The sequence below is a fragment of the Anomaloglossus baeobatrachus genome, chromosome 3 (genome assembly GCF_048569485.1).
Source record: "Anomaloglossus baeobatrachus isolate aAnoBae1 chromosome 3, aAnoBae1.hap1, whole genome shotgun sequence".
NCBI classification, from domain to species: Eukaryota; Metazoa; Chordata; class Amphibia; order Anura; family Aromobatidae; genus Anomaloglossus; species Anomaloglossus baeobatrachus.
Window position 1 is genome coordinate 595,914,003 of NC_134355.1, and position 144,179 is coordinate 596,058,181.

The 144,179-nt window shown below is 50.5% G+C and overlaps 1 protein-coding gene across 1 annotated transcript; it reads right to left on the reverse strand.

Annotated features, from left to right (window-relative positions):
- Positions 1–17,807: 17,807 nt before the first annotated feature.
- Positions 17,808–117,207, reverse strand: PCCB (propionyl-CoA carboxylase subunit beta). The gene is made up of 15 exons (XM_075338733.1): positions 117,004–117,207; positions 114,078–114,197; positions 109,126–109,194; positions 108,965–109,021; positions 108,395–108,508; positions 98,640–98,750; positions 96,537–96,645; positions 96,140–96,260; positions 80,315–80,396; positions 71,571–71,694; positions 44,690–44,797; positions 43,555–43,655; positions 42,452–42,550; positions 22,215–22,314; positions 17,808–18,519 (listed from the first exon to the last, which is right to left on the reverse strand). The coding sequence occupies exons 1-15, from the start codon at positions 117,190–117,192 to the stop codon at positions 18,398–18,400; spliced, it is 1,626 nt and encodes a 541-aa protein (XP_075194848.1). The 5' UTR covers positions 117,193–117,207; the 3' UTR covers positions 17,808–18,397.
- Positions 117,208–144,179: the final 26,972 nt, after the last annotated feature.

Consider the following 144,179-nt stretch of genomic DNA (forward strand, 5'->3'; position numbering starts at 1 on the left):
ATTGACTTGGCCATTGCAGAATGTTCCACTTTTTTGCACTCATGAACTCCTGGGTAGCTTTGGCTGTATGCTTGGGGTCATTGTCCATCTGTACTATGAAGTGCCGTCCGATCAACTTTGCGGCATTTGGTTGAATCTGGGCTGAAAGTATATCCCGGTACACTTCAGAATTCATCCGGCTACTCTTGTCTGCTGTTATGTCATCAATAAACACAAGTGACCCAGTGCCATTGAAAGCCATGCATGCCCATGCCATCACGTTGCCTCCACCATGTTTTACAGAGGATGTGGTGTGCCTTGGATCATGTGCCGTTCCCTTTCTTCTCCAAACTTTTTTCTTCCCATCATTCTGGTACAGGTTGATCTTTGTCTCATCTGTCCATAGAATACTTTTCCAGAACTGAGCTGGCTTCATGAGGTGTTTTTCAGCAAATTTAACTCTGGCCTGTCTATTTTTGGAATTGATGAATGGTTTGCATCTAGATGTGAACCCTTTGTATTTACTTTCATGGAGTCTTCTCTTTACTGTTGACTTAGAGACAGATACACCTACTTCACTGAGAGTGTTCTGGACTTCAGTTGATGTTGTGAACGGGTTCTTCTTCACCAAAGAAAGTATGCGGCGATCATCCACCACTGTTGTCATCCGTGGACGCCCAGGCCTTTTTGAGTTCCCAAGCTCACCAGTCAATTCCTTTTTTCTCAGAATGTATCCGACTGTTGATTTTGCTACTCCAAGCATGTCTGCTATCTCTCTGATGGATTTTTTTGTTTTTTTCAGCCTCAGGATGTTCTGCTTCACCTCAATTGAGTTCCTTAGACCGCATGTTGTCTGGTCACAGCAACAGCTTCCAAATGCAAAACCACACCCCAGACCTTTTAACTACTTCATTGATTACAGGTTAACGAGGGAGACGCCTTCAGAGTTAATTGCAGCCCTTAGAGTCCCTTGTCCAATTACTTTTGGTCCCTTGAAAAAGAGGAGGCTATGCATTACATTACATTCCTAAACCCTTTCTCCGATTTGGATGTGAAAACTCTCATATTGCAGCTGGGAGTGTGCACTTTCAGCCCATATTATATATATAATTGTATTTCTGAACATGTTTTTGTAAACAGCTAAAATAACAAAACTTGTGTCACTGTCCAAATATTTCTGGACCTAACTGTATCTCCGACACTCCTGTGGTCTCCTGGATTTTTCATACTCTGCCTCTAGTTCCGTAAAGATCAAGGAATTTGGGTGTGCTGAGGTTGACCTACCATCTTGGAGGTAGTCTACCTTCTCGCAGACACCTCGTGGAAACTTCCATATCCATTTTCCTGGTCACCCTTTTTTTTTTTCTTTTTCTAAGAAGCTTCTAATTTTCCGATCATGGATCAACCTGTGACCACACCACCCTGACGAAGGCTACGTCCGAAACACGTGTTGGTGTGCCACAGCAGTGGCTAATGGCGACAGGTAATTTACCCCTACGATAAGATCTCCTGGGTATTTGTCCTTGGCTCCTTTTGCCTGTACAAACAGTTAATTAGATTATACGTTTTTGAAGTTTTACATGTATCTTAATTACTGTTATACCCTTGATGGGGACAGATAATTAGAATGTAATACATATTTATATCTTTATACAATCTATTGATCTCCTGTTTCCAATTCACTGTCTGAGTCTTGTGGTGCCTCGGCATTTTTTTCATTACTATCCCTTGCAGTTTGTTTTTATTATGATCTTTAATAAAAAATTTATATTTTACTATTGTATTGTCTTTGGCTACATTTTCTATTGGTTTTCTTAAGCCCTATGCGCACGCTGCGGTTTTTACCGTGGTTTTGCTGCAGAAAATATTCATAACCTTGCAGTAGTCCTTCCCCAGCAAAACCTAATGTTAAAAAAAAAAAAAAAATGCTGTGCACACACTGCGCTTTTGTTTTCACCAACAGGTTTTGCTGCATGTGTTCTGCAGCAAAAAGAATTGCATGTCACTTCTTTTCTGCAGATACCTGCGGTTTTTGCCATAGATAATGGTCAAAAACCGCAGAGAATGACCCGTGGCAAAATCTCATGCAGTTTTTGAGTGTGGTTTGCTGCGTTTTTTTCTTACCGCAGATGCGGTAATCTTTCAGAGGGTCTGGAATTTTCTTAAGAAAATTCTATTTTCTAGTGTGCACAGGGCCTTCTCTTTCCTTCACCCATTTTTCCTGAACCAGGTGGTTCTGCTTCCAGTTTAACCTGAGTCTTCTCTAGCTCTGTCCTTTTCCTTCTTATCCTCTGACGAGTCTCTAAGACACACTGTGTCTAGTCAAAGTGCATCTCCAGACCCTGATCTGTGTAGTATAACTTCTTTAGATGTTAGAGTTCCTCATTTGTGTTCCAGAAAGTCATCATGATGGTTTTCAAGTCTAGATTTGCTATACCCTTTTGGACACCTATTTGGCAAGACCTGTAAATGGCTGTCCACCAACGTTCACCATCCAACCTGACGGAACTGGAGAAGCTCTGCGAGGAAGAATGGCAGAAGATCTCCAAATCCAGGTGTGAAAAACTTGTTGCATCATTCTCAAGAAAACTCGTGGCTGTACTAGCTCAAAAGGAGGGTGTTTCTACCCAATACTGAGCAAAGGGTCTGAATACTTATGACCATGTGATCAGTTTTTCTTGTTTAATAAATTTGCAAAAATGTCTACATTTCAGGTTTTCTTTGTCGCTCTATTGGGAGACCCAGACAATTGGGGTGTATAGGCTATGCCTCCGGAGGCAGCACAAAGTATTACACTCAAAAGTGTTAAGCCCCTCCCCTTCTTCCTATACACTCCCCGTGCTCCCACGGGCTCCCCAGTTTTTTGCTTTGTGCGAAGGAGGCAGACATGCACAGCACAGCTCCACAGATTGGTCAGCAGCAGCTGCTGACCAGGTCGGATGGAAGAAAAGTGGGCCCATATAGGGCCCCCAGCATGCTCCCTTCTCACCCCACTCTTGTCGGCGGTGTTGTTAAGGTTGAGGTATCCATTGCGGGTACGGAGGCTGGAGCCCACATGCTGCTTTCCTTCCCCATCCCCCTCTGGGCTCTGGGTGAAGTGGGATCCTATCGGTCTCCAGGCACAGGAGACCGTGCTCCATCCACAGCTCCTGAGGACCATGCTGGATAGGAGCCGGGTACCGTTCAGGGACATGGCCCTGCATCTTGAAGGTACTCTGTATCCCTGTAGGGACCGTGCACGGCAACACCTCAGCTTTGCTGGGTGTGCTAGTGCACCGGGGACCGCGGCGCTGACCGGGTCTATATGTGCCATTACACACTCAGCGTCGCTGAGTGTGTTTATATGTAGGGGCTACCGCGCTAACCGCCGCTGCCATGTGAAACTGCGGCGCGCCTGGGACTTGTGGTTCGCCGGGGACTTCGGCGTCGGCCGCGCTTTTACGGCGGCGACGCTTATACTCGAGTCCCCGGCTTTCTTGCGGCCTAGCTTCCTTTTTCCCGCCCTCAGCCCTGACAGGCAGGGGGAAGGGCGGGACGCTGCACGGAAGAGAGGGACAAACGAGCAGCATGAGGGCTGGAGCATGCTTTGCATACTCCACTCCCCTCACTGTGCACTGTGTGAGATGCCCACGGCTCCCTTCTCTCGGCAGGACGCCGCAGCCATTTCCTGTCAGCTCCTCCGACGCTGCAGAGAGGGATTAACCCTGGGAGACCCAGACACGGTCTCTGGTGGCCTCACAACCGCCTTAGGCGGCTGGTAAGCAGCACCTGTGGTGTTAGCCCCATGGTGCTGTAGTGTATTGATACATTCTGTGTTATTACTATATACTTTACACTGTATGAGCACAGTTCATTATGGCTATTTACCCTTTTGTGTTAATCAGGGAAAACAATAGCATGGCGCCCACAAAGACAGGGGTGCCAAAACACAGGCTTATTATGCTGCCTGCGCCGCTTGTACGACCCAGCTGCCGGCAGGTCCCATTGACCCTCATTGTGTGCAATGTGTGGCCCCTGTGACTCTCTTCTTCAGCCAGAGCATCTGCTAAGAGGGGCCCAGGGGGAGACACCTGTTGACACGGTCCTTAATGACGGGGATGGAGTTTGCAAAACTCTCTGAGACTATGGCTGAGATACTAGAAGCCTTGCAGTCCAGGCCGGTATCTCAGCAAAGGGACTCTGTCGAATCATTGTTCCCTGGCCCCCCTCAATTGGACCAACAATGTCCTCCCGGGACACAATTTCCAGGCTGAGGGTTCTGACTTAGACCCCAACCCCAGACCGACTAAGCGGGCTCGCTTAGAATTTCCCTCGACATCATGTTGTTCAGGGTCTCAGCGGGGGGAATCTCCGGTTGATGATGCGGAGACAGCTGATCAGGATTCTGATCCTGAGGGCGCTCTCAATCGTAATACTCCAGACGGGGACGCCATAGTGAACGATCTCATTGCGTCCATCAATCAAATGCTGGATATTTGTTGTCTGTTATGTACTGTTAATGATTGTTGTACGTATACCCTTTCACTTGTAAAGCGCCATGGAATAAATGGCGCTATAATAATAAATAATAATAATAATAATAATATTTCTCCCTCAGCTCCTCCGGCGGAGGAGTCAGATTATCAGCAGGAGTAATTCCGCTTCAGGTTCCCCAAGCGTACACCGAGTATGTTTCTAGACCATTCTGATTCCAGAGAGGCAGTCCAGAATCACCATGCTTGTCCAGATAAGCGTTTTTTCTTAGCGCCTTAAGGATACACGTTGTCCTTTTCCACCTGACGTGGTTAAAGGTTGGACTCAGTGTCTCAGAGTGGACCCTCCAATCTCACAGACTGGGGGCTAGATCATTACTTGCAGTGGAAGATGGAGCCTCGCTCAAAGATGCCACTGACGGGCAGATGGAGCTCTGGTTGAAATCCATCTATGAAGCTATCGGAGCTTCTTTTGTCCCAGCATTCGCAGCCGTATGGGCGCTACAAGCTATCTCAGCAGGTCAAGCGCAAATTGAAGCAGCCACATACACGGCCGCGCCACAAGTGGCATCCATTACCTCCCAAACCTCGGCAACGCTATTAGTGCTGTCCTGGACTCTGCGAGCTGTACGGCGGTTGCGGCCGCCAATTCGGGGGTACTCCGCAGGGCCTTATGGCTACGGGAATGGAAGGCAGATTCTGCTTCCAAAAAAGCGCTTAACCAGTTTGCCAATTTGTGGCGACAGGTTGTTTGGCGAGCGTCTGGATGAAGTCATCAAACAATCCAAGGGAAAGGATACATACTTACCCCAGTCCCAACCAAACATATCCCAACAGAGGAGAGGGCAGTCGAGGTTTCGCTCCTCTCGGGGCGCGGGCAGGTCCCAATTCTCCTCGTCCACAAGGTCTCAGAAAGACAAAGGAGCTCTGATGCATGGCGGTCTAAGTCACGTCCTAAACAGACCACCGGGGGCGCCGCTAACAAAGCGGCTTCCTCATGACTTTCGGCCTCCGCTAGTAGCATCCTCGGTCGGTGGCAGGCTCTCCCGCTTTTGCGACACCGGGCTGCCACAAATAAAAGACCGCTGGGTGAGAGTTATTCTGTCTCACGGTTACGAGATAGAGTTTACCTCTCGTCCCCCGACTCGATTCTTCAGGTCATCCCCGCCTCCCGAGCGAGCCGAGGCTCCTCTGCAGACGCGGCGCACTCTGACGGCTGAAGGAGTGGTGATCCCTGTTCCTCTTCAGCATCAGAGCCACGGTTTTTACTCCAACTTGTTGGTGGTCTCAAAGAAGGACGGGTCTTTCCGCCCGGTCCTGGACCTGAAACTGCTCAACAGACGGGTAAAAACCAGGCGGTTCCGGATGGAATCCCTCCGCTCCGTCATCGCCTCAATGTCCCAAGGAGATTTCCTTGCATCAATCGATATCAAAAATGCTTATCCCCATGTACCGATTGCTCCAGAGCACCAGCGCTTCTTGCGCTTCGCCATAGGACACGAATACCTGCAATTCGTGGCACTGCCGTTCGGCCTGGCAACAGCCCCACGGGTTTTTACCAAGGTTATGGCTACTGTAGTAGCGCTTCTACACTCCCTGGGTCACTCGGTGATCCAGTATTTGGACGATCTGCTGATCAAGGCACCCTCTATAGAGGCATGCCAACGCAGCCTTGACGCTACCCTGGAGACTCTCCAGGGTTTCGGGTGGATCATCAATTCTCCAAAGTCAAATCTGACACTGGCCCAATCGCTGACATATCTTGGCACGAAGTTTCATACTCTCAGCGATAGTGAAGCTTCTGCTGATCAAACAGCAGTCACTACGGAAAGGGGTACAATCTCTCCTTCAAGGCCAGTCACATCCCGGGAGGCGCCTCACGCACTTCCTGGGGAAGATGGTGACAGCAATGGAGGCAGTCCCTTTCGCGCAATTTCACCTGCGTCCCCTTCAATGGGACATCCTATGCAAATGGGACAGGAAGCCGACGTCCCTCGTCAGGACCGTCTCCCTCTCTCAGACGACCAAAGCTTCCCTTCGGTGGTGGCTTATTCCCACTTCATTAGCGAAGGGGAAATCTTTCCTACCCTCATCCTGGGAAGTAGTCACGACGGACGCGAGTCTGTCAGGGTGGGGAGCGGTTTTTCTCCACCACAGGGCTCAGGGTACGTGGACCCAGCAAGAGTTCTCGCTTCAGATCAATGTTCTGGAAATACGGGCAGGGTATCTTGCCCTGAAAGCTTTCCAGCAGTGGCTGGAAGGCAAGCAGATCAGAATTCAGTCGGACAATTCCACAGTGGTGGCATACATCAACCACCAAGGCGGCACACGCAGTCGGCAAGCCTCCCAGGAAGTCCGGCGGATTTTGATGTGGGTGGAAGCCACGGCCTCCACCATCTCTGCAGTTCACATTCCAGGCGTGGAAAACTGGGAAGCGGATTATCTCAGTCGCCAGGGCATGGACACAGGGGAATGGTCCCTTCACCCGGGCGTGTTTCAGGAGATCTGTTGCCGCTGGGGGGTGCCGGACGTCGACTTCATGGCGTCCCGGCACAATCACAAGGTACCGACGTTCATGGCACGGTCTCAAGATCCCAGAGCTCTGGCGGCAGACGCCTTAGTTCAGGATTGGTCGCAGTTTCAGCTCCCTTATGTGTTCCTCCGCTGGCACTGTTGCCCAGTGTGTTACGCAAGATCAGGACCGACTGCCGCCGCGTCATCCTCGTCGCTCCAGACTGGCCGAGGAGGTCGTGGTACCCGGATCTGTGGCTTCTCACGGTCGGCCAACCGTGGGCACTACCAGACCGACCAGACTTGTTATCTCAAGGGCCGTTTTTTCCATCTCAATTCTGTGGCCCTCAACCTGACTGTGTGGCCATTGAGTCCTGGATCCTAGCGTCTTCAGGATTATCTCAAGACGTCATTGCCACTATGAGACAGGCTAGGAAACCAACGTCCGCCAAGATCTACCACAGGACGTGGAAAATTTTCCTGTCGTGGTGCTCTGCTCAGGGTTCTTCTCCCTAGCACTTTGCCTTGTCCATTTTTTCTGTCCTTCCTTCAATCTGGACTGGAAAAGGGTTTGTCGCTCAGCTCCCTTAAGGGACAAGTCTCAGCGCTCTCTGTGTTTTTTCCAGAAGCGCCTAGCCAGACTTCCACAGGTACGCACGTTCCTGCAGGGGGTTTGTCACATCGTTCCTTCTTACAAGCTGACGTTAGAACCCTGGATTCTGAACAGGGTGCTGCTGGTTCTTTAGAAATCACCATTCGAGACAATGAGAGATATTTCTCTCTCTCACGCCTTTCGCAGAAAGGGTTTTTTTCTAGTAACAGTCACTTCACTTCGGAGAGTGTCTGAGCTAGCAGCGCTGTCATGCAGAGCCCCTTTCCTGGTTGTTCACCAGGACAAGGTGGTTCTGCGTCCGGTTCCGGACTTTCTCTCTAAGGTGGTATCCCCCTTTCATCTCAATCAGGATATCTCCTTACCTTCTTTTTGTCCTCATCCAGTTCACCAATGTGAAAAGGATTTGCACTTGTTAGATCTGGTGAGAGCACTCAGACTCTACATTTCTCGTACGGCGCCCCTGCGCCGCTCGGATGCACTCTTTGTCCTTGCCGCTGGCCAGCGTAAAGGGTCACCGGCTTCCAAATCAACCTTGGCTCGGTGGATCAAGGAGCCAATTCTCGAAGTCCACCGTTCGGCTGGGCTTCCGGTTCCCTCAGGGCTGAAGGTCCATTCTACCAGAGCCGTGGGTGCGTCCTGGGCTTTGAGACACCAGGATACGGCTCAGCAGGTGTGTCAGGCGGCTACCTGGTCGAGCCTGCACACTTTCACGAAACACTATCAGTTGCATACCTATGCTTCGGCGGATGCCAGCCTAGGTAGACGAGTCCTTCAGGCGGCGATTGCGCACCTGTAGGAAAAGGCCGTTTTACGGCTCTCTTACGAGGTATTATTTTACCCACCCAGGGATTGCTTTTGGACATCCCAATTGTCTGGGTCTCCCAATAGAGCGACAAAGAAGAAGGGAATTTTGTTTACTTACCGTAAATTCCTTTTCTTCTAGCTCTAATTGGGAGACCCAGCACCCGCCCCTGTTTTTTTGTGTACACATGTCATTCATGTTGAATGGTTTCAGTTCTCCGATATTCCTTCGGATCGATGTTACTTTAAACCAGTTTATAATTCTTTTTCCTCCTTCTTGCTTTTGCACCAAAACTGAGGAGCCCGTGGGAGCACGGGGAGTGTATAGGCAGAAGGGGAGGGGCTTAACACTTTTGAGTGTAATACTTTGTGCTGCCTCCGGAGGCATAGCCTATACACCCCAATTGTCTGGGTCTCCCAATTAGAGCTAGAAGAAAAGGAATTTACGGTAAGTAAACAAAATTCCCTTCTTTTCTGTCAAGATGGGGTGTAGAGTGTACATTAATAAAAAAAAAAAATGAGTTTTTCAAATGGCTGCAATGAAACGAAGTGAAAAATTTAAAGGGGTCTGAATACTTTCCGTACCCACTGTATTCTGTACACAAGTGGAGCGTGGCTGAGAATTCGACTGCTCATCATGAGTACTGAGAACTAGTGATGAGCGAGTATGCTTGTTACTACTCGGTACTCGCACGAGTATCACTGTACTCGGGCTACTCGGCGGGGACCGAGTAATCTCGCAATACTCGTGCTGTACTCGTGGTCTTCATGTTGGCGCTCTTTTTAGAGCCAGCCCTTATGCAGGGATTGGCTGGCAGACCACTGCAATGCCACAGCCCTGTTGTGGAATTGCAGTGATTGGCCGGCCCTCACAGCATGACCGTGCCTTTAGCCCGACACTTCCCCGCTCGGCTACGGCCCCTCCTGCACTCCACTCCGCGTGTATATATATATGCACGCTTACACACACACGCACGTTTTTTTTTTTTAATTTACAGTTTTATGGTTTCTACATGCTGCCGGTGGTCATTTCAGAATAATACTCGGGTCCCCCATAGGATAACATTGGGCTCGGTGCTCGGGCCGAGTACACGAGTATCTTGGGATGCTCGGCCCGAGCCTCGAGCACCCGAGCTTTTTAGTACTCGCTCATCACTACTGAGAACCCGATCATGCATGGTAATGCTTGCTTATCACTACCAACCACCTATAAAAGGAAGCGCTTAATAAGCAGCCTTTTGGATTTCAGAGCTGCAGACCAGGATCTGAGCTCTAGATCGAGGGTGTGCTGTGGGCTGCAAAAGTTGGGTTGACTTGAATGGAAGCCTCATAAAAGAATTCTTGGTGTGCAGAAAGAGATTATTTCCTGGGGGCGCCGCAGGTAGCTCTTAAACTCTTGTGAAGGTGCTTAGTCCGGGCATAGTTTGTTGAAGGTGGTGCAAAGACAGGATAGAATGTGGGACCTGAGCTATTAAAAAAGAAGGGAATTTTGTTTACTTACCGTAAATTCCTTTTCTTCTAGCTCCTATTGGGAGACCCAGACAATTGGGTGTATAGCCTCTGCCTCCGGAGGCCACACAAAGTATTACACTTTAAAAAGTGTAACCCCTCCCCTCTGCTATACACCCTCCCGTGCATCACGGGCTCATCAGTTTTGGTGCCAAAGCAGGAAGGAGGAAACTTATAAATTGGTCTAAGGTAAATTCAATCCGAAGGATGTTCGGAGAACTGAAACCATGAACCAAAAGAACAATTCAACATGAACAACATGTGTACACAAAAGAACAACAGCCCGAAGGGAACAGGGGCGGGTGCTGGGTCTCCCAATAGGAGCTAGAAGAAAAGGAATTTACGGTAAGTAAACAAAATTCCCTTCTTCTTTGTCGCTCCATTGGGAGACCCAGACAATTGGGATGTCCAAAAGCAATCCCTGGGTGGGTAAAAGAATACCTCGATAAAAAGAGCCGAAAAACGGCCCCCTCTTACAGGTGGGCAACTGCCGCCTGAAGGAGTCGCCTACCTAGGCTGGCATCTGCCGAATCATCGGCATGCACCTGATAGTGTTTCGTGAAAATGTGCAGACTCGACCAGGTAGCCGCCTGACACACCTGCCGAGCCGTAGCCTGGTGTCGCAATGCCCAGGACACCGACGGCTCTGGTAGAATGGGCCTTCAGCCCTGCAGGAATCGGAAGCCTAAAAGAACAGTAGGCTTCAAGAATCGGTGCCTTGATCCACCGAGCCAAGGTTGACTTGAAAACCTGAAATCCCTTACTCTGGCCCGCGATAAGGACAAGAGCGCATCAGACCGGCGCAGGGGCGCCGTGTGAGAAATGTAGAGCCGGAGTGCTCTCACCAGATCTAATAAATGCAAATCCTTTTCACATTGGTGAACTGGATGTGGACCCAAAGAGGGTAAGACGATATCCTGATTGAGATGAAGCGGGGATACCTTAGGGAGAAAGTCCGGGACCGGACGTAGAACCACCCTATCCTGGTGAAACACCAGGAAGGGGGCTTTGCATGACAGCGCTGCTAGCTGAGACACTCTTCCGAGTGATGTGACTGCCACTAGGAAGGCCACGCTTTGCGAAAGGCGAGATAGAGAGATCCCGCATCGGCTCGAAAAGTGGCTTCTGAAGAGTCGTCAGCACCCTGTTAAGATCCGAGGGTGTTAACGGACGCTTGTAAGGTGGGACCGGAAAGCGCCGATACTTGTCCCTTGAGAGAGCCGAGAGACAAGCCCTTCTCCATTCCGGATTGAAGGAAAGAAAGAAAAGTGGGCAAGGCAAACGGCCAGGGAGTAAAACCCTGATCAGAGCACCAGGATAAGAAGATCCTCCAAGTCCTGTGATAGATCTTGGCGGACGTTGGTTTCCTGGCCTGTCTCATGGTGGCAATGACATCTGGAAATATCCCTGATGACGCTAGGAGCCAGGACTCAATGGCCACACAGTCAGGTTTAGAGCCGCAGAATTCAGAAGGAAATATGGCCCTTGAGGCAGCAAGTCTGGTCGGTCTGGGAGTGTCCACGGTTGACCCACCGTGAGGTGCCACAGATCCGGGTACCACGATCACCTCGGCCAGTCTGGAGCGACGAGGATGGCGCGGCGACAGTCTGACCTGATCTTGCGTAACACTCTGGGCAGTAGTGCCAGAGGAGGAAATACATAAGGCAGTCGAAACTGCGACCAGTCGTGAACTAGCGCGTCTGCCGCCAGAGCTCTGTGATCCTTGGACCGAGCCATGAATGCCGGGACTTTGTTGTTGTGCCGAGACGCCATTAGATCGACGTCCGGCGTTCCCCAGCGGCAACAGATGTCTAGAAACACGTCCGGGTGAAGAGACCATTCCCCTGCGTCCATGCCCTGGCGACTGAGAAAATCTGCTTCCCAGTTTTCTACGCCCGGGATGTGAACTGCGGAGATGGTGGAGGCTGTGGCTTCCGCCCACAGCCGAATCCGCCGAACTGCTCGGAAGGCTTGACGACTGCGTGTGCCGCACTGGTGGTTGATGTACGCAACCGCCGTGGCGTTGTCCGACTGAATTCGGATCTGCCTGCCCTCCAGCCACCGCTGGAACACCTTTAGGGTTAGATCCACTGCCCTTATCTCCAGAACATTGATCTGAAGGGAGGACTCTGTCGGAGTCCAGGTTCCCTGAGCCGAGTGGTGGAGGAAGACCGCTCCCCACCCTGACAGACTCGCGTCCGTCGTGACCACAGCCCCGGCTGGGGGCCGGAAGGATTTTTCCTTCGCCCAGGAAGTGGAAAGAAGACACCACTGAAGAGAGGTTTTGCTGCAAGGGAAAGAGAGACGTTCTTGTCTAGGGACGTCGACCTCCTGTCCCATTTGCGGTGTCCGATAGAATCGGACGCAGACGAAACTGCGCAAGGGAACTGCCTCCATTGCTGCCACCATCTTCCTTAGAAAGTGCATGAGGCGCCTCAAGGGGTGACTGGGCCCGAAGGAGAGATTGCACCCCTGTCTGTAGTGAACGCTGACTATGCAGCGGAAGCTTCACTATCGCTGAGAGAGTATGAAACTCCATCCCGAGGCAAGTCAGTGATTGGGTCGGTGTCAGTTTTGACCTTGGAAATTTGATGATCCACCCGAACCCCTGGAGAGTCTCCAGAGCAATGGTCAGGTTGTGTTGACATGCCACCCAGGAGGGTGTCTTGACTAGAAGATCGTCTAGGTAAGTGATCACCGAGTGGCCCTGAGAGTGTAGGATCGCCACCACTGCTGCGATGACCTTGGTGAAGACCCGTGGGGCTGTCGCCAGGCCGAATGGCAGTGCCACGAACTGAAGGTGTTCGTCCCTGATGGCGAAACGCAGAAAGCGTTGAAGCTCGGGTGCGATCGGCACATGGAGATAAGCATCCTTGATGTCAATTGATGCTAGGAAGTCTCCTTGTGACATCGAGGCTTCAGAGTGCTCACCGCCTGAAAAAGTGCATCGGCTCGCTCGGGGGGCGGAGATGTTTTGAAGAAACGAGTCGGAGGACGAGAGCAGAGCTCTATCCTGTAACCGTGAGACAGAATGTCTCTCACCCATCGGTCTTGGACATGTGGCCACCAGGCGTCGCAAAAGCGGGAGAGCCTGCCACCGACCGAGGACGCGGTCTTGGTGAGGCCGAAGTCATGAGGAAGCCGCCTTGTGACTTAGACCGCCATGCAGAAGAGTTCCTCTAGCCCTCCTCTGACCTGTTGGACGTGGAGGAACGGAACTTTGCTGAGGACCGAAATGACTGAAACCTTTGGACTGGGGCAAGGACGAGACCTTTCCCTTGGACTGTCTAGTAACTTCATCCAATTGCTCGCCAAACAAACGGTCGCCAGAAAATGGCAAACCGGTTAAGAACTTCTTGGAAGCAGAGCCTGCCTTCCATTCACGTAGCCACATGGCCCTGCAGACTGCCACCGAATTGGTGGATGCTACCGCTGTACGGCTCGCAGAGTCCAGGAACGGCGTTCATGGCGTAGAACGAAAAAACCTACTCCTGAGAAGTGAAGGACACAACCTGCGGGACAGAGGTATGTGCAACCGCAATAATCTCAGCCAGAGAAGCTGAGATAGCTTGGAGTGCCCTCACGGCTGCGAAGGCTGGAGCAAAAGATGCGACTATGGCTTCATAGATGGATTTCATCATAAGCTTTATTTGCCTGTCAGTGGCATTCGTGAGAGATGGACATCTGCCACTAATACTACGGATCTAGCCGCCAGCCTAGAGACTGGAGGATCCACCCTGTGACACTGAGCCCAACCCTTAACTACGTCAGGGGGGAAAAGGGTAACGCGTGTCAATAAGGCGCTTAGTAAGCGCTTGTCCGTAAAGCTCTGTGCTTCTGGACGGCCCCTCTGGAGTTAGAGTGATCGAAACACGCACTCCTGATGAAGTCGGGGAAGGTTCCCAGCGGGCCCGCTTAGCCTATCAGAGGCCGCGGTCCGTGACGGAGTTCTCACCGTGGGATCTGGGTGTTACCCCAGGAGCCCCTTGTTGTACCGACCCAGAGGGACCCGGGAGCGATGAACTCACAGCTCCCTGGCCCTGTGTTATCGGTCTGGACTGCAAGGCTTCCAGTATCTTAGCAGACCCTCTGTCCATAGACCGAGTCCTGGAATGTGAAAGCTACTCAGAGATTTGCTGATTCCAACATGCAAACTCTGTCCCTGTCATCTGTGCAGTGGAAACCGGCGGTACCACCTGGCCGAGGGTCCCACCAGTGCCGGAGGCTCCGGCTGAGTGAGTGCCCTCGGGGCCAAGCATTGTACACAATGAGGGTATGTAATATAGCCGCACACGAGGTACAGGTTGTAAAATAAGCCAGTGCCTTGGCACCCTTACTCTTTAAGAGCAGACAACAGCATGTCGTCCGCAGAGTAATCAGTGAGGGTATACAGCCAAAAGCAAATAATGCTGCCGAACAGTGAGATCATATACCATATAAATAAACATATATATATATATATATATATATATATATATATACACACTGCGGCACCAAGGGGGGTCAGCACCTGAAAACTGGTGCCCCACAGTGCTCAGTGAGGGGGAAGGAGGATACCAACGTATGCTCCAGCCCTCCCTGCCGACGTCCAGTCGGCCGTCCCGTCGTTACCCCTGACTGGCAGGCCCGAGAACGGGAGTATATGGTACTAGGCCGCAAGAGCCGGGGACTAAATTTAAAAACGCGGCCGGCAAACATGGCGCGGTCGGCGCGGTAGTCCCAGTCTCACAAACCACTCAGCAACCGCTGCGGCATTTGTAACACAGATGCTGCATGCACCGTCCCTCAGGGGACAGAGTACCTTATGATGCAGGGCTCTGTCCCTGATGATGTCCAGTCTCCTGTCCGTCAGAATCCCCCAGGGGCTGCGGATGGAGCCCGGTCCCAGTGCATGGCAACCGGTTAGGATCCCCCTCTCCCAGAGCAGTGGAGCAGATTCTGAGATCCTCCACCGGCAGAATTAACAATGGCTGCCGGCGTTCCGAGGGGAGGAGAGAGCCGTGGGCGGAACCGCAAAAGTGCGGGAACCTGGTGGCCCATAGTGATCAGTGAGGGGGGCGGAGGACAGCGAAGTGTGCTCCAGCCCTCACTGTCGGCATCATACCGACCGTCCCGCCTTTCTCCCTGACTGGCAGGCTCAGGGGCGGGAGTTTAACACACTAGGCCGCAAAAGCCGGGAACTAAAGTAAAAACCGCGGCCGGCAAACAGGCACGGTCGGCGCGGTAGTCCCAGACAAAAAATCCACACCGCAGTCGCAGCTGCGTCTGAGGCCAAGGTGCTTCATGCACCGTCCCAACGGGGACACAGAGTACCTGTAGATGCAGGGCCATGTTCCTGACGATACTCCGTCTCCTGTCCGGCAGATTCCCCCAGGGGCTGCGGAGGGAGCCCGGTCCCAGTGGCTGGATGACCGGTTAGGATCCCACTTCCCCAGAGCCCCTAAGGGATGGGGAAGGAAAACGGCATGTGGCTCCTGCCTGTGTACCCGCAATGGGTACCTCAACCTTAACAGCACCGCCGACTCAGTGGGGTGAGAAGGGAGCATGCCGGGGGCCCCATAGGGGCCCTCTTTTCTTCCATCCGATATAATCAGCAGCTGCTGCTGACTAAAATGTGGAGCATTGTGTGTATGTGTGCCTCCTTCAACACAAAGCATAAAACTGATGAGCCCGTGATGCACGGGAGGGTGTATAGCAGAGGGGAGGGGTTACACTTTTTAAAGTGTAATACTTTGTGTGGCCTCCGGAGGCAGAAGCTATACACCCAATTGTCTGGGTCTCCCAATGGAGCGACAAAGAAAAACCCAAAAAACCACTTAAAGGGAGTCTATTCTCTTATCCAGTGGGTCACTCAGAAATGATGCATCCCAAAGAGTTCCAAGGTACAATGGGCAAAACTACACACCTATCCATTGTCCTTGAACACCAGCAGTCACCCCTTTGATAGCCTTAAGGACAACAGCAGTTGTAGAAGACAGATGACGAGGGATAAAATGGCATCTGTGGTCATTTAGACTCCTGGAGTACATGGTGGTGTGTCCTCCCTGGGACAGTAAGCATCTGTAGCACCTGGAAAAACTAAAGTTCTACAGCAACAGCATAATGCAGGTCAGAACTGTCTTGTAAGGACATGAAGCTGAAACTGAGCTGGCGGTGCACTTTTTTTGTGCCTAGTTTCAGCCTCCTGTTGCCAGGCCTCTACCCACTGCCTCATGGTCCCAACTGGCTTTAACAAAACTGGAACTAAAACTTAATTTGTTAGAAATGGTTATAGCAATATGAATGGACAGGTATTGCAGTAATTCAATAGCTTTTTGAATGTGGCCACTGTCCATCTAAATTATGTAACTAACATATTTATGGACAAAGATAATAGACGTCAAATATCAGTATTTAAGGGTTATTATAAGGATTTTACCATGACAGTCGTTTAATCAGCTGTCCATAATTTAGATGAAAGCTTTCTGGCTGCTGGAGACTCCCCTGATCAGTAGAGTGGGAAGCCCAACCTCCTAGTTTCTTAAAGGGGTACTTTAGGGAGATAAAAAAAAAAAGAATATGAATGAAATTATTTTTATATATATATATATATATATATATATATATATATATATATATATATATATATATATATATATATTTTTATTTTTTTTTTCATTCATTCATTCATATTCTATTTTCTAATGGCCATTCCCGCAAACTCTAAAGATGATCACATCCATAATGGCGTTTCACATCTTCACAGTACCTGTAATTCAGTGTGACAGCTGCTCCTTGGTGCTCCCTTTTGGGATGTTACATCACACATCAGGGGTGTGGTCTTCTCCTGGTATCTAGAAGCTGCCTGCCCCCTGAATGTCTCTGCAGTCCTAGATCAGGGAGCAGTTCTCAGACTGCAGGGAAGAAAATATCCGGGGGGGGGGGGGGGGGGGGGTGGGGGGTGGGGGGGGAAGCTACTAGGAGTAGGCCACATCCCCTGATGTGTGATGTAATGTCCCAGAAGGGTGTAGGAGCACCAAGGAGCACATCCAGTGTCACACTGAATACAGGTACTGTCACGATGCGAAACAACACTATGAATGTTATCTTTAAAGTTTGAGGCATGGGCATTAGAATAATGTCTCCGGAGTACCCCTTTTAGTAGATCTTGGAATAGAAAACATGCTTAACTGACATTTCACGCCATGTCTATGGGATTGGTGGAAACAGAGAATTCTCAGTCAGTCTCACTGTAGTATCATGCAGCTGTAGAGGTCTGTTATTGTTTTGGGGTAGGGGAGATAGGAGGAGGGAGAAAACATTTTTTGGGGTGTGTGATGTTATGGTTGCGTTTTGTATTCTGCCATACTTCCTGGAAATGTGTAGATATATTGCCAATTAGTTAAAGGCCCCATACACAGATTAGGGTCAGCCGCAGTCGTAGAAAACTAATTTGGCCAACGGTATAATTAGTATGGCGGCATTAGGTGACTTATGGTCAGCAGAGGTGTCTGATTTCAGACTGCTGATTTCATTGCTGTCCCAAAGATAAGTCGCACACCAACTTGTCAGTCGTCCACTCTCAGACAGAACACAGGAGGGCTCAGCTGAGCAAGTGCTGCTGTGTATGGGAGAGTCTGCTTAATAAGTGGCCAAAGCACCGTTCAGGCGTCAGAAACCTTGTGTGTATGGCCGGCTTCAATCCTCATCTCTTAGTGACGTCTCTGCACACAGACACTATGTAAGTAATGCTGATGGCATCAGTGTGCTATTGTGATGCAGGTTGGTTTTTCTTTATAATCCATGCCTGACAATGAAGGTTTGTTGCAATTTTTGAAGCTACAGTATGTTAGACACATCGTATTGCCAAGAGATGTAATCCGCATTGTCAGTGTATTCATAGATTTCACTTCAGGAGTTTAAAAAAAAGAATTGCTCCAGACTTATCTCAATGGGGATACAAGATTTACTATAAACGGACAGGAGAGGCGCGACACCAGGAGAGGCCATGTATACCATGGATGGAAATCTGAATTTTAAACTGATAATAGCAATTATAATGGAAAATAAAAAATGTTCATTAAATGGTTTTCTTGATTATACCAAATTGGCCCTAAAATAGGGAATGTAAAAAAAATGTATACAAGTAACTTACCCCATGTATCCCCTGATACTATAAGAAGTGATTGCCACATCCAGCGGTCACTGGCCCCAGCGGTAATGTGCTGTAAATGCCAACATCACAGCTGAGCCCAGTGATTGGCTGCAGTGGTCATGTGACTGATTCTCTGGGTAAGTAACTTATTTCTTCACTTAGAAACATTTATTTTAGGATCAACTTTGCATAATTTTGGAAAACCTTAAAATAAATCACCGTTCTCATGATTCCTCCCTAGTGATAAAAGCCTCTGTGTAGGACGATCACCAGTCCCCAGATTTTAGTGTTTGCCACTCAGTTTGACACAAACTAACGTCCTTGTATTTTGCGCTTGTGATTTCCGGACAGGAATGTACACGACTGACTGGCGCTGCCTCATAGAGGAATATTTGCGTGCTTCTTCCATGGATTCACTTGATGCTTGCTTGCAAGGACGTCCAGATCACGACAGATGCGCATCCGAGTGGTAGATGGCTGAATAATGTCATCGACAAACCCTGAGGGGAGAAGAATTAGAATATTAATCTTTGGAAACCTTGTAAGGGATCAGTTGGTTTTTTTCTAAACTTCACGCTCACTATTTTCATTACTTTTTAGAAATCAAACTGAATTCAAGCCATAGTCACTCACACAGTGCACATAGTCCACAATATAATACTGACAAGACTTTCCTTCATAAGGCCACATTCATACGCGGAGTATGTGGTGAGGCTTTTACCTCAATATTTGTAGCCAAAATCAAGAGTAGAACAATCAGAGGAAAAGTATAATAGAAAAAACTGCACCACTTCTGTATTTATCACCCACTCCTGGTTTTGGCTTACAAGTATTAAGGTCAAAAAAACATGTGAACCAGGACTAACAGAGTTACACGTTAAAGGGGACACAATGCACCAAGTGTAGTTCCTGAGGAGCCATGGATTAGCAGAGAATACCATCATCATCATGGTGCTTAATAGTGCCCAGTGGGTGATATAAGTGGCACCCAGAATGTGTGACCGACTTACATGTTATACAACCGGCATCTGCCTACAACAGCACTAACTTGTTCTGATGCTACCGTTAATATCTAATAGCATATAAAAACGTGTGCGTTTAGGGTGTTGCACAATTTTGGTTTAACAGAGTACCGATGGCTGTCACCTAAAAAAATAGAAAAAAAAAAAATAAAAACACATCTTTGTTTAGTTAAGATTTTTTTGTTTTTTAATTAAAGTGGAAAAATAAAACCCAAAATATTGGTTATCCCATCAGTGATTTTATAATAAAAATAACTTGGAAGATACAAATCCCGCCATACACATTAAATGGCCTTTGACAAGCAGTCACCTTGGCTGGCTCTCCCATACACTCCTGTATGCTCCAAGACAGTCACTGCCACAATCTCTGCTGATGGATTACCTCAGAATAAAAGGACTAAATTCAGAATCCGACAACCCAGATCCTTAACCTGGATGTTATTGTCCAATGCCTCAATACATAGACTGTCAGCTGAACCCACAAAGTTCATCCAACACTAGTCTAATAGGTATGGAAGGGGATCCCAACAGCCACCTCCTGCTTCCAGGCCTCCTGTATTGGCCGGAATTCATAAGTCCACATTTCACAATTTGCCCACGATGTACAAATAAACAGCGGATCATCATGACTTGAACTTCTAGGCACAAATGAGGCTGATGGGTTTGGAACAGGAGCCTCACAATAGGTCTGGACATTCAAGTCCGAGTACTTACTGTAAAACACAGACATGTGAATCCAGCCTTAGTGAGACACCAGATAACACTACCACCCATGAGCTGAACTCCACATCCCTACAGAAGTAATGGTGATGACCAGCAGAACCGGCCGTGTCTCCGCTCTCAGGCAGGAAACCTCACTGTACAGCCAAAATCTGAGCCGCGCTTGAGCTCATGTCTGCCTTCCACAGATGACGCATTTGGTTCTGTACTGTACCAGGAAATCTTTAATTTTCTAAGTTTGGGAAAACTTCCCAGTATTACAATCTTCTCTCTCTTCATGGGGCTCGCAGAGTTGGTAAATATTGAAAATAAGCTGTGCTGCCCCTATAAGGCTACATGCGCACGCTGCTTCTTTTTCGTGTTCACAAACTGCAGCCAAAACTGCAACCAAAACTGCACCTTGTCAGAGAGAGCCTGGAAATGTCACAAAAAATGTAGGTGCTTTTTTGGTGCATTTTGCTGCTTTTTTGGTGCGTTTTTGGCTGCAGTTTTGTCAACAATTGTTTCATGTATTTTTCAGTTCAAACAAGCCCATAAAGCTTGTTGAATTGGAAAAATAAAAAATTAGAAATAAATAAATAATTAAAAAAAAACGGCGTGCGGTCCCCCCCAATTTTAATGCCAGCCAGATAAAGCCATACGGCTGAAGGCTGGTATTCTCAGGATGGGGAGCCCCACGTTATGGTGAGCCCCCCAGCCTAACAATATCAGTCAGCAGCCGCCCAGAATTGCCGCATCCATTAGATGCGACAGTTCTGGGACTGTACCCGGCTCTTCCCGATTTACCCTGGTGCGCTGGCAAATCGGGGTAATAAGGAGTTATTGGCAGCCCATAGCTGCCAATAAGTCCTAGATTAATTATGTCAGGCGTCTATGAGACACCTTCCATGATTAATCTGTAAATTACAGTAAATAAACACACACACCCGAAAAATCCTTTATTAGAAATAAAAAACACAAACACATTCCCTCATTACCAATTTATTAACCCCGACAAACCCTCCATGTCCGGCGTAATCCAGCATGCTCCAGCGTCGCATCCAACTCTGCTGCATGGAGGTGACCGGAGAAGCAGCAGACACCGCCGCTCCGGTCACCTCCACGCAGCTAATGAAGACAGCCGCGCGATCAGCTGAGCTGTCACCGAGGTTACCCGCGGCCACCGCCGAATCCAGCGGTGGCCGCGAGTAACCTCTGACAGCTCAGCTGATCGCGCTACAGCGTGGAGCCGGCGGCAGGAGCGTGGAGCCGGCGGCAGGAGCGTGGAGCCGGCGGCAGGAGCGTGGAGCCGGCGGCAGGAGCGTGGAGCCGGCGGCAGGAGCCGGCGGCAGGAGCGTGGAGCCGGCGGCAGGAGCGTGGAGCCGGCGGCAGGAGCGTGGAGCCCGGGACTTTCAGCGGCGGTGGCGGTAAGAGGGGTCCATCATCTCCCCTGTGCGGGGACCGCGGTACTTCGGGGAACACGGGGAGGACGGGACTATCAGCGGCAGCAGCGAGAGGGGGATAGACGTTGGCAGCTGAAAACATTGATTTTTCCCTCTCGCTGCCGCCGCTGCTGATAGTCCCGTCCTCCCACATCATCTCCCCTGTGCGTGCATGCTGGGGACAGTGGTACTTCGGGGAACACGTGGAGGACGGGACTATCAGCGGCGGCAGCAGCAAGAGGGAAAAATCAATGTTTTCAGCTGCCAATGTCCATCCCCCTCTCGCTGCCGCTGCTGATAGTCCCCGTCCTCCACATCATCTCCCCTGGGGACAGCGGTACTTCGGGGAACACGTGGAGGACGGGACGGGACCACTTGCCTGACCTCACTTCCTGACAAATCACCTGCGTTTTTGCTAGCAAAAACGCAGGTAAAAGGCAGGTAAAATGCCACCACTTTTGATTAGCATGCATTTTTCCTGCGTTTTTGATGCCCTCATTGATTTCAATGGGTGACAAATGTTGACAAAAACGCAGGAAGAATGAACATGGTGCATTTTTTTTGTCACAAACTTTTGACAAAAAAAACGCTGACAAATAAACTGCAGTGTGCGCATGACAAATCTGACTTCTCATAGACTTTGCTGGGAAGTCAGATGTCAGAAAGTTCTGCTGACAAAACTGCAGCCAAAAAAGCAGCAAAAAAGCAGGAAAAAAAGCAGCATGCGCATGTAGCCTAAGAAGTGCCGGATTTGAAGGAGGTTTTGTCCAGGTCCTTGTTTTGTTTTTTTTTTTGTTCAATGAAAAAATTAGCAAATTTTACTTAAATCAAGACTGGTTCAACATGGACAACCACTGAGTCTCTTGACCTGAGCCAACTGCCTGGCGGTTTGAGGTATTGTGATTGATTCAGGGCCCAGTCCATGTGTTATGTACACGTGTAAGCAGCCTTACATGGTCACTTGAACAGGTTAATGTTACAGTTTCCCTAACATTGATGTCTGGATTGTGTAAGACTGTTTAGAAGTCTTACCTCGAACAGCAGCAGGGAAAGGGTTAGCAAACTTATCCACGTATTCAGCCTCTGCTTCAGCCTGGTTCTGTTTTCCTCGAAATATGATTTGAACAGCTCCCTGCAAAAGAAGTGACAGATTTCACACCTTACAATCTATTACATTAATTATGATACAGAAAATAATAAATGAGGAAAAAAAAAAAAATGTTATTTATGGTCACAGATGGGAACCTCCAGCTGTGACCGCAAATCACCTGAGTGACGTGATCACTGATCGCGCGGCTATCTCTGTAGTCACAGCGGGCAGTCATGCTCTATGGCCGCTCACTGTGACTTACATGTAGCAGAGCTGAATCATCGTGGGACCTCATGTGGATTACGTCAGATCTGCAGGGGTGTTTTAAGGTTGATAAAGTGGTGAAAGGGTATATCGTATTCTAAATGAAGGGGTGTGTGTGTGTGTGTGTTTACTTTCATTCACAGAATAGTGATGGGGGTGTGTGTCTCAGACGCTTGCCATTACTAATGTAGGTCTTAGTGGCTGCTGTAGGCTGCCATTAACCCCTTCAATACCCACATTGCCACCGCACCAGGGCAATCAGGAAGAGCCGGATAAAGCGCCGGGCATGTTGTATCTAATAGTTACTATTTTTAGGCTACAGGCGGTCCAATAAGCATGTACCTCCACAGTCTGAGAATACCAGCCCCCAGCTGTCGGCCTTTATCTTGGCTAGGTATCAAAGGGAGGAGGGGGGAAAGATACGTCAGGTTTTTTCCCCAATAATTTAAATTTTATTAAAAAAAAAGCGCCGCATGTGGTTCCTCTTATTTTGATGCAGAGCCAAGATAAGTGCATGGCCGGGGGCTGCAGCCTGTAGCCATGGGTTTTACCTGTTGTAATTGTTTTATTTATTTTAATACCACAATACTGACCTCCAGATAGCGCCTATGACTGGTTACAGTCAGACGCTGCAACCAATCACAGAGCCAGCACAGCCGGTGGGTAGGGAAAGCAATGCATATGCTATGAGCCTAACGCACGGCACCGTAAGTGAATACACAACCTGGAAGCAGTGTGCCGCCATCACAGAGCCACGGTAAGTATGAAGAGCTCGCTTATTTTTTTATTTCTTTGTCGCTCCATTGGGAGACCCAGACAATTGGGTGTATAGCTTCTGCCTCCGGAGGCCACACAAAGTATTACACTTTAAAAAGTGTAACCCCTCCCCTCTGCCTATACACCCTCCCGTGGACCACGGGCTCCTCAGTTTTATGCTTTGTGTGGAAGGAGGCACACATCCACTCATGCATTCTCATAACTTAGTTGTCGGTTGGAAGAAAAGAGGACCCCCACGGGGTCCCCGGCATGCTCCCTTCTCACCCCACTATGTCGGCGGTGTTGTTAAGGTTGAGGTACCCATTGCGGGTACAAAGGCTGGAGCCACATGCCGTCTCCTTCACCATCCCTTATGCGGCTCTGGGAGAAGTGGGATCCTGAACGGTCATCCATTTACTGGGACCGTGCTCCATCCGCAGCCCCTGGTGGAACCTGCCGGACCGGAGCCTCTTCAACCCCAGGGACCGGGCCCTGCTACTTGAAGGTACTCTGTGTCCCCATTGGGGACTGTACAGGGAGCGCACCTTCTTCCCGGAAGCCGCGGTAGTCGTATAACTGAGGAGGCAGATGGACTTCCGCGCCGACCGGGACTGCTTGTGGGGCGCGGCCTCGACTTTAGCCCCCGGCTTCACCGTGGCCTAGTCGCGAGAATCCCGCCCCGGGGCCTGCCTGTCAGGGGTAAGGGCGGGATTACCGACATGATGTCGGATGTGACGGCTGGAGCATCCTGCATGTCTTCCTCCCCCCTCACTGGCCACTGTGGAGGCCCCAGACGATACCCATTGCGGGTACGGAGGCTGGAGCCACAGGCTGTCTCCTTCACCATCCCTTATGCGGCTGGGAGAAGTGGGACCTGAGTGGTCATCCATTTGCTGGGACCGTGCTCCATCCGCAGCCCCTGGTGGAACCTGCCGGACTGGAGTCTCTTCAACCCCAGGGACCGGGCCCTGCTACTTGAAGGTACTCTGTGTCCCCATTGGGGACTGTACAGGGAGCGCACCTTCTTCCCGGAAGCCGTGGTAGTTGTAAAACTGAGGAGGCAGGTGGACTTCCGCGCCGACCGGGCCTGCTGGTCGGGCGCGGCCTCAAATTTAGTCCCCGGCTTCACTGCGGCCTAGTCGCGAAAATCCCGCCCCCGGGCCTGCCTGTCAGGGCTAAGGGCGGGATTACCGACATGACGTCGGATGTGAGGGCTGGAACATCCTGCATGTCTTCCTTCCCCCCTCACTGACCACTGTGGGGAGCCCAGACTCCCGCTCTTTGCTGGCGCCGCCCTCGGCCCCGCTCCTCCCCTGAGAGCTCCGGCGGCCATTTTCTGGCATTCTGCCGGTGGGTGCTTCTCAGGGGAGCTCAGGGTGAACACAGCACCCAGTGCTGGTCCCACTAGGGTGCCGGATACATATGTATATGTTATATATATTTCGGTTCGGACAGACTGTATACCCTTTGTTCACATTTAACCTTCAGTGGTCACTCTCCTAGGAGACAACAGGCACAGGTTTTTCTCGCGGTCTGTACCTCTTGTGGGGCTATGTTACCGGCGGGATACACCTACCCTCACTGTGAGCAATGCTCGACTCCTGCCTCGCTTGCTCAGCCGGAGCCTCGGGCACTGGTGGGCCCCTCGGCTCATGTAGACCCCCCTGCTCCCCCTGAGCAGGCTGCAGGGACAGAGTCACCGGTGTTGGCCCTCAGTCATTTTCATATGATCAAATGGTCTTCTAGGCTCCTTGAGGCATTGCAGTCCAGACCGGACCTTTCACAGGCCCTGGCCCTGTTAGCGTGTCTCATCCAGGCCCCGCTTGGTTAGCGCCGCAGCGCGCTCCCAGGTTGAGCCCTAGGTCTCAGGCGGAGAACTCCTGCCCGGACCGCAGTCCAGGCTAAGCGGTCTCGCTGGGACTCTTCCCCGACTTCCTCACGCTGCTAGGGATCCCAGCTTGAGGACTCTCAGGAAGACGAGGCGGACGGGGGAGCTCAGGGCTCTGGCCCTGACTTCACCCTTAACCTCGATACTCCTGAGGGGGACGCCTTAGTAAATGATCTCCATCATCCAGGTGCTGGTTCGCTCTCCTCCGCCCCCTCCTGTAAAGGAGTCTGCTTCTCAGCAGGAGAAACACCAGTTTCGGTTCCCGAAACGTACACGCAATACGTTTTTTGATCACTCTAACTTCAGGGATGCTGTCCAGAAACCCGGAGCGGTCCCGGACAAGCGCTGGGTTAAACGTCACACTGACACGCGTTACCCCTTGCCATCTGAAGTCGTTAAGAGTTGGGCTCGTTCTCCCAAGATGGATCCTCCAGTCTCCAAATTGGCTGCTAGGTCCGTGGTGTCTGTTGCAAATGGCTCATCCCTGAAGGATGCCACTGACAGACAGAGCTCTTGGTGAAGTCCATCTATGAGGCCACGGGCACGTCTTTCGCCCCGGCCTTTGCAGCCGTGTGGGCTCTCCAAGCAATCTAGGCTTGTCTGAAGGAGTTTAATGCTGTTACATGGAATTTTGCTCCGCATGTTCCGTCTTTGACTCTCGGGCATCAGCCTTTTCGTCCTGCGCCATGAACGCCGTCCTGGACTCCACTAGCCGCACGGCTGTAGCATATGCTAACTCCGTGGCAGTTCGCAGGGCCATGTGGCTGCGCGAATGGGAACCAGACTCTGCTTCAAAAAGGTTCTTAACTGGTTTGCCTTTTTCTGGCGACCGTTTATTTGGCGAACGATTGGATGATATTATTAAGGAATCCAAGGGAAAGGTCTCCTCCTTACCCCAGTCCAAACCTAAGAGACCTCAGCAAAGAAAAATCCAATCGAGGTTTCGGTCCTTTCGTCCCTCCGCCAAGCCACATTCTTCTTCGTCCAACAGGCCGGAGAAAGGCCAGAGGTACTCATATGCAAGGCGGCCCACGTCACGACCCCAAAAGGCCGCAGGGGGCACTGCCTCCAAAACGGCCTCCTCATGGCTCTCGGCCTACCCTAGCCGCATCCCCGGTCGGTGGCAGGCTCTCAAGTTCAAGACCGATGGGTGAGAGACAGTCTGTCTCATGGTTACAGGATAGAGTTCAGTTCTCGTCCTGCGGCTCGTTTCTTCACCTCTGGGCCCCTTCTCAGGTGGCGTGTCAACAAAGCCTTGCCGTCGCTCTGGCGACTCTCCAGGGACAAACTCTGCAAGCGGGGGTGCAATCACTTCTTCGGAGTCAGTCACACCCCTTAAGGCGCCTCATGCACTTCCTGGGGAAGATGGTTGCAGCTATGGAGGCAGTGCCGTTCGCAAACCAAGGCGGCACTTGCAGTCGTCAAGCCTTCCAGGAAGTCCGGCGGATTCTGCAGTGGGTGGAAACCACAGGCTCCACCATCTCCGCAGTTCACATCCCGGGTGTAGAAAACTGGGAAGCAGATTTTCCCAGTCATCAGGGCATGGACGCGGGGGAATGGTCTCTGCACCCAGAAGTGCTTCGAGAGATCCATCGCCCCTGAGGAACGCAGGACGTCGATCTCTCAAGGTCCCGGCCTTCATGGCACGGTCTCAGGATCACGGACCTCTGGCAGCGGACGCTTTAGTCCAGGATTGGTCGCAGTTTCGACTGCCTTATGTGTTTCCCCCTCTGGCGATGCTGCCCAGGGTACTACGCAGGATCAGGTCCGACTGCCGTCGCACCATTCTCGTCGCTCCAGACTGGCCGAGGCGGTCGTGGTATCCGGATCTGTGGCATCTCACGGTGGGTCAACCGTGGGCACTTCCAGACCGCCCAGACTTGCTGTCACAAGGCCCGTTTTTTCCATCTGAATTCTGTGGCCCTCAACTTGACTAGGTGGCCATTGGTCCCGGACTCCTAGAGTCTTCAGGGTTATCTCAGGATGTCATGGTCACCACGAGACAAGCCAGGAAGCCAACGTCCGCCAAGATCTATTACAGGTCTTGGCAAGTCTTTCTATCCTGGTGCGCTGATAAAGAGAATTTTGTTTACTTACCGTAAATTCTTTTTCTTATAGTTCCGACATGGGAGACCCAGACCATGGGTGTATAGCTTTTGCCTCCGGAGGACACACAAAGTACTACACTCAAACGTGTAGCTCCTCCCTCCGGGCTATATACACCCCCTGGATGACAATCTAACCAGTTCAGTGCAAAAGCTGAAGGAAGACATCCACCCATAAGTAGAGATAGAGTAAAACTCGGAAAAACCGGAACCTCTGTCTACAACAACAGCCGGTGAAACACACGGAACAAGAACTGCCAACAGGCAACAGGGAGGGTGCTGGGTCTCCCATGTCGGAACTATAAGAAAAAGAATTTACGGTAAGTATACAAAATTCTCTTTTTCTTCATCGTTCCTTATGGGAGACCCAGACCATGGGACGTCTCAAAGCAGTCCATGGGTGGGAAATAAACAAAACTGAGAAGTAGGCAAAACCTAACTTCACAAATGGGCGACAGCCGCCTGAAGGATGCGTCTGCCCAAGCTCGCATCTGCCGAAGCAGGAGCATGCACTTGGTAGTGCTTCGAAAAGGTGTGCAGACTAGACCAAGTGGCAGCCCGACAAACCTGCTGAGCCGTAGCCTGGTGCCTGAAAGCCCAGGAGGCACCGACAGCTCTGGTCGAGTGCGCCTTAATCCCTGGCGGTGGGGGCACCTGAGAACACTGGTAGGCATCGGAGATGGCCGACCTAATCCAACGAGCTAGGGTCGGTTTAGAAGCCAAGAGACCCTTGCGCTGACCCTTGGTTAGCACAAAAAGTGAGGTGCACCGCCTAAAAGCGGCGGTGCGTGACACATAGATTCGGAGCGCCCGCACCAAATCCAAGGTATGCAATGCCTTCTCAAAGCGATGACAAAGGGAAGGCAATGAAATGTCCTGGTTAAGGTGGAAAGAAGACACCACCTTAGGGAGAAAATCCGGAGTCGGACGGAGAACCACCTTGTCTTGGTGAAACACTAAAAAAGGTGACTCCGAAGAGAGCAAAGCCAAAAATTAGAGACTCAGAAGTTATGGCTACTAGAAAAACCACTTTCTGTGAAAGTCTAAACAAAGGAACCTACCTAAGAGGCTCAAAGGGGTGTTTCTGTAAGGCCGTGAGGACCAGATTAAGATCCCAGGGATCCAAAGGCCGCCGGTAAGGAGGAATGATGTGAGATGCGCCCTGCATGAAGGTGCGCACCTGAGCCAGTCGGGCGATACGCCGCTGGAATAATACCGACAGAGCAGACACCTGTCCCTTGAGGGAATTGAGGGACAGTCCTAGCTGCAGACCGGACTGTAGAAAGGACAGGATGGTCGGCAAAGAGAACGGCCAAGGAAGACTTCCGAGCCTGAGTCATAGTGGAGATGACCTCAGAAGGAATGCCTGAAGCCGTCAGGATCCAGGACTCAAGAGCCACGCCGTCAACCTGAGAGCCGCAGAATTCTGGCGGAAAAACGGACCTTGAGAGAGAAGGTCTGGGCGGTCCGGGAGATGCCACGGCATTTCTACGGACAGACGGAGCAGATCTGGATACCAAGCTCGCCTGGGCCAGTCCGGAGCAATGATTATGACCCGACGGCCCTCCATTCTGATCTTGCGCAGAACCCTGGGCAAGAGAGCTAGAGGGGGAAACACATAGGCCAGACGGAACTGGGACCAATCTTGAACCAGCGCGTCCGCTGCGAAGGCCTGAGGATCGTGGGAGCGAGCCACGTAAACCGGGACCTTGTTGTGCCGGGATGCCATTAGATCCACTTCCGGAGTGCCCCACTTGCGGCAGATTGACCTGAACACTGCCGGATGCAGGGCCCACTCGCCGCTGTCCACGGTTTGACGGCTGAGATAATCGGCCTCCCAGTTTTCTACGCCTGGGATGTGGACTGCGGATATGGTGGACTTGGAGTCCTCCATCCACTGAAGGATTCGTTGAACCTCCAACATCGCCAGGCGGCTGCGAGTCCCGCCCTGGTGATTGATGTAGGCAACCGCTGTCGCGTTGTCCGACTGGACTCGAATGTGCTTGCCCGCCAACAGGTGGTGAAAGGCTACGAGAGCTAGAAGAACAGCCCTGATTTCCAGCACATTGATCGAGAGGGCTGATTCGGACGGAGTCCAAGTGCCCTGTGCTCGGTGGTGGAGAAATACTGCTCCCCAGCCGGAGAGACTGGCGTCCGTGGTGAGGATCACCCAGGACGGAGTCAGGAAGGAGCGTCCCTGAGACAGAGAGAGGGGCCGAAGCCACCACTGAAGAGAGCTCCTGGTCTGCGGCGACAGAGCCACTAGCCTGTGCAAGGAAGAGGTCCGCTTGTCCCAACAGCGGAGAATGTCCAGCTGCAGGGGACGCAGATGGAACTGGGCAAAGGGAACCGCTTCCATTGACGCCACCATCTGACCCAGCACCTGCATGAGGTGCCTGATGGAATGACGGCGGGGCTTCAACAGAGAGCGCACCGCCAGATGAAGGGACTGCTGTTTGACTAAGGGCAGCTTCACAAGTGCCGGCAGAGTCTCGAATTGCATCCCTAGGTACGTAAGTTCCTGGGTCGGGGTCAGAGTGGACTTGGGCAGATTGACAAGCCACCCGAATTGAACAAGCGTGGCGAGAGTGAGCGAGACACTCCGCTGGCAGTCTGCACTGGATGAGGCCTTGACTAGAAGGTCGTCCAGGTAGGGGGATTACTGCCAACCCCTGGAGATGCAGGACCGCAACCACTGCTGCCATGACCTTGGTGAAAACACGAGGGGCCGTGGCTAACCCGAAGGGGAGAGCCACGAATTGGAAATGTTCCTCTCCGATTGCAAAGCGTAGCCAACGCTGGTGTGAAACCGCAATAGGCACATGCAGATAGGAATCTCTGATGTCGATGGATGCTAGAAAATCTCCTTGGGTCATTGAGGCAATGACCGATCTCAGAGATTCCATGCGAAAGCGCCGCACCTGAACATGCTTGTTGAGAAGCTTGAGATCCAGGATGGGCCGGAAGGAACCGTCCTTCTTGGGGACTAGGAAGAGGTTTGAGTAGAAACCTCTGAACCGTTCCCGGGCGGGAACCGGAACAATTACACCGTTGGCCTGCAAGGATGCCACGGCCTGTGAGAAGGCGGCGGCTTTGGAGCAGGGGGGAGTGGACAGAAAAAATCTGTTTGGCGGGCTGGAAGAAAATTCTATCCTGTAGCCGTGGGAGATGATATCCCGCACCCACTGATCGGAGACGTGTTGAAACCACACGTCACCAAAGTGGGAGAGCCTGCCACCGACCAAGGACGTTGCTGGCGCAGCCAGATAGTCAAGAGGAGGCTGCATTAGTGGCAGCGGCTCCTCCGTTCTTCTGAGGACGCGGCTTCGCGCGCCAGTTGGGTTTACGATCCTTGGCTGAGGTAGTGGACGAAGCTGGGGGCTTAGAGGATGACCAGTTAGAGGAACGAAAGGAACGAAACCTCGACTGGTTCCTGCCCTGGACAGGTTTCCTGGTTTTAGCTTGTGGCAAGGAAGTACTCTTCCCGCCAGTAGCTTCCTTAATAATTTCATCCAGTTGTTCACCGAACAGCCGGGACCCAGCAAAGGGGAGCCCAGCAAGGTTCTTCTTAGAAGAAGCGTCTGCTTTCCACTCTCGAAGCCACAAGATCCTGCGGATCGCGAGAGAATTAGCGGAAGCCACCGCCGTGCGGTGAGAAGCCTCTAGAATGGCAGACATGGCGTAGGATGAAAAAGCCGAAGCCTGGGAAGTTAAGGCAACCATCTCGGGTATAGAGTCCCTGGCGAGGGAATGTATCTCCGCCAGAGAGGCAGAGACTGCCTTAAGAGCCCACACTGCTGCAAAAGACGGGGAGAACGAGGCTCCTGCCGCCTCATATACAGATTTGGCCAGAAGGTCAACCTGGCGGTCAGTGGGATCCTTAAGAGAGGTGCCATCGACCACAGATACGACTGTCCGTGCTGAGATTCTAGACACCGGAGGGTCTACCTTTGGGGACTGAGCCCACTCCTTAACCACCTCAGGTGGAAAGGGAAAACGGTCATCAGAACTACGCTTTGGAAAGCGTTTGTCAGGACAGGCCCTGGGCTTGGTAACAGTGGCCTGAAAACTGGAGTGGTTAAAAAACGTACTCCTAGCTCTCTTAGGAGAGGTAAATTGGTGTATTTCTACCAGAGAGGCTTGTTCCTCTGACACTGGTGGATTGAGGTTCAGTACGGAGTTAATGGATGCAATCAAGTCACTAACATCCGTATCACCCTCAGATAAATCAATGGGGTACATAGAGGTAGCGTCTGAGCCCACAGTAAAAGTATCCTCCTCACCCTGCACCTCAGCTCGTGAATCAGAGCCGTGGGACGAGGAAGGAGAAGGGTCCCTGCGTCTCCGTTTAGGAGGACGGGGTCCTAAAACATGCTCTGAGAGCTCTGCAGAGCTCGGAGCAGCAGAGGCGCCCTGAGAAGGGGGCTGATGCATGGTCAGCAGAGTCCGGGACAGCTGTCCCATGGAGTCGGCAAAAGACTGGGAGATAGCTCTGGAAAAAGATGCTACCCAAGCCGGGGGTTCTGCCACCGGGGCCGGAGCAGCCGGAGGAACCCCTGAGGAGGCTCCAGGCTGAGGCACCACCATGTTAGAGCAGGCATCACAATGTGGATATGTGCTCGGTTCAGGCAGAATGAGCTGACATGCAGTGCATATAGAATAAAGCCTGGCAGCCTTGCTCCTAGTGAGAGACATGCTGCTGAGGTGGAGGCTCTGCAGTAAAGAATACACTCCTTTAGAATGACCCCCTGAGAGTGTATAATAAAGCCCACAACCAGAGGTTGTGGCTTACCAGACCGCTTTTTGTGTGCCCTCCGGATTCCACAGCTCGGACCCCCAGTGGATGCAGCAGCTGCAGCAGCCAGCGCCGATCAGTGTGAGAACGCTGATAAAATGGCGCTGGAGTGAGGAGGGGGGGCGGGGATTAGCCCAAGAGCGTGAATCCGGAGGGCCAAGGAGAGATACAGGGGAGGGAAACATCTCCTCAGAGAGGAGTGTCCTCCCCTCTGCTGAACGGCCGGTGGGCGGCGCTGCACTGTTCCCCTGCAAGACTGACATGCAGAGGGACTGAAACCGAAACTAGGCCGCAACTGAAGCCGGGGCCTAGATTTTGACATGCGGCCGACGAGCAGGCACCCTCGGCGCGGTTCTCAGGAAAAACCCAGAGAACCGGCCGGAATTCACAGCAAAGTCAAAAGACACACTCTCCCCTTAATAAATGTACCCGGGACCCCTGAAAAACGTCTCAATACTTAGCTTTGAGACGCAGGGCCAGGTCCCTGGGGGGGGGGGGGTTAAACGCTCCGTCCGGCAGGATCCTGACAGGGCTGCGGATGGAGACCGGTCTCCTGCAAGGCAGAGAGGACCGTGATGGCTCCCACTTCAAGCCAGAGCCTCAGAGGATGGTGAAGGAGCACGGCATGTGAAGGCTCCAGCCTTGTAAAGTCAACCTTAACAGCACCGCCGACACAGTAGGGTGAGAAGGGACATGCCGGGAGTCCAGACTGGACCCGCTTTTCTTCCATATCTTTGAAATCAAAAATCTTAAAAATTAAAAATCAGAGAATGCATGTGTGTGTGACCTCCTGAACACAAAGCATTGAACTGGTTAGATTGTCATCCAGGGGGTGTATATAGCCCGGAGGGAGGAGCTACACGTTTGAGTGTATTACTTTGTGTGTCCTCCGGAGGCAGAAGCTATACACCCATGGTCTGGGTCTCCCATAAGGAACGATGAAGAAAACGGCTTTCCTCCATGGCCGTTTGACTTACCCACATTCCTTTCATTCCTACATTTTGGAATGGACAAGGGTGTGTCCCTCGACTCTCTCTCTAGGGCCAAGTATCCACGCTCTCCGTGTTTTTCTTTCAAAAGCGTCTAGCCAGGCTTCCGCAGGTCCGCACGTTCCTGCAGGGGGTCTGCCACATGGTCCCACCTTGCAAACGTCCGTTGGAACCCTGGGATCTTAGCAGAGTCCTGACGGCTCTTCAAAAGCCGCCTTTTGAGCCGCTGCGGGATGTCTCTCTCTCCCGTCTTTCGCAGAAGGTGGCCTTCCTGGTGACAGTCACATCTCTTCAGAGAGTGTCTGAGCTTGCAGCGCTGTCATGCAAGGCTCCCTTCCTGGTTTTCCACCAGGATAAGGTGGTTCTTCGTCCTGTCCCGGAATTTCTCTCTAAGGTGGTATCTCCTTTTCATCTAAATCAGGATATCTCCTGGCCTTCCTGTTGCCCTAATCCAATTCACCAGTGTGAAAAGGTTTTGCACTCTTTGGATCTAGTGAGAGCACTCCAGTTCCACGTGTCTCGCACGGCACCCCTGCGCCGTTCAGATGCGCTTTTTGTCCTTGTCGCTGGCCAGCGTATGGACTCTCAGGCCTCCAAGTTGACCTTGGCTCAGTGGATCAAGGAACCGATTCTCGAGGCCTACCGTTCTTCGGGCCTTCCGCTCCCTTCAGGGCTGAAAGGCCATTCTACCAGAACTGTAGGTGCGTCTTGGGCATTGCAGCACCGGGCAACGGTTCAGCAGGTGTGTCAGGCAGCTACGTGGTCTAGTCTGCACACTTTCACGAAGCACTATCAAGTGCATACCTATGCTTCGGCAGACGCCAGTCTAGGTAGGAGAGTCCTTCAGACGGCGGTTGTCCACCTGTAACAGGGGGCCGTTTTTCGGCTCTTCTTATTGAGGTATTCTTTTACCCACCCAGGGACTGCTCTTGGACGTCCCAATTGTCTGGGTCTCCCAATGGAGCGACAAAGAAGAAGGGAGTTTTGTTTACTTACCGTAAATTCCTTTTCTTCTAGCTCCTATTGGGAGACCCAGCACCCACCCCTGTGCCCTTTGGGCTGGTTGTTCTTTTGGGTTATGGTCTTCAGTTCTCCGAACATCCTTCGGATTGAATTTACCCTAGACCAATTTATAAAGTTTCCTCCTTCCTGCTTTTGCACCAAAACTGAGGAGCCCGTGGTCCACGGGAGGGTGTATAGGCAGAGGGGAGGGGTTACACTTTTTAAAGTGTAATACTTTGTGTGGCCTCCGGAGGCAGAAGCTATACACCCAATTGTCTGGGTCTCCCAATAGGAGCTAGAAGAAAAGGAATTTACGGTAAGTAAACAAAATTCCCTTCTTTTCCTTCAACGTTATATAATAGACCACTTTATCACTTTTGCCTTATGACTAGTGATAGGCTGACCCCGGACTGTAAAAGTTTGAATCCGCTCAGTTTCAAACTTACCTGAATGATGGGCCCAGAATTCTGGGTGTTGATCTGGATCAGGCAACTCAGAAATTTAATGATTAATTAAATGGAAAAATAAAGAAAATAAGAATGAAGCAAGCGCTTGATACTTACCGAGGCTCCGGCGCGGCTCTGTTCCCACATCCACTCATTCACTTCCAGGGCAGCCCATTACCTTCATTGCATATGCACTAGTATCACCGCCCACTGGCCATCTTAGTGTCTGATTGGTTGCAGGCAGTTGCTGTCACACAGGCTAGGGGTGCGTATGACTGCAACCAATCATATGCACAGGTCTGTATTGGACAGTAAAGAAGGGAATTTTGTTTACTTACCGTAAATTCCTTTTCTTCTAGCTCCAATTGGGAGACCCAGACAATTGGGTGTATAGGCTATGCCTCCGGAGGCCGCACAAAGTATTACACTTAAAAGTGTTAAGCCCCTCCCCTTCTGCCTATACACCCCCCGTGCTCCCACGGGCTCCTCAGTTTTGGTGCAAAAGCAAGAAGGAGGAAAAAGAATTATAAACTGGTTTAAAGTAACTTCAATCCGAAGGAATATCGGAGAACTGAAACCATTCAACATGAATAACATGTGTACACAAAAAAACAGGGGCGGCTGCTGGGTCTCCCAATTGGAGCTAGAAGAAAAGGAATTTACGGTAAGTAAACAAAATTCCCTTCTTTGTCGCTCCATTGGGAGACCCAGACAATTGGGACGTCCAAAAGCAGTCCCTGGGTGGGTAAAATAATACCTCGTAAGAGAGCCGTAAAACGGCCTCTTCCTACAGGTAGGCAACCGCCGCCTGAAGGACTCGTCTACCTAGGCTGGCATCCGCCGAAGCATAGGTATGCACCTGATAGTGTTTCGTGAAAGTGTGCAGGCTCGACCAGGTAGCCGCCTGACACACCTGCTGAGCCGTAGCCTGGTGCCTCAAAGCCCAGGACGCGCCCACGGCTCTGGTAGAATGGGCCTTCAGCCCTGAGGGAACCGGAAGCCCAGCAGAACGGTAAGCTTCGAGAATTGGCTCCTTGATCCACCGAGCCAGGGTTGATTTGGAAGCCTGTGACCCTTTACGCTGGCCAGCGACAAGGACAAAGAGTGCATCCGAGCGGCGCAGGGGCGCCGTACGAGAAATGTAGAGTCTGAGTGCTCTCACCAGATCTAACAAGTGCAAATCCTTTTCACATTGGTGAACTGGATGAGGACAAAAAGAAGGTAAGGAGATATCCTGATTGAGATGAAAGGGGGATACCACCTTAGGGAGAAATTCCGGAACCGGACGCAGAACCACCTTGTCCTGGTGAAACACCAGGAAAGGGGCTTTGCATGACAGCGCTGCTAGCTCAGACACTCTCCGAAGTGAAGTGACTGCTACTAGAAAAACCACTTTCTGCGAAAGGCGTGAGAGAGAAATATCCCTCATTGGCTCGAATGGTGGTTTCTGAAGAACCATCAGCACCCTGTTCAGATCCCAGGGTTCTAACGGCCGCTTGTAAGGAGGAACGATGTGACAAACCCCCTGCAGGAACGTGCGTACCTGTGGAAGTCTGGCTAGGCGCTTCTGGAAAAACACAGAGAGCGCTGAGACTTGTCCCTTAAGGGAGCCGAGCGACAAACCCTTTTCCAGTCCAGATTGAAGGAAGGACAGAAAAGTGGGCAAGGCAAAAGGCCAGGGAGAAAAACCCTGAGCAGAGCACCACGACAGGAAAATTTTCCACGTCCTGTGGTAGATCTTGGCGGACGTTGGTTTCCTAGCCTGTCTCATAGTGGCAATGACGTCTTGAGATAACCCTGAAGACGCTAGGATCCAGGACTCAATGGTTACACAGTCAGGTTGAGGGTCGCAGAATTCAGATGGAAAAACGGCCCTTGAGATAGCAAGTCTGGTCGGTCTGGTAGTGCCCACGGTTGGCCGACCGTGAGATGCCACAGATCCGGGTACCACGACCGCCTCGGCCAGTCTGGAGCGACGAGGATGACGCGGCGGCAGTCGGCCCTGATCTTGCGTAACACTCTGGGCAACAGTGCCAGCGGAGGAAACACATAAGGGAGCTGAAATTGCGACCAATCCTGAACTAAGGCGTCTGCCGCCAGAGCTCTGGGATCTTGAGACCGTGCCATGAACGCCGGTACCTTGTTGTTGTGCCGGGACGCCATTAGGTCGACGTCCGGCACCCCCCAGCGGCAACAGATCTCCTGAAACACGTCCGGGTGAAGGGACCATTCCCCTGCGTCCATGCCCTGGCGACTGAGATAATCTGCTTCCCAGTTTTCCACGCCTGGAATGTGAACTGCAGAGATGGTGGAGGCCGTGGCTTCCACCCACATCAAAATCCGCCGGACTTCCTGGAAGGCTTGCCGACTGCGTGTGCCGCCTTGGTGGTTGATGTATGCCACCGCTGTGGCATTGTCCGACTGAATTCGGATCTGCTTGCCTTCCAGCCACTGCTGGAACGCTTTCAGGGCAAGATACACTGCCCGTATTTCCAGAACATTGATCTGAAGCGAGGACTCTTGCTGGGTCCACGTACCCTGAGCCCTGTGGTGGAGAAAAACCGCTCCCCACCCTGACAGACTCGCGTCCGTCGTGACCACCTCCCAGGATGGGGGTAGGAAGGATTTCCCCTTCGATAATGAAGTGGGAAGAAGCCACCACCGAAGGGAAGCTTTGGTCGCCTGAGAGAGGGAGACGTTCCTGTCGAGGGACGTCGGCTTCCTGTCCCATTTGCGTAGGATGTCCCATTGAAGAGGACGCAGGTGAAACTGCGCGAAAGGAACTGCCTCCATTGCTGCCACCATCTTCCCCAGGAAGTGCATGAGGCGCCTCAAGGTGTGTGACTGACCTTGAAGGAGAGATTGTACCCCTGTCTGTAGTGACCGCTGCTTGATCAGCGGAAGCTTCACTATCGCTGAGAGGGTATGAAACTCCATGCCAAGGTATGTCAGCGATTGGGCCGGTGTCAGATTTGACTTTGGAAAATTGATGATCCACCCGAAACTCTGGAGAGTCTCCAGGGTAGCGTCGAGGCTGTGTTGGCATGCCTCTAGAGAGGGTGCCTTGATCAACAGATCGTCCAAGTACGTGATCACCGAGTGACCCTGAGAGTGGAGGACCGCTACTACAGTAGCCATAACCTTGGTGAAAACCCGTGGGGCCGTTGCCAGGCCGAACGGCAGTGCCACGAACTGCAGGTGTTCGTTTTCTATGGCGAAGCGCAAGAAGCGCTGGTGCTCTGGAGCAATCGGTACGTGGAGATAAGCATCTTTGATATCGATCGATGCAAGGAAATCTCCCTGGGACATTGAGGCGATGACGGAGCGGAGGGATTCCATCCGGAACCGCCTGGTCTTTACGTGTTTGTTGAGAAGTTTCAGGTCCAGGACAGGTCGGAAAGACCCGTCCTTCTTTGGGACCACAAACAAGTTGGAGTAAAAACCGTGGCCCTGTTGCTGAAGAGGAACAGGGACCACCACTCCTTCTCCCTTCAGAGTGCCCAGCGCCTGCAGTAGAGCCTCGGCTCGCTCGGGAGGCGGGGATGACCTGAAGAATCGAGTCGGGGGACGAGAGGTGAACTCTATCTTGTAACCGTGAGACAGAATGTCTCTCACCCAACGGTCTTTTACCCGTGGCAGCCAGGTGTCGCAAAAGCGGGAGAGCCTGCCACCGACCGAGGATGCGGAGTGAGGAGGCCGAAAGTCATGAGGAAGCCGCTTTGGTAGCGGCACCTCCGGTGGTCTTTTTAGGACGTGACTTAGACCGCCATGCATCAGAGTTCCTTTGATCTTTCTGAGGCCTTTTGGACGAGGAGAATTGGGACCTGCCCGCGCCCCGAAAGGACCGAAACCTCGACTGCCCCTTCCTCTGTTGGGGTATGTTCGGTTTGGGCTGGGGTAAGGATGTATCCTTTCCCTTGGATTGTTTGATGATTTCATCCAAACGCTCGCCAAACAATCGGTCGCCAGAAATTGGCAAACTGGTTAAGCGCTTTTTGGAAACAGAATCTGCCTTCCATTCCCGTAGCCACAAGGCCCTGCGGAGTACCACCGAATTGGCGGCTGCAACCGCCGTACGGCTCGCAGAGTCCAGGACAGCATTAATAGCGTAAGACGCAAATGCCGACGTCTGAGTGGTTATGGATGCCACCTGTGGCGCGGACGTGCGTGTGGCTGCGTCAATTTGCGCTTGACCTGCTGAGATAGCTTGTAGCGCCCATACGGCTGCGAATGCTGGAGCAAAAGAAGCGCCGATAGCTTCATAGATGGATTTCAACCAGAGCTCCATCTGCCTGTCAGTGGCATCTTTGAGTGAAGCCCCATCTTCCACTGCAAGTATGGATCTAGCTGCCAGTCTGGAGATTGGAGGATCCACTTTGGGACACTGAGCCCAACTTTTGACCACGTCAGGGGGAAAGGGATAACGTGTATCCTTAAGGCGCTTAGAAAAACGCTTATCTGGACAAGCATGGTGATTCTGGACTGCCTCTCTGAAATCAGAGTGGTCCAGAAACATACTCGGTGTACGCTTGGGAAACCTGAAACGGAATTTCTCCTGCTGAGAAGCTGACTCCTCCACCGGAGGAGCTGAGGGAGAAATATCCAACATACGATTGATGGACGCAATAAGGTCGTTCACTATGGCGTCCCCGTCCGGAGTATCAAGATTGAGAGCGGCCTCAGGATCAGAATCCTGATCAGCTGTCTCCGCATCATCAACCAGAGATTCCCCCCTCTGAGACCCTGCACAACATGATGATGTCGAGGGAAAATCTAAGCGAGCTCGCTTAGTCGGTCTGGGGCTGGGTTCTGTGTCAGAACCCTCAGCCTGGGATCCATGAGATACCCCGGGAGGACATTGTTGGTCCAGCTGAGGTGGGCCAGGAAACAAAGATTCAACAGAGTCCCTGTGCTGAGATACCGGCCTGGACTGCAAGTCTTCTAGTATCTTAGCCATAGTCTCAGAGAGTTTTGCAAACTCCGTCCCCGTCACCTGAACAGTGTTAGCAGGTGGCTCCCCCTGGGCCCCCCCTAGCAGAGGCTCTGGCTGAGTAAGTGCCACAGGGGCCGAACAGTGCACACAATGAGGGTCAGTGGAACCTGCCGGTAGCGGGGTCGTACATGCGGCGCAGGCAACATAATAAGCCTGTGTTTTGGCACCCCTGCCTTTCGTGGGCGCCATGCTATTATCTTCCCTGAGCAACACAATAGGGTATATAGCCAGAAATCAACTGTGCACCATACAGTGTAAAATAAACATATAATGTTACACTACTGCACAATGGGGCTAGCACCACAGGTGCTGCTTACCACCCGCTTAAAGCGGTTGTGAGGCCACCAGAGTCCCTGCCTGGGTCTCCCAGACTTTGTCCCCCTCTGCAGCGTCCGAGGAGCTGACAGGAATGGCTGCCGGCGTCCTGAGGAGAGGAGGGAGCCGTGGGCGTGACCCAGAAAGTGCGGGAACTGGTGCCCGCACTGTGCACAGTGAGGGGGGTGGAGTATGCAAAGCATGCTCCAGCCCTCAGTGCTGCTCGTTCTGTGCAGCGTCCCGCCCTTCCCCTGCCTGTCAGGGCTGGGGGTGGGAGGAAAGGAAACTAGGCCGCAAAAAGCCGGGGACTCTAGTAATAAAACGCGGCCGCCGTAAAAGCGCGGCCGGCGTGGAAGTCCCCGGCGCACTACAAGTCCCAGCCGCGCCGCAGTGTTTCCATGGCAGCGGCGGTCAGTGCGGCAGTCCCTATACATAAACACACTCAGCAACGCTGAGTGTGTAATGGCACATATTAACCCGGTCAGCGCCGCGGTCCCCGGTGCACTAGCACACCCAGCAAAGCTGGAGTGTTGCTGTGCGCGGTCCCCACCGGGATACAGAGTACCTCCAAGTAGCAGGGCCATGTCCCTGAACGATACCCGGCTCCTATCCAGCAGGCTCCACAGGAGTTGTGGATGAAGCACGGTCTCAGTGCCTGGAGACCGATAGGATCCCACTTCCACCAGAGCCCTGAGGGGGATGGGGAAGGAAAAACAGCATGTGGGCTCCAGCCTCCGTACCCGCAATGGATACCTCAACCTTACAACACCGCCGACAAGAGTGGGGTGAGAAGGGAGCATGCTGGGGGCTCTATATGGGCCCACTTTTCTTCCATCCGACATGGTCAGCAGCTGCTGCTGACCACTCTCTGGAGCTGTGCGTGCATGTCTGACCTCCTTCGCACAAAGCAAAAAACTGAGGAGCCCGTGGGAGCACGGGGGGTGTATAGGCAGAAGGGGAGGGGCTTAACACTTTTAAGTGTAATACTTTGTGCGGCCTCCGGAGGCATAGCCTATACACCCAATTGTCTGGGTCTCCCAATGGAGCGACAAAGAAAATTAAATATTTAGCGTAGCGTCCCCCCATATTATGATACCCAGCACAGATAAAGTCCACGGCTGCAGTGGTGCGCTGATCTTGGCTGTGTATCAAAATAGGAGGAACCTCATGCGATTATTATTTAAATTAATTAAATCAATTAAAAAAAAAAAAAAAAAGCGTGCGGTCCCCCCAATTTTGATACCCAGCCAAGATAAAGCCCGGAAACTGGGCGCTTGTATTCCCAGACTGGGGAGACCCTAGTGGATTATGTTAGACCTGCAGGGGTGTTTCAGGGCGGCTAATAAAGTGGTGAAAGAGGGTGTTTTTTTTGTATTTTATTTCAAATAAAGGATTTTTTTCAGTGTTTGTGTTTATTTACTTTGACTTAAAGATTAGTAATGGGGAGGGTCTCATATAGCCTCCCCATTACCAATCTAGGGCTTAGTGGCAGCTGTGGGCTGTTCTCAACTCCTTACTGCCACTGGACCAGGCGATCAGGAAGAGCTGGGTAAAGTTCCAGGCTTGTCACCTCTAATGGATCCAACAAATCTGGGCAGCTACAGGCTGCTATTTTTAGACTGGGGATTGCCCAATAATCATTGGTCTTTAAAGCCTGAGAATACCAGCCCACAGCTGTCACGTGACTGCAACCAATAGCAGATGCCGGTGGGCGGGGAAAGCAGTGCATATGCAATGAAGGCTAATGCGCAGCCCCAGAAGTGAATGCACGACCTGGAACCAGTGTACAGCCACGATGGAGCCTCAGTAAGTATGAGACCCCCGATTATTAATCTGTAAGTCAAAGTAAATAAACACAAAACACTGAAAAAAATCCTTTATTTGAAATAAAATACAAAAAAAACACCTTCTTTCACCACTTTATTAACACGCAAAATACCCCAGCAGGTCTGGACATAATACACATGGGTCTCCCTAGTCTGAGAATACCAGCCCCAAGCTGTTGAGCTTTATCTTGGCTGGGTATCAAAATTGGGCAGAACCGCATGTTTTTTATAAAAGAAAAGAAAGGAACTTGCGGCTCCTATTATTTTGATGCTCAGCCAAGATAAGCCCATGGCTGGGGGTGGCCGATGCTTTATCTGTGCTGGTATCACTATAGGGACCCTTTTTTTTTACATTTGTTTATTTTACACTCCACTGTAAGCATGCAGATAGCGCCTGTGATTCCAACCAATTATAGGGTGGGGGCGTGGTCTATCAGCAGCCGGGGAAAACAGTGAATATGTATGAGGACTGATGAGCGGACCCGGAAGTAGCGTTACTTACCAAGCCTCCCACGTGGCTGTGGACGCTCTTGCTTTAACTCTTATTTTACGGGTAATGTTCGGCCTTCGGGCAGATGTTCAGGCTCAAGTCCGATCCTGAACCGGACCTTTTTTTTTTTAAGTCCAGGCGAACCAGAACGTCTGCAGGTTCGCTCAACTCTACTACAGAGGACTAGGGTAAGGTTATCTTTTCTGATGATGCCCCATTCAGAAAGTTTTGGGCATCTTGAAGAATGATTGTCCAGAGAAAAAAAAAAGATGAGCAAGGTGAAATTAGATACATTGGGTTTAGGTCTTACCTTTGCTCCCATAACAGCGACTTCTGCAGTTGGCCAGGCATAGTTTACATCACCTCGAAGATGCTTTGAGCTCATTACATCATAGGCACCGCCATAAGCCTGAAATTAGCCAATAATTAGTAGTTAGCACAAAACTAACTCAAGGCAAATGATTCACACTGGACAACCTGCGGCCATAAATAACCAGATAGTTGCTATAAGAGAATATCAGGGAAACTGGATTAGGCAAGTAGTTTTGCCTGTTTGAGAATTGAAAAGAATCGAATAGAAAAACAATCTACATCTCTAGCTATAATTGATATATATATATGGTGGTGGATAATGACATAAGAGAACGTATTTTGTAATATTGCGAGCATTCAACTTTACCAGCATGATGTTCAAGGGGTTATTCATCCTAAAAAATAAAAGTTATAGCCCAATAGAATGCTGGTGGTGTGCATGTGCGGCCTCCGCTCCATCCATTCTCTATGAGATTGCCGGAAATAGTTGAGCAGTGTACTTGTAAGTTACATATGATTGTATCTTATTAGTAAAATTAGTAAGGGATTATCTGATTTCTTAATTAGCTGTATTATAAAATACAAAGTTGCTGGAGGAGCTGCGCTCTGAGGTGCGGCCATGTGATCCTTCTATTTACATGGAGGAGCAATGACGTTCCATACTGTGATCACATTATTCTTACAGCACAGCCCTCTACAAAGCTCACATTACTGGCGATGTCCTCCTGAAGCCTCTGACAGTATTACACGCCAATGTCATCGTGTCCAATACTTTGGAAAGGCAGCAGATACATAATGGGGAGAGAGCTGTGCTCTGTGCTTGTGAAGCAGTCCGCCTTGTGTTGTGCTTGATCCCTCCTCTGGGTACTTTATGAACTAATGGCTCCTGCGTGTTATATCCTCCACCCGCTGAGCACTCACTATAGAGGAGAACAACTACTACGGAGAGGAGCCGCAGGACTGAATATCAGGGGAGCGCAGGGCAGGGGCGACTTCTCGCTTGTACTTAGAATTTATTTAGCACGAATCAGATTCCACATGGTTAGTAGTTCTGCCCCCATACTGCCCCCATACCTGCTCCCATAGACCTTCTCAGCTCACCTTTCTGGTAATAATTGTGATCTTGGGTACAGTAGCCTCTGCAAAGGCAAACAGGAGTTTTGCCCCGTGTCTGATAATGCCTCCATATTCCTGAGCAGTGCCTTAAAAACAACAAAATGTGCAGCTTTACATTTTCATCTCGTTACAAAACACTGGATCATCCCCACATCACGAGCTACAGGAATCTCCAAGGTCAAATGGAGCCCTACATCTAATCACTATGCATCTAGTTTACATGACTAGTATTGTAAGACCTGTTAACATTTACATATATAGGTTAGAAGACTGAACTTTTTCTTGTTATGCTGCCACCTGCTGTCAAAACAAAGAACAGCGGGCACAAACCCCTGCTGCTTGATTTACTTGGTAAAGTCCTGAACAGGATGTGAGGAGGAGCTAGTTTTGTTTGGTAGCTGTTTATGCTGAGGTGTGTGTGTTCGGACGTGCTGAAGAAGGCAAGGCCGCATTCTGCCCTGCTGAACAAGGTCCAAGTACCTGAGTGTTCTTGACATCTCCCCAAGACACAGATCCAAGAAAGGCTGGATGTGGAGCGAGGAGCCAGACAGCACGGGCAAATTACAGAGACGGGACAAAGACTGAACTTTAGAGGTGTCTGTCGGCGGAATACGGGCCCCAACGGTGACGAGGTACCCCACGCTGAAACCTGCAGTTAAGTGTGCACACTACTTTTAGTTAGGGACAGATAGGAAATGACTCTGCACTGTGTTATGCAAGAAAGGTAACAAGGACTCTGCGTTTTTTTTGCTTAATAAGGATTTTTGTGTTTTGCTTTTGGGAGTACAATCTGAGGCTTCCCACCCTTGACAAGCTATTCAAAGTGGTTGTATGTATATTACATTATATCTACTGCTGTGCACATTCCCGCTTTTCTCTCCCTCCTTTCCCGCACTATTCTTCCACCTGTGTTGTGCAATATGTTATTAAATTTGCATTGATTAACCCCCGTGGTTCCGTGCAGTCCTTGCGTATCCAGTTACCTGCAGGTTATTACAGTATGACAATGTAACCAACAGATGTACCTTCAATTAATTTCCACAGTTGCTTTTACAAATTATATATATGTAGTGTGTACACACACACACACACACACACACACACGTAAAGCTACAATTACCTGGCAAAAATCCTGGTACATCTACAAAAGTGATGATGGGTATATTGAAGGCGTCACAAAACCTGACAAAGCGAGCTCCTTTTACTGATGAATTTATGTCCAGGCAGCCTGTGTGGTAGAGAACAATAGGTTACATCGTTAAACCATAAAGGGAAAGCAAAACCTACAACACCCATGTAGGCAGTAGAGTGTGACCGCATCAGTCACCTGACCACATCAGCCAATAGCAGGCCGCTGTTGTTTCGATTCTTGAACCGCGACGTCTCTTTCAGGTGTAAGCGCAGATCACAGAGCGGCCTGCACTCAATCCAGCTATTTTTTTATTTCCAAACTTAAAAAAAGAAGTTTTGATCTATTGTAACCACTGTGTAGCTTGGAGGCCTATATGGTCCAGAGACCCCCATACATTGCTCAAAAGGAAAGAGTAGGAGCACTCCGCTCATCCTCAAGTATAATAGTGGTGTACAGGAACAATAGAATGTCTGTCTATGGGGCTGTACACTTTTCAGCTCAGGCTCAGCCCCCTTCCTGTAAGCAATCGACCCTGACCAACAGCTTAAAGCTAATAAAGCTGTGGCTCCAACAGATGAAAACTTTTTAACAAGCTTAGTTACTACATAAGAAATATGTAAAAGGAAAACACAGCCAGAAAATATTTAACCAACTTTAATTGAACAAGCAACATATATTTTACAATGACCAATAAACCACATTAGACTCTAAAGGGTGCTTTACGCGCTGAGACATCGTTAACGATATATCGTCGGGGTCACTTCGTTAGTGACGCACATCCGGCGCCATTAGCAACATCGCAGCATGTGACACCAAGGAGCGACGATCAACGATTGCAAAATCAATGATTGTTGACATGTCGCTCCTTTCCTTAATGTCAGTGCTGCTGCAGGAACGATGTTGTTAGTCGTTCCTGTGGCATCACACATTGCTATGTGTGACACCGCAGGAGCGACGAACATCCTACATGCGTCCACCGGCAATGAGGAAGGAAGGAGGTGGGCGGGATGTTCCGGCCACTCATCTCCGCCCCTCCTCTGCTATTGGATGGCTGCCGCGTGACGTTGCTGTGATACCGCACGAACCGCCCCCTTAGAAAGGAGGCGGTTCGCCGGCCAGAGCGACGTCGCAGGGCAGGTAAGCCATGTGACAGGTGTAAGCGATGTTGTGCGCCACGGGCAGCGATTTGCCAGTGTCGCACAACCGACAGGGGGCAGGTACGCTCGTTAGCGATACAGATACCGCAGCGTGTAAAGTGCCCTTTACTTCTTATGAGCAATTGGACATTTGCAACAATAGACCGACTCCGACCCTACTGATTTTGAATTGATATACAGTGGAACCTGGGTTTACGAGAACAGTCCGTTCTGGGAGTGTGCTTGTAAACCAAGTTACTCGTCTAGCAAAGCAAAATTTCCCATAGGAAATAATGCAAGCTCAGACAATTTGTTCCACAACTTGTGCAATGTCCCATCCTGGTCCCCTCCCCTATTGTGCCATTCCACACACAAACACACAAATTATGCTCACCTCACCTTCTATCCATCGCCGGCCTCCCGGTTCTTGTAGTTCGCCGGTACAGGATGTGTATCAGGCAACCATCATGAACAATGCCGGAGCTGCTTCTGCCAGAGCGCTGACGTCAAAGGCATGAGCCGCTTGCCTCTGATTGGTCAGCACGCTGCCTTTGAGAAGCGGCTGACAGCGGAAGTTCCTCCATCGTTGCGATGGTTACCCGATGCACATCCTGTACCGGCGAACAACAAGAACCAGGAGGCCGGCGATGGAACGGAAGGCAAGGTGAGCATATTAGGTGTGTTTTGTGTGGACTGCAAGAGCGGGTCATAGCGCGATGAAAGTACGGAACCGGAAGTGTGTGCGGTGAGTATTTGCTCGTACAGCAAAGCTTGCTCGTAAACGGAGTTACAAATTTACAGCAAGCTTTGCTCGTATAGCGAAATACTCGCACACCAAGTTACTCGTAAACCGAGGTTCCACTGTACTTAAATGCGTTTTCCCACAAAGAAAATTTTAAATCAACAGATCTTGAAATAATAAGTTCCACACTTGGATATGTTTAATAAGAGTTCCTGTACTGAGATAATCTTAGATAGGTTTCCCTGCTATGTAATGTGTAATGGCCGTGTCTGACCATGTAAAGCTGCTCCAGTTCATGGTCGACACATACCACAGTTCTTATCCAGGGAAAGAAACAGAAGTCAGATATAAGGAGCAAACAAATAACATAGCAAGAGCTCACTGCCGTGTCTTTCTGTATGATAAACACATTTCCTTGCCGGTTTTAATCACACGACTAGTGATGGGCAAACACGAGCTGTAATATGTACCTGTCATACATGTTCACTGCTTCCCCACCCATCATCAGTCCCGGCGCGTCTGATTGGTTGCAGTCACACCATGCCCCTAGCCTGTGTGACAGTGTGTGATTGGTTGGAAATCACACCTCGCTGTCTGCGTCCCTCTAGTTGTGTAAAAATAAATTAAAAAAAAAAAAAAAAAAAATTGGTGTAGGGTCCCCCATATATTGTGATATATCCTCTTAATTTTTATACACAGCCAAGATAAAGTTGACAGTTGGGGGCTGGTATTCTCAGGCTGGGGAGGCCTATGGTTATTGGCCCCCCTAGCCTAAAAGAAGGGAATTTTGTTTACTTACCGTAAATTCCTTTTCTTCTAGCTCCTATTGGGAGACCCAGACAATTGGGTGTATAGCTTCTGCCTCCGGAGGCCACACAAAGTATTACACTTTAAAAAGTGTAACCCCTCCCCTCTGCCTATACACCCTCCCGTGCATCACGGGCTCCTCAGTTTTGGTGCAAAAGCAGAAAGGAGGAAACTTATAAATTGGTCTAAGGTAAATTCAATCCGAAGGATGTTCGGAGAACTGAAAACCATGAACCAAAAGAACAATTCAACATGAACAACATGTGTACACAAAAGAACAACCAGCCCGAAGGGAACAGGGGCGGGTGCTGGGTCTCCCAATAGGAGCTAGAAGAAAAGGAATTTACGGTAAGTAAACAAAATTCCCTTCTTCTTTGTCGCTCCATTGGGAGACCCAGACAATTGGGACGTCCAAAAGCAGTCCCTGGGTGGGTAAAAGAATACCTCGATAAAAAGAGCCGAAAACGACCCCCTCTTACAGGTGGGCAACCGCCGCCTGAAGGACTCGCCTACCTAGACTGGCGTCTGCCGAAGCATAGGCATGCACCTGATAGTGTTTCGTGAAAGTGTGCAGACTAGACCAGGTAGCTGCCTGACACACCTGCTGAGCCGTAGCCCGGTGCCGCAGTGCCCAGGACGCACCCACGGCTCTGGTAGAATGGGCTTTCAACCCTGAAGGAAGTGGAATCCCAGAAGAACGGTAGGCTTCAAGAATCGGTTCCTTGATCCATCGAGCCAAGGTTGACTTGGAAGCCTGCGAACCCTTACGCTGGCCAGCGACAAGGACAAAGAGGGCATCTGAACGGCGCAGGGGCGCCGTGCGAGACACGTAGAGCCGGAGTGCTCTCACTAAATCTAATGAGTGCAAATCTTTTTCACATTGGTGAACTGGATGAGGGTAAAATGAAGGTAAGGAGATATCCTGATTGAGATGAAAAGGGGATACCACCTTAGGGAGAAATTCCGGGACCGGACGTAGAACCACCTTATCCTGGTGAAAAACCAGGAAGGGGGCTTTGCATGACAGCGCTGCCAGCTCCGACAGTCTGCGGAGCGATATAACTGCCACTAGAAATGCCACCTTTTGCGAGAGACGTGATAAAGAGACCTCCCGCAGCGGCTCAAAAGGTGGCTTCTGAAGAGCCGTTAGCACCCTATTGAGGTCCCAGGGTTCCAGCGGACGCTTGTAAGGTGGGACTATGTGGCAAACTCCCTGCAGGAACGTGCGGACCTGCGGAAGCCTGGCTAAACGCTTTTGAAAAAATACGGAAAGCGCCGATACTTGTCCCTTGAGAGAGCCGAGAGACAAACCCTTGTCCATTCCGGATTGAAGGAATGAAAGAAAAGTGGGTAAGGCAAAGGGCCAGGGAGTAAAACCCTTGTCAGAGCACCAGGATAAGAAGATCCTCCAAGACCTGTGATAGATTTTGGCGGACGTTGGTTTCCTGGCCTGTCTCATAGTGGCAATGACATCTTGAGATAACCCTGAGGACGCTAGGAGCCAGGACTCAATGGCCACACAGTCAGGTTGAGGGCCGCAGAATTCAGATGGAAAAACGGCCCTTGAGACAGCAAGTCTGGGCGGTCTGGGAGCACCCACGGTTGACCCACCGTGAGATGCCACAGATCCGGGTACCACGACCGCCTCGGCCAATCTGGAGCGACGAGAATGGCGCGATGACAGTCGGACCTGATTTTGCGCAACACTCTGGGGAGCATCGCCAGAGGAGGAAACACATAGGGAAGTCGAAACTGCGACCAATCCTGAACTAATGCGTCCGCCGCCAGAGCTCTGTGATCTTGAGACCGGGCCATGAATGCCGGGACTTTGTTGTTGTGCCGTGACGCCATGAGATCGACGTCCGGCGTCCCCCAGCGGCGACAGATCTCTCGAAACACGTCTGGGTGAAGAGACCATTCCCCCGCGTCCATGCCCTGTCGGCTGAGAAAATCTGCTTCCCAGTTTTCTACGCCCGGGATGTACACTGCGGAGATCGTGGAGGCTGTGGCTTCCACCCACTGCAGAATTCGCCGGACTTCCTGGAAGGCTTGACGACTGCGAGTGCCGCCTTGGTGGTTGATGTAAGCGACGGCCGTGGCGTTGTCCGACTGGATTCGGATCTGCCTGCCCTCCAGCCACTGATGAAAGGCCAATAGGGCTAGATACACTGCCCTTATCTCCAGAATATTGATCTGAAGGGAAGACTATCGGAGTCCAGGTTCCCTGAGCCCTGTGGTGGAGAAAAACCGCCCCCCACCCTGACAGGCTCGCGTCCGTCGTGACCACAGCCCAGGTGGGGGGTAGGAAGGATTTCCCCTGCGACAGAGAGTAGAGAAGGAGCCACCACTGAAGTGACGTCTTGGTTGCAAGGGAAAGAGAGACGTTCCTGTCGAGTGAAGTCGACCTCCTGTCCCATTTTCGGAGAATTTCCCACTGGAGTGGCCGCAGATGGAATTGCGCGAACGGCACTGCCTCCATCGCTGCCACCATCTTCCCCAGGAAGTGCATGAGGCGCCTCAAGGGGTGTGACTGACCCCGAAGAAGAGATTGCACCCCTGCCTGCAGAGAAAGCCGTTTGTCCCGCGGTAGCATGACTACCGCTGACTGAGTATGAAACTCCATCCCAAGGTACGTCAGTGATTGGGTCGGTGTCAACTTGGATTTTGGGAAGTTGATTATCCAACCGAACTGCTGGAGAGTCGCCAGAGCGACGGAAAGGCTGTTTTGACACGCCAACTGAGAGGGTGCCTTGACCAGAAAATCGTCTAAGTAGGGAATCACCGAGTGGCCCTGAGAGTGTAGGACCGCCACAACAGATGCCATGACCTTGGTGAACACCCGTGGGGCTGTCGCCAGGCCGAAAGGCAATGCCACGAACTGAAGGTGTTCGTCCCTGATGGCGAAGCGCAAAAAGCGTTGATGTTCGGGTGTGATCGGCACATGGAGATAAGCATCCTTGATGTCGATCGATGCTAGGAAGTCTCCTTGTGACATTGAAGCGATGACAGAGCGGAGAGATTCCATCCGAAACCGTCTGGTGCTCACATGTCTGTTGAGTAGTTTGAGGTCCAGAACGGGACGAAACGAGCCGTCCTTCTTTGGCACCACAAACAAGTTGGAGTAAAAGCCGCGACCATGTTCCTGGGGGGGAACAGGGATCACAACTCCTTCTGTTTTCAGAGCGTTCACCGCCTGAAAAAGAGCATCGGCTCGCTCGGGGGGCGGAGATGTTCTGAAGAAACGAGTCGGAGGACGAGCGCTGAACTCTATCCTGTAACCGTGAGACAGAACGTGTCTCACCCATCGGTCTTGAACATGTGGCCACCAGGCGTCGCAAAAGCGGGAGAGCCTGCCACCGACCGAGGATGCGGTTCGGGGATGCCGAGAGTCATGAGGAGGCCGCCTTGGAAGCAGTGCCTCCTGCGGCCTTTTGGGGGCGTGACTTAGCCCGCCACGCATAGGAGTTCCTCTGGCCTTTCTCCGGCCTGCTGGACGAAGAGGATTGGGGCTTGGCGGAGGGACGAAAGGACCGAAACCTCGGTTGTATCTGTCGTTGCTGAGGTCTCTTTGGCTTAGACTGGGGCAAGGAGGAGTCCTTTCCCTTAGATTCCTTAATAATCTCATCCAATCGTTCGCCAAACAATCGGTCGCCAGCAAACGGCAAACCGGTTAAGAACCTCTTGGAAGCCGAGTCTGCCTTCCATTCGCGCAGCCACATGGCCCTGCGGACTGCCACAGAGTTAGCGGATGCCACCGCTGTACGGCTAGCAGAGTCTAAAACTGCGTTCATGGCGTAGGAAGAAAAAACTGACGCCTGGGAAGTCAAAGACGTAACCTGCGGAGCAGAATTACGTGTAACCGCATTAATCTCAGCCAGACAAGCTGAGATAGCTTGTAGTGCCCACACGGCTGCAAAGGCCGGGGCAAAAAGACGCGCCCGTGGCTTCATAGATGGATTTCATCAGGAGCTCTATCTGCCTGTCAGTGGCATCCTTTAGCGATGATCCATCTGCAACCGATACCACAGATCTAGCCGCCAATCTAGAGACTGGGGGATCCACCTTGGGACATTGAGCCCAACCCTTGACAACGTCAGAAGGGAAGGGGTAACGTGTGTCAGTAAGGCGCTTAGTAAAGCGCTTGTCCGGAACCGCTCTGGGCTTCTGGACAGCATCTCTGAAGTTAGAGTGATCGAAAAACGCACTCCGTGTACGTTTAGGGAACCGAAACTGGTGTTTCTCCTGCTGAGAAGTCGACTCCTCTACAGGTGGCGGTGGGGGAGAGATATCTAACACCTGGTTGATGGACGAGATAAGATCATTTACTATGGCGTCCCCGTCAGGTGTATCAAGATTGAGGGCAACGTCAGTGTCAGAGCCCTGAGCTGCGACGTCCGCCTCGTCCTCCAGAGAGTCCTCACGCTGGGAACCTGAGCAGCGTGAAGAATTCGGGGAAGAGTCCCAGCGTGCCCGCTTAGCCGGTCTGGGACTGTGGTCCGGGCCGGAGTCCTCCACATGAGACCTAGGGCCCCCCCTGGGAACGTGCTGCGGCGCGGGCAGAGAGGGGCCTGGGGGTGAAGATCCAACAGGGCCCGGGGCCTGTGTAAGGAGCGGTCTGGACTGCAAAGCTTCAAGCAGCTTGGCAGACCATTTGTCCATAGACTGAGCCATGGAATGCGAGAGTGACTCAGAGTTTTTCAGCAAAAACTGCAAACTCTGTCCCTGCCGACTGGACAGGGGGAGCAACGGATTCTACCTGAGCCGAGGGGCCCACTAGTGACCGAGGCTCTGTTTGTAGAAGCAAAACAGGGGTTGAGCATTGCTCACAGTGAGGGTAGGTGGAACCTGCAGGTAACTTAGCCGCACAAGAGGTACAGGTCGCAAAATAACCATGTCTTGGCCCCCTTGCTCCTTGTGGACGACATGCTGTTGTCTCCTAGGAGAGTGATCACTGAGGGTATATGGAGAGGGTATACAGCCCGACCGAACAGAAGTATATAAACATATATAGTATCTATTCCGGCACCCTAAGAGGACCAGCACCGGGTGACCGGTGTGGCTTACCGACCGCTAAAAAGCGGAGTGTGTGTCCTCCAGATTCCCTGCCTTAGGTCTCCCAGCGTTGCAGAGCTCTTTCCAGGAAATCTTCCACAGGCAGAATGCCAAAGAAATGGCTGCCGGAGCTCTCAGGGGAGGAGAGAAGCCGGGGGCGGCGTTAGAAAAGTGCAGGAATCTGGAGTCCCCACAGTGATCAGTGAGGGGGGGAGGAACATACAGGATGCCCTGGCCCTCACAGCCGACGTCAGGTCGGCAGTCCCGCCCTTATCCCTGATAGACAGGTCCGGGGGCGGGAGTTTTGCTACTAGGCCGCAATTGAAGCCGGGGACTAAATTTAATACCGCGGCCGACAAACAGGCGCGGTCGGCGCGGAAGTCCGCCGGCCGTCACAAATAAGCAGCTGCTGCAGCGTCCGGGATGTAGGCGCTCCATGCACATCCCCCATGGGGGTACAGAGTACCTTAGTGATGCAGGGCCCGGTCCCTGAGGATAAACAAACTCCTGTCCGACAGATTCCCCCAGGGGCTGCGGAGGGAGCACGGTCCCAGTGACTGGATGACCGCTCAGGATCCCACTTCTCCCAGAGCCGCTAAGGGATGGTGAAGGAGACGGCATGAGGCTCCTGCCTTTGTACCCACAATGGGTACCTCAACCTTAACAACACCGCCGACAAAGTGGGGTGAGAAGGGAACATGCCGGGGGTCCCGTGGGGGCCCACTTTTCTTCCAACCGATATAACTAAAATGAGAAGATGAGTGGATGTGTGCCTCCTTCCACACAAAGCATAAAACTGAGGAGCCCGTGATGCACGGGAGGGTGTATAGGCAGAGGGGAGGGGTTACACTTTTTAAAGTGTAATACTTTGTGTGGCCTCCGGAGGCAGAAGCTATACACCCAATTGTCTGGGTCTCCCAATGGAGCGACAAAGAAATAACTGCCTGCAGCCGGCTAGAATTGTCCCATCTATTAGATGCAAAAATCCCGGCAAATCCCGATTGCCCTCGTGCACTGGCAATCAGGGTAATATCAGGGGTTAATGACAGCTCACATCTGCCACTAAGCCGTAGACTAGTAATGACCCCCCCAGTACTAATCTTTTAAGTGAAAAGAAAAACCAACACAGAAACAAATTGTTTATTTGAAATAAAATACAAAAACCCCACCCTCTTTCACCAGTTTATGAACCCCACAAAACACCCAGGACCGACGTAATCCACACAAGGTTCCACGACATTCCCGACTGCTACATACTGAAGTTGCATTGTGTGGGCAAATTACAGAACATGACCGCCTGCTGCGGTTTCAGGCAGACACTGACTGAGCCGCAGCTGTAAGCGTTGACATCACTGAGTTTATCTGAGTTCACAGCTAGAGGTTCCCACTGTAACCCAACTGTGACCACATGTAAACTCACCTCAGATTACCTCACTGAACTCAGTGACCTCCCCTCAGGTGAACCGAGTTCAATCAGACTTGCATCTCCTTGGCAGGAACCCGCCTTTTTTTTCAAAGAGATACAGATTTGGTGCAAAACGTTATATCTAATTCCTGCACCAATTCTGCATCTTGTGACAAAAAAAAAAAAAAACAAAAAAACAAACACACGCAAAAAACGCAATACGGTATTGATGTGATTTTTTTTTTTGCCAGGAGATGCAGATTTGGTGTATAAATTCCAGCAACAAATCTGCATCTCTTGGAAGAAAAAAAAAAATGCGCTTTTTCTGCCAGAAGATGCAGGTCTGATTGAACTCACTTCACCTGAGGTGAGTTTACCTGCGGTCACATGTGGGGTACCATGGGAACCTCCAGCTGTGACTGCAGATAAACTTCGTGATGTCACCGCTCACAGCTGCAGCTCAGCCAGTGTCTGCCCGAAGCCGCATCGGGCAATAGCGTTCTGTAATGTGCATGCGCTTTACGACTTCAGAATGTAGCAGATCCGGGATCATTATGGGAGTTCATGTGGATTACGTCGGACCTGGGTGTTTGGTGGGATAATAAGCTTAAGAGGAGGTTTTTTATATTTTATTTCAAATAGAGGTTTTTTGGTGTTTGTGTTCATTTCTTTTCACTTACAGGATTAGTAATGGAAGGGGTCTCATTACTAAGCTAGGGCTTAGTGGCAGCTGTGATCTGTCATTAACCCCTTATATAACCCATTTGCCACAGCACCAGGGCAATCAGAATGAGCTGGGTAAAGTGCCTTGACTGTCGCATCCAATGGTCACGACAATTCTGGGCAGGCTACTATTTTTAGGCTAGGGGGGCTCAATAACCATGGGCCTCCCCAGCTTGAGAATACAGCTCTCAGCTGTCAACTTGGTCTTGGCTGGGTTTTAAAATTGGCGGGGGACGGCACACTTTTTTTTTTTTAACTTATTTAAGTACAATTTTAAAAAAGCCGCATAGGGTCCCTCTTATTTTGATACACAGCCAAGATAATGCCCCCACCTGGGGGCTCAGCCTGTAGCCATATGGTTTATCTGTGTTGTGTATCACAAAATGGGAGGACCCTAGGCCAATTTTTTTTTTTTCTTAAATTCATTTTACACCACTATAGGGTCGCATACAGGAAATTCCAACCAATCACAGATGCTGTCACACAGGGTGGGGGCGCCAGTCTGACTGCAACCAATCACAGACAACAAGACTAATTATGGGAGGGGAAAGAAGTAAATATGTATGAGAGTTAAATAGTGGACCTGTACAGAGTGTGACAGACGTGCGGGAGACTCGGTAAGTATAACTGTCCTCCGCTAATTCCCCTAACCCTTTTACAGCACAATGTTTGGGTCCCCATAGACTTCTATACGGGGTTCGGCGTCCAGGCAGATGTTCAGGTTCAAGTCGTGAATCGTTTTTTGTTTTGTTAAAAGTCCGGTCGGACCTGCTGAACCCAAATAAATGTGGGTTCACTTATCTCTACACAGGACTGAGTGTTTCTGCTGCATCTCCAGCACTCAGCGGCTGCGGAGCTCCTACATCAATGACTTGATTTATGATGAGCTCAGAAAACTGGAGACACAGCAAATAGACTTGCTCATGCGATAAAACAGGCAGGAAAATGTATTACCCGACCATGCTATTCCCTCTGTATACTCTATGGGTCACTATGAAGGGAGGAGAATGCGAGCTGTAACAACCTATTGTGAATGGTGGATCATGTGTTATCTACTGCAGTGACCCCCCAACTCCAGTCCTCAAGGCCCACCGACAGATCAGGTTTTCAGAATACCATCACCTGCGCAAAACTTAGGAAATCCTGAAAACGTGATTTGTTGGAGAGTTGAGGAACTCTGCATATAAAAGGAGTTACCTTTCATTGTAATCCTGATAATGTGACTGCTGATAAGTCTTTGGGGTTGTTTTTTTTGTCTCCTTAAGGCAGGGGTGGGGAACCTTTTTAATGCCGAGGGCCATTTGGAATTTTCTACCAACCTTCGGGGGCCGCACAAAACTATCAACTTAAAATTACCCTGCTATACTTAGTCAAACAATTAACTCATCATGGCGGCTGAAGCGTCTTGTTTTTGGTGCGGCTATATTATTCAATATTGATCTTATTGCTTCTCACAACTGTTTTTCCACGTTTGTGTCAGCTGGGACTGCTGTAAATACATCACAGGAGATGCTGAGGGCATATACATCACAGGAGATGCTGAGGGCATATACATCACAGGAGATGCTGAGGGCATATACATCACAGGAGATGCTGAGGGCATATACATCACAGGAGATGCTGAGGGCATATACATCACAGGAGATGCTGAGGGCATATACATCACTGGGGAGGGCTGGAAGGAATATACATTGCTGGGAGGACTAGACATCACTGGGGAGGGCTGGGAGGACTAGACATCACTGGGGAGGGCTAGGAGGACTAGACATCACTGGGGAGGGCTGGGAGGACTAGACATCACTGTGGAGGGCTGGGAGGACTAGACATCACTGGGGAGGGCTAGGACTAGACATCACTGGGGAGGGCTGGGAGGACTAGACATCACTGTGGAGGGCTGGGAGGACTAGACATCACTGTGGAGGACTGGGAGGACTAGACATCACTGGGGAGGGCTGGGAGGACTAGACATCACTGGGGAGGGCTGGGAGGACTAGACATCACTGGGGAGGGCTGGGAAGACTAGACATCACTGGGGAGGGCTGGGAGGACTAGACATCACTGGGAAGGGCTGGGAGGACTAGACATCACTGGGGAGGGCTAGGAGGACTAGACATCACTGGGGAGGGCTGGGAGGACTAGACATCACTGGGGAGGGCTGGGAGGACTAGACATCACTGTGGAGGACTGGGAGGACTAGACATCACTGGGGAGGGCTGGGAGGACTAGACATCACTGGGGAGGGCTGGGAGGACTAGACATCACTGGGGAGGGCTGGGAGGACTAGACATCACTGGGGAGGGCTGGGAGGACTAGACATCACTGGGGAGGGCTGGGAGGACTAGACATCACTGGGGAGGGCTGGGAGGACTAGACATCACTGGGGAGGGCTGGGAGGACTAGACATCACTGGGGAGGGCTGGGAGGACTAGACATCACTGGGGAGGGCTGGGAGGACTAGACATCACTGGGGAGGGCTGGGAGGACTAGACATCACTGGGGAGGGCTGGGAGGACTAGACATCACTGGGGAGGGCTGGGAGGACTAGACATCACTGGGGAGGGCTGGGAGGACTAGACATCACTGGGGAGGGCTGCGAGGACTAGACATCACTGGGGAGGGCTGCGAGGACTAGACATCACTGGGGAGGGCTGCGAGGACTAGACATCACTGGGGAGGGCTGCGAGGACTAGACATCACTGGGGAGGGCTGCGAGGACTAGACATCACTGGGGAGGGCTGCGAGGACTAGACATCACTGTGGAGGGCTGGGAGGACTAGACATCACTGTGGAGGGCTGGGAGGACTAGACATCACTGTGGAGGGCTGGGAGGACTAGACATCACTGTGGAGGACTGGGAGGACTAGACATCACTGGGGAGGACTGGGAGGACTAGACATCACTGGGGAGGACTGGGAGGACTAGACATCACTGGGGAGGGCTGGGAGGACTAGACATCACTGGGGAGGGCTGGGAGGACTAGACATCACTGGGGAGGGCTGGGAGGACTAGACATCACTGGGGAGGGCTGGGAGGACTAGACATCACTGGGGAGGGCTGGGAGGACTAGACATCACTGTGGAGGGCTGGGAGGACTAGACATCACTGTGGAGGGCTGGGAGGACTAGACATCACTGTGGAGGGCTGGGAGGACTAGACATCACTGTGGAGGGCTGGGAGGACTAGACATCACTGGGGAGGGCTGGGAGGACTAGACATCACTGGGGAGGGCTGGGAGGACTAGACATCACTGGGGAGGGCTGGGAGGACTAGACATCACTGTGGAGGACTGGGAGGACTAGACATCACTGGGGAGGGCTGCGAGGACTAGACATCACTGGGGAGGGCTGGGAGGACTAGACATCACTGGGGAGGGCTGGGAGGACTAGACATCACTGGGGAGGGCTGGGAGGACTAGACATCACTGGGGAGGGCTGGGAGGACTAGACATCACTGGGGAGGGCTGGGAGGACTAGACATCACTGGGGAGGGCTGGGAGGACTAGACATCACTGGGGAGGGCTGGGAGGACTAGACATCACTGGGGAGGGCTGGGAGGACTGGACATCACTGGGGAGGGCTGCGAGGACTAGACATCACTGGGGAGGATTATATATCACTGGGGAGGATTATATATCACTGGGGAGGATTATATATCACTGGGGAGGATTATATATCACTGGGGAGGATTATATATCACTGGGGAGGATTATATATCACTTGGGAGGGCTGGGAGAAATATAAGGACATTGCTAGGGGTTCTGACATACCAGGGGGGCACAGGCAGCAGTGTGGAGGCCGCAGGGGCATAGGCAGCAGTGTGGAGGCGACAGGGGCACAGGCTGCCGTGGGGAGGCCACAGGGGGACAGGCTGCCGTGGGGAGGCCACAGGGGGACAGGCTGCCGTGGGGAGGCCACAGGGGGACAGGCTGCCGTGGGGAGGCCACAGGGGGACAGGCTGCCGTGGGGAGGCCACAGGGGGACAGGCTGCCGTGGGGAGGCCACAGGGGCACAGGCTGCCGTGGGGAGGCCACAGGGGGACAGGCTGCCGTGGGGAGGCCACAGGGGGACAGGCTGCCGTGGGGAGGCCACAGGGGCACAGGCTGCCGTGGGGGAGAGTGAGGAGCACAGGCTGCCGTGGGGGAGAGTGAGGAGCACAGGCTGCCGTGGGGGAGAGTGAGGAGGATGAGACGCTGCATGGAGCACAGGCTGCAGTGGGAATGCACAAGGAGGACGGGACGCTGCACGGAGCACAGGCTGCAGTGGGGATGTGCAGGGGCACACACAGGCATGGGAGCACAAACACACCTGTCGGACGCTGAGGTAGTAGCTTCTCTTCTGTGGAAAAAGAGCGAGTTGAGCGCTTACTCCACCCACAAAGTACGTCCTCACGCTAGCATGAGGACGTAAGCCATACAGGGTTTAAAGGGCCAGCAGCAAGCAAGACGCTGCTGCCTCCCGAGCTCTGTGGACTGTGGAATGTGCCCGGGGGCCGCAGAAAAGGTCATGGCGGGCCGCATACGGCCCGCGGGCCGGAGGTTCCCCACCCCTGCCTTAAGGACTTCAACTTGCAATCATCCCGTACTATACATAGCAGTGCATCAGCATTTCTATGTATAGTGAAAATCACAGTCTTGTATGAATGCATGCTAAACACTGGCTTCCATAGGAGAACCATCGTGACAAATCTGGGGGTCTTCAGCAGACCTCAAGCTGTCATGGCAACCCACTGGTGCCCTGTAATCACAATAGCGCATTAACTCAGATGGACGATGGCATTACCAGGTTAGCAGCTCCACTCCATCCGTGGCTGTTAGAGGCAGCTGATGGCTGAATAATTCAGACATTATCTGCCAGAATCATGTTTTTATGTTAACCCCCTTCACAACATATGACGCATAGCTATGTCATGTCCCTGAACTTGATAGGGGCTCGTTCACCAAGAAAGCATCAAAGTCAGGCACATGACGCAACTATGCATCATATGTTGTGAAGGGGTGAACATAAAGAAGGGAATTTTGTTTACTTACCGTAAATTCCTTTTCTTCTAGCTCCAATTGGGAGACCCAGACAATTGGGTGTATAGCTTCTGCCTCCGGAGGCCACACAAAGTATTACACTTTAAAAAGTGTAACCCCTCCCCTCTGCCTATACACCCTCCCGTGTATCACGGGCTCCTCAGTTTTAGTGCAAAAGCAAGAAGGAGGAAAGCTAATAAACTGGTTTAAAGTAAATTCAATCCGAAGAAATTTCGGAGAACTGAAACCATTCAACATGAACAACATGTATACCCGAAAAAACAACAGCCCGAAGGGAACAGGGCGGGTGCTGGGTCTCCCAATTGGAGCTAGAAGAAAAGGAATTTACGGTAAGTAAACAAAATTCCCTTCTTCTTTGTCACTCCATTGGGAGACCCAGACAATTGGGACGTCCAAAAGCAGTCCCTGGGTGGGTAAAATAATACCTCGTAATAGAGCCGTAAAACGGCCCCATCCTACAGGTGAGCAACCGCCGCCTGAAGGACTCGTCTACCTAGGCTGGCGTCTGCCGAAGCATAGGTATGCACCTGATAGTGTTTAGTGAAAGTGTGCAGGCTCGACCAGGTAGCCGCCTGACACACCTGCTGAGCCGAAGCCTTGGGCCGCAAAGCCCAGGACGCACCCACGGCTCTGGTAGAATGGGCCTTCAGCCCTGAGGGAACCGGGAGTCCAGAAGAACGGTAGGCTTCGAGAATTGGTTCCTTGATCCACCGAGCCAGGGTGGATTTGGAAGCCTGTGACCCCTTACGCTGACCAGCGACAAGGACAAAGAGTGCATCCGAGCGGCGCAGGGGCGCCGTACGGGAAATGTAGAGTCTGAGTGCTCTCACCAGATCCAACAAATGCAAATCCTTTTCACATTGATGAACTGGATGAGAACAAAACGAAGGTAAGGAGATATCCTGATTGAGATGAAAGGGGGATACCACCTTAGGAAGAAATTCCGGAACCGGGCGCAGAACCACCTTGTCCTGGTGAAACACCAGGAAAGGAGCTTTGCATGACAGCGCTGCTAGCTCAGACACCCTCCGAAGAGATGTGACTGCTACTAGAAAGGCCACTTTCTGCGAAAGGCGAGAAAGGGGAATATCCCTCATAGGCTCGAAAGGCGGCTTCTGAAGAGCCATCAGAACCCTGTTCAGATCCCAGGGTTCTAACGGCCGCTTGTAAGGAGGGACTATGCGGCAAACCGCCTGCAGGAACGTGCGTACCTGAGGAAGCCTGGCTAGGCGCTTCTGAAAGAACACAGAGAGCGCTGAGACTTGTCCCTTAAGGGAGCCAAGCGACAAACCTTTTTCCAATCCGGATTGAAGGAAGGAAAGAAAAGTGGGCAAGGCAAACGGTCAGGGAGTAAAACCCTGATCAGAGCACCAGGATAAGAATATCTTCCACGTCCTGTGGTAGATCTTGGCCGATGTTGGTTTCCTGGCCCGTCTCATAGTGGCAATGACCTCTTGAGATAACCCTGAAGACGCTAGGATCCAGGACTCAATGGCCATACAGTCAGGTTGAGGGCCGCAGAATTCAGATGGAAAAACGGCCCTTGAGACAGTAAGTCTGGCCGGTCTGGTAGTGCCCACGGTTGGCCCACCATGAGATGCCACAGATCCGGGTACCACGACCTCCTCTGCCAGTCTGGAGCGACAAGGATGGCGCGGCGGCAGTCGGACCTGATCTTGCGTAACACTCTGGGCAACAGTGCCAGAGGAGGAAACACATAAGGGGTTTGAAACTGCGACCAATCCTGAACTAAGGCGTCTGCCGCCAGAGCTCTGTGATCGTGAGACCGTGCCATGAATGCCGGGACCTTGTTGTTGTGCCGGGACGCCATTAGGACGACGTCCGGCATCCCCCAGCGGCAACAGATCTCCTGAAACACGTCCGGGTGAAGGGACCATTCCCCTGCGTCCATGCCCTGGCGACTGAGAAAGTCTGCTTCCCAGTTTTCTACGCCCGGGATGTGAACTGCGGATATGGTGGAGGCCGTGGCTACCACCCACATCCGAATCCGCCGGACTTCCTGGAAGGCTTGCCGACTGCGTGTTCCGCCTTGGTGGTTGATGTATGCCACCGCTGTGGAGTTGTCCGACTGAATTCGGAGCTGCTTGCCTTCCAGCCACGGCTGGAAAGCCTTTAGGGCAAGATACACTGCCCTTATCTCCAGAACATTGATCTGCAGGGAGGACTCTGTCTGAGTCCAAGTACCCTGAGCCCTGTGGTGGAGAAAGACTGCTCCCCACCCTGACAGACTCGCATCCGTCGTGACCACCGCCCAGGATGGGGGCAGGAAGGATTTTCCCTTCGACAATGAAGTGGGGAGAAGCCACCACCGAAGAGAATCTTTGGCTGCCTGAAAAGGGGAGACGTTCCTGTCGAGGGACGTCGACTTCCTGTCCCATTTGCGGAGAATGTCCCATTGAAGTGGACGCAGATGAAACTGCGCGAAAGGGACTGCCTCCATTGCTGCCACCATCTTCCCTAGTAAGTGCATGAGGCGCCTCAAGGGGTGTGCCTGGCCTTGAAGGAGAGATTGCACCCCCGTCTGTAGTGAACGCTGCTTGTTCAGCGGAAGCTTCACTATCGCTGAGAGGGTATGAAACTCCATGCCAAGATATGTCAGTGATTGGGCCGGTGTCAGATTTGACTTTGGAAAATTGATGATCCACCCGAAACTCTGGAGAGTCTCCATAGCAACGTTCAGGCTGTGTTGGCATGCCTCTTGAGAGGGTGCCTTGACAAGCAGATCGTCTAAGTAAGGGATCACAGAGTGTCCCTGAGAGTGCAGGACTGCTACTACTGTTGCCATGACCTTGGTGAAGACCCGTGGGGCTGTCGCCAGGCCGAAAGGCAGTGCCACGAACTGAAGGTGTTCGTCTCCTATGACGAAGCGCAGAAAACGCTGGTGCTCTGGAGCAATCGGCACGTGGAGATAAGCATCTTTGATGTCGATCGATGCTAAGGAATCTCCTTGGGACATTGAGGCGATGACGGAGCGGAGGGATTCCATCCGGAACCGCCTGGTTTTCACGTGCTTGTTGAGCAGTTTTAGGTCCAGAACAGGACGGAAAGACCCGTCCTTTTTTGGAACCACAAACAAGTTGGAGTAAGACCCGTGACCCTGATGCTGAAAAGGAACCGGGACCACCACTCCCTCTGCCTTCAGAGTGCACACCGCCTGCCGAAGAGCATCGGCTCGCTAGGGGGGCGGAGAGGTTCTGAAGAATCGAGTCGGAGGACGAGAGCTGAACTCTATCCTGTAACCGTGAGACAGAATGTCTCTCACCCAACGGTCTTTGACCTGTGGCAGCCAGGTGTACTGAGACCGCCATGAATCTGAGTTCCTCTGATCCTTCTGAGGCCTTTTGGACGAGGAGAATTGGGACCTGCCCGCGGCCCGAAAGGACCGAAACCTCGACTGTCCCCTCCTCTGTTGGGGTTTGTTTGGTTTGGGCTGGGGTAAGGATTAGTCCTTTCCCTAGGATTGTTTAATGATTTCATCCAATCGCTCACCAAACAAGCGGTTGCCAGAAATGGCAAACTGGTTAAGCCCTTTTTGGAAGCAGAATCTGCCTTCCATTCCCGTAGCCACAAGGCTCTGCGTATTACCACCGAATTGGCGGATGCAACCGCCGTACGGCTCGCAGAGTCCAGGATAGCATTAATGGCGTAGGACGCAAATGCCGACGTCTGAGAGGTTAAGGACGTCACTTGCGGAACAGACGTACGTGTGACTGCGTCAATTTGCGCCTGAGCAGCTGAGATAGCTTGGAGTGCCCATACGGCTGCGAATGCTGGAGCAAACGACGCGCCGATAGCTTCATAGATGGATTTCAACCAGAGCTCCATCTGCCTGTCAGTGGCATCTTTGAGTGAAGCCCCATATTCCACTGCAACTATGGATCTAGCCGCCAGCCTGGAGATTGGAGGATCCACCTTGGGACACTGAGCCCAGCCCTTGACCACGTCAGGGGGGAAGGGATAACGTGTATCCTTAAGGCGTTTGGAGAACGCTTATCTGGGCAAGCTCGGTGTTTCTGGACTGCCTCCCTGAAGTCAGAGTGGTCCAGAAACGTACTCAATGTACGCTTGGGATACCTGAAACGGAATTTCTCCTGCTGAGAAGCTGACTCCTCAACTGGAGGAGCTGAGGGAGAAATATCCAACATTTGATTGATGGACGCTATAAGAACATTCACTATGGCGTCACCATCAGGTGTATCCAGGTTGAGAGCGGTCTCAGGATCAGAATCCTGATCAGCTATCTCCGCTTCATCATACAGAGAGTCCTCCCGCTGGGACTCTGAACAATGTGATGATGTCGAGGGAAGCTCCCAGCGAGCTCGCTTAGGCGGTCTGGGACTGCGGTCCGTGTCAGAGCCCTCACCCTGGGATCTATGAGACACCCCGGGAGCACATTGTTGTTCCAACTGAGGGGGACCAGGGTGCAATGATTCAACAGTGCCCATGGTCTGAGATACCGGTCTGGACTGCAAGGTTTCTAGTATCCTAGCCATAGTCTCAGAAAGTCTATCAGCAAAGACTGCAAACTCCGTCCCCGTCACCTGGACAGTGTTAACAGGTGGTTCTCCCTGGGCCACCATTAGCAGAGGCTCCGGCTGAGTAAGTGCCACAGGGACCGAGCATTGCACACAATGAGGGTCGGTGGAACCTGCCAGTAGTATAGCCGTACATGCGGTACAGGCAGCATAGTAAGCCTGTGCATTGGCACCCTTGCTTTTTGCGGACGACATGCTGTTGTCTCCTCTGAGCAATCCAGGAGGGTATATAGCCAAAAATCAATATTGCGACCGAACAGTGTAATGTATAGCATACAAGCATATAAATATATATGTACACTTCGGCACTAGTGGGGTCAGCACCTCAGGTGCTGCTTACCGCCCGCTCAAAGCGGTTGTGTGATCACCAGAATCCCTGCCTGGGTCTCCCAGAGCTTGTCTCCCCTCTCCAGCATCAGAAAAGCTGACAGGAATGGCTGCCGGCGTCCTGTGGAGAGGAGGGGGCCGTGGGCGTGCCCTAGAAAAAGTGCGGGAATCTGGCGTTCCACTGTGCTCAGTGAGGGGGGTGGAGGATGCAAAGCATGCTCCAGCCCTCAGCGCTGACGTCCTATGCAGCGTCCCGCCCTTCCCCTGACTGGCAGGCCTGGGGGCGGGAAAGAAGGGAATTTTGTTTACTTACCGTAAATTCCTTTTCTTCTAGCTCCAATTGGGAGACCCAGACAATTGGGTGTATAGCTATTGCCTCCGGAGGCCACACAAAGTATTACACTTAAAAGTGTAAGGCCCCTCCCCTTCTGGCTATACACCCCCAGTGGGATCACTGGCTCACCAGTTTTAGTGCCAAAGCAAGAAGGAGGAAAGCCAATAACTGGTTTAAAGACCAATTCAATCCGAGGAAACATCGGAGAACTGAACCATACCACATGAACAACATGTGTACCCGAAAAAAACAGAAAAACCCCGAGAAAACAGGGCGGGTGCTGGGTCTCCCAATTGGAGCTAGAAGAAAAGGAATTTACGGTAAGTAAACAAAATTCCCTTCTTTTTCGCTCCTAATTGGGAGACCCAGACAATTGGGACGTCCAAAAGCAGTCCCTGGGTGGGTAAAAGAATACCTCGTGATAGGGCCGTCAAACAGCCCTTTCCTACAGGTGGGCAATCGCCGCCTGAAGGACTTATCTACCTAGGCTGGCGTCTGCCGAAGCGTAGGTATGCACCTGAAAATGCTTGGTAAAAGTATGCAGACTCAATCAGGTAGGTGCCTGACACACCTGCTGAGCCGTAGCCTGGTGCCGTAATGCCCAGGATGCACCCACGGCTCTGGTAGAATGGGCCTTCAGCCTTGAGAGAACCAGAAGCCCAGTAGAACTGTAGGTTTCAAGAATTGGTTCCTCGATCCCCCGAGCCAGGGTGGATTCAGAAGCTTGCGACTGTTTACGCCGACCAGCGACAAGGACAAAGAGTGCATCCGGGTGGCGCAGGAGCGCCATGCGGGAAGTAGAACCTGAGTGCTCTCACCAGAACCAACAGATGCAAATCCTTCTGAAATTGATGGACTGGACGAGGACACAAAGAAGGTGAGGTGATATCCTGATTGATATGAAAGTGGGATACCACCTTAGGGAGAAATTCCGGAATCGGACGCAGAACTACCCTGTCCTGGTGAAGGACCAGGAAGGGAGATTTGTATGAGAGCGTTGCTAGCTCGGAAACTCTCCTAAGAGACGAGACCGTTACTAGAAGGCCACTTCCCGAGAAAAGCGGGAAGGGAGACCTCTTTCAAAGGCTCGAAAGGCGGCATCTGGAGAGCAATTAGAACCTTGTTCAGATCCCAGGGCTCTAACGGCCGCTTGTACGGAGTGCTGAGACGACAAACTCCCCGTAGGAACGTGCGTACCTGAGGAAGTCGTTTCTGAAAAAATACAGATAGCGCTGAGACTTGTCCCTAAAGGGAACTGAGCGACAACCCTTTTTCCAACCTAGATTGCAGGAAGGAAGGAAACATAGACGATGCAACCGGCCAGGGAGAAACACCCTGCGCCGAGCACCGAGATAAGAATATCTTCCACGTCCTGTGGTCAATCTTGGCGGACGTTGGTATGCTAGCCTGTCTCATGGTGGCAACCACGTCCTGAGGTAATCCTGACGACACTAGGTTCCAGGACTCAATGCCACACCATCAGGTTGAGGGCCGTAGAATTCAAATGGAAGAATGGCCCTTGAGACAGCCAGTCTGATTGGTCTGGTAGTGCCCCCGGTTAGCCTACCGTGAGGCACCACAGAACCGGGAACCACAACATCCTCGGCCAATCTGTAGCGACGAGGATGGCGCGGCCGCAGTCGGTCCTGATCTAGCGCAGCACTCTGGGCAACAATGCCAGAGGTGGCACATAAGGTAGCTGGAACTGCGACCAATGCTGAACTAAGGCGTCTGCCGCCAGAGCTCGATGATTGTGAAACCGTGCCATGAAGCTGGCACATTGTTGTTGTGCCGTGACGCCATTAGATCGACGTCCGGCCTCTGTCAGCGGCGCCAGATCTCCCGAAACCCGTCCGGGTGAAGAGACCATACCCTTTCGGCCACACCCCGGCGACTTAGGAAGTCAGCTTCCTAGTTTTCCACGCCTGGGATGTGAACTGTGGATATGGTGGATGCCGTGTCTTCCACCCACATCAGAACCTGCCGGACTTCCTGGAAGGCTTGCCGGTTGCGCGTTCTTCCTTGGTGGTTGATGTATGCCACCGCTGTGGAGTTGTCCGACTGAAGTCGGATTTGCTTGCTGTCCAGCTGCTGTTGGAAGGTTTGTAGGGCAAGATACACTGCTCTGTGTTCAAGAACATTGATCTGAAGGGTGGACTCTTGCTGAGTCCACGTACCCTGAGCGCTGTGGTGGAGAAAAACTGCTCCCCACCCTGATAGACTCGCGTCTGTCGTAACTATCGCCCAGGATGGGGATAGGAAGGACCTTCTTTTTGACCATGAGGTGGGAAGAAGCCACCACCGTAGAGATTCCTTGGCCGCCTGAGAAAGAAAGACGACTCTGTTGAGGGAGGTCGACTCCCCGTCCCATTGGCGGAGAATGTCACATTGTAGTGGACGCAGATGAAACTGCGCGAAAAGAACTGCCTCCATTGCTACCATCTTACGTAGGAAGTGCATGAGGCGTCTCAATGTGTGCGACTGGTTCTTAAAGAAGAGATTGCAGCCCGTAGTGAATGCTGTTTGTCTAGCGGAAGCTTCACTATCGCTGAGAGAGTATGAAACTCCATGCCTAGATATGTTAGCGATAGGGTCGGGGTCGGATCTGACTTCAAAAAGTTGATGATCCACCCAAAACTCTAGAGAGTCTCCAGCGCAACGTTCGGGCAGTGTCGGCATGTTTCCTAAGAGAGTGCCTTGACAAGTAGATCGTCTAAATATGGGATCACAGAGTGACCCTGAGAGTGCAGGACTGTGACTACTGCTGCCCTGACCTTGGCGAAGACCAGTGGGACTGTCGCTAGCCGGAAGGTAGAGCTACGAACAGAAGGTGTTCGTCTCCTATAACGAAGCGTAGAAACGCTAGTGCTCTGGATCAATCGGCACGTGTGGATAAGCATCCTTGATGCCTAATGATGCTAGGAAATCTCCTTGGGACATTGAGGCGATGACATGGCGGAGGGATTCCATCCGGAACCGCCTGGTGTCCACGAGCTTGCTGAGCAGTTTTAGATCCAGAACGGGACGGAACGGCCCGTTCTTATAGGCACCGCAAATAATTTGGGGTAAAAACCGTGACCTTGTTCCTGAAGAGGAACGGGGGTCATCACTCTTTCTGCCTATAGAGTGCACCCTGTTTGCAGAAGAGCAGCGGCTCGGCCGGGAGGTGGAGAAGTTCTGAAGAATCGAGTTGGAGGACGAGAAGTGAGCTCTATCCTGTACCCGTGAGACAGAATGTCTCACACCCAACGGTCATTGACCTATGGCAGCTAAATATCGCCAAGGCGGGTGAGCCTGCTACCGACCGAGGATGCGGACAGAGGAGGCCGCAAGTCATGAGGAAGCCGCCTTGGAAGCGGGTTTTCAGACTGTCTCTTTTTTGGGCGTGACTGAGCCCGCCAAGAATCTGAGCTCCTCTGATCCTTTTGAGTCCACATTGGACGAGGAAAAATGGGACCTGCCCGAGCCTCGAAAAGACCGAAACCACGACTGCCTCCTGCTCTGTTGGGGTTTGTTGTGTCCGGGCTGAGGAAAGGATGAATCCTTACCCCTGGACTGTTTAATGGTTACATCCAAACGCTCACCAAACAGTCGGTCAGCAGAAAAAGGCAACTGGTTAAGCAACCTTTTTTGGAAGCAGAATCTGCCTTCCATTCACTTAACGAGCAGACCAGGCTCTGCTTAAAAACACGGAGCAGCGGAGGCTACTGCCGTACGGTTCGCAGAGTCTAGGGCAACCTGAATCGCGTAAGAAACAAATGCAGACATTTGAGAGGTTAAGGATGCCACCTGCGGCACAGATGTACGTGTAACCGTGTCAATCTGTGTAAGACAAGCTGAAATAGCTTGGAGTGCCCCAAGGGTGAGAATGCTGGAGCCAACGGTGCGCCGACAGTCTCATAGATGGATTTAGACCAGAGATCCATCTGTCTGTCAGTGGCATCTTTAAGTGCAGCTCCATCTCCCACTGCAACTATGGATCTAGCTACAAGCCTGGAGATTGGAGGATGCCGCTTGGGACACTGGGTCCAGTCCTTGACCACGTCAGGGGGCAGGGATAACGTGTATCCTAAGCCGTTTGGAGAAGCGCATATCTGGATAAGTGTGGTGTTCCTGGACTGCCTCTCTGAAGGCAGAGTGGTCCAGAAAAATACGTGAAGCTGACTCCTCCACTGGAGGAGCTGGGTGAGAAATAACCAACATTCTATTGATGGACGCTATAAGATTATTCACTATGGCGTCACCATTAGGTGTATCCAGATTGAGAGCGGTCTCAGGATCAGAATCCTGAGCCGCTACTTCCGCCTCATTACACAGAGAGTCCTTCTGCTAGGACCCTGATGAAACCGAGGGCCGCTCATAGTGAGCCCGCTTAGGCTGTCTGGGACTGACGTCTGTGCAGAGCCGTGACTCTGGGATGCGTGTGATATTCCCGGAGCTGTTAGTTGTTCACACTGAGGGGGGCCATGGATCAATGATTCAACAGTGCCCATGTTGTGAGAGACATGTCCGGACTGCTAGGCTTCTAGTATCATAGCCATAGTCTCAGAAAATCTGTCAGTAAATACTGCAGACACCGTCCTCATCCTCTGGCCATTAGCAGAGACTCCGGCTGAGTTGGATATAATGGGGGTCTATGTAACCTGCCGGCCGTATAGCCGTACATGCTGTACCGGCTGCATAGAAAAACATGTGGTTCTGCACCTTTGTTTTACACAGAGAATATGCTGATAACTCCTCCGCACAATCCAGGAGGGTATATACAACGTGCGACCAAACAGTGCAATGTATATAGTACAAGCATATCTATAAGTGCACTTCTGCACTAGTGGGGTTAGCACCACAGGTGCTGCTTAACGCCTGTTGCAGCGATTGTGTGACTATCAGAATGCCAGGGTCTTCCACACTTGTCTCTGTATCGTACAGAAACTGACACTAATGGCTGCCGGCGTCCTTGTAGAGAAGGAAGCCGTGGGCGTGCCTGAGAAAGTGCGGGAATCCGGTTTCACAGTGCACACAGTGAGAGGGGTGGAGTATGCAAAGCATACTCCAGCTCTCAGCGCTGCTGTGCTATGCAGCGTCACGCCCCTACCCTGACTGTCAGGCCTGTGGGCGGTAACGAAGGGAGACTAGGCCCAGAAGCCGGGGACTCGAGTTAATAAGCGCGGCCGGCATATCAGTGCTGGCCGGCGCGGAAGTCCCCGGCGCACCACAAATCCCAGCGGCGCCTTAAATAAAAATGGCAGCGGCGGGTAGCGCAGTAGTCACCCAATACACTAACACACCCAGCAACGCTGTGGTGTGCGATGGCACTAGTGCGGACAGCGCCGCTGTCCCTGGCGCACTAACACACCCAGCAGTGCTGCCGTGTGTCTGCGCGGTCCCCACAGGGACACAGAGTACCTCCATGTAGCAGGGCCATGTCCCTGAAGATACTCCGCTCCATGTCCAGCAGATACCAGGGGCTGTGGATGGAGCACGGTCTCAGTGCCTGGAGACCGATAGAATCCCACTTCACCCAGAGCCCTGTAAAAAGGGATGGGGAAGGAAGCAGCATGTGGGCTCCAGCCTCCGTACCCGCAATGGGTACCTCAACCTTAACAAACACCTCCGACATGAAGTGGGGTGAGAAGGGAGCATGCTGGGAGCCCTGTATGGGCCCTCTTTTCTTCCATCCGACATAGTCAGCAGCTGCTGCTGACTAAACAGTGGAGCTATGCGTGGATGTGTTGCCTCCTTCGCACAAAGCACAAAACTGGTGAGCCAGTGATCCCACTGGGGGTGTATAGCCAGAAGGGGAGGGGCCTTACACTTTTAAGTGTAATACTTTGTGTGGCCTCCGGAGGCAATAGCTATACACCCAATTGTCTGGGTCTCCCAATTAGGAGCGAAAAAGAAAAGTGAGACTAGGCCGCAAAAGCCGGGGACTAAAGTTATAAGCGCGGCCGGCATATAAGCGCGGTCGGCGCGAAAGTCCCCGGCGCACTAACAGTCCCAGCCGCGCCGCAGTGTAAAAATGGCAGCGGCGGTCAGCGCGGTAGTCCCCAATAAACTAACACACCCAGCCACGCTGCAGTGTGTGATGGCACAAGCGCGGTCAGCGCTGCAGTCCCCGGCGCACTAACACACCCAGCAGTGCTGCAGTGTGTCTGTGCGCGGTCCCCACGGGGACACAGAGTACCTCAAAGTAGCAGGGCCTTGTCCCTGACGATACTCGGCTCCTTGTCCAGCAGAATCCCCAGGGGCTGTGGATGGAGCACGGTCTCAGTGCCTGGAGACCGATTAGGATCCCACTTCACCCAGAGCCCTAAGGGGATGGGGAAGGAAAACAGCATGTGGGCTCCAGCCTCCGTACCCGCAATGGGTACCTCAACCTTAACAACACCGCCGACTCAGTGGGGTGAGAAGGGAGCATGCTGGGGGCCCTGTTATGGGCCCTCTTTTCTTCCATCCGAAATAGTCAGCAGCTGCTGCTGACTAAAATGTGGAGCTATGCGTGCATGTGTGCCTCCTTCGCACAAAGCATAAGAACTGAGGAGCCCGTGATACACGGGGGGTGTATAGGCAGAAGGGGAGGGGCTTTACACTTTTAAGTGTAATACTTTGTGTGGCCTCCGGAGGCAGAAGCTATACACCCAATTGTCTGGGTCTCCCAATGGAGCGACAAAGAAAACCTGATTTCAATAATCGGTCATATTCAAAAGACACATTCTCTAAAATCTTAACATCTACTATAGTTCCAGACCCAGTACCGGATGCAACTTTTGGTTGATTTCCAACAAGACCGACCGTCCTTCCATTCATTCTGGCAAAGCCCACCACTATGTTCTTGGCATAGTTTGGCATAATCTCAAAAAAATCTCGTTCATCAACTATCTAAAAAAAAAACAGAAATCAGACAAAATACAACATAATTATTTCTTATGAAATAGTATATCCTTAATATTTGTATATGTCCCATGCCTCCGACAAAGGTGACCAATCCCTCCAGTTACTAAGCTCTCATCCCTTTCCTGGATCTCCTCATACCTCACTATCTGCACATTTAGCTTCGCTGTCCCTCAGGGCTTTGGTCTTGGGACCCCTACTGATCTTCATCTATACTTTTGCCATGGGACAACTTAAAGTCCCATAGTTTTCAGTACCACCTACACTCAGATCTACCTCTCTGGCCCAGATGTGACCATTTTGATGTCCAGAATTCCAGAGTGTCTTTCAGCCATATCCTCTCCTTATTCTCATCATATTGTAGAATACTAAAATATGGACAACTCAACTAAAATCATCTTTCCACTCTGTGACAGCTGGAGTCCTCCAGCTGTCACAGCAAACCACCCGAGTGACTGAAGTGAGCAGCGCAATTGGCGGTGCCATCACTCAGGTGTTTGCGGTCACAGCTCGAGTCCTCCTCCGCTGATAGAGCGACTCTCTTCAGCGCTGTACGATTTAGACACGCCCACCGGCAGCTGTGATTGGTTGCAGGCAGACAGCTGTCACTCAGCATGGGGGCTTGTCTGACTGCAACCAATCAGACGGGGGGGAGGAGTCAATATGTATGAAGCTAATGAGCGGGTCGGCAAGAAGATGAGAGGAGGGGGAGCAGTGTGACAGCCGGTGATGCTGAGTATGTACTGCTTGGGGACAAAGAGAGAGAGCGCAAGGGAGACAGGCACAGACACAGACACCGACACGGCACCGACACTCACGGGTACGGGCACCACACTGACACTGACACAACACACAAACATCGGAATGTCAAAATCACTCCAGCATTGATTTTGTCATTCTGGAACCAAGTTGGTGAGCTGCGTTTTTGTTGACAAAACCGCAGGTAAAACGCATGCAAAATGCATGCCAAACGCACCAATTTGATAGCATGCATTTTTCCTTGCGTTTTTGGTGCCCTCATTGAAAGAAAGAATGAACATGCTGCATTTTTGTCACAAACTTTTGACAAAAAAAAACAACGCACAGTGCACATAACAAATCTGACTTCTCAGACTTTGCTGGGAAGTCAAATGTCAGAAAGTTCCGACAAGAAAACTGCACCAAAAAACGCGACAAAACGCAGCGTGCGCATGTAGCCTTAAATGTGAGTTTCCCATAATTATTTTTTGATACTGTGTATTATTGCAAAGCTGTGCGTATTCACAGTTCTAGCACAGTGAATGGGATTTGAAAGAAAAGAAAAAAAAAAATAAATAAAAAATCTTCATGGTGACTTTTTTTATTTTTTTAATCAGCGCAAACTGATCTGCGGGGCTTGTCTGACATCCAAAACATTGCAATCTCTAGGTACGCTGAATTATACACGTACATTTTTTCCCTTAGAATAGTTTTAGATGCAAAAAAATACAAAAGGCAAAAAGAAAAAAAAAAAAGAAGGGAATTTTGTTACTTACCGTAAATTCCTGTTCTTCTAGCTCTTATTGGGAGACCCAGACGATTGGGTGTATAGCACTGCCTCCGGAGGCCACACAAAGCAATTACACTAAAAAGTGTAAGGCCCCTCCCCTTCTGGCTATACACCCCCAGTGGGATCACTGGCTCACCAGTTTTAGTGCAAAAGCAAGAAGGAGGAAAGCCAATAACTGGTTTAAACAAATTCACTCCGAGTAACATCGGAGAACTGAAAACCGTTCAACATGAACAACATGTGTACCCGCAAACAAACCAAAAATCCCGAAGGACAACAGGGCGGGTGCTGGGTCTCCCAATAAGAGCTAGAAGAAAAGGAATTTACGGTAAGTAACAAAATTCCCTTCTTCTTCGGCGCTCTATTGGGAGACCCAGACGATTGGGACGTCCAAAAGCTGTCCCTGGGTGGGTAAAGAAATACCTCATGTTAGAGCTGCAAGACAGCCCTCCCCTACGGGGAGGCAACTGCCGCCTGCAGGACTCTTCTACCTAGGCTGGCGTCCGCCGAAGCATAGGTATGCACCTGATAATGTTTGGTGAAAGTGTGCAGACTCGACCAGGTAGCTGCCTGGCACACCTGTTGAGCCGTAGCCTGGTGTCGTAATGCCCAGGATGCACCCACGGCTCTGGTAGAATGGGCCTTCAGCCCTGATGGAACCGGAAGCCCAGCAGAACGGTAGGCTTCAAGAATTGGTTCTTTGATCCATCGAGCCAGGGTGGCCTTAGAAGCCTGCGACCCTTTGCGCTTACCAGCGACAAGGACAAAGAGTGCATCCGAACGGCGCAAGGGCGCCGTGCGGGAAATGTAGATTCTGAGTGCTCTCACCAGATCTAACAAATGTAAATCCTTCTCATACCGATGAACTGCATGAGGACAAAACGAAGGCAAAGAGATATCCTGATTAAGATGAAAAGAGGATACCACCTTCGGGAGAAACTCCTGAATAGGGCGCAGCACAACCTTGTCCTGGTGGAAGACCAGGAAGGGAGCCTTGGATGATAGTGCTGCCAGCTCAGACACTCTCCGAAGAGATGTGATCGCTACCAGAAAAGCCACTTTCTGTGATAGTCTAGAAAGTGAAACCTCCTTCAGAGGCTCGAAGGGCGGCTTCTGGAGGGCAACTAGTACCCTGTTCAGATCCCATGGATCTAACGGCCGCTTGTACGGGGGTACGATATGGCAAACCCCCTGTAGGAACGTGCGCACCTTAGGAAGGCGTGCCAAACGCCTCTGAAAAAAGACGGATAGCGCCGAGACCTGACCTTTAAGGGAGCCGAGCGACAAACCTTTTTCTAACCCAGATTGCAGGAAAGAAAGAAAGGTAGGCAATGCAAATGGCCAGGGAGACACTCCCTGAGCAGAGCACCAGGATAAAAATATCCTCCACGTTCTGTGGTAGATCTTAGCGGACGTGGGCTTCCTAGCCTGTCTCATGGTGGCAACGACCCCTTGGGACAATCCTGAAGACGTTAGGATCCAGGACTCAATGGCCACACAGTCAGGTTCAGGGCCGCAGAATTCCGATGGAAAAACGGCCCTTGGGACAGTAAGTCTGGTCGGTCTGGGAGTGCCCACGGTTGGCCGACCGTGAGCTGCCACAGATCCGGATACCACGCCCTCCTCGGCCAGTCTGGGGCGACAAGTATGACGCGGCTGCAATCGGATCTGATCTTGCGTAGCACTCTGGGCAAGAGTGCCAGAGGTGGAAACACATAAGGGAGCCGGAACTGCGACCAATCTTGCACTAGGGCGTCTGCCGCCAGCGCTCTTTGATCGCGAGACCGTGCCATGAAGGTTGGGACCTTGTTGTTGTGCCGTGACGCCATTAGGTCGACGTCCGGCACCCCCCAGCGGCGACAGATTTCCTGAAACACGTCTGGGTGAAGGGACCATTCCCCTGCGTCCATGCCCTGGCGACTGAGAAAGTCTGCTTCCCAGTTTTCTACGCCGGGGATGTGAACCGCGGATATGGTGGAGGCTGTGGCTTCCACCCACATCAGAATCCGCCGGACTTCCTGGAAGGCTTGCCGACTGCGTGTCCCCCCTTGGTGGTTGATGTATGCCACCGCTGTGGAGTTGTCCGACTGAATTCGGATCTGCCTTCCTTCCAGCCACTGCTGGAAGGCTAGTAGGGCAAGATACACTGCTCTGATTTCCAGAACATTGATCTGAAGGGTGGACTCCTGCCGAGACCACGTACCCTGAGCCCTGTGGTGGAGAAAGACTGCTCCCCACCCTGACAGACTCGCGTCTGTCGTGACCACCGCCCAAGACGGTGGTAGGAAGGATCTTCCCTGTGATAATGAGGTGGGAAGAAGCCACCACTGCAGAGAGTCTTTGGCCGTCTGGGAAAGGGAGACTTTCCTGTCCAGGGATGTTGACTTCCCGTCCCATTGGCGGAGAATGTCCCATTGAAGTGGACGCAGATGAAACTGCGCAAACGGAACCGCCTCTATTGCCGCCACCATCTTCCCGAGGAAGTGCATGAGGCGTCTTAAGGAGTGCGGCTGAATTTGAAGGAGAGCCTGCACCCCAGTCTGTAGAGACCGCTGCTTGGCCAGCGGAAGCTTCACTATCGCTGAGAGAGTATGAAACTCCATGCCAAGATACTTTAGTGATTGGGTCGGTGACAGATTTGACTTTGGGAAGTTGATGATCCACCCGAACGCCTGGAGAGTCTCCAGTGCAACATTCAGGCTGAGTTGGCATGCCTCTTGAGAGGGTGCCTTGACCAGTAGATCGTCCAAGTAAGGGATCACAGAATGTCCGTGAGAGTGCAAGACTGCTACCACTGCCGCCATGATCTTGGTGAACACCCGAGGGGCTGTCGCCAGACCAAATGGCAGAGCTACGAACTGAAGATGGTCGTCTCCTATCACGAAGCGTAGAAAGCATTGGTGCTCTGTAGCAATCGGCACGTGGAGATAAGCATCTTTGATGTCTATTGATGCTAGGAAATCTCCTTGAGACATTGAGGCAATGACTGAGCGGAGGGATTCCATCCGGAACCGCCTGGCGTTCACATGCTTGTTGAGCAGTTTTAGGTCCAGAACAGGACGGAAGGAGCCGTCCTTTTTCGGAACCACAAAGAGATTGGAGTAAAATCCTCGCCCCCGTTCCTGAGGGGGGACAGGGATCACGACTCCTTCTGCTCTTAGAGAGTCCACCGCCTGCAGCAGGGCATCTGCTCGGTTGGGGTGTGGGGAGGTTCTGAAGAACCGAAGTGGAGGCCGAGAATTGAACTCGATTCTGTACCCGCGAGACAGAATGTCTGTTACCCACCGGTCTTTGACCTGTGACAGCCAAATGTCGCAAAAGCGGGAGAGCCTGCCACCGACCGAGGATGCGGAGGGAGGAGGCCGAAAGTCATGAGGTAGCCGCTTTGGAAGCGGTTCCTCCATTTGCTTTCCTGGGGCGTGAGTGAGCCCGCCAGGAATCTGAGCTCCCTTGTTCTTTCTGAGTCCTTTTGGACGAGGAGAATTGGGCCTTGCCCGAGCCTCGAAAGGACCGAAACCTCGACTGCCACTTTTTCTGTTGAGGTTTACTTGCTCTGGGCTGTGGTAAGGAAGAGTCCTTACCCTTGGACTGTTTTATGATTTCAGCCAATGGCTCACCAAACAGTCTGTCTCTAGATAATGGCAAGCTGGTTAAGCATTTTTTGGAACCAGCATCTGCTTTCCAGTCCTTTAACCACAAGGCTCTGCGCAAAACCACAGAATTGGCGGACGCCATAGCGGTACGGCTCGTAGATTCTAGGACAGCATTGATAGCATAGGTCGCAAACGCAGACATTTGCGAAGTTAGGGACGCCACTTGCGGCACTGCTGGATGTATGAAAGCATCCACCTGTGCTAAACCAGCTGAAATAGCTTGGAGTGCCCACACGGCCGCGAATGCTGGAGCAAACGACGCGCCGATAGATTCATAGACAGATTTCAACCAAAGGTCCATCTGTCTGTCGTTGGCATCTTTAAGTGAAGCGCCATCCTCTACTGCGATTATGGATCTAGCCGCAAGCTTGGAAATTGGGGGATCCACCTTTGGACACTGGGTCCAGCGTTTGGCCACCTCAGAGGGAAAAGGATAACGGGTATCCTTAGAACGTTTAGAGAAACGCTTGTCTGGATGAGCGTCGTGTTTCTGGATCGATTCTCTGAAGTCAGAGTGGTCCAAAAAAGCACTTAATTTACGCTTGGGATATAGGAAATGGAACTTCTCCTGCTGTGCAGCTGCCTCCTCTGCAGAAGGGGCTGGGGGAGAAATATCCAACAGCCTATTAATTGCCGATATAAGGTCATTAACCATGGCGTCACCATCAGGGGCATCCAGATTGAGAGGGGCCTCAGGATTAGAATCCTGATCACCGTCCTCAGTCTCATCACAGAGAGACTCTTGTCGCTGAGACCCTGAGCAGTGTGAAGACGTGGAGGGTCTTTCCCAGCGAGCTCGCTTAGGCTGCCTGGGACTGTCATCTGAGTCAGAGACTTCAGCCTGTGATGCTTGAGACCCCCCTGAAGTACGGATTAGTTCCAACTGAGGGGGACCGGAGAGCATAGACACAGCAGTGTCCATGGTCTGAGCAACTGGCCTGGACTGCAAGGTCTCCAGGATTTTTGCCATAGTCACAGACATTTTATCAGCAAAAACTGCAAAGTCTGTCCCCGTCACCGGGGCAGGGTTCACAGGCGTCTCTGCCTGGGCTACCACCACAATAGGCTCTGGCTGACGAAGTGCCACTGGGACTGAACATTGCACACAATGAGAGTCGTTGGAGCCTGCTGGTAGATTAGCCCCACATGCAGTACAAACAGTGTACACAGCCTGTGCCTTGGCACCCTTGCGTTTTGCGGATGACATGTTGCTGCCTCCTCAGAGCAGTACAGGGTGTCCAGCCAAGAAGCGACCTTACAGTGCAACTATATATATATATGGTACCAAGAAACAAGTACACTAATATAACACTGAGGCACTAGTGGGGCCAGCACTAAAGTGCAGCTTACCGCCCGCTTAGGAGCGGGTGTGTGGTCGCCGAAATCCCTTTAGTCTGGGTCTCCCAGAGCCTGCTGCCTTTCCCCAGCCAGACCGCATGTGTAATGGCTGCCGGCGTCCTTGTGGAGAGGGGGGGCGGGCCCTGGGCGTATACAGACGAAGAGCGGGAAGCCTGCTTCCCACTGTGCCTAGTGAGAGGGCTGGAGCATGTAAATAAAGCTCCAGCCCTCGGCGCTGCCTATTGAGCAGCGTCTCTCCCCTACCCTGATTGACAGGGTGGGGGCGGGAACGAAGCGGCGCTAGGCCGCAGAAGCCGGGGGCTAAAGTTAGAAGCGCCGCCGCCGTAAAAGCGCGGTCGGCGCAAAGTCCCCGGCGCACCACAAGTCGCAGCTGCGCCGCCGCTCCAGTAGCGGTCGGCGCAGTAGTTCCCAACATGTAACGTCACTCAGCAAAGCTGCAGTGACCTAACCCCAGCGCACAGCGCTACTGTCCCCGGCGCACTATAACGCTCAGCAAGCCTTGAGAGTGTCCATGCCTGCCGGGGACACAGAGTACCTGAAAGTTGCAGGGCCTTGTCCCTGAACGGCACTCCCGCTCCAAATCCAGCAGGTTCTCTGGGTCTGTGGATGGAGCCCGGCCCCAGGGCTTGGGGGCCGGCAAGATCCCACTTCCACAGAGCCCTCCAGGGGATGTGGAAGGAAAACAGCATGTGGGCTCCAGCCTCTGTACCAGCAATAGGTACCTCAACCTTACAAGCACCACCTCGGGTGAGAAGGGAGCATGCTGGGGGCCCCATATGGGCCCTCTTTTCTTCCATCCGATATAGCCAGCAGCTACTGCTGACTACACACAGTGGAGCTATGCGTGGATGTCTGACCTCCTTCGCACAAAGCAGAAAACTGGTGAGCCAGTGATCCCACTGGGGGTGTATAGCCAGAAGGGGAGGGGCCTTACACTTTTTAGTGTAATTGCTTTGTGTGGCCTCCGGAGGCAGTGCTATACACCCAATCGTCTGGGTCTCCCAATAGAGCGCCGAAGAAACAAGTGTTTATAGTGCATTTCTGCTGTACAGAACATCTCTCAGTAACCCATAAGGAACAGTCATCAGATTCACATTGCAACATAAAGAGCCTGTCTGTACAACTGAGGTCAGGTATATTTTTCTCTCTAATGCGCTGGCATTTTTTAAAAAAATATATAGTTTAATGAGAACCAGCAGGATTTTGCTGTATGAGGAATAGGCAGTAAGATGCTGAATCCAGGCATACCTGTTATAGAAAGATCCGATGCTTGGTTACAGAAATATCTTTCATCAAAGTTGCAGAAATGCACTGCACGGTGATTGGCGTGTGCAGCGGTGCGGGCCTTTGTGGGTCGGGTCCTCTGTGTATATTCCTCCTCCAGCGTCCTCTATGATGTGACCCCTTTTCCTTCTTTGAATACTGAGCAGCCATTGCTGTTGTTGACGGCACATGTGCATTAACATAGTGATTTTGTCTTCATTAAAATGGCGCTGGACTCCGCACATGCGCACACCGTGATCTCCAGCACCATTTTATGGAAGACACTTGTGGTGAAGACTATGAAAGGCATTGGAGCGTGAGCAGATGTTTTGAGGGGGTTTTTTGTGTTTGTTTTTTTACACATCTGTGCATGCGCCCCTGGCCACTTATAAAACGGGACACAGTCGCCATTTTAATAAAGACATAATTATCGTCAATATGCACAAGCCGCCAATAGCAGCAATGGCGGCGTGGTGCAATATTCAAATAAAGAAAAGAGGGCACAGCATTGAGGACACTGGAGGACTTTATAGCGAGGACCCAACTAACAAAAGATACTCTGTTGCACCTGTCAATCAAACTGCAGTGCATTTCTGCAACTTTGCTTAAAGATATTTCTGCAACCAAGCATCGGATCTTTCTTGTTGACGAGTGTATTATATGTATGTAAACCATCTTTGCACGTTCAGCGCCATGCAGCTACTTTTGCTTTAAAATAAAAGGTTTATAATTAACAATAACTCTGCAGAAACTGACTGAGAAACTGCCAAGGATCTAACAAGATATAAAAGACTGAAAACCTTACTGAGTGAATGATGTCCAGCATGTCGTAGGCTTTAGTGGATTCCATGGGAACAACAGTATCTAATCCGGGGACGAGGCGGTCACTGCGACACAGAGGAAAAATCGTAACTGGCAAGTGAATAAAACCAAGGAGCTTTATGGAGCTGGATAGGTCTTATATAGGAGGCCTCACTATCATAAAAATCTACAGACGGGCGCTAAGGGGTTAATGAAGAGCAAGAAGGGAATTTTGTTTACTTACCGTAAATTCCTTTTCTTCTAGCTCCTATTGGGAGACCCAGACAATTGGGTGTATAGCTTCTGCCTCCGGAGGCCACACAAAGTATTACACTTTAAAAAGTGTAACCCCTCCCCTCTGCCTATACACCCTCCCGTGCATCACGGGCTCCTCAGTTTTGGTGCAAAAGCAGGAAGGAGGAAACTTATAAATTGGTCTAAGGTAAATTCAATCCGAAGGATGTTCGGAGAACTGAAACCATGAACCAAAAGAACAATTCAACATGAACAACATGTGTACACAAAGAACAACAGCCCGAAGGGAACAGGGGCGGGTGCTGGGTCTCCCAATAGGAGCTAGAAGAAGAAGGGAATTTTGTTACTTACCGTAAATTCCTTTTCTTCTAGCTCCTATTGGGAGACCCAGCCGATTGGGTGTATAGCACTGCCTCCGGAGGCCACACAAAGCATTACACTAAAAAGTGTAAGGCCCCTCCCCTTCTGGCTATACACCCCCCGTGGGATCACGGGCTGCTCAGTTTTAGTGCTAAAGCAAGAAGGAGGAAAGCCAATAACTGGTTTAAACAAATTCACTCCGAAGTAACATCGGAGAACTGAAAACCGTTCAACATGAACAACATGTGTACCCGAAAAAAACCAACAATCCCGAAGGACAACAGGGCGGGTGCTGGGTCTCCCAATAGGAGCTAGAAGAAAAGGAATTTACGGTAAGTAACAAAATTCCCTTCTTCTTCGGCGCTCCATTGGGAGACCCAGACGATTGGGACGTCCAAAAGCAGTCCCTGGGTGGGTAAAGAAATACCTCATGTTAGAGCTGCAAAGACAGCCTTCCCCTACGGGGAGGTAACTGCCGCCTGCAGGACTCTTCTACCTAGGCTGGCGTCCGCCGAAGAATAGGTATGCACCTGATAATGTTTGGTGAAAGTGTGCAGACTCGACCAGGTAGCTGCCTAGCACACCTGTTGAGCCGTAGCCTGGTGTCGTAATGCCCAGGACGCACCCACGGCTCTGGTAGAGTGGGCCTTCAGCCCTGATGGAACCGGAAGCCCAGCAGAACGGTAGGCTTCAAGAATTGGTTCTTTGATCCATCGAGCCAGGGTGGCTTTTGAAGCCTGCGACCCTTTGCGCTTACCAGCGACAAGGACAAAGAGTGCATCCGAGCGGCGCAGGGGCGCCGTGCGGGAAATGTAGATTCTGAGTGCTCTCACCAGATCTAACAAATGTAAATCCTTTTCATACCGAAGAACTGGATGAGGACAAAAGGAAGGCAAGGAGATATCCTGATTAAGATGAAAAGAGGATACCACCTTAGGGAGAAACTCCTGAATGGGGCGCAGCACTACCTTGTCCTGGTGGAACACCAGGAAGGGATCCTTGGATGACAGCGCTGCTAGCTCAGACACTCTCCGAAGAGACGTGACCGCCACTAGAAAGACCACTTTCTGTGAGAGACGAGAAAGTGAAACATCCCTCAGAGGCTCGAAGGGCGGCTTCTGGAGAGCAATTAGTACCCTGTTTAGATCCCATGGATCTAACGGTCGCCTGTACGGAGGGACGATATGACAAACCCCCTGCAGGAACGTGCGCACCTGAGAAAGTCGTGCTAGACGCTTCTGAAAAAACACGGATAGTGCCGAGACTTGCCCTTTAAGGGAGCCGAGCGACAAGCCCTTTTCCAACCCAGATTGCAGGAAGGAAAGAAAAGTAGGTAACGCGAATGGCCAGGGGGATACTCCTTGTGCAGAGCACCAGGATAAGAAAATCCTCCACGTTCTGTGGTAGATCTTAGCAGAAGTGGACTTCCTAGCCTGTCTCATGGTGGCAACGACTCCTTGGGATAATCCTGAAGACGCTAGGATCCAGGACTCAATGGCCACACAGTCAGGTTCAGGGCCGCAGAATTCCGATGGAAAAACGGCCCTTGGGACAGTAAGTCTGGTCGGTCTGGTAGTGCCCACGGTTGGCCGACCGTGAGATGCCACAGATCCGGGTACCACGACCTCCTCGGCCAGTCTGGGGCGACGAGTATGACGCGGCTGCAATCGGATCTGATCTTGTGTAGCACTCTGGGCAAGAGTGCCAGAGGTGGGAACACATAAGGGAGCCGGAACTGCGACCAATCTTGCACTAAGGCGTCTGCCGCCAGAGCTCTTTGATCGCGAGACCGCGCCATGAACGTCGGGACCTTGTTGTTGTGCCGCGACGCCATTAGGTCGACGTCCGGCACCCCCCAGCGGCGACAGATTTCCTGAAACACGTCCGGGTGAAGGGACCATTCCCCTGCGTCCATACCCTGGCGACTGAGGAAGTCTGCTTCCCAGTTTTCTACGCCCGGGATGTGAACCGCTGATATGGTGGATGCTCTGTCCTCCACCCACAACAGAATCCGCCGGACTTCCTGGAAGGCTTGCCGACTGCGTGTCCCTCCTTGGTGGTTGATGTATGCCACCGCTGTGGAGTTGTCCGACTGAATTCGGATCTGCTTTCCTTCCAGCCACTGCTGGAAGGCTAATAGGGCAAGATACACTGCCCTGATTTCCAGAACATTGATCTGAAGGGTGGACTCCTGAGTCCACGTCCCTTGAGCCCTGTGGTGGAGAAAAACTGCTCCCCACCCTGACAGACTCGCGTCTGTCGTGACCACTGCCCAGGATGGGGGCAGGAATGATCTTCCCTGTGATAATGAGGTGGGAAGAAGCCACCATTGCAGAGAGGCCTTGGCCATCTGGGAAATGGAGACTTTCCTGTCCAGGGAAGTTGACTTCCCGTCCCATTGGCGGAGAATGTCCCATTGAAGTGGGCGCAGATGAAACTGTGCAAACGGGACTGCCTCCATTGCTGCCACCATCTTCCCTAGGAAGTGCATGAGGCGCCTTAAGGAGTGCGACTGACCATGAAGGAGAGACTGTACCCCTGTCTGTAGTGACCGCTGCTTGTCCAGCGGAAGCTTCACTATCGCTGGCAGAGTATGAAACTCCATGCCAAGGTACGTTAGTGATTGAGTCGGTGACAGATTTGACTTTGAAAAGTTGATGATCCACCCGAAAGTCTGGAGAGTTTTGACAAGTAGATCGTCCAAGTAAGGGATCACCGAGTGTCCCTGGGAGTGCAAGACTGCTACCACTGCCGCCATGACCTTGGTGAAAACCCGTGGGGCTGTCGCCAGACCAAATGGCAGAGCTACGAACTGGAGATGTTCGTGTCCTATCACAAAACGTAGAAAACGTTGGTGCTCTGTAGCAATCGGCACGTGGAGATAAGCATCTTTGATGTCTATTGATGCAAGGAAATCTCCTTGAGACATTGAGGCAATGACGGAGCGGAGGGATTCCATCCGGAACCGCCTGGCATTCACATGCTTGTTGAGCAGCTTTAGGTCCAGAACAGGACGGAACGAGCCGTCCTGTTTTGGAACCACGAAGAGATTGGAGTAAAAACCTTGCCCTTGTTCCTGAAGAGGAACAGGGATCACCACTCCTTCTGCTCTTAGTGAGCCCACCGCCTGCAGAAGAGCATCTGCTCGGTCGGGATGTGGGGAAGTTCTGAAGAACCGAGGCGGAGGACGAGAACTGAACTCTATCCTGTACCCGTGAGACAAAATGTCTGTTACCCACCGGTCCTTGACCTGTGGCAGCCAAATGTCGCAAAAGCGGGAGAGCCTGCCACCGACCGAGGATGCGGAGGGAGGAGGCCGAAAGTCATGAGGCAGCCGCCTTGGAAGCGGTTCCTCCGGTTGCTTTCTTGGGGCGTGAGTGAGCCCGCCAGGAATCTGAGCCCTTTTGCTCTGAGTCCCTTTGGACGAGGAGAATTGGGCCTTGCCGGAGCCTCGAAAGGACCGAAACCTCGACTGCCACCTCCTTTGTTGAGGTTTGCTTGATCTGGGCTGGGGTAAGGAGGAGTCTTTACCCTTGGACTGTTTAATGATTTCAGCCAATTGCTCACCAAACAGTCTGTCTACAGATAGTGGCAAGCTGGTTAAACATTTTTTGGAAGCAGAATCCGCTTTCCATTCTTTTAACCACAAGGCTCTGCGCAAAACCACCGAGTTGGCAGACGCCATTGAGGTACGGCTCGTAGAGTCCAGGACAGCGTTGATAGCATAGGTCGCAAACGCAGACATTTGCGAAGTTAAGGACTTCACTTGCGGCACTGCTGGACGTATGATAGAGTCCACCTGTGCCAGACCAGCTGAAATAGCTTGGAGTGCCCACACGGCCGCGAATGCTGGAGCAAAGGACGCGCCGATAGCTTCATAGACAGATTTCAACCATAGGTCCATCTGTCTGTCATTGGCATCTTTAAGTGCAGCCCCATCCTCCACTGCAACTATGGATCTAGCCGTAAGCCTGGAGATTGGGGGATCCACCTTTGGACACTGGGTCCAGCGTTTGACCACGTCAGGGGGAAAGGGATAACGTGTATCCTTAAGACGTTTGGAGAAACGCTTGTCTGGATAAGCATGGTGTTTCTGGACTGATTCTCTGAAGTCAGCGTGGTCCAGAAAAGTACTCAGTTTACGCTTGGGATACCTGAAATGGAACTTCTCCTGCTGTGCAGCTGCCTCTTCTGCTGAAGGGGCTGGGGGAGAAATATCCAACAGTCTATTGATGGCCGCTATAAGGTCATTTACCATGGCGTCACCATCAGGAGTATCCAGATTGAGAGCGGTCTCAGGATTAGACTCCTGATCACCCTCCTCTGTCTCATCACGCAGAGACTCTTCTCGCTGAGACCCTGATCCGCGTGATGACGTGGAGGGTCTCTCCCAGCGAGCTCGCTTAAGCTGCCTGGGACTGTCATCTGAGTCAGAGCCTTCAGCCTGAGATGCCTGGGACCCCCTTGAAGCACGGATTAACTCCAACTGAGGGGGACCGGGGAACATTGACGCAGCAGTGTCCATGGTCTGAGTGACCGGCCTGGCCTGCAGGGTCTCTAGGATTTTTGTCATAGTGACAGACATCTTGTCAGCAAAAACTGCAAACTCTGTCCCCGTCACCGGGACAGGGTTCACCGGTGACTCTGCCTGGGCCACTACCACCATAGACTCCGGCTGACGAAGTGGCACAGGGACCGAACATTGCACACAATGGGGGTCTTTGGAACCTGCCGGTAGATCAGCCCCACAAGCGGCACAAGCAGCGTATACAGCCTGTGTCTTGGCACCCTTGCGTTTTGCGGATGACATGTTGTCGTCTCCTCAGAGCAAGATAGGGTATACAGCCAAGAAGCGACCTTACAGTGCAATATATAAATATATATGGTATAGAGAAAAAGATACACCAATATAACACTGTGGCACTAGTGGGGCCAGCACTAATGTGCTGCTTACCGCCCGCTTAACGCGGGTGTGTGGTCGCCAGAAATCCCTTGTCTGGGTCTCCCAGAGCCTGTGTCCGTTCTCCAGCCAGACTGCATGTAGGAATGGCTGCCGGCGTCCTGTGGAGAGGGGCGGGCCCTGGGCGTGCTGCAGACAAAGAGCGGGAACTGGCGTCCCACTGTGCTCAGTGAGGGGGCTGGAGTATGTAAAAAAGACTCCAGCCCTCTGCGCTGACTATCGTACAGCGTCTCTCCCTTGCCCTGATTGACAGGGTGGGGGCGGGAACGAAGCGGAGCTAGGCCGCAAAAGCCGGGGACTAGATTTATAAGCGCCGCCGTCGTAAAAGCACGGTCGGCGCTAAGTCCCCGGCGCACCACAAGTCTCAGCCGCGCCGCCGCTCCAGGGGCGGCCGGCGCAGCAGTCCCCAACACATAAAGTCCCTCAGAGAAACTGCAGTGACTGTAACCCCAGCGCGCAGCGCTACTGTCCCCGGCGCACTAGCACACCCAGCAAGTCTGGAGTGTGCGCGGCCTGTCCATACGGGGACACAGAGTACCTGAATGTTGCAGGGCCTTGTCCCTGAACGGTACCCAGCTCCGTATCCAGCAGGTTCAACGGGTCTGTGGATGGAGCCCGGCCTCAGGGCTTGGGGGCCGGTAAGATCCCACTTCCTCAGAGCCCTCAGGGGGATGGGGAAGGAAAGCAGCATGTGGGCTCCAGCCTCCGTACCCACAATGGGTACCTCAACCTTAACAAACACCGCCAATAGGAATGGGGTGAGAAGGGAGCATGCTGGGGGCCCTAGTATGGGCCCTCTTTTCTTCCATCCGATATAGTCAGCAGCTACTGCTGACTAAACAGTGGAGCTATGCGTGGATGTCTGACCTCCTTCGCACAAAGCTTGAAAACTGAGCAGCCCGTGATCCCACGGGGGGTGTATAGCCAGAAGGGGAGGGGCCTTACACTTTTTAGTGTAATGCTTTGTGTGGCCTCCGGAGGCAGTGCTATACACCCAATCGGCTGGGTCTCCCAATGGAGCGCCGAAGAAAAGGAATTTACGGTAAGTAAACAAAATTCCCTTCTTCTTTGTCGCTCCATTGGGAGACCCAGACAATTGGGACGTCCAAAAGCAGTCCCTGGGTAGGTAAAAGAATACCCCAATAAAAAGAGCCGACAACGGCTCCCTCTTACAGGTGGGCAACCGCCGCCTGAAGGACTCGCCTACCTAGACTGGCGTCTGCCGAAGCATAGGCATGCACCTGATAGTGTTTCGTGAAAGTGTGCAGACTCTACCAGGTAGCCGCCTGACACACCTGCTGAGCCGAAGCCTGGTGCCGCAATGCCCAGGATGCACCCACGGCTCTGGTAGAATGGGCTTTCAGCCCTGCAGGAATCGGAAGCCCAGAAGAACGGTAGGCTTCAAGAATCGGTCCCTTGATCCACCGAGCCAAGGTTGACTTGGAAGCCTGCGACCCCTTACGCTGGCCAGCGACAAGGACAAAGAGCGCATCAGAACGGCGCAGGGGTGCCGTGCGAGAAATGTAGAGCCGGAGTGCTCTCACTAGATCTAACAAATGCAACTCCTTTTCACATTGGTGAACTGGATGAGGACAAAAAAGAATTTTGTTTACTTACCGTAAATTCTTTTTCTTGTAGTTCCGACATGGGAGACCCAAACCATGGGTGTATAGCTAGCGCCTCCGGAGGACACACAAAGTACTACACTCAAACGTGTAGCTCCTCCCTCCGGGCTATATACACTCCCTGGATGACAATCTATCCAGTTCAGTACAAAAGCTGAAGGAGGACATCCACCCATAAGTAGAGATAGAGTAAAACTCGACAAAACCAGAACTCTGTCTACTAACAACAGCCGGTGAAACACACGGAACAAAAAACTGCCAACAGGCAACAGGGAGGGTGCTGGGTCTCCCATGTCGGAACTACAAGAAAAAGAATTTACGGTAAGTAAACAAAATTCTCTTTTTCTTTATCGTTCCTTCCATGGGAGACCCAAACCATGGGACGTTCCAAAGCAGTCCATGGGTGGGAAATAAACCAAACTGAGAAGTAGGCAAAACCTAACTTCACAAATGGGCGACAGCCGCCTGAAGGATGCGTCTGCCCAAGCTCGCATCTGCCGAAGCAGGAGCATGCACTTGGTAGTGCTTCGAAAAAGTGTGCAGACTGGACCAAGTGGCAGCCTGACACACCTGCTGAGCCGTAGCCTGGTGCCTGAAAGCCCAGGAGGCCCCGACAGCTCTGGTCGAGTGCGTCTTAATCCCCGGCGGGGGAGGCGCCTGAGAACACTGGTAGGCATCGGCGATAGCCGACCTAATCCAACGAGCTAGGGTCGGCTTAGAAGCAGAGAGACCCTTGCGCTGACCCGTGGTTAGCACAAAAAGTGAGGTGCACCGCCGAAAAACGGCGGTGCGTGACACATAGATTTGGAGCGCCCGCACCAAATCCAAGGTGTGCAACGCCTTCTCAAAGCGATGCACAGGGGCCGGACAAAGAGAGGGCAATGAAATGTCCTGGTTAAGGTGGAAGGAAGACACCACCTTAGGGAGAAAGTCCGGAGTCGGACGAAGAACCACCTTGTCTTGGTGAAACCCCAAAAAGGGGGATTCCAAAGAAAGCGCAGCCAAATCAGAAACTCTCCTGAGAGAAGTTATGGCTACTAGAAAGACAACTTTCTGTGAAAGTCTAGACAAGGGAACCTCCCTGAGAGGCTCAAAAGGGGGTTTCTGTAAGGCCGTGAGGACCAAATTAAGGTCCCAGGGATCCAAGGGCCGCCGGTAAGGAGGGATGATGTGAGATGCGCCCTGCATGAAGGTGCGCACCTGAGCCAGTCGGGCGATACGCCGCTGGAACAATACCGACAAAGCCGACACCTGTCCCTTGAGGGAATTGAGGGACAGACCTAACTGGAGGCCTGACTGTAGAAAAGACAGGATGGTCGGCAAGGAGAACGGCCAAGGGGCACGGCCGGAAGAGCGACACCAGGACAGGAAAATTCTCCAAGTCCTGTGGTAAATCTTGGCCGAGGAAGACTTCCGAGCCTGAGTCATGGTGGAGATGACCTCAGGGGGAATGCCTGAAGCCGTCAGGATCCAGGACTCAAGAGCCACGCCGTCAATCTGAGAGCCGCAGAATTCTGGCGGAAGAACGGACCTTGAGAGAGAAGGTCTGGGCGGTCCGGGAGATGCCACGGCACCTCTACGGACAGGCGGAGCAGGTCTGGGTACCAAGCTCGCCTGGGCCAATCCGGAGCAATGAGTATGACTCGACGGCCCTCCGTACCGATCTTGCGCAGAACCCTGGGCAAGAGCGCTAGAGGGGGAAACACATAGGCCAGACGGAACTGAGACCAATCTTGGACCAGCGCGTCTGCTGCGAAGGCCTGAGGATCGTGGGAGCGAGCCACGTAAACCGGAACCTTGTTGTTGTGCCGGGATGCCATCAGATCCACTTCCGGAGTGCCCCACTTGCGGCAGATCGATCTGAACACTGACGGATGCAGGGCCCACTCGCCGCCGTCCACGGTTTGACGGCTGAGATAATCGGCCTCCCAGTTTTCCACGCCTGGGATGTGGACTGCAGATATGGTGGACTTGGAGTCCTCCGTCCACTGGAGGATTCGTTGAACCTCCAACATCGCCAGACGGCTGTGAGTCCCGCCCTGGTGATTGATGTAGGCAACCGCTGTCGCGTTGTCCGACTGAACCCGAATGTGCTTGCCCGCCAACAGGTGGTGAAAGTCTAGGAGAGCTAGAAACACAGCTCTGATCTCCAGCACATTGATCGGGAGGGCTGATTCGGACGGAGTCCAAGTGCCCTGTGCTCGGTGATGAAGAAATACCGCTCCCCAACCGGAGAGGCTGGCATCCGTGGTGAGTATCACCCAGGACGGAGTCAGGAAGGAGCGTCCCTGTGACAGGGAGAGGGGCTGAAGCCACCACTGAAGGGAGTTCCTGGTCTGAGATGACAGAGCCACCAGCCTGTCCAAGGAAGAGATCCGCTTGTCCCAACAGCGGAGAATGTCCAGCTGCAAGGGACGCAGATGGAACTGGGCAAAGGGAACCGCTTCCATTGACGCCACCATCTGACCCAGCACCCGCATGAGGTGTCTGATGGAATGACGGCGGTGCCTCAGCAGAGAGCGCACCGCCAGACGAAGGGACTGCTGTTTGACTAAGGGCAACTTGACAAGTGCCGGCAGAGTCTCGAACTGCATTCCTAGGTACAAAAGTACCTGGGTCGGGGTCAGAGTGGACTTGGGCAGGTTGACAAGCCACCCGAACTGAACTAGCGTGGCGACAGTGAGAGAGACACTCCGCATGAGAAAAAAATATCAGAGAATGCAAGTGTGTGTTCCTCCTGAAACACAAAGTATTGAACTGGATAGATTGTCATCCAGGGAGTGTATATAGCCCGGAGGGAGGAGCTACACGTTTGAGTGTAGTACTTTGTGTGTCCTCCGGAGGCGCTAGCTATACACCCATGGTTTGGGTCTCCCATGGAAAAAACGATAAAGAAAAGAAGGTAAGGAGATATCCTGATTGAGATGAAAAGGGGATACCACCTTAGGGAGAAATTCCGGGACCGAACGCAGAACCACCTTATCCTGGTGAAAAACCAGGAAGGGGGCTTTGCATGACAGCGCTGCCAACTCCGACACTCTACGGAGCGATGTGACTGCCACTAGAAAGACCACCTTCTGTGAAAGACGTGAAAGGGAGACATCCCGCAGTGGCTCGAAAGGTGGTTTCTGAAGAGCCTTTAGCACTCTGTTAAGATCCCATGGTTCCAGCGGCCTCTTGTAAGGTGGGACTATGTGGCAAACTCCCTGCAGGAACGTGCGGACTTGCGGAAGCCTGGCTAGACGCTTTTGAAAAAATACGGATAGCGCCGATACTTGTCCCTTGAGAGAGCCGAGAGACAACCCCTTGTCCATTCCGGATTGAAGGAAAGACAGAAAAGTGGGTAAGGCAAACGGCCAGGGGGTAAAACCCTGATCCGAGCACCAGGATAAGAAGATCCTCCAAGTCCTATGATAGATCTTGGCGGACGTTGGTTTCCTGGCCTGTCTCATAGTGGCAATGACATCTTGAGATAAGCCTGAGGACGCTAGTAGCCAGGACTCAATGGCCACACAGTCAGGTTGAGGGCCGCAGAATTCAGATGGAAAAATGGCCCTTGAGACAGCAAGTCTGGTCGGTCTGGGAGTGCCCACAGTTGACCCACCGTGAGGTGCCACAGATCCGGGTACCACGACCTCCTCGGCCAGTCTGGAGCGACGAGGATGGCGCGGCGGCAGTCGGACTTGATCTTGCGTAACACTCTGGGCAGCATTGCCAGAGGAGGAAATACATAAGGCAGTCGAAACTGCGACCAATCCTGAACTAATGCGTCCGCCGCCAGAGCTCTGTGATCTTGAGACCGTGCCATGAGTGCCGGGACTTTGTTGTTGTGCCGAGACGCCATGAGGTCGACGTCCGGTGTCCCCCAGCGGCAACAGATCTCTTGAAACACGTCCGGGTGAAGAGACCATTCCCCTGCGTCCATGCCCTGGCGACTGAGAAAGTCTGCTTCCCAGTTTTCTACGCCCGGGATGTGAACTGCGGAGATGGTGGAGGCTGTTGCCTCCGCCCACAGCAGAATCCGCCGAACTTCTTGGAAGGCTTGACGGCTGCGCGCCTGGTGGTTGATGTACGCGACCGCCGTGGCGTTGTCCGACTGTATGCGGATCTGCCTGCCCTCCAGCCACCGATGGAACGCCTTTAGGGCTAGGTACACTGCCCTTATCTCCAGAACATTGATCTGAAGGGAGGACTCTGTCGGAGTCCAGGTTCCCTGAGCCCTGTGGTGGAGAAAAACCGCTCCCCACCCTGACAGACTTGCGTCCGTCGTGACCACAGCCCAGGATGGGGGCAGGAAGGATTTTCCCTTCGACAGAGAAGTGGGAAGAAGCCACTACTGAAGAGAGGTTTTGGATGCCAGAGAAAGGGAGACGTTCCTGTCTAGGGACGTCGACCTCCTGTCCCATTTGCGGAGAATGTCCCATTGGAGTGGATGCAGATGAAACTGCGCAAAGGGGACTGCCTCCATCGCTGCCACCATCTTCCCCAGGAAGTGCATGAGGCGCCTCAAGGGGTGTGACTGGGCCCGAAGGAGAGAGTGCACCCCAGCTTGCAGCGAACGCTGTTTGTCCAGCGGAAGCTTGACTATCGCTGAGAGAGTATGAAACTCCATCCCGAGGTAAGTCAGTGATTGGGCCGGAGTCAATTTTGACTTTGGGAAATTGATGATCCACCCGAACCTCTGGAGAGTCTCCAGAGCAACGGCCAGGCTGTGTTGACATGCCACCCGGGAGGGTGCCTTGACCAGGAGATCGTCTAAGTAAGGGATCACCGAGTGGCCCTGAGAGTGCAGGACTGCCACAACGGATGCCATGACCTTGGTGAAGACCCGTGGGGCTGTCGCCAGGCCGAAAGGCAGTGCCACAAACTGAAGGTGTTCGTCCCCAATGGCGAAACGCAGGAAGCGTTGATGCTCTAGTGCGATCGGCACATGGAGATAGGCATCCCTGATGTCGATTGATGCTAGGAAGTCTCCTTGTGACATCGAGGCGATGACAGAGCGGAGGGATTCCATGCGAAACCGTCTGGTTCTCACATGTCTGTTGAGCAATTTGAGGTCCAAAACGGGACGGAATGATCCGTCCTTTTTTGGCACCACGAACAGGTTGGAGTAAAAACCGCGACCCCGTTCCTGAAGGGGAACGGGGATCACAACTCCTTCTGTCTTCAGAGTGTCCACCGCCTGAGCAAGTGCATCGGCTCGCTCGGGGGGCGGAGATGTTCTGAAGAAACGAGTCGGAGGACGAGAGCAGAACTCTATCCTGTTACCGTGAGACAGAATGTCTCTCACCCATCGGTCTTGGACATGTGGCCACCAGGCGTCGCCAAAGCGGGAGAGCCTGCCACCGACCGAGGATGCGGTTTGTGGAGGCCGAAAGTCATGAGGAGGCCGCCTTGGAGACGGTGCCTCCGGCGGTCTTTGGAGGACGTGACTTAGACCGCCATGCAGAAGAGTTCCTCTGGCTCTTCTGTGGCCTGTTGAATGAGGAGGATTGGGATCTGGCTGAGGGCCGAAAGGACCGAAACCTCGCCTGAATTTTCCGTTGCTGAGGTCTTTTTGGCTTGGATTGGGGTAAGGACGATTCCTTTCCCTTAGATTGCTTAATAATTTCATCCAATTGCTCGCCAAACAATCGGTCGCCAGAAAAAGGCAAACCGGTCAAGAACTTCTTGGAAGCAGAGTCTGCCTTCCATTCGCGCAGCCACATGGCCCTGCGGACTGCCACCGAATTGGCGGATGCTACCGCTGTACGGCTAGCAGAGTCCAGGACGGCGTTCATGGCGTAGGACGAAAAAGCCAACGCCTGAGAAGTCAAAGACGCTACTTGCGGAGCAGAGGAACGTGTGACCGCATTAATCTCAGACAGACAAGCTGAGATAGCTTGGAGTGCCCACACGGCTGCAAAGGCCGGGGCGAAAGACGCGCCTGTGGCTTCAAAGATGGATTTCATTAGGAGCTCTATCTGCCTGTCAGTGGCATCCTTGAGCGATGAACCGTCAGCCACTGCTACTACGGATCTAGCCGCCAGTCTAGAGACTGGAGGATCCACCTTGGGACATTGAGCCCAACCCTTGACTACGTCAGAGGGGAAGGGGTAACGTGTGTCATTAAGGCGCTTAGAAAAGCGCTTGTCCGGAAAAGCTCTGTGCTTCTGGACAGCATCTCTGAAGTTAGAGTGATCGAAAAAAGCACTCCGTGTACGTTTGGGAAACCTAAACTGGTGTTTCTCCTGCTGTGAAGCCGACTCCTCCACAGGTAGAGGCGGGGGAGATAGATCTAGCACCTGGTTGATTGACGCTATAAGGTCATTTACTATGGCGTCCCCTTCAGGTGTATCAAGATTGAGAGCAACGTCAGGGTCAGAGCCCTGGGCTGCGACCTCTGCCTCATCCTCCAGAGAGTCCTCAAGCTGAGACCCCGAACAGCGTGATGAAGTCGGGGAAGATTCCCAGCGAGCCTGCTTAGCCGGTCTGGGACTGCGGTCCGTGCCAGAGTCCTCCACGTGATACCTAGGGCCCACCCCAGGAGCATGCTGCGGCGCAGACCGAGAGGGGCCTGGGGACGATGACCCCGCAGTGCCCGGGGCCTGTGTAAGGGCCGGTCTGGACTGTAAGGCTTCTAGTATCTTAGCAGACCATTTGTCCATAGACTGAGCCATGGATTGTGAAAGTGACTCAGAGAGTTTCTCAGCTAAAACTGCAAACTCTGTCCCTGCCGCCTGGACAGGGGAGGCCGGCGGTTCTACCTGGGCCGAGGGTCCCACCAGTGCCCGAGGCTCCGGCTGAGCGAGTGCCACAGGGCCCGAGCATTGCTCACAGTGAGGGTAGGTGGAACCTGCAGGTAGCATAGCCGCACAAGAGGTACAGGTTGCAAAATAACCCTGTGTCTTGGCACCCTTGCTCCTTGTGACCGACATGCTGTTCTCTCCTAGGAGAGTAATCACTGAGGGTATATAGCCAAAGGCTAAACACTGCGGCCGAACCTAGAAAATGTATACAAATATAATATAATATATATATATATATATATATATATATACACAGTTCGGCACCCTAGGGGGACCAGCACCGTGTGACCGGTGTGGCTTACGGACCGCCCAGAGCGGTGTGTGTCCACCAAATCCCCTGCCTTGGGTCTCCCAGAGCTGCAGCCAGAAGTCCTCCACCGGCAGAATGTGATTAAAACATGGCTGCCGGTGTTCTAAGGGGAGGAGGGAGCCGTGGGCGTGATCAATAAAGTGCGGGAATCTGGTGCCCCAGAGTGATGAGTGAGGGGGGAGGAGGACACTAAAGTATGCTCCAGCCCTCACAGTCGGCGTCAGGCCGACCGTCCCGCCCTTACCCCTGACTGGCAGGCCCGGGGGCGGGAGTTTAATGCACTAGGCCGCAAAAGCCGGGGACTAAATTTAATACCGCGGCCGGCAAGCAGGCGCGGTAGTCCCGATCGTCACACAAAAACAGCAGCCGCTGCAGCGTCTGAGACCAAGTGCTCCATGCACCGTCCCCAAGGGGACACAGAGTACCTGTAGATGCAGGGCCCTGTCCCTGATGGTACTCAGTCTCCTGTCCGTCAGAATCCCACAGGGGCTGCGGAGGGAGCCCGGTCCCAGTGCCTGGATGACCGGTTAGGATCCCACTTCTCCCAGAGCCTCTAAGGGATGGGGAAGGAAAACGGCATGTGGCTCCAGCCTTTGTACCCGCAATGGGTACCTCAACCTTAACAGCACCGCCGACTCAGGGGAGCATGCCGGGGGCCCTGGGGCCCTCTTTTCTTCCATCCGATATAATCAGCAGCTGCTGCTGACTAAAATGTGGAGCTTGAGTGAATGTGTGCCTCCTTCAACACAAAGCACAAAACTGAGGAGCCCGTGATGCACGGGAGGGTGTATAGGCAGAGGGGAGGGGTTACACTTTTTAAAGTGTAATACTTTGTGTGGCCTCCGGAGGCAGAAGCTATACACCCAATTGTCTGGGTCTCCCAATGGAGCGACAAAGAAAAGCAATGTTACATGGGTATAATCTAGCTGTAAGTACATATGTACTGTGCAACCAGCTTTCATGAAAATGTGCACTACAATGGCTGTGCAAGGGGCTTTGTAAAATCAAAAATGAAATTTCTCCCCCTCCCAACCCTGCAGCTATATGCTTTATCTGCGCTGGGTATCATAATATGGGGGGACCCCACGCCAATTTATTTTTATACCACAATATTGACCCGCAGACAGACAGCGCCTGTGATTGGTTGCAGTCAGACGCTGGGGGTGCGTCTGACTGCAACCAATCACAGACGCCAGGACTGTTGGTGGGCGGGGGAAACAGTGCATATGCATGAAGGTAAATGAGTGAACCCGGAAGAAGAGCGAGTGGCCCAAAAGCAGTTACAGCTGCGCCAGGGATTCGGTAAGATTAGTGCACATGCTCTAATCCTCCTACCCACATTTTTAAGCGCTGGATTCTGGTCCCCATAGATCTATAAAGGGACTGGTGTCCAGCCAGATATCCAGGATCAATGTCGGGCCAGAACCTGTGTTGTTTTTTTTTTTTTTTAATCCAGTTAGTCCTGCCGATCCCGGATATCTGCGAGTTTGCTCATCACTACTCCTGGATGATATGAGCCAGCGGCACTCACCTTGGATCGTGGCACTCCCGGATAGGGGCTGGGTCCTTGTTGCTCAGAGGGAGGTAGTTAAAAAATTCCCGCAGGTTTAATAAAGCATCGATATCATTCTCAAAAGCTCGATGAGCCACCCCTGCAGGAAGAAGAGTCAGACAATAAGGCATCACCACAGACGGCGATCTACCTCCTGGAGGAGAGGCGATGTGCCTCCAGTTATAGTGTCACACACTAAACTGCAGCCTGTACTGGGCGGCAAAACCAAACGCCTTCTATTTAGCTGGTTCTGATGATACCGCAATCTATATCCGGGGCACAATCAGCCAACTAAAGACCGTGGCCGCCCATGTCTCACTGTATGGCATCATTACAGCTCATATAGAGCAGAGATAAATAGTGAAAATGGAGTAACCTGACAGTGCAGTGTGGGTTTTGGCCCCTCCTAGGTCCTCTTGTGTTACATCTTCATTGGTGACAGATTTTACGACATCTGGACCAGTAATGAACAAGTAAGAAGTGTCCTGCGGAGACAAGAGCAGGTACGGCGGCTTATAAACACTCATATGGCTGCCATCACACCTCCTGCACAGCAGACCTGCCTAGTATATACGGATACGTCCTCAGCTCCCAGATCTCCTCCTGATGAGGAAAGTTACAAGCAGTGGGAGCTGTACTAGAAGCCATATTTGAGGACAACGTCTCCAGAAAAATACTAAGTCTACGGTATGTTCCCATGTTGCGGGGTTTTTTTCTACAGTAGAAAAAAAAAAACCTGCGCTCTTGGCAGGAATTGTGTGTGCTTTATCTACTGTACACGTTTAATAAAATAAGTGTTATTCACCAAAAATGCTCATTGTCTAGGTTATCGGGCACCTCTACCATCTGTCAGCGGTGGCCAGTCTCTTGGCAAGAAGCGCAGAGCTTGCAAAAGTTTTTCTATAGAGCTTGTAAGCGCCGCTCTGAAACTGACAGGATCACTGGATCTGGAAATCTTCGCATCCATTATGTTGCAGAGGCAAAGCTGCATCTGCTTACAACATTGGAAGACTGCATTTCAGCCCAGCAATGCATACGGTCACCAACCAGGAGCGCACCGCCCCACCGGCAAACAGGAACCCTGGAGGCAGAGGAGCGGTGCACTGCTGAAGATAGATCATGCAGCACGTCCCTTTAAGCTATTTGGAGAGGAGCGCGGGTGTAGGGAAGCAATAACTCTACAATTTATTTAATTTTTCACGAGATATTCTTATCTTGGACATATATGCCATATCCACAGAAAACTCATGAAGAGAAAACTCTCTTCATTTGCAGGGGATGAGACAGGGCCCCTATACTAAAGCTTAGTGAGGGTCCGAGAAGGACATTTATGGTATAGTATGATATGTGCATAACATAGATGGGAGAACACCTGTAAAGCACCACTAGCATTTTTTTAATGGCAGAATTGGTGCTTTAAAATGTACGCTCCCTGACTTCTGTCTGATACTCACATCGATCTGCTCAGTCTCCTGTGATCTCTTACCCGCTGGCAGCTCCAGTGTTTCGTGGAGTGCACCGGAGGTCACAACTCAATACATCTCTATGAGAGCCTCATTCTGGTTCTCATACACTTGTATTGGGAGCTTGTGATGTTACTTATTTTCAGCCAATCAGAAGCCACAGCATTGTCGGTAAAAGGTGAAGACACTGGAGGCTAAAAGGCAAGTCCAGAGGCAGGGGGGCTAAGATTTAGACAGTAATACATATATTTATTTTAAGCACTGGAGTGGATCACTAAATCTTAGCCCCCTGCCCTTGGACTTTTATTTCCACTCCAGTGTCTTCATCTTTTACCGATGCTGGAGTGGTGTTTCAAAGGGAATCTGTCACCAGGTTAAGGACAGAGATCCTGATTCCAGCAATGTGTCACTTATTGGGCTGTTTCGTGTAGTTTTGTTAATCTACTGCAGATTATTCATTGGTTTTTAACATTAGAGGACTAATACTGCCAGTTAATCCAGCATATTCATGAGCTCTGTATAACAGCTAGATCTGCAGCAGAAAAAAAACACTGATTTTATCAAAATGACAGCAAACAGCCCAGTAAGTGACACATCGCTGGAATCAGGATCTCTGTCTCTACATTACACTGCTCTCACATGGGGGAGCAAAAACCTGGTGATAGATTCCCTTTAACATCCTTATGTACCAACATACTAATGGTATTCTGCAGTGCATGGATTATATTCATTAGAGTGACCAGATCTATTATTATATCTAGCTCAGAAGAGATTATAATACATAATGTCATTTGATGGCTGTAGCATGGAGACAAACTCTTTTTTTTTTCCCCCCTAAACTGTGTATACGGTGTGATCATCCACTACTCTGTGGGTTTTTTCATGTTTTTTAAGCCTACAGAAACTGTCAGAAATGACTGGTATTGCAATCCCAAACGCAGCCAACTGATAATATCAGTGCCATTTGTGAAAACAACAAACCACAACACTTTCCTATCAATAGGAAGAGGTCTCACCTTAACCATGAATGTGAAGTCTGTCAGTGCTGGTGAGTACACTGCGCCTCCGGCACATGGACCCATAATCAGGGAGATCTGCGGCACAACTCCCGAACTCAGCACGTTCCTCTAACAATGGAGAAAACATGTTACAACTTCTGCACAGCTGAGGCATTGACACCGGTACTGGCTCTTACACTGAACAACAACATAAACACAACACTTGTTTTTGCTCCCATTTCTCATGAGCTGAATTCAAAGATCTAAGACATTTTCTAGCTACACAAAAGCTCTTCTCTCAAATATTGTACACAAATTTGTCTAAGACCCGTTTCACATGTCAGTGAAAACCACTGACGTTCTTCACTGACATGTAAAACACGCACGTCCCTCCGTGTTCTGTGATTCACGGCACACGTGGGTTGTCCATGTGCAATCCGTGATCCATGATTGCATATGGACATTACTCACCTGCCTTCGCTCCTGCTGTCCATGGTGCTGATCTCCTCGGATCTGCAGCGTCCACCCACCGCTCTCTGCAGCTACTTCCTGGTCGGCTCTTCCTGCTCTCATGAATATTCATGAGCCAGGCAGGAGCTGACGAGAGCGGAGGCTGCACAGCGAATCACAGGCAAGGTAAGTTGAAAATATTTAATATGTCAGTGTTTTTCTGGTACGTGTTTCACGGATCACACCATAGTGTGGTCTGTGGGTCATCAGTGATGCCAGAAAAAAAACTGACTTATCTCCGTGCAGAAACACGGCCACGGGTGCACGCTGCACAGAGACACGTTCAGTGAAAAATCACTGATGTGTGAGCAGACCCATTGATTATAATGGGTCTGCGTATGTCAGTGATTCTGGTACATATATATATAAAAAAAAAAAAAAAAAAAAAAAAAAAAGCACAAATGTACCAGAATCACTGACGTGTGAAAGGGGCCTACATCTGTGTTACTGAGCGTTTCTCCTTTGCTGAGATAATCCATCCACCTAACAGGTGTGGCATATCAAGATGCTGATAAGACAGCATGATTAATGCACAGGTGTGCCTAAAGCTGGTGTCACACTAAACGACAGCGACAACGACGTCGCTGTTACGTCACCATTTTCGGTGACGTAACAGCGACCTTGTAAGTCGCTGTTATGATCGCTGCTTAGCTGTCAAACACAGCAGAAGCAGCGATCATAAGGTCGCTGTGCTACATGTTCAGAGAGCAGGGAGCCGCGCTTAGCGCTGGCTCCTTGCTCTCCTGCAGCACACATCGGGTTAATTAACCCGATGTGTGCTGCAGCTACATGTCAGTGCAGAGAGCAGGGAGCCGCGCACACTGCTTAGCGCTGGCTCCTTGCTCTCCTTGCTACAGTATACATTGGGTTAATTACCCGATGCATACTGCAGCCACATGTCACAGTGCAGGAGCCGGCACTGGCAGCAAGAGCGGAGGCTGGTAACCAGCGTAAACATCGGGTAACCAGGGAAAGGTCTTCCCTTGGTTACCCGATGTTTACGCTGGTTACAGCTTACCGCAGCTGCCAGTGCCGGCTCCTGATCGCTTCATTTCGTCGCTCTCTCGCTGTCACACACAGCGATGTGTGTGTCACAGCGGGAGAGTGACGACCAAAAAATGAAGCTGGACATTCAGCAACGACCGGCGACCTCACAGCAGGGGCCAGGTCGTTGCTGGATGTCACACACAGCGACAGCGACGGGACGTCGCTGCAACGTCACAGAAAATGGTGACGTAGCAGCGACGTCGTTGTCGTCGTCGTTATGTGTGACACCAGCTTAAGGCTGGCCACAATAAAAGGCCACTATAAAATGTACAGTTTTTTTCAGTTTTGAGTGGGCATGCAATTGGCATGCTGACTGCAGGAATGTCGACCAGAGCCGTTATCTGTGAATTGAATGTTCATGTCTCTACCATACGCCATATCCAAAAGGAGTTTCAGAGAACTGGGCAGTACTTCCAACCGTCCTCACATCCACAGACCACGTGTAACCACACCAAGCCCGGGCCTCCACATCCAGCATCTTCATTTCCAAGATGAGCTGACCAGTCACCCGGACAGCGGCTGTATCAATCTGTGCATAATCAAAGAATGTCTGCACAAACTATCAGAAACCGTCTCAGGGAAGCTCATCTGCTGCTCGTTGTCCTCATCGGGGTCTCCACCTGACTGCAGATTGTCATCATAAAGTGGACAAATGCTCACATTCCATGACTGCTGGCCCCTTTGGAAGGCGTGTTCTTCACGGATGAATCCCAGGTTTCACAGTAAAGAACAAATGGCAAATGATGGTCACCCCAGATACTGACTGGTTTTCTGACCTCCTGTACACCCCCAATACTGTAAAACTGCACATTTTAAACTGGTCTTATATTGTGGCCAGCCTAAGGCACACCTGTGCAATAATCATGCTGTCTAATCAGCATCTTCTTATTCCACACTTGTGAGGTGGATGGATCTCTGTAAAGGAGAAGATCTCACTAAAAACAGATTTAGGCTACTTTCACACATCAGTTTTCTGCATTCAGGCACAATCCTTTTTTTTCCTGATCCAAAGGATCCGGCAAAAAAATGTAAAACCGGATCCGGTTTTTAACGGATCCGTTATGCCAGATGCGAACAAAACCGGATCCGGTGGATACGGTTTGAATCCGTTTTTGCATCCGGTTTGTCCGTTTTTTTTGAAGGATCAGCTTTTTTAATTAATTTGGTGCATGCGCAGTTTACAAAAACGGATCCGGTAGCCGCATCCATTTTTTACCGCATTGCGCCGGATCCGGCGTCCATAGGCTCTCATTGTAAAACACGCCGGATCCGGCGCAATGCGGTTTTTTTGCCGGACAAAAAAACGTTGCAAGACATGTTGCCTCCGGCTGCCGCTTTGATTAATTTTGCCGCATCCGGAAAAAAACGGATGCAACGCAAAGCCATCAGGTACAATCCGGTAACAATGCAAATCTATGGGGATAAAACTGATGCGGTACCGGATCTGTTTAACCCGTTTTTTTCCGGATTGTACCTGATGGAAAAAAAAACTGATGTGTGAAAGTAGCCTTAGACAAAATTGTGAAAAATATTTGCAAAATAAAGGCCTTTTGTGTAATAGAAAAATTCTTAGATCTTAGAGTTCAGCTCATGAGAAATGGGTGCAAAAACAAAAGAAGGGAATTTTGTTTACTTACCGTAAATTCCTTTTCTTCTAGCTCCAATTGGGAGACCCAGACAATTGGGGTGTATAGCTTCTGCCTCCGGAGGCCACACAAAGTATTACACTTAAAAGTGTAAAGCCCCTCCCCTTCTGCCTATACACCCCCCGTGCATCACGGGCTCCTCAGTTTTGGTGCAAAAGCAAGAAGGAGGAAAAGTTATAAATTGGTTTAAAGTAAATTCAATCCGAAGGAGAACTGAAACCATTCAACATGAACAACATGTGTACACAAAGAACAACAGCCCGAAGGGAACAGGGGCGGGTGCTGGGTCTCCCAATTGGAGCTAGAAGAAAAGGAATTTACGGTAAGTAAACAAAATTCCCTTCTTCTTTGTCGCTCCATTGGGAGACCCAGACAATTGGGACGTCCAAAAGCAGTCCCTGGGTGGGTAAAATAATACCTCGTAATAGAGCCGTAAAACGGCCCTTTCCTACAGGTGGGGCAACCGCCGCCTGAAGGACTTGCCTACCTAGGCTGGCATCCGCCGAAGCATAGGTATGCACCTGATAGTGTTTCGTGAAAGTGTGCAGGCTCGACCAGGTAGCCGCCTGACACACCTGCTGAGCCGTAGCCTGGTGCCGCAAAGCCCAGGACGCACCCACGGCTCTGGTAGAATGGGCTTTCAGCCCTGAGGGAACCGGAAGCCCAGAAGATCGGTAAGCTTCAAGAATAGGTTCCTTGATCCACCGAGCCAGGGTTGATTTGGAAGCCTGTGACCCCTTTACGCTGGCCAGCGCCAAGGACAAAGAGTGCATCCGAGCGGCGCAGGGGCGCCGTACGAGAAATGTAGAGTCTGAGTGCTCTCACTAGATCTAACGAGTGCAAATCCTTTTCACACTGATGAACTGGATGAGGACAAAAAGAGGGTAAGGAGATATCCTGATTGAGATGAAAGGGGGATACCACCTTAGGGAGAAATTCCGGTACCGGACGCAGAACCACCTTGTCCTGGTGAAACACCAGGAAAGGGGCTTTGCATGACAGCGCTGCTAGCTCAGACACTCTCCGAAGTGAAGTGACTGCCACTAGGAAGGCCACTTTCTGCGAAAGGCGTGAGAGAGAAATATCCCTCATTGGCTCGAAAGGTGGCTTCTGAAGAGCCATCAGCACCCTGTTCAGATCCCAGGGTTCTAACGGCCGCTTGTAAGGAGGGATTATGTGACAAACCCCCTGCAGGAACGTGCGTACCTGTGGAAGTCTGGCTAGGCGCTTCTGAAAAAACACAGAGCGCTGAGACTTGTCCCTTAAGAGAGCCGAGCGACAACCCTTTTTCCAATCCGGATTGAAGGAAGGAAAGAAAAGTGGGCAAGGCAAATGGCCAGGGAGAAGCACCCTGATCAGAGCACCAAGATAGGAATATCCTCCACGTCCTGTGGTAGATCTTGGCGGACGTTGGTTTCCTAGCCTGTCTCATAGTGGCAATGACCTCTTGAGATAACCCTGAAGACGCTAGGATCCAGGACTCAATGGCCACACAGTCAGGTTGAGGGCCGCAGAATTCAGATGGAAAAACGGCCCTTGAGATAGCAAGTCTGGTTGGTCTGGTAGTGCCCACGGTTGGCCCACCGTGAGATGCCACAGATCCGGGTACCACGACCTCCTCGGCCAGTCTGGCGCGACGAGGATGGCGCGGCGGCAGTCGGACCTGATCTTGCGTAACACTCTGGCCAACAGTACCAGAGGAGGAAACACATAAGGGAGTTGAAACTGCGACCAATCCTGAACTAAGGCGTCTGCCGCCAGAGCTCTGTGATCTAGAGACCGTGCCATGAATGTTGGGACCTTGTTGTTGTGCCGGGACGCCATTAGGTCGGCGTCCGGCATCCCCCAGCGGCAACAGATCTCCTGAAACACGTCCGGGTGAAGGGACCATTCCCCTGCGTCCATGCCCTGGCGACTGAGAAAGTCTGCTTTCCAGTTTTCTACGCCCGGGATGTGAACTGCGGATATGGTGGAGGCCGTGGCTTCCACCCACATCAGAATCCGCCGGACTTCCTGGAAGGCTTGCCGACTGCGTGTTCCCCCTTGGTGGTTGATGTATGCCACCGCTGTGGAGTTGTCCGACTGAATTTGGATCTGCTTGCCTTCCAGCCACGGCTGGAACGCCTTTAGGGCCAGATACACTGCCCTTATCTCCAGAACATTGATCTGAAGAGAGGACTCTGTCGGAGTCCAGGTTCCCTGAGCCCTGTGGTGGAGAAAGACCGCTCCCCACCCTGACAGGCTCGCGTCCGTCGTGACCACAGCCCATGATGGGGGAAGGAAGGATTTCCCCTTCGACAGAGAAGTGGGGAGAAGCCACCACTGAAGGGAAGCCTTGGCTGCCCGTGAAAGGGAGACGTTCCTGTCGAGGGACGTCGACTTCCTGTCCCATTTGCGGAGAATGTCCCATTGAAGTGGACGCAGATGAAACTGCGCGAAAGGGACTGCCTCCATTGCTGCTACCATCTTCCCTAGGAAGTGCATGAGGCGCCTCAGGGGGTGTGACTGGCCTTGAAGGAGGGATCGCACCCCTGTTTGTAGTGAACGCTGCTTGTCCAGCGGAAGCTTCACTATCGCTGAGAGAGTATGAAACTCCATGCCAAGATATGTCAGTGATTGGGCCGGTGTCAGATTTGACTTTGGAAAATTGATGATCCACCCGAAACTCTGGAGAGTCTCCAGAGCGATGTCCAGGCTGCGTTGGCATGCCACTTGAGAGGGTGCCTTGACCAGCAGATCGTCTAAGTAAGGGATCACCGAGTGTCCCTGAGAGTGAAGGACTGCTACCATGACCTTGGTGAAGACCCGTGGTGCTGTCGCCAGGCCGAAAGGCAGTGCCACGAACTGAAGGTGTTCGTCCCCTATGGCGAAACGCAGAAAGCGCTGATGCTCTGGTGCAATCGGTACGTGGAGATAAGCATCTTTGATGTCGATTGATGCCAGAAAGTCTCCTTGGGACATTAAGGCGATGACGGAGCGGAGCGATTCCATCCGGAACCGCCTGGTTTTTACGTGTTTGTTGAGCAGTTTTAGGTCCAGAACAGGCCGGAAGGATCCGTCCTTTTTCGGTACCACAAACAAGTTGGAGTAAAAACCGTGACCCTGTTGCTGAAGAGGAACAGGGATCACCACTCCTTCTGCCTTCAGAGTGCACACCGCCTGAAGAAGAGAATCGGCTCTCTCGGGGGGCGGAGATGTTCTGAAAAATCGAGTCGGAGGACGAGAGCTGAACTCTATCCTGTAACCGTGGGATAGAATGTCTCTCACCCATCGGTCTTTGACCTGTGGCAGCCAAGTGTCGCAAAAGCGGGAAAGCCTGCCACCGACCGAGGATGCGGTGTGAGGAGGCCGAAAGTCATGAGGAGGCCGCCTTGGGAGCGGTTCCTCCGGCGGTCTTTTTAGGACGTGACTTAGACCGCCATGAATCGGAGTTCCTCTGATCCTTTTGAGGCCTTTTGGACGAGGAGAACTGAGACCTTCCCGCGGGCCGAAAGGACCGAAACCTCGATTGTACCTTCCGTGGTTGAGGTCTGTTTGGTTTGGACTGGGGTAAGGATGAGTCCTTTCCCTTGGATTGTTTAATGATTTCGTCCAATCGTTCACCAAACAGGCGGTCGCCAGAAAATGGCAAACCGGTTAAGAACTTTTTGGAAGCGGAGTCTGCCTTCCATTCACGTAACCACATGGCCCTGCGGACTGCCACCGAATTGGCGGATGCTACCGCCGTACGGCTCGTAGAGTCCAGGACAGCATTAATGGCGTAGGACGCAAACGCCGACGCCTGAGAGGTTAAGGACACCACTTGCGGAGCAGATGTACGGTGACTGCATTAATCTGCGCGTGACAAGCTGAGATAGCTTGGAGTGCCCATACGGCTGCGAATGCTGGAGCAAAAGACGCGCCGATAGCTTCATAGATGGATTTCAACCATAGTTCCATCTGTCTGTCAGTGGCATCTTTGAGTGAAGCCCCATCTTCCACTGCAACTATGGATCTAGCCGCCAGTCTGGAGACAGGAGGATCCACCTTAGGACACTGAGCCCAGCCCTTGACAACGTCAGGGGGGAAGGGATAACGTGTATCCTTAAGGCGCTTGGAAAAACGCTTATCTGGACAAGCTCGGTGTTTCTGGACTGCCTCTCTGAAGTCAGAGTGATCCAGAAACATACTCAATGGACGCTTGGGAGACCTGAAACGGAATTTCTCCTGCTGAGAAGCTGACTCCTCAATTGTAGGAGCTGGTGGAGAAATATCCAACACCTGATTGATGGTTGCTATAAGGTCATTCACTATGGCGTCACCATCAGGTGTATCCAGGTTGAGCGCGGTCTCAGGGTCAGAATCCTGATCTGCTACCTCCGCATCATCATCCAGAGAGTCCTCTTGCTGAGACCCTGAACAATGTGATGAAGTCGAGGGAATTTCCCAGCGAGCCCGCTTAGGCGGCCTGGGACTGCGGTCCATGTCAGAGACCTCACCCTGGGACCCATGGTTCACCCCAGGAGCACTCTGCAGCTCCAAATGAGGGGAGCCTGGGGTCAATGATTGAACAGTGCCCGGGGCCTGAGTTACCAGTCTGGACTGTAAGGCTTCTAGTATCCTAGCAGACCATTTATCCATAGTCTCAGACAGTTTGTCAGCAAATACTGCAAACTCCGTCCCTGTCACCTGGACAGTGGTAGCAGGTGGTTCCACCTGGGCCACCAGTAGCAGAGGCTCCGGCTGAGTAAGTGCCACAGGGGCCGAGCATTGCACACAATGAGGGTCAGTGGAACCTGCCGGTAATATAGCCGCACATGAGGTACAGGTTGCAAAGTAAGCCTGTGCCTTGGCACCCTTGCTATTTGCGGACGACATGCTGTTGTCTCCTCTGAGTACAATCCAGGAGGGTATATAGCCAAAAATCAACAGTGCGACCGTACAGTGTAGATGTATAGCATATAAGCATATATATATATGTACACTCCGGCACTCAGTGGGGCCAGCACCTCAGATGCTGCTTACCGACCGCTCAAAGCGGTTGTGTGATCACCAGCTTCCCTGCCTGGGCCTCCCAGAGCTTTCTCTCCTCTCCAGCGTCAGAAGAGCTGACAGGAATGGCTGCCGGCGTTCTGTGGGGAGGAGGGGGCCGTGGGCGTGCCCTAGAAAGTGCGAGAATCTGGAGCCCCACTGAGCTGAATGAGGGGGAAGGAGGATACAGAGTATGCTCCAGCCCTCAGCGCTGACGTTCTGTGCAGCGTCCCGCCCTTCCCCTGACTGACAGGCCTGGGGGCGGGAATATGCGCTACTAGGCCGCAAAAGCCGGGGACTAAAGTTATAAGCGCGGCCGGCATATAAGCGCGGCCTGCGCGGTAGTCCCCGGCGCACTAACACACCCAGCAGTGCTGCAGTGTATATGGCACCAGCGCTCCATGCGCGGTCCCCACGGGGACACAGAGTACCTCACAGTAGCAGGGCCTTGTCCCTGACGATACTCGGCTCCTGTCCAGCAGATTCCCCAGGGGCTGCGGAGGGAGCACGGCCTCAGTGCCTGGAGACCGATTAGGATCCCACTTCACCCAGAGCCCATTAAGGGATGGGGAAGGAAAACGGCATGTGGCTCCTGCCTGTGTACCCGCAATGGGTACCTAAACCTTAACAGCACCGCCGACCAGAGTGGGGTGAGAAGGGAGCATGCTGGGGGCCCTATATGGGCCCTCTTTTCTTCCATCCGACATAGTCAGCAGCTGCTGCTGACTAAGATGTGGAGCTATGCGTGGAGGTCAGCCTCCTTCGCACAAAGCATAAAAACTGAGGAGCCCGTGATGCACGGGGGGTGTATAGGCAGAAGGGGAGGGGCTTTACACTTTTAAGTGTAATACTTTGTGTGGCCTCCGGAGGCAGAAGCTATACACCCAATTGTCTGGGTCTCCCAATGGAGCGACAAAGAAAAGTGTGTTTATATTTTTGCTCAGTGTATACATTTCTATAGGCCACATATAAACGAGGGAAAGGGCTGTTTAACTACGCAGACATTTTGGGGTGTTTGGAGAATGGACAGATGTACGAGGGTTTTTTTTTGTTTGTTTTTTTTTTTTTTTTTTTTTTAATATGGAACGGTTGAATTTTTGATACAGGTAAAATATATCTTTGTACCGTGTTAGCCAGTAGAGATAAAAAAAAGTTTGTTTAAAAGAACTGAGAGTCCTCAGTGGTAGATAGCTTTTAATAGCTAACTGAAAAGATGGTAATAATAGCAAGCTTTCGAGACTACTCAGGTCTCTTCATCAGGCATGGTACCATGCCTGATGAAGAGCCCAGAGTAGTCTCGAAAGCTTGCTATTATTACCATCTTTTCAGATAGCCATTAAAAGGTATCAACCACTGAGGACTCTCAGTTCTGTTAAACAAACTGAATTTTTGATGAAATTAATAAGTGGAGAGAAAGCAAGAGGACAAATCAGATATTTTCAGGGGATACCCTAACAGCCTACATGGCCATTATGCTGTCTGTTCGGGTCACGAGCCCAACCATACAGAGCCACTATCAGGTCATGTTAGGTAGTGACCCGCATGGTGCTTGTTCCTTACCAAGAAGATATCAGCATAGCCGGCCAAGGACTCCACACCCTCCTGGATACGAGCTCCTCCAGAGTCATTAAGTCCAATCACAGGGGCTCCCACCAGCACCGCCTGATCCATGATCTAGAGAAGACATCCAGGGAATAACATGAGATAAGGCAGAACCACCCGACAAAATGTCCCCGATTCCTTCTAATCTACAATATTAATAGATTAGAGGCACTGGTATCAGCAGTCTGGTGACCCGGGGGCTGTAGGATCCGGCCGGCCGGGCAAGTTACACACGCCTCATTATTGTACGGAGATTGGAGCTCCTCTAATAATATGAAGCATATAATTGTCTTATAAAGGGTCAGTCCCCATGTGTAATATGAAGGAACCAGGAAAAACAATGTGGAAATAAACATATCCATGGCGAAATCCAATGGATCATTCATGTAACTACGTTATATACCGTGATCTGCAGATTTATGGATCTCAGCACTAGGATGGCAGCTCTTGGAGAATGTGCCCATCTACAGGAGCCTGACACAGTCTATAGAGGAGCCCCCGGAGCATTATCTGGGTTTTGTTGATTACCTTGCAGATCTTTTGAGCATGAGCTCCGGAAAGGCTGCCGCCAAACACGGTGAAGTCCTGTGGGAAAGACACAAACAATAAAAATGTGAGGGGAACCCCCCCCCAAAAAAAAAAAAAAAAAACCCCAGTATACAACTATACACAGAGTAGGAGTAGATTACCTGGCTAAACACGTAGACCAGTCTCCCATTAATGCGGCCCTGTCCGGTAACCACACTATCTCCAGGATACTATAAGGAATGGGGGAAAGACAGTGATTAAACATGTATTGCTCCAACCCACTGTCAATTGCTGTCTGCAGAATGAGCTAACAGTGCATCAGTCAGTGAGCTCGCTCTGAGTCTGGGGAGGGGGGGGGCGTTATCTCTTATCTGTGTTTCTGAGCTCCTCTCAGTTGATTTATAACCACATCAAGGTTAAATGTGCGGGGAAATAAAGAGCCTGTAAACGCCATACAGTACAAAAGAAATGACTCCATTGCAAAAATTGTTTTAAGTCCCTAATACATGTATAAAAGAAAAAAATAATTTTCCTTGAAGGTGGACAACCCCCTTTAAGACAATAAAACCTCTTACTGAAGGGTCTCTATTTTGACTGCCCTGACAAATAAAACCAAAAAGAGGGATGGGGATGTTACAACCAGTAAAAATTCACCTTTCATTAATAAAGTACAAGCTACGATATGAAAGGAGTGATCTGATTGGTTGCTAGCTATGGACAATTTTATATTTTTTTTGCTTGTATTCTAGGGCCAAATTATCTAAGAATGAAGTAAATATTTAAATTAATTTCTTGTTAAAGAGCAACATAAGTGCAAAATTACTAAAATCCTACAGTGATGAATGGCTGCAATTTTCTGCTTTCTCCCCCAGTGAGCATACAAACCTGTGCTAAATGTGTACGTGCCAGGGGAGAGAGAGGGAGGAGAGACAACAGTGTGGTAAGGAGGATAGGCGGCTCCTAACAACTGACTCCACTTCTCTCCCATATAAACAATGATCACACATGCCCAAATCCAACATGCCCAATCCTTGACTCTGAGCAGTGGCTATTAGCAGCAGCAGTCGTGCTTCCACCCCATATTATCAATGTTCGGCCAGTCAGCTCTTTGCGTTTTGTACAATGATTGTGTTTTTTCCCTCTCATATGATGAAAAGCTTCTTGTTTCGATCAATTTGCTTCATTAGACCTAGAACTTAGGACACAAAAATAACAGCAAACAAGAAGCTTTCTGTGCTCTGCACCCCACTCTCCTTTACAATGGAAGCTGGAAACTGGTCATTAAAGGGAATTTGTTGACAAAAAAACGTCTATTTTCATTTTAAGGCTAGTTTGACACTTGCGTTGGACGGCTTCCGTAGCATTGCATATAATGGCACAACGGATGCTACGGATCGTACAAAACAACGGAAAGCTTTTTTTTTTTTTTCTTCTTCTTCACAGTTTTACCGGCAGCAGACTATTGTGAATGATCAGCTGATCGCTCTCAATAGCCGGCGGCCGGTCGCTCAGCTGAACGCTGTCACTTGCCGGCGGGCAGGCGCTCAGCTGAACGCTGTCACTTGCCGGCGGGCAGGCGCTCAGCTGAACGCTGTCACTTGCCGGCGGGCAGGCGCTCAGCTGAACGCTGTCACTTGCCGGCGGGCAGGCGCTCAGCTGAACGCTGTCACTTGCCGGCGGGCAGGCGCTCAGCTGAACGCTGTCACTGGCCGGCGGGCGGGCGCTCAGCTGAACGCTCGGCCACCGCGAGACAAAATAAAGTTTGAAGGAAAAAAAAAAAAGAAGAAGAGCATGCGCAGTGAAATCCTGAGGATTCCGCTGCTCAAAACAACGTTACATGCTGCGTTCCTCCCGCTGGGCGGAAGCAACAGAGCGTCGCCCAGCGGAAGCAACGCAGGTCCTTTTGGCACAATCCGTCATCCATAAAAGTCTATGGGAAACAGCGGAATCCGTTAACGGATTCCGCTGTTTTCCAAAAGGGCGGATTGTAACGGAAGGAAAACAACACAAGTGTGAAAGTACCCTAAGCTGGATTTTTATCTTTAAAGGGGTGTTCAGTCTGAAGATCTTACTCTATCCCTGGGATAGGTCATCAGTATCGGATTTGTGGGGTCAGACAACTGGCATCAGCTATACGCACCAGACTGCATGTAAACAGTGCAAGAAGCACAATTCCATTCAATGTGTAGCAGACGCTTTAAATACATTTTTTTTTCTTTAAGAAAACAGATTTTTTTGTAACTCTCCTGATGAAAGACATTTTCATTCTGGCCACTAAACCTGATTCTAGACTCATACTGGCTGCTCTGTGAAGATTTTTCATGCGTTTCATTGTCATCACAGACAGGATTACAATCACCTCTGTATACAGTAAAAACACACAAGATCTACCATTCACAATAGACAATGTTACAGCTCGCTTCCTCCCCCTCCCTGTCCAATCACTGCCCTGATCAGAGCATGCTTATTAAAAGGGAATCTGTCACTAGGTTTTTGCCACCTAATATGAGAACAGCATAATGTAGGGGCAGAGATCCTGATTCTAGCAGTGTCACTTACTGAGCTGCTTAGTGACGTTTTGATAATCTCCTGCTGATTAATCAGTGATTTTATCATTAGAGGACTACTTGGCGTGCTGTAGGTAGTCCAGCATATTCATGAGCTCTGTATAACTGCTAGATCTGCAGCAGAAAAAATGACAGCACACAGCGCAGTAAGGGACACATTGCTGGAATCAGGATCTCTGTCTCTACATTACGCTGCTCTCAGATGGCGGAGCAAAAACCTGGTGACAGATTCCATTTAAATGCAATTTAGTAGGGACGGAGTCTGTATTGCTGCTAATGTTCATGTGCCACACGGGAAGTAAGAGTTTATTATTAGTGCTATTGGGCAGGGTGAAAGTTACTAAGGTTTTTTGTAACATGTAAAGAAAAAAAAAGAAAATCAAACATTTGAAAAAAATAGCAGTAAAACCTCATTTTAAAAGGACATTTTGTGATGCCACTTTCCCTGTACACTGTAGATAGCTATCAGCCATGGTCGTTCTTGCAGACAGGACTGCAGGTAAAAGGACACAGGTTACAATGGAAATGTCTACTGTTACTTAGGTCAGGCTGTAATATAATCCCAATACTGGAGATACAGATCACATAAATACGCTATAAACCTCCACAAGGGTTACTGCCTTATAAAACCGTCCTATCCAACAGTCGCTCCTACCCAAGCCTGGAGTATTGTGTGACAGGCGATGGCCGCCCTGCTCGGTGTGTGCTGGCTGCATCGGCTGCCATGGGATGAACGACGCCATGTAATAACACCATTTATAACAGCGTTGTCTGTAGAGTTTCTCCAATTTCTTGCGGATTCTATAAGAGGTGACAACGTGCCGATTGCTGGGGGTCCGACCACCGGGACCCCCTCCGATCCAGGGTCCCATCTGAGAGTGGTAACACACCTCTGCTACATTCATCTACTATGGAACTGAGAAAGGCAGATGAAGGCTGTACTCCGCTATTTCTGCCAGTCCCAAAGAGAAGGCATGGAGCGGAGATGTCTGTGTCCGCCACTTCTCCATTCTGATTAGACGCTGCAGAGCCCCGTTTTCTGAATCAGAGTGGCCGGCCCCCACCGATCAGCAAGTTATCCCCCATACTATCGATAGGTGACTGCAATATCCCTCTAATAAATCTGTCCTTAACCTAAAAAGCACTTAATCAGAATCAAGCTCATTTTCTAGCCACTTTCCAATGTTGCCAAGTGCAATAAAGGATGACAGCTATAAACATACAACAGGCGGTGACTTATGGGAGATAAATTATAGTCATTTTTGCCCCTTTTCAAAAATAGTGCCGCACCTGTCTACAGGCCGCCTGTGGTATTGCAGTCCAGCACCAGTCAAACAGGACTAAACTGAATATCGCATGGGACAGATGGGGGGCAGATCTTAGAAGAAATCAACCATCTAATCTAATGTGATAGAAAGCAGCTTCATAAAGATCTCCGGTAGTAATAAACAGGGGGAAGCCCGCTTTCAGATGTTTGGGGGCTCCTTTGCTCTTGCAAACATCTAAGGCTAGTTTCACACTTGCGTTGGGCGAAATCCGCTGGGTCCGTTGCTGCGTCGTTTTGATGCATCCGTTATTTTTGTGGTGTCAACGGATGCAACGTATCCGTTATTTCACAGGAATCCGTTAGCTGATTCCTGTGAAATAACGGACCCGTTGCATCCGTTTGGCGTCCGTCTAACGGAATGCGTCGGCTCTGGGTTTTTTGTTTTTTTCCATTCTGGGCATGCTCAGTAGAAACTAGTGGAATCCAGCAGCGGATTCCGCTGTAAAGCACTTTGCAACGGAATCCACTACCATAGGGAGCCATTATAAATTTTAACGGAACCAACGGAATCCGCTGGTCGGCGTCATTTTGACGCAAGCAAATAACGTTACATTCAGCATTGCTTCTGCTCAGCGGAAGCAACGGAGCGTCGGCCAACGGAAGCAACGCAGGTACTTTTGGCACAACCCGTCATCAATGCAAGTCTATGGGAAACAGCGGAATCCATTAACGGATTCCGCTGATTCCCAAGACAGCGGATTGCGCCAAAAAAAAAAAAAAAAACGGAAGTGTGAAAGTACCCTTAGAAGGTTAAACAACCTAGATCGGAAATAACTCTGATCCGGGACCTTGTAGCTGGACGTCGATTGCTACATCGTGGATGTCAGCAGCTCCAGATCTCGTGCGCCCTCTGCAGACTGGAGCTCTTTTATAGGTAGCAATTACCACCATTAACCCTCAACTGGTGAGGTGGGGTTTGCCATACCCCAGGGAAAGTTTGTGCAGCTGCATTCATTGGAAAATGCTGGTATCAATCATCAATGTATTACATTTTCCGATACTTGTGGGTGTCAAAAACTTGGTATACTCCTGTGTAATCAATCACCAATAAGAAAATGATAAAAACAAACATGATCTTTGCATTTTGTGTAAAAATTAGGGATTTCTAAACACTGGGGTATAGGAAGCCCCACATCACCAGTTGAGGGTTACCATAGAAAATCAATTTTCAGGATTGGAAGGTTCGCCAATCGTTAAGTCTCCGGTGTGAACACTGCACCTTGTTCCTGTCCTCCTCCATTCCAAAATCCGCACATCTGTGCTCCACAAACATGTCATATTCTGCAAAACTGCCAGGATCCAGCAGCAGAATGACCCTCTCCCGCGCCGTCAACTTCCCCTAGAAGAGATAGAAAAGTTACACGTGTGCAAACAATTCAGTGACGATGACAGTATGGAGGCAGAGGGGAACCTGTAGCTCCTGGATGGTGAGAACCCCCATATGATACACACACACACACACACACACACACACACACACACAGCAATGAGCAGCTCCATTAAGTTCTATAGTGCACGCGAACATCAGACGTAAACCAATGATTTGTGGGAGAAAAAAAGAAAACACAACGGTTACACTTTAAATGGGTTATACATGCTTGGCTCGCACTGTGACATGGCAGAACGGTGAATCCTCACATTGTGCACAGTGCTCACTGTCCGATGCGGCCGGTCATATGATTTGTACACTTCAGACTAGAAATGTTTTGCCTTCACTCAATTCACTTACATTGAGTGAGGCCGCACAGGTGTAGTCAGCACCCGGCCTCATGTATGCAGATCACATTCTTGCAGTCAGGCGTCCGCCTGCTCCCGGCACATCCTGACAGTGTGTATACTGCACGTTGTGAGGATTCACAAGTCTACAGTCACACAGAGTGTGAGCCAAGCCTGGACAACCCCTTTAATGCTCCCAGTTTTTGCCATTTTTATACACCCAAAAAGCAAAGTCTGCGGCCAGGAAAACGATGGCAAATATTACAGTATTGTATTGTGGCACGCAGAGAACCGGAAGCTCCAGCTCCCACCTCCCTATATTCACGTCTTTCAGAAGCAAAAACAGTTAAACACTTCAGCATTTGGTTTGGGGCCGAGCAGCACTCATCATCCCCCACCCCAACATGCAAGAACATGATGAGGTTATTACACTGCTGCTGTCACTAGCTCAAAAGCAATGATGTACCTACAAAAGTAAGTGCTATAGGAGGAGCCGAAGATTAAACATCCTATTGGAGGAGGAGGGGTGGGTGCTGTTACTATGAGGCCAGATTATGGGGCAATGGGGGAGAAGATTGTGAAGGAGGCACAGTATGCAGAGGGGCAGGGTAAGGGGGGGGGGTAATACCATGGAGAAGAGCTGCGTGGGGAGGGTCGGGGATCACGGACAGGAGAGCTGCGTGGGGAGGGTCGGGGATCACGGACAGGAGAGCTGCGTGGGGAGGGTCGGGGATCACGGACAGGAGAGCTGCGTGGGGAGGGTCGGGGATCACGGACAGGAGAGCTGCGTGGGGAGGGTCGGGGATCACGGACAGGAGAGCTGCGTGGGGAGGGTCGGGGATCACGGACAGGAGAGCTGCGTGGGGAGGGTCGGGGATCACGGACAGGAGAGCTGCGTGAGGAGGGTCGGGGATCACGGACAGGAGAGCTGCGTGAGGAGGGTCGGGGATCACGGACAGGAGAGCTGCGTGGGGAGGGTCGGGGATCACGGACAGGAGAGCTGCGTGAGGAGGGTCGGGGATCACGGACAGGAGAGCTGCGTGGGGAGGGTCGGGGATCACGGACAGGAGAGCTGCGTGGGGAGGGTCGGGGATCACGGACAGGAGAGCTGCGTGGGGGGGGGGACTATTATAAAAAGGAGTTGTAGGTGGAAAGGCGATTATGAAGAGTAGCTGTGTAGGTGGGGGGAAATTACAGAGAGGTACTGTGTGTGGAGGGTAATAGATGGCGAGGAGCTGTGTGAGGGGGGAATATTACGGAGAGGAGTAGTGTGGTGGGAAAATACAGAGGGGCAGTGTGGGGGAATATTTTGGCCAGGAAGCACAGTGAGGGGCAATTATTATGGGGCACAGCATGGGAGACATTTATATTTATGGGGCAGTATAATGATGCTTTTATTTTTAAGGGCACTGTGTGGGGGATGTGATCCTGAAGGTGGAGAAGAGGGAAGTCTGCAAAGATGAGCTGTGGGTGTGAAATCTCATCATAGCATCTGCACTACATGGAGACAAAAGGGTTGGAAACCTGCGCCTCTGGCGCCGCACTCCTGCACTGCACGAGCCTCCGGCGCCGCACTCCTGCACTGCACGAGCCTCCGGCGCCGCACTCCTGCACTGCACGAGCCTCCGGCGCCGCACTCCTGCACTGCACGAGCCTCCGGCGCCGCACTCCTGCACTGCACGAGCCTCCGGCGCCGCACTCCTGCACTGCACGAGCCTCCGGCGCCGCACTCCTGCACTGCACGAGCCTCCGGCGCCGCACTCCTGCACTGCACGAGCCTCCGGCGCCGCACTCCTGCACTGCACGAGCCTCCGGCGCCGCACTCCTGCACTGCACGAGCCTCCGGCGCCGCACGCGCCTCTATTCATGTAGCAATCCAGAACATGCTTTATATTAAAACTAAAAAAAATCCTGCATTTATTTTTGGAATCATCAGGAGGATATAATTGAGCTTCTGCTCCAAACACTCAGTTTACACTTTGGATGTGTTCACTTTGATTTTTTTTTTTTTTTTAAACAGAAACTCATAATCCTTCTCATATACTCAAAACTTGGCTCTGCAGATGTATTTATGTAATTAAACCTTTACTTTTTTTGCGGCCCTTCTGATCGGTCCAAATAATAACAATGGAATATATCACAGTGACATGAATGGACCCAAATGTGATAGAAGCTGCAGCTTGTAGAGAAAAAAACAAAGACCTGATAGACATCTGTGGCTGAAAACTACAAATGTGCTGAAGGTCTGGGCCCTGAGGGCTGCACTCAGAGCTGCATGTCCCCGGGTCCGGTACCGGAGGGATCAGCGGCTGTCAGGCCCGCGCGGCGCCGCTTATCTCCCCTGGGCTGTGCAGGCAGTGCTCAGGACCCAGCTGTACACAGTGCTGCCCCCTACAGGCCGCCCCTAGGTGACACCGTGCCCTTCTCACCCGTCTGTGCTGGGCTTCTATCCTCTGCACTCCTCCGCCCTGCAGCGCTTCTCTCCGCTTCTTCTCTATCCTCTCCGGCACTGACAAGTGACTGACCGAGTACAGACGCCCGGGAGCTCGGCTCATCCACCGGGCACTAGGACTCAAGAACCCAGCCAAGAGCCGGGAAACACCGCGGACGGCCGCCATGATGACTCCCCCTTTCCCCAGCCAATGAAACGCTACTAAGTCCCAATAGCCAATCACAATCAGCAATGTGAAAAAGTTGACGAATAACAGCGTAGTATTTGACAGCTGACCAATCAGAGGTGCATTAAACCACAGAGGACGAATCCAAATACAGAACCGAGTGCCTACAGGTGACGCCTAGGAGACCAATCGCGAGCTTCATTAGTGAACACACCAGTCCAAAAAAAAAGCAGGGTGGTGGTCACATGACCGTGCAAAATATTATATAACCTCTACCAGGCCTGCCCGCGGGTGTACTGCAGCTTGGGAGAGGCGCATGCGCGGGCGGTGAAAAGCTCCATAATGCTGCTGCCTGTAGTCTGTTGTACTCTCGCATGACCTCATTCATTTTAACATATAATATAGATTATAAATGGGTTACTAAGTCCGTACAATTACTGACATACCAAACGTGGATATTTAATTATTTTTAGAATGGTGAAAAAATATTTAGATATTTTGCAAAAAAAACAAAACTAATTTTGTGTTGTGCGTTCCTGTGATGCGCAGTCCTCACATTTCGACTGGTGTCTGGATTTTGCAGGAGTACCAAGATGGCGGTGATGGGAGTGTTCAGCAGACCCCTGGTAGCCATGGCAACCTATTGGCGCACTGTGAATGCCTGGACCTACAGGTCCCCCTGGGTTTGTGATACTTTGTAGTTGAACAGCATTAAAGCTGGCACTCACCGTCTGTGCAGCAGGCTCAGCTCGTGAGCCCGCCCAACTCACTTGCCCTGACATAGGACACATGACACATTGTTTGAGAAAGGTCTGCTGTTTGACACCGAAACGCGTCACCATTCTATGTGACACATTGTTTGAAAAAGATGTAATGTTTGAGACCAAAACGCATCACAATTGCATGTGACACATTGAGAAAGGTATAATATTTGAGACCGAAACACGTCACCATTGTATGTAACACATTGTTTGAGAAAGGTCTGATGTTTGAGACCGAAACGTGTCACCATTGTATGTGACACGTTGAAAACAGTGTAATGTTTGAAACCAAAACGCGTCGCCATTGCATGTGACACATTGTGAAAGGTCTGAGACTGAAACGCGTCACAATTGTATGTCACACATATTTGAGAAAGGTCTAATATTCGAGACGGAAACGCATTACCATTGTATGTCACACATTGAGAAAGATCTAATGTTTGAGACCGAAATGTGTCACCATTTTATATGACACATTGTTTGAGAAAGGTCTGTTTGAGACTGAAACGCGTCACAATTGTATGTCACACATTTGAGAAAGGCCTAATATTTGAGACGGAAACGCATCACCATTGTATGTGACACATTGAGAAAGGTCTAACATTTGACACCGAAATGCGTCACCATTGTATATGACACATTGAGAAAGGTCTGTCTGAGACTGAAACGCGTCACAATTGTATGTCACACATATTATTTGAGAAAGGTTTAATATTTGAGACGGAAACGCACCACCATTGTATGTCACACATTGAGAAATGTCTAATGATTGAGACTGAAACGCGTCACCAGTGTATGTCACACATTGTTTGAAAAAGGTCTAATGTTTGAGACCGAAATGCGTCACCAGTGTATGTGACACATTGCTTGAGAAAGGTCTCTATGACACCGAAAGGTGTCACTATTGTATGTTCAAATTATAATATGAAAAAAGGAATGAAAACATAAAAAGGAATAAGTGCCATGTGAGTGCCGATCCTTTTATTCTGACATAGGACAAGATAGTAAATGTTATGTATACAAATGGTTAATAACTCTGTTGCCGTTTACAACAAGAAACTGCAAACTGCTGTGAAAAATATGTAAGGACATGAGAAACTTGCTGCACCTCCACCCTTTACTCCACTTTATCCTTTTTTTTTTTTTTGCTCTGAACTTGAGACCTTGGCTTAGTACTTTAATTCCAGTATATCTTTTTTCTTAGTGTATTTTTGTGATCTGTTAATTTTTATATATATATATATATATATATATATATATATATATATATATATATATATATATATATATAGTGCCTTGCAAAAGTATTCGGTCCCTTTGAATTTTTCAACCTTTTCCCACATTTCAGGCTTCAAACATAAAGATTAAAATGTTAATGTTATGGTGAAGAATCAACAATAAGTTGGACACAATTGTGAAGGTGAACGAAATTTATTGCTTATTTTAAACTTTTATAAAAAATAAATAACTGAAAATTGGATCGTGCAATATTATTCGTCCCCTTTAGGTTAATACTTTGCAGCACCACCTTTTGCTGCGATTACAACACACGTCTCTTGGGGTATGTCTCTATCAGTTTTGCACATCGAGAGACTGAAATTCTTGCCCATCCTTCCTTTGCAAACAGCTGGAGCTGAGTGAGGTTGGATGGAGAGCGTTTGTGAACAGCAGTTTTCAGTTCTTTCCACAGATTCTCGATTGGATTCAGGTCTGGACTTTGACTTGGCCATTCTAACACCTGGATACGTTTAATTGTGAACAATTCCATTGTAGATTTTGCTTTATGTTTGGGATCATTGTCTTGTTGAAAGACAAATCTTCGTCCCGGTCTCAGGTCTTTTACAGACTCCAACAGGTTTTCTTCAAAAATGGTCCTGTATTTGGCTCCATCCATCTTCCCATCAATTTTGACCATCTTCCCTGTCCCTGCTGAAGAAAAGCAGGCCCAAACCATGATGCTGCCACCACCATGTTTGACCGTGGGGATGGAGTGTTCAGGGTGATGAGCTGTGTTGTTTTTACGCCAAACATATCGTTTGACATTGTGGCCCAAAAAGTTTGATTTTGGTTTCATCTGACCAGAGCACCACCTTCCACATGTTTGGTGTGTCTGCGAGGTGGCTTGTGACAAATTTTAAACACTTTTTATGGATATCTTTGAGAAATGGCTTTCTTCTTGTCACTCTTCCATAAAGGCCAGATTTGTGCAGTGTACAACTGATTGTTATCCTATGGACAGACTCTCTCACCTCAACTGTAGGTCTCTGCAGTTCATCCAGAGTGATCATGGGCCTCTTGGCTGCATCTCTGATCAGTCTTCTCCTTGTTTGGATGGACGTCCGGGTCTTGGTAGATTTGCAGTGGTATGATACTCCTTCCATTTCAATATGATCGCTTACACAGTGCTCCTTGGGATGTTTAAAGTTTTGGAAATCTTTTTGTAACCAAATCTGGCTTTAAACGTCTCCACAACAGTATCACGGACCTGCCTGTTGTGTTCCTTGGTCTTCATGATGCTATCTGCGCTTTAAACAGAACACTGAGACTATCACAGAGCAGGTGCATTTATACGGAGACTTGATTACACACAGGGGCTTATATTTATCATCATCAGTCATTTAGGACAACATTGCATCATTCAGAGATCCTCAATGAACTTCTGGAGTGAGTTTGCTGCACTGAAAGTAAAGGGGATGAATAATATTGCACACCCCAATTTTCAGTTTTTTATTTTTTATAAAAATTTAAAATAAGCAATAAATTTCATTCAACTTCACAATTGTGTCCCACTTGTTGATTCTTCATCATAACATTAAATTTTTTATCTTTGTTTGAAGCCTGAAATGTGGGAAAAGGTTGAAAAATTCAAGGGGGATGAATACTTTCGCAAGGCACTGTATGATCTTTTAACCCCTTCACCCCCCCCCCCTTCGCGATTTTACATTTTTTGTTTTTGTTTTTTTCCTCCCCTTTTTCCAAGAGCCATAACTTTTTTTATTTCTCTGTCAGTATAGCCAATATACGTCTTGTTTTTGGCAGGATGAGTTGTCGTTTTGAACAACAACATTTGTTCTGCCCCATATTGTACCGAAAAACGGGAAAAAAATTCCAAGTGTGGTGAAATTGCAAGAAAAGCGCAATTGCACGATTGTTTTGGGTTTTCTATTACCGTGTTCACAATATTGTAAAGCTGACCTGGCATTATGATTCCCCAGGTCAGTGCGAGTTTGTAAACACCAAATATGTATAGTATTACGTTTATCTAAGCGGTAAAAAAAAATTCAGAAGTTTGTCCCCCCAAAAAATGTGCTTTTATCGCCATTTTTCAAGATCCATAGCATTCTCATTTTTCCGGATCTGGAGCTCAGAGATAGCTTATTTTTTTGCGTTTTGAGCTAAGGTTTTCAATTATACCATTTTTGCGTAGATGCAATGTTGTGATCACCTCTTATTATATGTTAATGTAATGTTGCAGTGACAAAAAATTGTAATTTTGGGTTTTTGGAATTTTTTATCGCTACACCAGGTACTGATCAGATTAATTGATTTTATGTTTTGATAGATCGGGAATTTCTGGACGCGGAGATACCAAATATGTGGGTTTTTTATTATTGTTTTATTCTCAATGGGGTAAAAGGGGGGATTTTACATTTTTTATTTTTTAATATTGTTTAAAACTCTACATTTCTAAACTTTACTTTTTTTAAATTTTACTAGACCCCTTAGGGGACTTTATGACTGTACACTGTGATCGCTTGTGCTGATCACTGTGACGCTCTAGCATCACTCTGATGAGGAGAAATGCAGTGTTCCTGTGAATGTTGGCGCTGTGCTGGCAATCACAGGAAGTGAGCTATGGTAGCGTCAGGGGTCATCAGCTGACCCTGTGCTGTCGTGGCAACACATTGACGCCCCATGGTCACGTCACGAAGCTGCAGATGTTAGTGGAGAAGAGTGCGGTCCCTACTGGAGCTGTGAGAGTTTGGGCTTAACAGGTGTGGGTGGATCTCCAACAGGTGCGGGTGGATCGGAGATCCACTCACGCCTGTTAACTGCACATATCTGCAGATCAGCAGACATGTACGGGGATTGCTGTGGGCTCGCCGCGGGAGTGCGCAGTAACCGGGGGAAGGCGACCTAGGACTTACATATACGTCCAGGGCATGAAGGGATTAATTTAGAGATGAACCAACCTGAGGTTTAGTGTTTGTACCAAACACAAACTTTACACAAAAAAACTGAGTTCAGGTTCAGAGTTTAGTTGCTTTACACATGCAAACCACTCATGTGAGCATCGCTGTGCTCCCGTATCCTGTGAGCCACTTGAAGTGTGTGACTGGCTGTCACGCTCTCCGGATCCCAGCGCCGCCTGTCACTCACCGCTCCGGTCCCTGGTCCTCCTGCCCGCGGCTGCCCCTCTCACTCCCCCTCCTGTGCCTCCTCCATGCCTCCCGTCCGCCGGTCCCGGCGTCCCGCTGCGACCCAGGACTCTGTGTTTGGCTCCACTGCATCTCCTCCACCTTCCTCTCTGCTTCCTGCACTGGTTTCCGGCACCCGGGCCTCGCGCATGCGCATTAGGGTGCGGGCGCGCTCACTCACCTCTTCTTAAAGGGCCAGCGTCCCTGGAACAGGATATGGCTGATTACAGCTACAAGGTATTTAAGACTTCCTTTTCCACGTGAGCGGTGCCTGTTCAACGTGTTCCTGTAGCTAGGTGTTCAGGTCCCTCTGTGCCTTGTACCCAGATTAACCCTGTCTCTTCCGCAGTGCCCGTCTGCCGTCCCGACTGTGTCCAGCTTGCCGGTTTCCCAGGAGGTGTCCCAGTGACTGTCTGCTGTGGATCCCGCCATCTTCCATCAGCTTGAACCCGTCACCGATCCAGGATTCCACCTGGATACTTCAGCCTGCAGGTCCCGCTGGATCCGGACCTCGCCTGCTGTTACTACTCGGCACCTGTACCCAGTTCCAGTCATCCGTCCTGCCTACGGTTCCTGTTGGACTATTAGTCATCTCCCATACAGACTTCTGTAGGACCCGTACTCCGTACCCCTAGTGTTCTGGCTACCGTGCATCTAGGCCCTCTGGAGGGGTGATCGGACTGTCCCTGTATAGGGGTTTGCTCCTGGTTGCCTCTCTGGGGGGAGTCCGGTGCTCGGCCCCGTGGATCCACCTCCAGGACGTTACACTGGCTCACACTGGGGGTAACAACAGCGTGATCAGATGTAGTGTGCACCAAAACTAAGGAAAAATCGTGCACATGATCTGTTTATGGCTGGCTGCATGTGGACAAAGAGCCGAACTGCCTAATTAGTGACTTCCATTGGGGTTCAGGTCAATGAACTTTCTCTAAGGCCTAAAACACACATCCGTGCCGCCGGTACGTGTTTGGTACGTTTTTGCATGTACCGGCGGCACGGAGACACGTACACCAATGCTACCCTATGGTAGCAGGCACACACACGTAAAACCACACGGAACGTGTGTCCATGTCGTTTGTACGTGTGTGCGTTTTCAAACAAGCTCGACATGTCCACGTTTTCTCCGGCATCTTGGGTGTCACGTGGTCCGCACCCGTACCACACGGATGTAGTGTGGATGCGGTCCCGTGTGACACGCGCCAGAGAAAACACACGTGTCAGAGAAAAAAAAAAATCTTTACTCACCTTCTCCAGCCCTCCTATCTCTGCCGCTGCTGTCACTTTCTGCCGACCGCCGCTCATTATGCTCATTTAATATTCACTTCACCGCAGCTGGCAACAGCAGCGGGGAGTTGGCAGGGTGGAGACCAAAGATCAGCAGCAAGGACCACGTGAGTATTCAAATTACCGGTTCTCCATCTCTTATCGCGGATAGCACACGTTGAACACATGTGGCCCGCACGTACCGGAGACACGTACTTTCCAAACGCAACACGCAGGGAAAATACGTGTCTCGCGGCACGTGCGTGATTTTCACGGATGTGTGTTGGAGGCCTAAACTCCGGCTGATCCCGCCAAACCCAAATTTCCACCAGTCAGCTCATCTCTAGTGATAAAGAAAATAATGATTACAGCTATTATGATCCAGAATTTACCAGTGTTAATAGACTTGTGATATGTCAGCTATTTAACAGCTTTATAAGGAAATTTCAGCTAAAAGAAACCAAGGCTGAGCCTGCAGATATCATCAGAACATTCTGTAAGACGTTGCGCTACAGATAAGATATTCTAGCACTAATCAGGCACCTCCAAGTCTCCTGGAATTATCCTTGAGAATAATTGCTTTCACAATTGTGAGAAAGAATTTTGATTTAACTACTGCGCTATTTTGTAACACGTTAGACCCCTCTCATATTTGTAGGATTCCCAGGACTTCCATTTATCTTACCTCCCTGATTAATAGAGTAATATATAACGTAATGGAGAAAATTTGAAGAACCCTATACCCCTCAGGAACTCTTAGTATTTGGGGAACTTCCAGGAGGAAAAAGCATGGTCTCGCATCCAAATTATAGGAATCTTTTTCTGAGCAGTTGATCCCTGTAATACGTATAGTGTTTAATTGTGTTTCAGCTTCTTGACTTTTTTTCTCTTTACACCCAAAAACGTTAATATTTTTTTAACAGGATTTTATGTGATATACCACCACAAAGAAGCACATTTTGTAACAGAAATGACACAGGGATTTCTAAATATTTAAAAAATAAAAATCCAAAAACTGCGACATGCAGTTGTCCCCCCCCCAATAGTCTGATGTTCTTATATACCAGGCATTGATACTTTTGGCAGTGTGGACAGGAGGCAAGACCTGCTGGAAAATGAAATTTCCATCTCCAAAAAGCTTGTCAGCAGAGGGAAGCATGAACTGCTCTAAAATTTCCTGGTAGATGGCTGCGTGACTTTGTTCTTGATAAAACACAGTGGACCTCCACCAGCAGATGACATGGCTCCCCAAACCATCACTGAGTTCCTGGATCCTGGATGAAGGTATATTTGACAATTCCTGTTTACAAAACAATTCCAGTTCAGTAAAGTTTGATGGTCGCCGAGCATGGACAGCACGCTTCAAATCATCCCACAGATGTTCAATGATATTCAGGTCTGGGGACTGGGATGGCCATTCCAGAACATTGTAATTGTTCCTCTGCATGAATGCCTGAGTAGATTTGGAGCGGTGTTTTGGATCATTGTCTTGCTGAAATATCCATCCCCTGCGTAACTTCAACTTTGTCACTGATTCTTGCACATTATTGTCAAGAATCTGCTGATACTGAGTTGAATCCATGCGACCCTCAACTTTAACAAGATTCCCGGTGCCGGCATTGGCCACACAGCCCCAAAACATGATGGAACCTCCACCAAATTTTACTGTGAGTAGCAAGTGCTTTTCTTGGAATGCCGTGTTTTTTTGCCTCCATGCATAATGTCTTTTTGTATGACCAAACAACTCAATCTTTGTTTCATCAGTCCACAGGACCTTCTTCCAAAATGTAACTGGCTTGTCCAAATGTCCTTTTGCATACCTCAGGCGATTCTGTTTGTGGCGTGCTTGCAGAAACGGCTTCTTTCGCATCACTCTCCCATACAGCTTCTCCTTTTGCAACGTGCGCTGTATTGTTGACCGATGCACATTGACACCATCTGCAGCAAGATGATGCTGCAGGTCTTTGGAGGTGGTCTGTGGATTGTCCTTGACTGTTCTCACCATTCTTCTTCTCTGCCTTTCTGATATTTTTCCTGGCCTGCCACTTCTGGGCTTAACAAGAACTGGACCTGTGTTCTTCCATTTCCTTACTATGTTCCTCACAGTGGAAACTGACAGTTTAAATCTCTGAGACAACTTTTTGTATCTTTCCCCTGAACAACTATGTTGAGTAATCTTTGTTTTCAGATCATTTGAGAGTTGTGTTGAGGAGCCCATGATGCCAGTCTTCATAGGAGATTCAAATAGGAGAACAACTTGCAAGTGGCCACCTTAAAAACCTTTTCTCATGATTGGATACACCTGCCTATGAAGTTCAAAGCTCAATGAGGTTACAAAACCAATTTAGTGCTTTAGTAAGTCAGTAAAAAGTAGTTAGGAGTGTTCAAATCAAGAAATTGATAAGGGTGCCCATACTTTTGCACCGGTCAAATTTTGTTTAAACATTAACATTTTCTGTTAGTACAATAAACCTCATTTCAATGCAGAAATATTACTCAGTCCATCAGTTATTAGATATATGAAACTGAAATAGCTGTTGCAAAAACCCAAATTGTTATAAAGAAAAAAGGTTAACATTAATAGGGGTGCCCAAACTTTTTCATATGACTGTACATCACAGAAGGGGCTGGGGGCTACAGTATATACAGCACAGGAGGGTCTTGGGGCATAGACAGTACTTGAGGGGGCATACATATTAGGCCTCTTTCAGATGTCAGTGATTCTGGTATGTATGTGCTAGTTTTTATACATACCAGAATCACTGACCTATGCAGACCCATTATAATCAATGGGTCTGCACACACATCAGTGATTTTTCACTGACCGTGTCTCCGTGCGGCGTACATGCGTATCCGTGATTGCCGCACAGAAACATGTCCGTTTTTTTCTGGCATCACCGATGTCCCACAGACCACACTATGGTGTGATCCATGAAACACGTACCAGAAAAACACGGAAATTTAAAATAAAAATCTTTTTCAACTCACCTTCTCCAGCGATGCTGAGTTCATTAGCTGCTCTCTGCTCTTCCTGGCCGGCTCATTATGGCATGCCTATTCATTTATGCAACCAGAGCCGACCCAGAAGTAGCTGCAGAGGTGAGAGAGCGGTGGCTGGATGCTGAATCGTGGGACTCTTCAGCACCATGGAGAGCAGGAGTGGGGGCAGGTGAGTATATGTCCATGTGCAATCACGGAGTACGGAGAGGGCTGGGGCATACAGATCTGGTGAGGGGGGGGGGGGCTGGGGAATACAGATCTGGTGGGAGGGGGCTGGAGGCATACAGATCTGGTGAGGGGGCTAGGGGGCATAAAGATTTGGTGAGGGGGCTGGGGGGCATACAGATCTGGTGTGGGGGCTGGGGGGCATACAAATCTGGTGTGGGGGCTGGGGGGCATACAGATCTGGTGAGGGGGGGTGGCTGGAGGCATTTAGCTCTGGTGAGGAGAGGGCTGGGGCATACAGATCTGGTGAGGGGGGGCTGGGGGATGCAGATCTGGTGGGAGGGAGCTGGAGGCATACAGAGCTTGGAGGTTGCTGGGGGGCATATAGATCTGGTGGGGGGCTGGGGGGTGTACAAATCTGGTGTGGGGGCTCGGGGGCATATAAATCTGGTGTGGGGGCTGGGGGGCATACAAATCTGGTGAGGGGGCCATACAGATCTGGTGAGGGGGTGACTGGAGCCATATAGCTCTGGTTAGGAGGGGGCTGGGGCATACAGCTCTGGGTAGGTGAGGGTCACATACAGCGTTCCTTGGTGCTGCAGCTTCTTTCCCTCCAGTCTCTTCATCTGTGGACAGAGCTCAGCATGTCATGCAGTAGCTCCGCCCACAGATGCACTTCTGTACACAAGCAGCTCAGCAGTGAGCAGTGCACTGGGCTGGGCTGCAGGTGCCGGATTTAAAGCGCTGGCAGCCAGGAAAGTGCTGCTGCCGCCAACCCATATTAGCGGCAGCACACAGAGCCAGAGCAGTGAAGTAGTGCTCGGCTCTGCTCATGTGGATAGGAGGGGGAGAAAGTCAGACGGGGAGAGAGCGGGTGGGCGGAGCCACGGGACACATGGCTCACGATCGTGACACCGAGACACCCGCTCAAATCCGGCACAGTCCCGCTGTATCCGGGACGGTTGGGAGGTATGCATATAGAATATGTGAGGTCCTGTAGGTCCAGGTGTGATCAGTGCAGGACATTGTATATCTGTGTACATGGTATACCACATCCAGTGTACAGAGTAGTGTGATATACTGTGTACACACATCAGATTGCATATAATAATGTGTATATTGTATAACATCTGGTGTCTGTATCACAGCAAAGCCGGTCAAATGCCGGGGCCCTGGGCTGCCGGGGGGCCCACTCGCGGTAGCAGGAGTGGCGTACCGCTAGTCAGGGGGGCCCAGTGCCTGCGCTGTCACTGGCCTCCCCCCCCCCGCCGAAGATCGCAATTTCAATGCCGATACAATTGAGAGCAATGATGAGATGGAGCGGCGCGCTCTCTCTCTTCATTCTCCCCACTGTGTTTGTCGGCACTCTGACAGCTCTGCAGTGGAGCACGGTGACATCATCACTGTGTGGCTGCTGAGTGGTCAGAGCGAGCGACAGCAATGGACGCGCCGAGAAGACCGGAGCAGCTGGGGAATGAGGAGAAGTGAGTATGTACAATCACTGTGGCCAGACGACCATGGGGGTGCACTAAATGATATACAGTGCCTACAAGTAGTATTCAACCCCCTGCAGATTTAGCAGGTTTGATAAGATGCAAATAAGTTAGAGCCTGCAAACTTCAAACAAGAGCAGGATTTATTAACAGATGCATAAATCTTACAAACCAACAAGTTATGTTGCTTAGTTAAATTTTAATAAATTTTCAACATAAAAGTGTGGGTCAATTATTATTCAACCCCTAGGTTTAATATTTTGTGGAATAACCCTTGTTTGCAATTACAGCTAATAATCGTCTTTTATAAGACCTGATCAGGCCGGCACAGGTCTCTGGAGTTATCTTGGCCCACTCCTCCATGCAGATCTTCTCCAAGTTATCTAGGTTCTTTGGGTGTCTCATGTGGACTTTAATCTTGAGCTCCTTCCACAAGTTTTCAATTGGGTTAAGGTCAGGAGACTGACTAGGCCACTGCAACACCTTGATTTTTTCCCTCTTGAACCAGGCCTTGGTTTTCTTGGCTGTGTGCTTTGGGTCGTTGTCTTGTTGGAAGATGAAATGACGACCCATCTTAAGATCCTTGATGGAGGAGCGGAGGTTCTTGGCCAAAATCTCCAGGTGGGCCGTGCTATCCATCTTCCCATGGATGCGGACCAGATGGCCAGGACCCTTGGCTGAGAAACAGCCCCACAGCATGATGCTGCCACCACCATGCTTGACTATAGGGATGGTATTCTTGGGGTCGTATGCAGTGCCATCCAGTCTCCAAACGTCACATGTGTGGTTGGCACCAAAGATCTCGATCTTGGTCTCATCAGATCAGAGAACCTTGAACCAGTCTGTCTCAGAGTCCTCCAAGTGATCATGAGCAAACTGTAGATGAGCCTTGACATGACGCTTTGAAAGTAAAGGTACCTTACGGGCTCGTCTGGAACGGAGACCATTTCGGTGGAGTACGTTACTTATGGTATTGACTGAAACCAATGTCCCCACTGCCATGAGATCTTCCCGGAGCTCCTTCCTTGTTGTCCTTGGGTTAGCCTTGACTCTTCGGACAAGCCTGGCCTCGGCACGGGTGGAAACATTCAAAGGCTGTCCAGGCCGTGGAAGGCTAACAGTAGTTCCATAAGCCTTCCACTTCCAGATGATGCTCCCAACAGTGGAGACAGGTAGGCCCAACTCCTTGGAAAGGGTTTTGTACCCCTTGCCAGCCTTGTGACCCTCCACGATCTTGTCTCTGATGGCCTTGGAATGCTCCTTTGTCTTTCCCATGTTGACCAAGTATGAGTGCTGTTCACAAGTTTGAGGAGGGTCTTAATTAGTCAGAAAAGGCTGGAAAAAGAGATAATTAATCCAAACATGTGAAGCTCATTGTTCTTTGTGCCTGAAATACTTCTTAATACTTTAGGGGAATCAAACAGAATTCTTGTGGTTTGAGGGGTTGAATAATAAATGACCCTCTGAATAAACTTTTCACAATTTAAAAATAAAAAAAGAAATAACATTCTTTTTTGCTGCAGTGCATTTCACACTTCCAGGCTGATCTACAGTCCAAATGTCACAATGCCAAGTTAATTACGAATGTGTAAACCTGCTAAATCTGCAGAGGGTTGAATACTACTTGTAGGCACTGTAGCTGCTGTATATTACATGAGGTTGCCTAATGCTATCTGGCTCTCTGCACTGTGCTATATAGGGGCTGTATACTACATAAAGGTGCCTAATGCTGTCTGGTCTGCACTGTGCTATATACTGGCTGTGTACTACATGAGAGTGCCTAATGCTATCTGGGTCTGTACTGGGCTATATACGAGCTGTGTACTACATGAGGATGCCTAATGCTATCTGGGTCTGCATTGTGCTATATACAGGCTGTATACTACGTGAGGATGCCTAATGCTATCTGGCTCTGCACTGTGCGATATAGGGGCTGTATACTACGTGAGGATGCATAATGCTATCTGGGTCTGTACTGTGCTATATAGGGGCTGTGTACTATGTGAGGATGCCTAACACTATCTGGGTCTGCACTGTACTATATACTGGCTGTATACTATATGAGGGTGCCTAATGCTATCTGGCTCTGCACTGTGCTATATAGGGGCTGTATACTATGTAAAGGTGCTTAATATTATCTGGTCTGCTCTGTGCTGTATAGGGGCTGTGTACTACGTGAGGATGCCTAATGCTAAATGGGTCTGCATTGTGTGATATGGGGGCTGTATATTATATGAGGGTGCCAACTGCTATATGGGTCTGCATAGTGCCATATGGGAGCTGCATAGTGCCATATGGGGGCTGCATAGTGCCATATGGGGGCTGAATAGTGCCATATGGGGGCTGTATAATGCCATATGGAGGGCTGCATAATGCCATATGGGGGCAGCATAGTGTGCAATATGGGGGCTGCATAATGCTACATGGGGGCTGCATAATACGATATGGAGGACTATGGGAGCTTCATAACACTATATGGAGGAATATGGGGCTGCATAATACTATACCCCCAAAGTTGTATGTCCCCTCCACCCCAGAGATGTATACCCCCAGAGCTGCATGTCACCCCCCCCCACCTCAGAGCTGTTTGTCCCCAACCTCAGAGCCACTGCCCCCTCTACCCCTCTAGAGCTGTCTGCACCCCATTGCTATATATCCCTTTCCTCAGTAATATGTATGCCCCCCAGTAATGTGTATGTCCCCAGCCTCTCTTGTGATGTGTATATACATTGGTGTTAGTGTGCTCTATGTGCGGCCATGTCTGTTAGTGACGGCCACCAATCAGCGTGGCACAGACACATGTCCAGGAGGAGCTGGATGGAGACAAGCGATAAGGTGAATGAGACTGTTGCCGGCTTCACAATATTAGAAATATATCTAATGTGTCTCTGTGTGCATGTATGATGTGTATCTATATATGTCACTGTATGTGACTGTGTGTAGATTTATGTCTGTGTATATGTGTTTTTGTGAATTTCTCTTTAAATATATATGTGTACGTATGCCTGTATGTGTATGTATCTGAGCATGTCTATGTGTGGATGGGGTTCACTGAGACTCTTTCGCCCAGGGCCCACAAAAACCTGGAGCCGGCCCTGTGTGTACCAGTCATGTATTCTCCTTGACACTGTACAGGGGCGTACCTTTGCGGGGCGTGCGGCATATTTGCTCCTGCACAGCAATCAGGGGGGCACCATTGGAAAGTGTGAGGCAGCAGTATGGTGGGAAAAAATTGTAAGTGGACAGTATTGGGAAAGAAAAATGTGAGGGGTATAGAATAGAGACAAGGGTAGTGGGGGGGGGGGGTAAGCGGTATAGAGAAGGGGCAGCATGGTGGACAGTGTGAGGGTACAGTATGGAGGGCACAGTATGCTGAGGAGGGGGAATGTGAGACTGAGGTGCAGTATTTATATCTAATGCTACAGTTCGTGCTCTACTGTTATGGCTAAAAATGTTAATGTTATTGGGCCCCCACCAGATTTTCTGCCCAGGGGCCCCCAACAACCTTAATCTGGCCCTGGATATCAGGGAGGAAAGGGATATGTCGAGGTAGGAGTGACAGGTGGCAAGTGGTTTGGCTAGTAATGCGGGCCTCGTGGAATACCAGTTGTGGATAGCATTCGCGTAAGAGACGACGTGGCCATGGTGTCAGGGCCAGTCATGGAACCCTGAGGTAACCTCGAGAGATGAATGGTCGCCAATATAAAGGTGACCCTCTGGACTGTCCCCAGTTGTGCTTGTTGCACCCAGTACTGCAGGACTGTTTCTCGTCCCATGGGGGTGTGTCATGAGACCCACTTCCCTAAAGCTGGCCAGGAGCAGCTGACATTTTTGTTTGTTTTCCCCCCTCCTCAAGTTATTTTGCTCATGTTGCGCACCCCTCTGATGGAATGCGGAACCTTGAGTTGTGATACTGCCACTTGCCCCGCACAGACACTGCCCCCAGTTGCCCTGTGGACTTTGCCTTATTGACTTTTGCCCTATGGACTCTACTTTTCCCCATTGTTGCTGGGCAGTCTGGTACTCTAACAGACTGGAATCCGCAAAGAGGAGAGGGAGAGAGAGAGAGGAAAAGATGGGCCTTGAGGAGTGGATCCAGGACTGTTTTGTGTCTTGCCCGGAGCAGACAAGTGCATGGACACTACTGCCGATGGCAGAAAAGGACTGTTGTTTACGGGCGACTTGTTTTAAAGGTGTACTCTCATCTGGCATCTGGGTGAATGAAATTAACTCTGGCCTTTGGCCATCACTGATATGGACTCGAAAGTAACCTTTTATATTTGTGTATATTAAAGTTATGGTCGGGGACAACCATATTTAAGTGGGGAGGTGTGTAGAGGTGGTCGAGTCCCTGTGCTGTTTTATGCTATATGTTGTGAACCTGTTCTGTAAAAGGTGTTTTATTCTAAACATATTATATGTGGTGTTAATTGTTATAAATGTGTGTTAACATGTAAATGCTGCTAGCGGGATATAGGTTCTTGAAGTTGCAGAGCTGATGCCATTTACCAGCGGGCGGGTTGGAGTAGAGGTAGATTAGATATCAGATAAGACAGGCTTAAGTTGAGATAGAGGAGGAGTGACAGGTGACAATTGGGTTGGCTATTGGTGCAGACCTCATGGGGTGCCAGTTCTGGATAGGGTTTGAGTAAGAGAAGACATGGTCACGGTGTAAGGCCCTGTCCAGGAACCCTGAGGTAAGCTTGAGAGGTCCAGAGCCTAGGCTCACCCCAGCAGGCTTAGAGAGTCATGTGACTAAATAGCCATCAAGGGCCAAAAGCAAACAAGGTTGTTAGGAAGAGGGGGATCGAAGACACAGACCTGGCAGTCCTAAAATTTAAACGGATATTCTCAAGTTTGGACGTGACACCCCTCCATAATATCTCAGTGGGACAGCCAAGAAAGCTCAGTGCTGCACACATCTGAGTCTTTTTCTGACTGAGCACTCCGCCCTAAGACCTGGCTGTGTTCATAACCATTATAGCAGGAGCCCAGCAGCCCATACATGGAGGTTTGTAGTCCAAATAGTGGCATTTTGCCCAGATAAGGATGTTTTTAACCTAGATAGTGGCATTTTAAGTTAGGTTCCCGGATTACAGAGATATACCTTGCCGTTGGTCTCCGGGCTTACATGCATTGGCCAATACATAAACTAAATATCTATCTTTTGCAGTAATGCAGTGCCATATTTTCCCTTGTACATTTTTGGCTTTTTCAGTGTGCGACTGTATGCATTTATAGTTACTATGTTTTTTCAGTTAGCACCTGTTCACATTTGTTGGATGTGCGGGTCAGTTTTTTGATATTTCTAAATAGCCATCAAGGGCCAAAAGCAAACAAGGTTGTTAGGAAGAGGGGGATCAAAGACACAGACCTGGCAGTCCTAAAATTTAAACGGATATTCTCAAGTTTGGACGTGACACCCCTCCATAATATCTCAGTGGGACAGCCAAGAAAGCTCAGTGCTGCACACATCTGATCCTTAGCACTCTCATATGAATGAATGTAATGGCAGTGTGCATGATCGACCACAGATGCCTTCACATCGGGCTCCTTAAGGGTACTTTACACGCTGCGACATCGCTACGATATATCGTCGGGGTCACGTCGTTAGTGACGCACATCCGGCGTTGTTAGCGACATCGCAGCGCGTGACACCAATGAGCAATGATCAACAAGCGCAAAAAGGTGAAAAATCATTGCTCGTTGACACGTCGTTCATTTCCTTAATATCGTTGCTGCTGCAGGTACGATGTTCGTCGTTCCTGCGGCAACACACATCGCTATGTGTGACACCGCAGGAACGACAAACATCGCCTTACCTGCGTCCACCGGCAATGCGGAAGGAAGGAGGTGGGCGGGATGTTACGTCCCGCTCATCTCCGCCCCTCCGCTTCTATTGGACGGCCACTTAGTGACGTCGCGGTGACGTCGCTATGACACCGAACGCACCTCCCCCTCGAAGGAGGGATTGTTTGGCGGTCACAGCGACGTCGCCGACCAGGTATGTGCGTGTGAAGCTGCTGTAGCGATAATGTTCGCTACGGCAGCAATCAACACATATCGCAAGAACGACGGGGGCGGGTGCTATCGCGCTAGACATTGCTTAGGGTTCTCATCATTGGTGGGGGACCAGTGGTCGAACCCAGTGATCGGGAAGTTATCCCTTGGACAGGAGATAACTTCCAAACTTGAGAATACCCCTTTAAGAGAATGTAAATATTTGATCATGTCACCTGTGTGACTTCAGGCATCATTGTAATTACTAAAAGATATACACAATTCTCATATAAGTAGCTTCACCTGATTACAATCCCTAAATTAACAATTGGTGTCTTTTATACCACTAGTGTGCTAAATTAATTACAAGTTCTAAATTATTAAACAGCTATAATTAGCATAAGAAAAGTTTACAACAGACTTGCACCTGCTTCCAGTATTCCCTTTCAGTTAGGATGGTTGTAGTGGTGCTCAGTTTTCTCCTAGTCATTTATGGGTTAACTCCTGTTAAATAATTCAAGTCTGAGACAATTGTGGGATTCTGAATGATTACATTTTATTGTGCAAGAGGTTTTTGAAAAAAATTAAAGGAAAAAAAATGATTGCAGTATATAGAAGTATTCTTCTTAAGCCATGTAATAAATTGTAACGACATTCATGATATATGGGGTCCTGTCCTTCCATCAACTACCGTACTATCTAGGGCTTCCATGTACAGCAATCCAAAACGGTACGTAAACAGGGTAATGTGAAGAGAGCTGGCCGCACCGGCACAATTCCAAAAGACGTTAGGTACCTAGCATCAGTATATAACTGAGTGTTTTATTTAAAGGCCTTTGGCCTACAGTATATAACTCATAACTCCATTTATGACAATCTGTTTTTAATGTGAAGCATATTAGACCGCTTTATTGAAATTTGCCATGCCTGATCTTAATGGTGTCCTTGTGGAGGAAAGAATTCTATACATATAATGTTTATGTATATACAGTCATGACCAAAAGTGTTTGAAAATATGATTTTTTTTTTTTCAGAAAAAGTATTGCAATTACACACGCTTTATCATAGATATGTTTATTTCCTCTGTATTGGAACAACACAAAAAAAAACAGAGGGAAAAAAGGCAAATTGGACATAATTTCAACATAAAATGCCTAAAATGGGCAATATAGGAAGTCACATCTGAAACCAGATAAAAATGGGAGAAGTTGACTCATTTTTTGCATTGTGTGTCTGCGTGTGTTTCACTAAGCATGGAGATCAGAAAGAGGGGAAGAGAATTGTGTGTGGACTTGAGATCCAAAATTGTTCAAAAATATCAACAATCTCAAAGTCACAAGTCCATCTCTAAAGATCTTGATGTTCCTTTTTCCACAGTGTGCTACATAATCAAGAAGTTTACAACACATGGTACAGTAGATAATCTCTCTAGGCATGGACAACAGAGAAAAATTGATAACAGACTGCAACACAGAGTAGTCCGGATGGTGGATAAACAGCCCCAATCAAGTTCCAAAGAAATTAAGCTGTCCTGCAGACTCAGGGTGCATCAGTGTCAGCGTCAACTATTTGCCGAAATTTGACTGAAATGAAAACATTATGACAGAAGACCCAGGAGGACCCGATTGCTGACACAGAGACATAAAAAGACCAGACTGCAGTTTTCCAAAATGTACATGAGTAAGCCAAAATCCTTCTGGAAAAGCGTCTTGTGAACAGATGAGAACAAGATAAAGCTTTTTGGTAAAGCTACTATTTACAAAAAATTGAATGAAAACTACAAAAAAAAGAACACAGTACCTACAGTCAAATATAGTGGAAGTACAAAGATGTTTTGGGGTTGTTTTGCTGCTTCTGGCACTGGGTGCCTCGACTGTATTCAAGGCATCATAAAATCTGAAGATTGCCAAAGGATTTTGGGTGGCAATGTAGTGCCAGGGTTTGCGTCCTTGGTCATGGCCTTCCAGCAGGACAATAACCTCAAACATACCTCAATAAGCACCTAGAAATGTGTGGAAACAAAGTACTGAAGAGTTCTGAAGAGTCAGCAATGAGTCTGAATCTAAATCCCATTGACCATCTGTGGAGAGATCTTAAAATTGCTGTTGGGAGAATACGCCTTCAAATACGAGAGACCTCGAGCAGTTTGCAAAAGAAGAGTGGTCCAAAATTCCAGTTGAGTGCCTGACAGTGTCAGAGTTTGACAGCGTGATCTAATGGGCTAGCAGGAACAGACGGATCTCCGATCCATCTGCGTCTATTAGCTGCACATGTTAACTGATCAGATCAGCTGACATGTGCAAGGAAAGATGTGGGCTCATTGCGTGAGACCACATCAAAGGGAGGGACATAACCAATGATGAACCTATATGTCATTGGTCGTGAAGGGGTTAATAATGTGTCCCTCAACTCCAATGTAAATGTGACTCTATTTAATGGACTCACATACTATGATTAAATGGGTTGTCGCCTACTTTTACATTGATGGCCTTTCCTTAGTATAGGTCATCAATGTCTGATTGGCTGGGGCCTGACACTACGCACCTCCGCCCAGTCCCAGGGGCAGCAGGAGGCAGCTGGAAATGCTCAGTCCTGGAGTAGCTCTGTCTTCTAATAGTGGCCGCGGTCGCGTACTGGACATCCGCCTCCCATTCAGATCAATAGGAGGGGATGTGCACAACCTGGCTGCGGCCACTATCAGAAAACAAAGCAGCTCCGGAACTGAGCATTTCCGGCTGCTGCCGCCGGGACCAAGACCAGCTGATCGTCGGGAGTGCGGGGTGTCAGACCCCAGCCGATGAGACATTGATGACCTATACTAATTATAGGCCATCAAAGGCTTAAAAGTAAAGTAAAAGTAGTGGACAACCCCTTTAAGGGTGCCTAGTGCACCAGAAACACATCAGTTCTTTTAACCTGTTTGTCATCACCTCGTTTTGATGGACTAAATAAAAGGACTGTTTTTACCCACCGGATGGATGTGCTGAGATATTTCTGTTTCCTTTGCCAGAGAGAGTTGAGGGTCTCCTTAAGATGACAAATTGTAGATAACATTTTGCGTGCTAATATATTTTTTGTAAAGCACAGGGCAATCTCTATATAATGTAGGAGTATACTGTGCGCTGCTGCACTCTTGTCTGGTTCACTAAACAGGATTTTTACCTCCCACACAAAAATAAAGAAAAGTGCTGTGCCTTTGTAAACAGAGAAAAGCATTGGTAATGGCCGTCTGCTGTTTGTAGGCTTAACAAATATATTAGAATAATGCTCTAGATAAAAATAAAGCGCACATTTTTACATTCCATCTGTTATTACCGCTAACCACCCATCAACAACTGAAATCACTATTCACCTTCCAACAACACGATCGGCTTCAAATTTACAAGACCTAACACCTAAGTATCTAAGTTTCCTAAGTATCTGTAAAGCGGGCTTTACACGCTACGACATCGCTAATGCGGAGTCGTTGGGGTCACGGAATTCGTGACGCACATCCGGCCGCATTAGCGATGCCGTTGCGTGTGACATCGATTAGCGATTTTGCATCGTTGCAAAACAGTGAAAAATCGCTAATCGGCGACACGGGGGTCCATTCCCAATTATCGTTACTTCAGCAGTAACGAGGTTGTTCCTCGTTCCTGCGGCATCACACATCGCTGCGTGTGACGCCGCAGGAGCGAGGAACGTCTCCCTACCTGCCTCCCGGCCGCTATGCGGAAGGAAGGAGGTGGGCGGGATGTTACGTCCCGCTCATCTCCGCCCCTCCGCTGTGATTGGGCGGCGGTTCAGTGACGTCGCTGTGACGCCGCACGGACCGCCCCCTTAGAAAGGAGGCGGTTCGCCGGTCACAGCGACGTCGCCGGACAGGTAAGTATGTGTGACGGCTCTGGGCGATGTTGTGCGGCACGGGCAGCGATATGCCCGTGTCGCGCAACAGATGGCGGGTACGCACACTAGCGATATCGGGACCGATATCGCAGTGTGTAAAGTAGCCTTTAAAATCAGATGCTATGATTCATCCATATGGGATACCAGTTCTCTTTGTTTCATTGCAGCCATTTGGTACATTAAAAAAAGTTTATTGTTTCTCTCATTAATATATACTCTGCACCCCATCTTGACAGAACCCCCCCCCCCCCAGAAATGTAGCATTTTTTGCAAATTTATTAAACAAGAAAAACTGAAATATCACGTGGTCATAAGTATTCAGACCCTTTGCTCAGTATTGAGTAGAAGCAGCCTCCTTTTGAGCTGGTACAGCCATGAGTCTTCTTGGGAATGATGCAACAAGTTTTTCACACCTGGATTTGGGGATCATCTGCCATTCTTCCTTGCAGGTCCTCTCCAGTTCCATAAGGCTGGATGGTGAACATTGGTGGACGCCATTTTCAGGTCTCTCCAAAGATGCTCAATTGGGTTTAGGTCAGGGATCTGGTTGGGCCAGTCAATAATGGTCACTGAGTTGTTCTGAAGCCACTCCTTTGTTATTTTAGCTGTGTGCTTTGGGTTATTGTCTTGTTGGAAGGTGAACATTCGGCCAAGTCTGAGGTTCAGAGCGCTCTGGAAGAGGTTTTCATCCAGGATATCTCTGTACTTGGCCGCATTCATCTTTCCTTCAATTGCAACCGTCGCGGGCGGGGGGGTGCGCTGCTCGACCACGCTTGCGGCTCGGGTCCGGCTGCTGCTGCTGCTCGGTGGCTCGAGCGGTGGGCCGGATCCGGGGACTCGAGCGGCGCTCCTCACCCGTGAGTGAAAGGGGATGGTTTGGTTTGGGGATGTTGTCCGTGACGCCACCCACGGTGTGTGGTGAGGTTGGGGCACCACCGCTGCTCTGTATAGGGATCCCGGGAGCGATGACAGGGAGCAGCTGGGATGTTTCTCTCCCCTCCGTGGGTAGGGGGATTTTGGTAGTCCCGGGGCCCGGAGTTGTTTGTTGGAAGATGGATTGCGGGGCTTGGCCAGGTGCAGGGTCGCAGGGGCAGCGCGGTGCCAGACGGCACGGTGGTACTTACTCAGCCAGTAACGTACACAGAGTCTCTGGTAAAACAAACGGCTGGATGGACGAGTCCCACAGACGGCTGCGACGGTCACTCCCGGTAGGTCGGCGGTAACTGTCTCTCCCTGCACCGGTGTTATGTTCTCGGCCCCGATGGCTTCCCACCGGTAACCCGCTCCCCAGCGGTATATTTGCTGGAGGAGCCCCTTTTGCCCGCAGGCGCTGGCCCTGGGAACTCTAGCTGTTTCGATAGCTGTATTTCCCTTCTCGGTTGAGCGGTTGCCTTTAGTCGGGTCTTTGCTGCTGGGAAACCCTGGAGGTTCCTGTCGCTGACGAATTTGACCAGTTTAACGGCGACTCCAAGCCTGGTCGGGGTCCGTAAGCCCTGCCGAATGGTGCTGGCCTCTCTTCGCTCCCAGGTCCGGTACCGGCGGGCCACCGCCCGTCCCCGGTCCTTACGGTTGTGCGTCAATCAGCCTCGCCTGCAGACGGTGGTCACCACCGTCTGCCAACCTTGCTGTTTCTGTGCCCGGGCCACATACCCGGACACGGTCAGACTGCTCCTTTACCACTTCCTTCACTCTCCAAACTAAACCGAACTCTTTTCCCGCCTCCAGTACTGTGAACTCCTCGGTGGGTGGAGCCAACCGCCTGGCTCCACCCCACCTGGTGTGGACATCAGACCCTGGAGGGAGGCAACAAGGATTTTGTGTGTGCGGCGGATGTGCCTAACCGGGGTGTGGGGTGTGTTGTTGCAGTACCTGTGACGTCCTGGCTTGTCCAGGGCACCACACAACCAGTTGACCTGTCCCTGCAGCTGAAAAACACCCCCATAACATGATGCTGCCACCACCATGCTTCACTGTTGGGATTGTATTGGGCAGGTGATGAGCAGTGCTTGGTTTTCTCCACACATACCGCTTAGAGTTATCACCAAAAAGTTCTATATTCGTCTCATCAGACCAGAGAATCTTATTTCTCATAGTCTGGGAGTCCTTCATGTGTTTTTTTGGAAACTCTATGCGGGCTTTCATATGTCTTGCACTAAAGAGAGGCTTCCATAGGGCCACTCCGCCATAAAGGCCCGACTGTTGGAGAGCTGCAGTGATAGTTGGCTTTGTAGAACTTTCTCCCATCTCCCTACTGCATCTCTGGAGCTCAGCCACAGTGATCTTGGGGTTCTTCTTTACCTCTCTCACCAAGGCTCTTCTCCCACGATGGCTCAGTTTGGCTGGATGGCCAGGTCTAGGAAGAGTTCTGGTGGTCCCAAACGTCTTCCATTTAAGGATTATGGAGGCCAATGTGGTCTTTGGAACCTATCGTACTGCAAAAATTATTTCGTAACCTTGGCCAGATATGTGTCTTGCCACAATTCTGTCCCTGAGCTTCTTGGGCAGTTCCTTTGACCTCATGATTCTCATTTGGTCTGACATGCACTGTGAGCTGTGAGGTCTTATATAGACAGGTGTGCGCCTTTCCAAATCGAGTCCGATAGTTTAATTAAACACAGCTGGACTCCAATGCAGAAGTAGGACCATCTCAAGGAGAATCACAAGGAAATGGACAGCATGTGACTTAAATATGAGCGTCTGTGCAAAGGGTCTGAATACTTATGACCATGTGATATTTCACATTCTTGTTTAATAAATTTGCAAAAATTTCTACATTTCTGGTTTTTTTTTCTGTCAAGATGGGGTGCAGAGTGTACATTAATGAGAGAAAAAAAGAACTCTTTTGAATTTACCAAATGGCTGCAATGAAACAAAGAGTGAAAAATTTTAAGGGGTCTGAATACTTTCCGTACCCACTGTATACTCCCTTCTTCCCTGGACTGGTTCTGGTGATATTATTCAGTTAATTCTAGCTCTGGTTGCAAGCAGGTGGCTTGCTCTCATCTGTAGTATTGTTGCTGTAACTTTAATGAACAACTGCCTGTGTCATCTGTGGATAAGATGTTCAAGCTTTTTCCCCCATGTGTCCTCGTGTTTAACTTTAGCGTTTAGTGGGGTTGATGACCAGCCCATCCTACCTGTTCTCTATTTAGGGGCCAGCACTAGGGATACATAGTGTCAGGTATCCGGCTCGGCGCATGGGTGCGACACCTATCTAGGGTGGTGAGGGACCCCAGGGACCAGCTGTAGCTTTGGTCAGGGATCATCATCTCCCCCTTGCCTAGACAGAGGGGTCCCCTTCCCTTCCCTTTTGCAGCTTGCTTGGCACTTCCCCGTACCTAGCGTGACATGTGTAGAGTATCCAGATGCTTGCAACAACCAACGTGCATTTCAGATAATGTGCACCTTGTGGATATCTTGACCACTTGGTAGCAATAATTTTTCCACGCTGCTCTTGCCTACTGGCTGAATTCTTGCAGCATTCTGAATGCTTGATCTTATGATTTTTTTTACTATATTTACTAGTATTATTATTAATCATACTTGTACACGCCTCTCAGAGGTCGTATGGATTGTCCTTTGTGGTTGGACCAAAACTCTGTGACTTGCATCCTACCTACCGGAATGCACAGTGCCTCATCTGATTAGTAGGTCCAGCATAACATCATGCATGTTTTGTGCCACCAAGATGAGGTGGCACTGAGCCTATGAATGAGAAGAAGCCCCGGGCAATCCGCCAGGTATGAAGCAGTTTATTGGGCTCTGGTTCTGTGGTTCCTGCAAATCTTTTTGATCATCTAATATATTTTTGTACCTGGAGCTGTTTGACATATAGGGGAAATCGGCCCTAATAATGTTACAGTGTCAGTCAGGTCCATATAGACCCAGCAGTTCTGGGATAGCTGTCTTGGTTATCAAGTGAAGGCTGTTCGCTCTAGTTTGCTGGGGCAGCTGCTATTCTACAAGGATGTATTTTAACATTTTAGATCCGTAGTGTATAATCATAAATTTAAGAAGATCCTTTGTACTATGCTTAGATAGTAGCGAGGAGAAGAGTTTGCAGAATCCACCATCATTTCTATCTCACTAACGTCTCCACTACCAGCACCACTAAGCTCCTGCACCAAAGATGCTGGACAGCTCCTTCCAAGTGTCACGTTTCACTGAGATCTGTAAGGCTAGTTTCACACTTGCGTTGAACGGTATCCGTTGCATTGCGTTGTGTGACGGATGCAACGGATGCGTTGCATATAGTGGCGCAACGGATCGTACAAAACAACGGAAAGCTTTTTTTTTACTTTTTATTTTTTTTTCTTATTTACAGTTGTACTGGCAGCAGACTATTGTGAACGATCAGCTGATCACCCGGTGGCCGTGCGCTGAGCTGAGCACTCTCAAAAGCCGGCTGACGGGCGCTGAGCTGAGCGCTCTCACATGCCGGCGGTCGGGTGCTCAGCCGAGTGCTCTCAAAAGTCGGCTGCCGGGTGCTTAGCTGAACGTTCGGCCACCGAGAGACAAAATAAAGTTTATGCGATTTAAAAAAAAAAAAGAGCATGCGCAGTGATATCCTACGGATTGCACTGCTCAAGAAAAGTTACATGCTGCGTTCCTCCCGCCCGGCGCAGCGTTAAAATAACGACGCTGCGTCGTACAGCGGATGCAACGCTGACACTAACGTTACAGTGCGTTGTCCATTCAAGTCTGTGGAGAATAGCGCAGTGCGTTAACGGACTGCGCTATTCTCCATAGTGACGGACTGCACTGAACGCAAGTGTGAAAGTAGCCAGTTTCAGAACTAAACAGACTTCTATTTCTGTTGGATCCATGATGGGCCAAACAAACTGAAACAGAAATTGTAATGGATCCCATTTGCTTTAATGATATTCAACAAGTTTTTATTTTTATCTACTGGGTAATAGAACATAGCAGATTATACGACTTTATCCACCAAAAATAACCTCTGACTCATCGAATGGCTAATGCAATGACAAACAAAACTGTTCTTGCTGTACTATCTATCAAACTACAGTTGTGACAGTTAGGCAGAGTTTTAGTTCAGAGCAGGCAAATCACTGGTCATTGACCGATGCAATGCATGCTGGAAAGTGAGAGAAAGGACGTTCCAGCACCTGTAGTGCTGGTAGAATACTGAAGGAGTGAAACAGTGATTACCAAACTTTGATGATGGGAGCAAATGAAATCCCTCCTTCTTTTGATGCAGCAACTGCAGAATACTCATTAGGCTCATTCATCTAGAAATATTTTTTTCTATATTTAATGCTAGGGGAGACTACTTCTGTACACACAGCATTCTGTGGAGCATGCCTTTTTTGAATTCTATAACTTAATAGAAAACTGCCTAGAAAATTTACCAAGTCACTGGGATGGCTGCCACACTGCTGCGGCGGCCTGTCATTCTTCTTCCCAGGCCGTTCATTAGGCTCATACATATTCACTGCTTCCTCCACCCACCGACATCTGTGATTGGTTGCAGTCAGACGAGCCCCCACTATGAGTGACACTGTGTCTGAGGCTTTCAATCACAGACACCGGTTGGCGGGTCTATATCGTACAGTAAAATAAATAAATTGGCGCAGGATTCCCCCATATTATGATTTCCCCAGCCTCGCCACTCTGCCAATCCCTTCACTGGCTTCCCATCGCCCAACGACTCCAGTTCAAAACATTAACCATGACATACAAAGCCATCCACAACCTGTCTCCTCCCTACATCTGTGACCTAGTCTCCCGGTACCTACCCGCACGCAACCTCAGATCCTCACAAGATCTCCTTCTCTACTCCTCTCTTATCTCCTCTTCCCACAATCGCATCCAAGATTTCTCCCGTGCCTCCCCCATACTCTGGAATGCTCTACCACCGCATATCAGACTCTCCCCTACCATGGAAAGCTTCAAGAGGAACCTCAAGAACCATCTCTTCCAACAAGCCTACAACCTACAATAGTCCTCAGTCCAGTAGACCACTGCGCAACCAGCTC

Excerpts from the sequence above, each read along its gene's own strand:
- PCCB (XM_075338733.1), bottom strand. The coding sequence starts at position 117,192 with ATGGCGGCCGTCCGCGGTGTTTCCCGGCTCTTGGCTGGGTTCTTGAGT. Across the intron at positions 96,646-98,639 it reads ACTTCACATTCATGGTTAAG|GACACTTCTTACTTGTTCAT; the intron begins GTGAGACCTCTT and ends TTGTCTCCGCAG. Across the intron at positions 18,520-22,214 it reads TTTCCCTGCTGCTGTTCGAG|GGTTTGTCGATGACATTATT; the intron begins GTAAGACTTCTA and ends TTCTCCCCTCAG.